This window comes from Odontesthes bonariensis, chromosome 14 (assembly GCF_027942865.1).
Source record: "Odontesthes bonariensis isolate fOdoBon6 chromosome 14, fOdoBon6.hap1, whole genome shotgun sequence".
In the NCBI taxonomy this organism is placed as follows: domain Eukaryota; kingdom Metazoa; phylum Chordata; class Actinopteri; order Atheriniformes; family Atherinopsidae; genus Odontesthes; species Odontesthes bonariensis.
This window is the reverse complement of record NC_134519.1, coordinates 16,924,373-17,068,551: the sequence shown is the minus strand read 5'-3', so window position 1 is coordinate 17,068,551 and position 144,179 is coordinate 16,924,373. Positions and strand designations below refer to the sequence as shown.

Below are 144,179 nucleotides of genomic sequence, written 5' to 3'. Positions count from 1 at the left end.
ACAAAAAGTGTAAAAGATTCTGGCGTTACCAATAGAAAGGTTAATCACACTATTACTTCATTTAGCTGTTTAAAGGCCAGAAGCGTCAGAGATATTCAATTTAATAGAGATTAACATTTTTCATTGTTCGCAACCATCAGCTTATGTTGAATTAAAAGCACTCGGTCCCCTGTTGTTTTCAATTATACCCCACAGTGATCCAAACTAAAAGTCTGTGCGGAACATGTTTGTACTTAAATGTGCTCATCTATTCTCTAGTTAAAGATATTTCTTTGTAAAGTTAGTTTTGAATCCTTCTTTAACGTTGTAAAAACAAACAAACAAACACTTTTAAAACTAATAATCCAGAAAAATTCAAAAGCATCTTTCTCTCTCTAAAATGCTGAGCTTAGGCTTTGGGAGTTTTAAAGCCTACACATAAGGAAAGTTTCACAGATGAGCTTCTGTCTTCTTGAAAATATGGCACACACTACAGATTATTCTTGAAGTTATTGTGCCTGGGGGAGCAAGCAGGGAGTATTGTAACACCTCACTTCAACTCACGGGAAAGCAGATGTAAACAGGAATTGCAAGGTCTCGCAACAGATTTTTCCTCCGAAAGTCGAGAGAGGTGAATTGGGGATAAATGGGTGCAAAATTCCTGTGCAGTTGTCTTCACGATTAGATCATTAAAAAGTTAAAAACCTAGATCATATTTGCAATATGCTGTAAGCAAACATTTCACTTTAATGTTTAAAAACCACTATATATATATATATATATATATATATATATATACGATCAATACACCACAACAATAATTTCCTGCAGGCATAGCAATATCTTGTGTGGAAACTCGTGTGTTCGTTTTCTTGTAAATAATACAGACATATGAATTACAGGAGTAAAATGTTTCTATTTTTTGCATTTTATTTACCAAACATTAATGCATGCAAATCCCTAGAATTGACTCTACAAAACTGAATGAGAACAATTCTAAGAATTCCATGATATCTTTAACAGAAAGAGGAAGCTGAGAGGCTCTCAAGATGCACTCCTCTACCAAAGCATAACCTTCTAGTCAAGAGAAAGGCCTGATTCTACTTTCCTCTCTTTTATTTTGCCTTCAATATGTATTGACGCTATTATGATGCTTATAGACCAGACATAACACAACTTCAGAAAAGGGCGTAGACCTAATAGTAAAAGATTTAATTTATGGACACAGTGGCTGTAAACTGAGCTCACCCATTGCTGTCAAAATTCAATTAAACTTGAGTGCAAAGAAAAAGGCTTGAAGAGTTCACTCAGCAATTGTGTGTCAAGAATTAACTTATGTTGGGTCATTCAGTTTGAGTACACAAAGACATGAACTTTTATTCCACTTTTGCTTAAGTCAGGCATGAGCAATTTTCCCAATTTTGAAATGGAAATATAGACATAAACAGCTCTTGATTGACTGCCTCTAATAACATCAAAGCAGCGGACAACTATGTAAAACAAAAAATTTGTCTCCATAAGTAAGAGGATCTGATTTTCACTTCATTTCCAAGTTGCTGTGATTGAATTTAGCTGTCAAACATAATCATTAAATAAATCGCAGCACTATCAAAGATATCAGCGACAGCATCGTGGACTTACACGACCGAACTGGTCAGATGAGGACAAGGTGTGATTACAGAAATGTGAACTGAGTACTGAGTAATGAAAACATCTGGACCAGTCAGGGTGTAGTTCTGTTATTTTCTTCACAACTTCACAGATAATGATACACTTGTCAGATACATGTGTATAATAATTATATTTTCTGATAAAATCTTATGTTAATAGAAATTCTGGTATTGTCCTCATTTGGAATTACTGATATATTGCTAACAAGAATCAGAGTGAGAAGTCATCCTGAAGCATCTGCATGTTTTCTCAGCTGTCCACTAGAGTTGTCTGCAGTCACTATCATGTCCTCATCTCGTGGTCTGTGCATCTTTAGACAGGAAGATAAATGCGCCTGCTGTGGGCAGCATCATTATTAATGAAAAGTGACATCATCGCGTGGTCTGCTTAACGGCAATCAGGCTTCTCTCTGCAGTGCTCAATGCAATCCAGATGTGCATTTGATTAAAGGCTTAAACGAGATTGGAGAGGGTGAGACGGGGAAGGCACAGCACAGGTCAACCACTGGATTCTGAAACAAAGGGTTTAACACAATTCTCCTAAAATAAAAACACATGGATGGATGTCAGCCCCTCCAATAGTCTCCTTCTGTCTTCTTCAGAGACGGTTGTTACTTGGTTTCAAGCAACTAGACTTAATCTGTGTGAAAATCCCTTCCTAATTGGATCCACTACTTACTGTGCTGTATTTGATATTCCTAACTTTAATAACTGTGAGAAACTGAGGTTTGGACACAGCTGGAAGCTAACTGGGCAGAGAACACCTGCTGACAAAGATATAACATAATAATTTATCGGAATCAAGGATTTTTCCCTCTCATTTGACTAGCAGCACAGTTCTAAGAATATGAATGGTAATGGTCGATGGGTCTTACAGTCCAACACTTTGGTTTGGACAGAGATATCTGTCAAAATGGATCGATAACCAAAATATTACAAAAATTCCACAGAGGTCAAAGCCAACAAACTTATTTATAACATTTTATAGAAGATTAAAAAAAATGTGATGGCATTTGATTTTGCAATGTTGTGTGAAATGTTTGGATTGCTGATTTGAAATGTTTCATTGCTGTATTTCCTGGTATTTCTTGTGTTTTTGGAATGGCATGTATTCTTTGTGTGTCAGGGATTTTGTATTAATTTATCTGTCCATCTTTTATATACAATCTATAAGTGTCATCATGGAAACATGTCAACACACTGATGTTAACCATCCATACATTTTCTATTCCTGCTTAATCCAATTTCAGGGTCGCAGGGGGGGGCTGAAGCCTATCCCAGCCGTCAGAGGGCGATAGGCAGGGTACAACCCAGACAGGTTGCCAGTCCATCACAGGGCCACACAGAGACCAACACCACTTAATCTAACATGCATGATTTTGGACCGTGGGAAAAAATACTTTTACGCAATATGTTGTAATAATGTCTAATTCAATGAAAAACATTATGTTTTACCAACCACCTGCCTTAACCATTTTATTTTAGATATGTAACCTAAAGCAAATACTTTTCAGCACTGTGGAGCAAGACGGTTCCTGGTTGGTATCCCAGCTGGGGCCTTTCTGTGTGGACAGACCAAACAGTGAGCAAAAGCGTACGAAAAACAGCAACTAAATTAAAAAATTACGTTTCAAAGAAAAAGTTACTGAAAAACTGGCACCTTCAAGTCACGATGGGACTAAGTTTTTGACTCTTCAACTTGACAGTTGTGTACACTAACCTCCACTTCTTTGCCTGTTAAATGACAAGCGACTGTTGATTTGGACTATTTAACCAAATTAGGTGAAACGGAATTATTTTGTGGAGTTTTTTTGTAAAGGTAGCAAAAGCCATGTTTGTGGACACTAATCAAAATACAGAGTTAAAGTTTTTATGGCTTTTTTTATTATAATGGGAGACTTGCTTGGATATAATCATATCCTGATATAAATCCGACTATTAGCACATTTACAAAACACATATATGAGCAAGCATTTGTTGCTCGAGATACTTGCTTGAAAACTGTAATATAGGGGAGCATCAAATGTTTACCGTGTCTGAATAGACTATTTCAAGAGTAGCAACACAACATGATTTCATCAGCCACATTTTCACTCAAAATAATGTTTCAGCTGCTTGTCTAAATCAAACGGTAGAAAACCCCTAAAAGCCTCAGAGTGACAGATGCAGTCATCTGGCAGTGCCAGCAGGGACTCACCTCCCATTTAGAGGGTTTTAGGTAAACTTAAAAAAATAAATAAATAAATAAATTAAAACAAATATGTAAAAAAACACCTGTCACAGACCGGGATTTTTCCCTTCTCTCTCCCACCAATGCTTGACCTGCACTGGTCACAAAAAGACAAGGTTTGGACCAACTGCAACCTGAACTGCCACATAAAATGACTCACCTGACGCAGACTAGGCGTGACCCGCCTCAGCTCACATTTTCCCCCACCAAATTTTTACAAGAGCAAAGCCAAAGTTGAAACTGAAGCACAAACCCACCCAGTGCTTTTCGGCCCACTTGTTTTCTTTAGTGTATATGTTGCTGATGCAGGATGGATAGAGGGGTGAAAAATGAGAATCACTGACTCATTTTATTTGCTTTATTCTGTCTCATGGCAGACATGATATTTATCATGTTACCATGGGAGCCCTGCGGGTATCCCATATTCTGTGACGTGCAGTTTTCCACCATATTTTCATATTTGTGGTTACTGAAAATCCTGAGCTTCACCTAGAAGATATATTTCTGGTTTATTTGGACTGTGCAGGTACCAGGCAAACATGCAGCCCCATGGAGAAAACACCGGGAAACTCTCAAATTCTCTGTGGGCCAAATGTTATATGGGGAAACAGCCACTTAACATCTGAGCCTCTCTCAGGACTGCAATGATGGTATCTGTTGGTGAAAGCTTGACTGGTGCCACACATGTAGGCTGCAGGCCCCATGAGGTTGGAGGGCCAAAGGAGACTTTGAGGCAGCTACACAGGTGGTGGCGCAGGAGGTAAAAGATGACTTAAATAAACACAAGAAGATGAATGAGAAGTTTGTGAGGTCTGAGTCCATCAACTTGTTTGTGGGTTTGTTTTACCAATTCATTTTGTTTATTTCTTTGCACACTGTCTGACCAAGGAGGTCAATTTTTCCACTCAGTTTCTACTCAGCACATTACACTATGGAATACTTGTAGTTTCTTCCTCTAAGCCAGTCCACAACATGCTACAGTTGAAAGTCTGTTAAGCAGAGTTTGTCACATTACAGGGACACGTGTTATTAACCACTCAGCCAAAACATGAAGGCTCACCAAGCATATGAAGTTTTGTTGTAAAATCAAAAGAAAATTGGCAGTTTTCACTGCTCTTAGACATTGGGAGAGCGTTCACTGGTGATGGGGACAAACGGTGAAGTTCCTTTGCTTACTGCTTAAAACTGAAATCACAAACGCACACTGCAGTATAAATATTTCTGTCAGCCTACAGCTGTGGACCAACAAGTTACCAACATTATTTAAATGTGTGGCTTAGATTCTCATTGCAGGTATGTCCTGCTAGGCATTCAGCTGAGATATACTGCGAGCTCACCAGTGGGGCAGGAAGGGACTCAACGTGGTTGACGCAGCAGTTTATGTGTTAAATCCTCGCTGTCTCCTGTAAACGTTTGTTTAACCACAATTCAATAAGTTGGAAACTGTAAATAAAGGAAAATGTAAATGAAGATAGAATGCAAACCAATATCTAATAGAACACAGAAAACAAATCAAATGTTTACACTGAGACGTTTTTCTGTGTCGTGAATTTATTGTATTTGATGGCAACACATCTCAAAAGGTTGAAAAAGTAAGTTCTGTAACGAAACACCAGGAGAAACATGTTGCAATTGAAGGTAACTTGACAACAGGTGAATGGCATAGTTGTATATAAAAGGAGCATTTAGAGTGGAAGAATCTCTCAGAAATAAGGATGGGCAGATGTTTAGCAATCTGGAAAAAAAACATGTTAAAAATCTCTCAAAGCAATTAGTGTGTAAACTTCTTCAGCATGAAAGAATGTGAATTTTCTCATCTGCATAGTACATAATATCATCAAAGAATCTGGAGACATCTGTGCATGCAAAGAATGCGACTGAAATTCAATATTGGATGCCTGTGATCTTCTGGCCCTCAGGCAGCTCGGCATTTAAAACAGGCACGATTCTGTCATGAAAACAACTGCATGGGCTCAGGAATACTTCAGAAATCTTTGTCTGTGAACACAGTTTGCCGTGCCATCCACATATTCAGGTTAAAGCTCTATCATGCACAGAAGAAGCCGTATGTAGACATGATCAAGGAACCCGTCTTCTCTGAACCAAAGCTCACTTGAAAAGAATGAATGCAGAGACTAAAACGGTTCTGTGGTCAGACTAATCAAAAGTGGAAACTCTTTTTTGGGAATTCTTTGAAGTAAAGAGGAGAGGAACCATTTGCCTTGTTATAGTCACGCAGTTCAAAGTCCAGCCTGTCTGATGGTATGGGGGTTAGTTTATGCCTATCAAACTAGTAACAATCACATCTGGAAAGGGACCATCAAAGCTAAAAGGTATATAGATGTTGAGCAACACCATCTCCCACCCATATCATGTCTTTTCCAGTGAAGACCTTGCATATTTCAGTAAGACAATGCTCAACTGCATATAGCAGCTTTACGACACTGTGGCTTTGTAGTAGAGGAGTCTGGGTGCTGGACTGACCTGCCTGCAGTCCAGAACTTTCAACAACACATCTGGTGAATCTTATATCAGACCAAAATAGGACAACATTTCACTCCCAAACGTTCAATAACTAGTCTCAGTTCACAGCCATTAACAGACTGTTGTTTAAAGAAAGGGGGAATAAAGAGGGGTGTTGGTAATGATCCGTAACTCTCTATCACTATGGCTCTGTACAATACTGAGCCACAGACCGTCCACTCCTGAAAGTTGATTCTCTGAGTTGGTTCACGACACCCTCAGCAGTGCAGCTTTTCCCAGAATTAATCCACCGTGTGTAACTCCAGCAAGTGCATGCACATACAGTCCGATACAAACTGTGGTAAGAAATTGCTGACTTCAATCCATTGAGCATCAATTATCTGACCTGGTATGTTGCCACATCTGCAATGGTGTCACATTTCAGCGCTGTGCTTCACAAAGTTAATCAAATTCTTCTTCATTTCAGTATTTTTATGCATTGTAAGAGGCAGCCCAAGTTCTGTAAATCCTGGCATGCAGTGTTAATGGATCATCTACTTGTTTCCATTACTTCATCTTATGTTGTGAAAGCAGAACAGCTATTTCATTTTACTAAGTATAGTTTTTTTTAAAGTTTATGTGAAAGGACTTCCCAAAAGGTTACGTGAAAGACATCGTCTGGCACATCAGGTTATTGGAAACCTGTATTGGCTCAGCTCGAACGATGAGAAGCAGCACTACATTTTTCATGCTGCACCCTTTATTTTGCATCTTTATTAAGGAAGATTCATCTAATATCAGGATAGTGAATTAAAACACACCTTAAAGCATTTCAGGTACTACTTGCTGTTCTGACTGTTCCTTTGCAGTCATCTGACCTCAACAAAGGTGAAAGGGAAACTTGAGCTTCAAGAAAGCCAAACATAACTGATATCATAAGAGGTTCATTTGAATATTTTTGGAGCTAACATCAGTTTTAAGGTTTTTCTTAAACTCATGGAGTCCATGCAGCTCAAGGGTTGTGGTATGAAAAGCAACGGAATCTTCTGATATTCATAAGCATTTTTCAGTGATTCAACTCAGTTTATTAAACAGTTTTCTGTTGGTCAGCTCATCTTACCTGAACTATTTATAATTTGAAATGGTTCATATTGTGTCCAAACACAGATTCTAGCTGAGTTAAGAAATTTCACAGACATGCATCAAGACTAAAGCAATGCTTGTTAAATGCTGTTGTTAAATGTAATTACTGTGCATACTTATCTAATTTAGTCTAATACTGCTAGAAAAAACACATTTGGAAACCATTCACTAAAAACTATACCAACAAAGAAATAACATTTCAATTCTGTTTATTTCAAAATAGGATTTATTACTATTTACACAATAATTCTAAAATGTATTTTTGTACATAACAAAATAATAAAATGATAAATTGTGGGTGCCCTGGTAGCTTAAAGGTTTACAGACAGACCCATGACCCTTATTTCACACCTGATCACACAGTGACCATTGTTTCATGTCATCCTCCACGTCTTTCTCTTTTAATTTCCTCCAACTTCTTACTTTTTCTCTCAAAAAAAATGATCAAATATAAGAGAATATTTATGACATTTAAATAAAATCAGACAACAGAAATATCATCAGCAACAAATTTGTCATCAATCTACATTACATTGCAGTAAATCTCACTCTAGAGTTGTATATGTTTTATATGAGAGATAATATAATTAAAGCCTCTAAACCTCAACATTTAAACTGAAAATGACAGTAAATCTAGCATGATAAATATTTGAACTGCTACAGTGGTTTTCAAAAGATGCAGGTCCAGCTGCAGCATTCAAAGCTGCAAAACACAACAAATATCTTTATCTCTGTTTAGACATCTTACATTTATCTTATCGGGAGGGACTTCTTCTTTCTAAACACAGCCAAATCTCTCTTTCCTCTGTAGTCCGGAGAGACATGCAAAACAGCTCTCTGCTCTCATGTCTGTTCCCTGTTTGAAGTTTATCTAACCACCATATGTATTTGTTTTCCCCAGCAGAGTAAACGATGATTCTCTCTGTACACTTATCATCCACCCCCTCCAACAGTGCACATGTTATTTATTATGAAATGACACCTCACTGTCCGGAGAGCCTACTGCGATGGGCATGATTCATGGCGACAGACTATGAGACACAGGAAGACCATTAAAAATCCTATCAACATCACGTCTCAGCTGGTGGACAAAGAGACGGAAACTTAGGAGTCAGCAAAGTTTTATGTTCAAGCCTGTTTTACTGATGGGAAATCAAGATTGAGACACTATAATCCTACCTTTATTCCTAATATGACATTTTGTGAAATGAGGTTTGCTTTCTTTAGAGTTAGATTACAAGATTGCTACCTGGCTTTGATTCCATTCAATTTAATACTTTTATAACCCCTAAATGGAAATCATATTGTTGCCGCATAGATGACAAATAGATAATCAAAAAGAACAAATTCTCATCATAAAGTCATTCAAACCATTGTTGTAGATAGGAGTAACCACCAGTAGCCTACTCATCCTAACTGCAGTGGCCCTGAAGAAGCCTCTGTTTGAAGAGACTGTTTAATTACTATGGAGTATGGAGGAGATGCAGTGTTGTCCATTATGTTTAGCAACTTAGGCAATATTTCAACATTAATTTGCAGCCCTAATATAAACACAGGAAACAGGGGGAACAAGCAAACGAGTAGTCAATAAATCTGTCTTCTATACGTCTAAAGTTCTCTCTGAATGTCAAGTGATGTGTAATACAATAGAGTCAGAGTTTACTTGTAATATATACTGGAATAACAATTTATATCCGCATGTCTAGTGTGTTGTGATTATGTAAGACTGTGTTGACGGACGGAATCATCAGAAAATGTCAGATAATGCGTGATAATGTATAATATATCATAATGTCAGGTTTCTGCATAATTAAAGTTTCAGCAAAGTGAATTCAGAGGTTTACATAGAAAGATGCTATACGCATTCAACAGTTATTTCTTAAAAAAATTTTATAGTTTACATAGTTTAGGAAGAGTTGAAAGTCACAGAAATATTACGTATCTACAGTGAGTGTTTATTGAACAGTCTGTGTTATAAAGAATAGCTGAAATCATGGCCTCTTACTTACTGTATGACAGTTTAGATCCATACAAGCTGTGGCTACAGCTCTTCCAAAATGCTGTAGTGCACATTCAGCAGAAATTCCCTCAGCCATTTGTGAAGGCACTGTGGAAAATCAGTGAAGGAATGAATGAATATGTGTTGCACCAAAAATTGCTAGTATCTATGGTTTATAGATTAGAACATGTGGAAAGGGCTCCTATTTGTTTGTTCTTTATTCTTTGTGATTTCCCTTTGGGATAACTTAAGTATTTTGTCATGGAATTTTCACTTTAATTTTCTCTCATCTCATAATTTAATCCTTAAGAACCTCTACAACTGTGCATGTGTATTTGCTAAAATGACTGCTGCGCTGAAAGTAGTAAGAGTCGATCATTCTAACGAAGTAAGACTGCTGTTTAAACTGCTGCAGAAAAGCACCAGGCTGCTAATTCTGACCGAATGCCAACCTTCAGATGCCATCAGGTTAAAAAGGAAAGCAGTGCATGTCTGCAATAAGCTGTGGACGACCACATGCAACAGCTACGTTTGGTGCCAAGGCCCTCTCCAATATTTTTGACGTGGCATCTTTGAAGTCACTGCCTTTACCATTTTTGTTGCTTTTGTCGTACAGCGCTAGATTTTGAATGACTAAGTGATGATACCATGTCAACAGCTTGTGGGATGCTTCAACAACCCACATCTTGATTAGTTAAATGTCTTCCTCTCACAGAGAAATTGGATGAAAAATCTTTCTTTTTTTTTATTATTTCCTTGCACATTGTCAGATTGTCTCTTTACTGTTGTAATAAAGCATTCCAAATCATTTTCCCCAGCTTACCCCCGATGATTTTTTTCTATTCCTGCTCATTGTCCTTCTCCATATCTGTTATGCTCTTGTTGTTTTTGATAATTTTGGTTTTAAGACTTTTACAAAAGATGTTCATCCATCTTGACCAAATTTCCCTCTGCTTTATTTTAAGCATTTAGGCTTTATTTTGTGTCTACAAAAATCTGAATGAAAGTATCTTCCAAAATATCAAACCATTTCTTTGATGATTACTTTTGTGGATGTACTTTTGTGAAGATACAACGGATGGGTAGTGTTTTAAAAGCTGCACATGTTAATGGGAATCCAGGCCGTTTTCTTCCCATTTTAAGAAAGAAATGATGAATGTTGCATCACAAAAAATTATTACCGACTCACATGAATGGCCTTGGCAAACCTGTTATCCTGACAGTTGCAGATGCCTGAGCTCAAATGGCATCAGCCTGAGTAGAAAAAAACTTCCAGCATGCAATGTTTATGAAACTAAATCCTTAAGAGCCCAGAAATTTCAACTCAGTGATAAATTTCCTTTTCAGATTGTTTCAGTCTTCAAATGCACTTAGATACACATTCAAGCTGCTTTGAAGACTGAAGGTGGACATATGGCTTTCCCTTTCCTCCCTTCAATTTGCTGATACGTTCCAGGTGTTATACTTTTCATGTTGCCTTCCAAAGATTAAAGTTTCATTCCTGGATGACAAAAAATAAATAATAAAACAAAACAAAAATTATGCTGGTGTGCTAAAGAGGCTTCTTCTCTTTCTTATTTGGTTCACAGACAGGGAACAGATGAATGGGAGAAAGGCTTTGTTCATTGACTGTTAGGTAGCGCTGATGTGTGTCGATAGAAAGTTAAGGGGAGGTCATTTTCACTCACTTCACAGAAAAATGCATGGAAAATGTGGGGTTAACCCGGTGGAGGCTGTTTTGAATTTATCACAGCGATGTTCAAAGCTGTCACAATGAGTTATTTTGATGTTGGGAAAAATGCTTTTTTTTTGTTGATTTAAGGACATTTGACAATGTGCTACTGTTGACCACGGTTTTGTCTACAATACAAGTGCGAAATGCGACACTAGTTAAAAACTTCTCTTAAATTGTGTAAACTATTGATAATAACCTAGTATGACAGGCTACTCTGAAATGCTTTTATACTTTCTATTCTTGTTGTGGTTATTTATTTTTGTTTCTATTTGGTAGATTTGTGTACCTTTGAGTTAGTTGTCTGTCTATTTATTTTGTACTGCTGTTGTTGTGTTATATCTACCTGTTAATTGTCTTGTTCCACAATGTACCCCTATATGTATATGTATGTATGTATGTATGTGTTTTTCAATGTGTCACATCAGTTGTTCGATATTAAAATGCAATCAGTCCTAAACATCAAACAGTAAGAGATAAGGTACAAAACTAACCTCTCCAAACCTGGTCGTGTCTCCTGAACTCACCTATTATGCCATCATTGGTATACTTGGACTATACAGCAAACTGTAGTTTGTATTATTGCTGCATTCTGGCATCAATCCTGGAAGATCTGACCAGTCTTTGGATAGCAATCATGGAGCCAGTGTTACAGGTCAACCTGTTTTTACATTAACTGACGACCTTAAGCTGAAAGCATCAGTGGTTGCTGGTAGCTACATCTGTTGGAAAACTGGAGGAGGCTATTCTCCTTAATGCAGCAATGTTTATGTTTCATTAAACTGTCAACACTTGCTATTTGATATTTATATGAAATCTTATTAAAGGAAACTTTCACATACTGTACAAGATAAATCCGACTGCATTTGCAGCACTGCAGGTCAGTTGAAGCTGCTAAAAGCAGGATAGGAAGAGGTTGTTCTCACTGTGAATTTAACGTTGTTTTTTTTTTGGGGGGGGGGGGGTTACCTATAAAACTTGTTTGAGTCCTGATTGAATAAAGACACAAGACTGAATCAGTTCTGACTAAATATATAGTATTAAAGATAAAAAAATAAATGTCATGACAGACTTGACACTGTGCCAGAATGGGGGTAAAAAACATCTAATCATACATGACATTCAGAATGCAGCAGACAGAATAACTGTGACCACAGAATCATGTTTATCACAGTGGGAAGAAGCTGGAGTACCCAGAGAGAACCCACACATATACAGGGAGAACATGCAAACTCCATACATAGAGGCCCCAGCTGGGAGTTGAACCTGGAACCCTCTTGCTGTGAGGTGACAGTGGTAACCGCCACACCACTATGCAGCCTGGCAGGAAGATGTCAAATGCAATTTCTCTGTCTCTACTTTGTACAAAAGTAAATTAGTAATCCAAATAAAAAGAAAACATGGGAATTGTATTTGCATATGATCAAAGATAATATCTTATTTAGTCTTATTTAATCATCTATAACAAGTATGAATCTTATACATATGATAATAAACTTTATATTTAATGTTTATTTGTAAGATTGCTATATTCAGACCTTCATTAATTAGTATTTTATATATTCATTTTCATGTCTGTGGTACAGGACGCTGCGGTTCTTTCCCTCCTCTTTTTAGGACTACATCGGATTTAAAGAAAGAACCTCACCATGTCTTTGCTCCTTTGTTGTGGTGTGTTCCTAAACATGAGCTGCCTCCATAGGATCAACAACTTCCATGTGGTCTCTTCAATTCTTGAGACAACTTACTGTGGAACCCGCACATCTGACTGTGAGCTGATTGTCACATTACAACCTTTCCTTATCATTTTCTCCCCACTGTTGACTTGACAATCTTCAAGCTTTTAACTATAAAAACTCAACAGTAAGAGACAGTTCCATTTTAAGCCGAAGTGTTTAGTTTTTTTTAATGCCTTCAGTTACTGCTGCTGTGCAATCAACTCTAGACCTCGACTTTCCGCTTGTTTAAACACTTCTGCTGATTTAAAAACAAGGACTGGTCTTGGTTTCATCCATCTATATGTTCCTTTCCATTAGCTTGTCATTACTTATGTTGAATACATGTGGTATTGATATTAATGCAAAACTGTCGTCAGTAAGCCTCATCCACCATTCTTAACATGTGACAAACAAAACACAATTTCAACAGTGTAGATTTTGCATCATGTCCTGACTTCTGTGCGCTCTGGCCAGCTGCTACCCAAAACCATCATACTTGTATTTTCAGTCCTGAGACCATATTTCCCTTTTGTTAATAGCAATGGAAGAAAAAAAGTCTCAATATTCTCCTGAAAGTGTCCTTGTTGATACGTTTATTAAAGATAATTTTACATCTTTTTGTGGTCCTGGTCATTTTTACGTCTCCTTTTGGTTCTTTTGTCTCGCTTATTTTTGCATCTGTTTTTGTCTTCATAGTTTTTTTATTGACTTTCCTACAATAAAAACCCATATTTTATATTAAACAAAAGCCATGGTCTGGGGCCCCCTGGCCATTTGGGGCCCAGCACTTCCTTTAAGATCTATTCAGTCATCTCTCTTAGAGTAGAGGTTAAAACAAACATACCTTAGGTCAAATCGTGCCCCTACTATATCACTGAGTGAAAGTTTTGACACTGATATATAGTAAATACCATTACTTTGTTTTAAAAATGCACAACTTCTACATATCACAACTTTCAATCAATGATCGGGTACCAGATGTGCAAATCTACACCAGCAGCTCGTTGAATTTCTGTCAGCCTACTCGACTGTAAATCCTCCAAAATATGTCTGAGTGACTGAGAGGAGAGTTTTACTAAGACGAAAAGTTCTGCCCCATCAGAAGGGAGAGTACGAACAAGCCCGGTTTATGTCAGCATTCCTGTGAAGTCTGTGTCACTCTTTTTCATAATCACATTTAAAGTTTTAATCTGATTAAGCATGTACAATACAAGCTTACACCATGTGTGGTCTCCTTCTCTAACCCCTCACCCAAATCCTATTATTACAAATTTTAATTACAGGATAATACCTGTGGGATATTGTATCATTATTGTTGGTAATATTATTAAGAAGTAACTGATTGACATAAGAATCCTAGATGTCCTTTTCATGATACCATTTCACTTTTGAACGGCCAAATGTGTGGACTGAGACTGCTACTGTTTCTTACACAGTTTCTATGCTTTTATAGGAAGCTGATGCCACCATTGAATTTTTCACACAGTCTTTGGCAAAAAAGCTGTTCTGTTATTTTTACATCTTGTGAAAAATAAACTCAGTACATCTGATGGTGTTGCTACATGTAGATTGCTTTAAACATGTAGCACTGATCTGTAAAATATGCTGCTGTAAATTGTTCCCTGTTATGTCTTAATTGGCTTGACTCCTGTTATTTTATCTGGTGTGTTCACAGTGCTGAATCAAACTGTTTCTAATTAAGGGAAGCGAGCACAGGGAGAGGCAGGGAGGTCTAAGGAAACCCAGCCACAGTAGGTGTGAAAGAAGAGGACAGATGTTCTGCTGTCTCTGATGGTGAGGTCACTTTGATGGCTTTGACCTCATACGCTCGAGTCAGCAGGTCTCTTGCAGCCAACAGGTCATAAATATATGCCTCGGATCTTGAGGCAGACATTACCAACATAGTACTGCATGACCTAATGATCTGGCAAGCTACATGTGGAGTAGTGTGCTGTCTTGGTGTGCCCATACTACCATTCATTCATAGTGCAAAATACATTCAGTGTTTTGGTGCAATAAAAGAAATGCGATACTAGTTAAAAAAGCTTAGCTATGTTTGCAATTAGATTGAAAATAGTTTCACATTAGCACTTGAAGAGTAAGATGTTTTTTTTGTGTGTGTGTGTGTAAGGGGGGGGGGTTGTCTTGTGAGCATATAAGTGTTCTGAGTATTTGTACTTGCTCTAGGTGTCATGCCAATAAGATGTCCTTGACCTTGTCCATACACGATAGCCATAGCATTACAAATTGGCTGATTGAGCACTTAAGACTCATTATAAAATTTGTGTGAATCTGACCATGACCTCTTGGTCAGTGCTTGATTACTTAAAAAGAGTTACAATCCAAGAAATTGTAAAACATTGCCCACTGTTGGCAGGAATGCATAGTAACAATATGGTCATCATTATACCACTCATCCATCACCTGGACCTGTAGGGTGTTCCTGAGATCTGTTTAGTGTGCAGCTTTATTTTCTTCAGATTACAAGTCTAATTGAGGACCACAAGTCTGATGACCACTCTCAATCTCCCTCTGTTGTTTTGCAAAATGACTGTATCAGTGATCACGTCCCCAATACAGGTCAAACAATTCCAGTTGTGAAGCCACATGGAGAATTTATTAGAACCAGATGGGCTGTGCTCCCTTACAAGCTCAGCCGAGTCGAAAAACACTGGACTGGCTTCTCCCAGGCCTGCTTTGGGGGAACGGAGAGCGGCTGGTCCACCCATTTCCTTTCCTTGCCCTTCCCAGGCATGTCAGAGAGGAGCCAAGCCAAAAACATCAAACCTGCAGTGGCTTTTGGACAGGCTAGGACTCGCACAGTGTGGTAATTACGGATGGCAAGAGGGAAGGTGTGCGGTAGAGAGAAGGGGGGTGCCAGGCGGAATTATCCTGTGCCAAAAGCTTTAAAAGAGCCACAAATGAACTAAAAGAAAATAAACAAACAGATTACCAAAAAGCCCTGGCCCTTTCTCTCTCTCTCTCTCTCTCTGTCATTCAGTTGACATTGACTGTCATAGCAGAAGTAACTGTGGTGGTTCTTGATACCCTTGTAATTAATAGTGACACAACATGACATCCATTGGGTTACTGGGCTGTCAATAGAGGGAGTGATGAAGAACAGTCAGCATCAAAGCCACATAATCCACTGTTTGATGCTCTGTACCTGTGGAGCTATCGTCCTGTCTTGAATACTATATCTCCACAGCCATCTCGTAAAAGGCCTTCAGTTATTGCCAACGACAATTTATACTTTCCTTACAACTAATTTACCTCTGTTCAGCCACCTGTTTTTCATTGGCCAGACATACCTCTGGCATCCGTCCACATCTCTCAGTGGAGGCAACCTCTGTGCTCCCATGGCCTGAAAGTGGTTGGCAGAAGTCCAGCCGACAGTGGTTTTTAAAACGCTTCTCTTTTACTGTGCAGGAATTTAGAAATGTTTCTGCATTTGGTGACGTCACAGAACTTGTACACAAATCTGTTACCAAACTAGTTAGGACTCAGTGCAGCACTGATGTTAACAGGATCTTATCAACACACTGGATTCAACTTGATAAGGGCTCCCAAGTCTTGAGTGTGAGATTCGCACAATTCAGTGTCCACGTGCTTTCACAACAGCTTTTTCAAAACAACAAGTGACAAATGTAGTGACAAACATCCCAAGAGTGAGGTCTCTCTCTGGCTGCTGGAACACCTGTCTCTTCCTCTCCTCTGCTCTGCCAGAGAAAGCAGGCCGGAGAGCTGCTTGCTCATACAGTATGCAATGTTGTCCTTGCGGTGCATTAGGTGTTTGACTGTGTGAGAAAATGTTCGAGGGATTCTGTCGCTTCTAAATTTCTCTCTGGGAGATCATTGTACACGTGTATATAGCCAAAATCACTGCACAAAGATTGTCTTTAAGTTACTTGAATGGTGATTTTGTCAAATTAAGCTGCAGTCATAAAATTGAGATTTCATAAGAGCAGAGCAACATTTTTAAAATATTTCAATTGTGTTCTAGTGGTTTGTTTTTCCGTCACAATTTCAGACTTGGTTTGCCACAACAATTTCATTGGGAATTCATCCATCCATCCATTTTCTATACCCGCTTAATCCAACTGAATGTCGCGGGGGGGCTGGAGCCTATCGCAGCTGTCTTTGGGTGAGAGGCAGGGTACGCCACAGGTCCATCACATAGAGACAAAAAAAACCATCCTCACTAAAACTCACTCCCAGGGACAATCGAGAGACGCCGATTAATCTAGCATGCATGTTGTTGGGAAGTGGGAGGAAGCCGGAGAGAACCCACGCATGCACAGGGAGAACGTGCAAATTCCACACAGAAAAGCCTCAACAGGGATTCCAGCTAGGAATCTGTAATTCTGTTATTCATGTTCACTGTAATTTTGATTGGATGTGAATTGAATATAAAATGAGAAAAAAAAAAAGAAAAAAAAAAAGCATCTGAATTGCACCAATTCGACGTAACAGTAAATTTGCATGTAAATGTGTACAAAACTGGAATTTGGTCATTAAAGTATTCAAATGTATCAGATTTGTAAAGTAAACAGTTACTCATCCAAAATAAAGAAAGAAAGGATCAAAATCCCTTGATTGTTAATTATTATTTTAGTCCAGTGGACTTCAGGCCATAAATGGTGACCTTAAATCTGAACAGCTCAGGATGAGAAGCAGCTCTCTGCTAATCGGAAGGCCGGGGCCCTAACTTATCCAGTCCTCAAGTATAAACTAAAAAAAAAAAGGTGTGTGTGAATGGGTAAATGTGGGAAGTAGTGTAAAAAAAATTTAGTTGTCAGAAGCACAAGTAAAACACTTTGTAATTTCAGTCAATTTATCATTTTCAAAACAAGTTAAAAAAAAACAAATCAGAATTGTCTGTGGAAAATGAGCTCACTCAGTGAATAACAAGCAAAAGCAGTTATGAAACATTACAATATGCATGAATCTCCTGCCAGTCTACTCCAAACTGCTTGTCAGTCAATTTGAGGCATTTAACTCAGACCCCATCTCTCTTTGACGTCTTTTATCTACTTATGTGTGAAACTATTTTCAAAGGAATCATTAGTACATTGATTATATGAAGTTAATTTAGCTGTAATAACTTGTGAAAAAAATCAAATTTATTGAAACAGTATTTCATGAGAGGATACTTGTTTAACTGGAGCCATCACCTCGGATACTTTAATCCAGCACCTGGTAATCCTTAAGCCCTCGGTATGCTACTCCGTCGCTATCCGTCAATCCGACTCCGCGGTCACGAAGTTCGAAGTTCTCCGTAGGGATTTCGGATATGCAAGACAATTCACCTCCCGATCAGTAGGCGTCGCTACGCTAGACGACCTAATCTCGCGACGTCTATCGTGAAAGTCGTTGGTTGATTGTTTACCTTCCGACTCCGTTCCACTCCTCACAGTGAACGATGGCGACCGAGAGAGAAAGACTGTTGTTGGAGCTTGTTGATATTGAAATGCAAATAATTTTGACCAAATGTTGACCGGCACACAGTAAACTCTTTCAAAAATGGCGGTGTTGTTGTTGTGAGAGGAAGGAGCTAAACCGGAAAAGTGATTCCGGAAATGATGTTGTTAGCCGACCAATCACAACCCTTGCGGTCTCCGTTGCCTCGTCGGATAGATAGGAGTTTTGGCCGACGAGCGTCTCCGGGAGGGTCTCCGTAGATAGAGAGGGCTCTCCGTGGCTCTCTGTAGCCTTTCCCGGGCGACCATAAATCAGGCTTTAGGGTTATTTCCCTTCGTAGAACCTTAGCATTGTCCTCACATTTCAGACCCAGAGGCTGCTTTCTACGCTTTTCTACGCTTGTAACCTGATTTATCCTTGCAGTCACTGGCTTGAGACCTGACTCCTGCCTTTCATACATAAAGGTTTAGACTCGATTCACTTGTCTCAAATTACTTTAGTTTAACTTTTGGTCCAAAGTTATGATGCTGTGTTTCAAATTATGTGTGAACTTAATTATGTGTCATGAAATTTTCTATCCCAGACTACCAGACTAGGCTTTTCCAATTAAAAAAAAAGAGAAAAAGCTTTTTTTTTCTTGCCATCAGCAGCGGATGTTCGAATATGAAACGTTCAGTCAGGTTTAATGAAGCTGGATTCAGCCACGGGACATCAGGCTAAGTTTTCCCATTCTCCCACTGGTTCCTTTTTGACATGTCTACATGAATCACAAACAATATTAGGTGTTGCAGAAGATGAATCTGAAGAATGATTCACTCTCTCCGATTTTAGGTGCAATGCTTTGCCAAACTTTATTTGCTCATTAAGGGCTTTGCTTATGATCCTTCACAGGGACCAGAAACCATTCAAAGATATTTCCAAACAGGTGGGAAAACTTATGAGCATGGGTGGATTTCCTGAGTAGAAGCATAAAACAGAGGAGAAAACTGGAAAAGCAGTGCAGCCCTGTTACAAGAATCTGCCGTTTTCTCTTGTTTGTAGTAAAGCAGTGGAATAATATAGCATTACACAATTTTGTTTTGGGTGGCCTTGCGTATCCCCATTTGAGAATATAAACAGCGGCTGTCGGGGGAATGCCTCAACATAATTCATTGCTTGAAGAGAGGATTTTCCTCACAGCCATCATTATTTTGCCATGACAAGTACATGTCTCAGAAGGATCATGTTAGAGAAACATTGGCCAGAGGTGAAGTTGATTTACTCCATGAGCTGTTCAACATGAGAGGGCCTTTTGTTGAGAAACATAGATTGAGGAAACAGGTAAGTATCAAGGCCAACCCTAAACCAACTTTTTTATGAGCTACTGTTGCTTAAAGCCAGGGACATAACCAGGTCTAAAGTGTGATGTTTTGTCACAAACAGTTTACTAAACCAAGGATGGGACAGATAATGAGATGACTACAGACCCTGAAAAATTGTTCTTTATTCATCTCCCAAAGGGTTTTGCTTAGCATCAGTTTGCCAAGATTCACATTTCCACCGAAATCTGTCAGGCCTGTAAGGCTCAGATGAGATCAGATGTAGAGGATTTACATGCTATTAAAGTACACTCTGGTGTGGTGCATTGCAGTGCCAGGCAACAGCCAGCAGCCTGTTAGGCAGTAAAACTAAGCTCTTAGGAGGGTATTTGTCAGTGATATACTGTTGAGTGGGATGACCAAAAGTCAACTACTGTAGGAGTCAGCTCATAAATCTTTTTAAAAGTGTCAGGGCATCCAGAGGTCACATGAATTCAAATTTATTGTTGTATGATTTAATCTAATTAACGATGAAAAGGTGGCAGCTTAAAGTGCAGCTCAACATTTAGTTAAACATGCTTATTCACATTTTTGTTAAGAATCACAGGAGAGAAGCGATACAACTCCTAACTTGTCATACTGACAGTTGGGCTGGAGTTTTTCCTTTTTTTATGCGCCGCATATCCCTTTAGCCCTAATCCTATACAGCATTATTTTTGGTATGTTACTGTTTAAGGGATTCTTTATACGTAAGGTTGGAAGGCTCGTGGAGGGACACTGGAGTTTGTGTATGACAAGGGATTTTTTTTGCCTTGGTTAGCATAAGGAAAACAAAAAGTTTTGGGTTAAGTGAGTTAGGTCTAGAGATTAATCACATGTTGACGCAGTCATCATTCTTCCAATCTCTTGGTTACTCTGATGATGAGTTCCAAGGCAATAACAGCACCAGCAGAGATGATTTACAATCTACAACCTTATTGCTATTTTTGACCAATAAACCTTGCTCTTGAATATTGATACTTGTATTGTGGAGACTGTGTGATTCATAGAACTGCTGGAAATGTCGGATAATAACTTTGTCTTTAAAAATGTTATTTCAAGTGTTACAACACATACCAGTGTGAGTTGTAAGGTATATTGTCTCAGTAATACCACAGAAAAGCCTGTATTAAAAACAACATATTCAGTAAAAAATAAAGAACTGTTGGCAACATGAGCAAAAACTAATTCAAGAATAGAGCAACAAGAAAAGAACAAAATAACAAAAATGGAGAAAAAGTGGAGAAAAATACTGAAATTTGACATTATGCAAGAAACTGAAAGAGAGGTGGGGGTATAGTTGATTAAACTGTGTTATTGATAGAAACAAATTGTATATCCCAAGCAGTGTTGTGTCTTTTGTTCATACAAAATTAGTTAGTAAGGATGTTTCCTTGTTTTTAAACACCTAACCAAAATGCTTTTTTTTACTTTACCATAACCATGTAGTTTAATTGCATAATGAAGTAGTCAAAATAATGCAAACTCCGATCAAATGAAGTTTAAAAAGTGAAAATAAAATGCAGCTCTTCAGTTCTGTAAAGAGGTACACAGTACGTGACACAAAGGACTCTTGACCAATTGGCAGTACGTGATGAGTTAGAGATGGGAATGTAATTTTCTGTCATCATCATGATGGTTTAGATGATTTATGATGATGGTTTAGACAAAGAGAATCAATTACCCTGCTTCAGCTGCAATTATGCTAATTTATTCTTTTAGTACTAAGTGTTTTGTGGTCCTTTTCTGGTAAAACCAGATGAATTCCCTCAGTTCTTTTTACAGGTCTCAGTGGTTTGACAAAATGTAATATTTACCTACAACCTTACTTTTCCTTCACTGAGGAGGGTTCAATTTGTGAACTTTTGTTCATAGAGTCGGTAAATGTTGCGTACAGCACAAACAGAATGACAAATGACATGCCATAACAGCAACGGATGACCAGATTGTAGCTCATGAAAAATAAAGAAGCACACAAAATGTTGACAGGTTTAATGGCATTCCTTTACAGCATCTGGTGAATATGAAGAATATAAGTCATAATCAGCTCAAAATTAGTGTTGTTTGGATGTACTGTTCTGCATCTGTCAACGTTTTCAAGACGCATGAATCTTTTGCAACCCACAGATGAATGGTAAAGCATATATCTCCCTATGTCCTGAAGACTGGTGTGAGCCCTGAAGTCAAAACAGCAGCGTGCTTCTTGATGTGGTCTGTCATTTCCTCTGAGCTGGCCTTGCTACAGCTAAAGGATTTGCAGGACTGTGGGAAAAACCAGTGTGAAAGGGACGAGAGGAAGTGTGTATTTATCTCTGTTGGTGGGGCATGATTTCCACTTTGATCTGTCTGCAGACCAGCTTCTGGACTGCCTTGCGGGCAGTTGAACCATAGGGTCACTGTGTCAGCCAAAAAGGGTCTGGTCTGATGTTTGGGCAGCACCTGTTTAGATAAAAGACCAAAGCACCTATCTTTTCACTGGAATAGCAGCAGGTGAAATCAAGACTGGCTGCAAGTGACTGACAGGTGATCGCCTAACATCATAGATGATAAGATATCATCATAAGATATTATGTTGTTCAGTTCCATGACAACTTCTCTCTTCACCCAAATCAACTATTATTTGTTATTGGTTACTCAACAGTATCGAAGGATTTAAACAGTCTTGATGAAAAGGCATACTGTGTTTAGCGCAAATGAATCGTGAATTAAGGTTCATGGAGTAGACTTACAGTAAGGGATATGATATCATGGGGTTTGGTCTCCTTCATAGTGTCCATCTTTGCTCCATCTCCAAATCTTACTCACTGAGCAAACAATCTTTTAATTTGCTCTTCTCATTGAGCTAGGAGTGGCTGATTAAATTATCTATTTTCCATTGTCTGGAAAATTGTATATTTAATTAGAGCTCAAGCTGCATGTCAACACATCTCCCAGTGTACAGAGTGAGATATTGCAGTGCTGTTCACTTGTCATATCTCAAATCCATGGAGGACTCACACATAAGTTGGCATTCAAAGTGTTTTATCCAAGTCGGGTCCCTCATCAGGATGCATTTTTCTCCAAATTGTATTGCCTTCCATGTTTTGTAATCATCTCCTCATGCATGTATATCTACACTCAGGATTTCCACCTGAGGGCACACCCAGACCCTGTCCACCTTATTCTGTGTGCACAGAGGAAGTTGGTCAGCAAGACTGCAAGTGGCACATGCTTGTGAGTGCTGGCCTGGGAGAAGATTAACTGCTTCTGTGTCTATCTGGTGTTGACAGTTCACACAGGCGCTTTTTTTCCACTACCCCTGGGCGTATCAACACACTGTTTCCCTTCTCAGGGGGCTCTATCTCCTGGCCTCAGGGCTAAAAATGTGAATACACTCTGTGCAGAAGACCTGAAACATAGACATGGCTTGAAATTCAGTGCTGTAAGGCTGAACAAGCAGTGGAATGACAGTTTTGTTATAATTTCTTTAATTTCTTAGACTGTAGAGAGACTTCTTTTTTAGACATCTTCATTGGAGCAATGTAAAATGATCTAGTATTTAAAGCAGAAGTTCTGGTGGTAGAGGGAGCTGCGGCAGCGACGTGAATTGGCTTGAACATATCAGTCGAGTAATAGTGTGAAGTGTTTGGTTATAATGGGCACGCTGGGCACCAACATGAACATTTACTGGTCAGCAATAGCTACATAGCTGTAAATGGGTTGGTGATTGTGACATATGAATGCAACAGCAGATGCAACCACCTGATCCAAGTGCGCCATGCTCATGGAGAAATAGTTCTCCATAGCTCTACCACGGGTCAAAATCTCAACATGATACCTCTAAAAGAAGCACTGGAGTTGATGGGTCCTTGAGCACAGATATCTAAAAGACCCTGATTCTACGTAATGCCCTCTACTTTCTGACAACGTGATGTCACTCAAAGCACCTTCGGTCAGTGATATTGCTTGAGGCTTGCCAACCGAACTTGCAAGACGCTTTGTGGCTTTGTAGAAGGATTAGCAATGGAATATCTATTATGAGAAATTATGAAAAAGATAGGAGATGGAACAGAGCATTAACAGAAGAGCCATTTCGGCTCCTCCTGAACCCACTCTATAGAGGAGCAAACATGTATTTGTAGTGACAGAGAAATAAAAACACAAAGAAAAGAACAGAAAAAACTTGCTGTTACTGTCTGTCTTAAGTCTTCTTTTGATACACACTTCTGATATAATTGTAAAATTGATGGTAAAGCAGCATCTAAGCGAACCTCTGCAGGTAAAACTTACCTATGATTGCCAGAATACAGTGGAGGCAACGAGTATATAGCTTGAAACAATACAGGATAACCTCTCCTGTAATCATGATCTCATGATAAACAGACCTGTACAGACGAATGAACCAAGCCAAATTCCGCTGTGAAAAATGCAGGTGTTGACAAGGAGAGAAATGTTAGGAATAACAAAGTCAATGCCTCTGGTTCTGCTGCTTCAATTTTGTCTGTCCAACAGTGTTACAGGAATGCAGTGTAAAGTAATGGAGTGCTCTTTATAATTTGTTTTCCTTGCTTGTCATATCAGAGTTGGAAAACTCTCTACGTGGCCTTGAGGGTGATGAAATGTCTATTCATTGGCTCATCTCTTGCAAAGTTGGCTGATGTGTTTATTCATGACACTCAAGGTCAAAAACACTCAAGCATCCGGTTTCTATGTCCGAGTGTCTCCCAACAAAGACACCCGATGCCTTTACCCCTGATTGACTTCTCAGTGTATATTCCAGCCGCCCATTAGAGCCCCCATCTGCCTCATTATGTTTATTAATGATGTTCTTCCTTCTCTGTCACATCAGAGGTTTTCACTTACGGTCCTGGAGATACTGCCGGTCGTTAGGACAGCTCAAAGTGTGAGATCCCATCTGGAGTGTCTCACACAAAACTCCGTCTGTCAGTCCAGGGAGGCTGCTGTGGCTCCAGCAAACTTTCAGCAGTTGTCTCAATTATGTCCCCATGTTGTGGAATATCGGGCTTAGAGAGAGAAAGTCTCGAGATGTTATTCTCCATATGGATGGCTCACTAAATGCACGGGGAAAGTGATCATATTATTGGGAAACGTCTTGAAGGAGAACATTAATGAATATTTAATGTGGGAGACAGAGGCAGGCATTGAGAGTTCATTGCAATGGAATGAGCTTTTCATCTCAAAAGCTAAATAATTCCCAAGGCATGACAAAAATGTATGTGTCCTTCCAGCTTTTCATCATTTGGACAAATGAAATTGCAAATCAAAAAAAAGAGAGGAAAAAATCCAGTTGTTACTAATAAGCATGAATAAATGAAAATTAAATGTTAGCATCAGGAGCCTTGACAGTGATGGAGGGCTGAAAAATTTCCATCTGTAGTCACGCAAAGCAATATTATCACCTACAGGGAATTTAGCCCCATGTTGATTAACAATCCCCACAAGTTTTACAGAGCAGGTTCAAGCACCTGACGTCACATGCTGGGGTGGCAGTAGGGTCTTTCATATACTGTGGAGCAGCAAGGGTGTGGTGCCCTGGGCTTGGAGACCATTAAACTGTCACCACTCTATTTCTGTAGTGGGACTGCAAAGGGTTTTCTCTCGTCCCCTGAAGCACTGTTAATGATGAGATTTGAAGCCAGTCAGCTGCCCCGCCATGTGTAGAATCCAAACTCAAGGTTGCATTTGCAGCTACTGTTGAGCTGTGGCAATGTAATGTATTAGAAAGTGTCATTTTGCTCATTTTGGTCATGTGCTTGTGCATGCACGGTTTGTTAATTTGATTGTTCAGCTGACTAATGACGACAAGCCACAACATTAAAACAACTAACAAATGAACTGATTAACACTAATAATCAGTAATGTTTAATAGTCAATAATGTTACAATAATTAATGCCACAATAAAGTACTTTGAAACTTTGGGACAAGCTCAGTTCAGTCAAGTACTCTTGAATGCACTTCGCAGAGTCTGATCAAGGCCCAGAGGATCCACTTTTTGGGAACCAGTGCCAAACACCACAGAACACCCTACCGGGTCAGAACTGTTTTGCTAGCTTGGCGGGGACCAACACAATATTAGGAATGTGGACTTAAAGTTGTGGCTGACTGCTTAGAAACACTGCAATAAAGTGAATTATAGTTCTTCAAAAAAAAAAAAAAAAACAGTTGCAACATATTAAACATAATTGTCAGGTATGTCTGCCTACATGGGCATCTCTGCTACACACTGTGCTGATCGGCTGCTATGGCAACCAATGTTTTTGTGTTAATCACTGTCAACTTAGAGTTTACAGTTTTCTCAAATAAAGGGTTTCACTGCAATGTGCAGTTTTGCCCTCCTTACCCTCTTATTTCAAGACTGGGATGTTGTTGAAAAGTCTGTCATTTTGTCACAGGGGAGGAAATGTTAATTTAATTATGAGAAAAGCCTCATATTCATGCCAAGACTTTACAAGAGTAAGTTTTGTAGAGGGTGAAAAATAAGCAATATCTTAAAGAATAAAATCATACAGCTATGTCCTATAACAGTATCTTCTTATTAACAGGACATCTTTATGGGACAATGTTAAATTGGTTCCTAAATGAAAAATAGCCGTGACCTTAAACACGTGGCCTTCACCTTATTAGTGCTCTGGCTGTTTTGAAAGTTTGCAGCTTGATAGCAACAGAGCAGGAAGATACAGTAGCACCACCTTGTGTTGCGGCACAGCCAAAGGTTAAAAGGTCTTTTTTTTTTGGCCTTATCAAAATAAATGTTCACACAAAAACAAAATGTTTATTTTCTACTTTGTAAAGAAGGACAGAGAGGATATAAAACATCATAACTCAAAGATTAAAGCTTTTTAGAAAATCCTGGTTATTTGCATAATGCAATGAAATGAATGGTATTTACATAACCTCATGACTACCTACTCCACTTTTTTTGGCAAAAGGTGACTTTTTCTATTGAGGATTTTACTCAGTTAGGGATGAAGCTGGGTGGAATGAGGGCATTCTCTTGGCCTTTATGTCCTGCATACAGAGAAGAGTAGAATGGCTGTTGTTGGCTAATCCTCTCTCCAAACGCAGCCAGACACTGAGTTGTTCTGGCATAATTAGAACCTGCTGCAGACGTCTGAAGTATTACCTCATTGCGAAGAACACGGCTTCCCCAGCTAACAGCCCCAGCTGGCTGGATCTGGATTCTGTTCCACTACTGATCAATGGGGAGCTCCCTTCTTAAAGCCACCACTCGTGCTGTATATTGACCGAAACGAATTGGACGAAGGGTGCTGAGGGTAAGAGTGTCTCTTTCATCATGGTCTTTGCTGAGTGGGAGCCAGTTTTCTTTGAATGGAAATGACTGTTGTATATTTCTAAAGGCCTTGTACATATGAACTTTATTCAATGGGAGGACTGGATTCTCCTCCTTTTTGATGGATTTATCTTCCCTATCCTTGCTCAAATGCTAAACAATGAAGCCAGCAAGGTTAGTACATGATCTGTAGATTGAGAAATGAAAATTCATTCTTCCTGACATTCTATCAAAAACACTGAACTCACAGAGGTATTATTGAAGCACTTGTGTGACAAACAGTCTGGTGTTGCTCCGGTGCTAGAATGTCTACGTGAACATCTCCAGTGGCAACATAACTTGTGTAGAATCATGTGAGGGGCAGCCTGGGGATCAAGGCTGTCTCCAAGGTCTCTTAACTGCTTGAATTTAAACTTAAGGTCATTCCTCTGCTGCTTGACCAATTATCCATGCAGCTCTGCAGAGTCTCAGCCAGGCTCTTTGGCTAAATTGTTCCAGGACATCCTCCTGCAGGCCTACCCTGGAAAATATGTGCTGCCATCAACTGCCATTTTTTCATCAACTAGCCAATCATACAGGGAGTTGAGGGATTGTTTTTTCACACGCCATTTGCAGTAATTGGCAGATAGATGTAAGTTTGCATTGTGGTGTGTGTAATTTTCTCTTTTTTTGCTTTAAGAATCACTTCAACACATCTCTGCCAGCGCATCTTAAAGCACATTTTAATCATTTCCATATCTCAGAGGAAATGTGTAATTACCGACTGCTATTTTTCTCAGGGATGTGTATGGTTTTAGTATCCAAGACATGGTGTCATTGACATCAGGCACAAATTTGCCGAAGCTGTTTGGTGGGGTGAGTCATGTCATGACTCGTCTGTACGTGTGTTTCGTAACCTCAGGTCCCTGCAGAGAATCTCATTACAAGGAAAATATTGGTGATAGTTTTTTTATGATGGGAGAATGAATCTTGATATGTCAAAGTTGATGCACACCAAGTCAGTAAGCGTGCACAGTGGAAGTAATATTTATGACCAGACATGACTAGGAAGCCTGCTGTGTCAGTGGTGACATCAGTTTAGCTCAGCTTCCAAGATGTGTTTCCGATTTTTCAAGTGCACTCTAAGATATTTTGTCGGTAAGGCAGATGTGAATTACACCATCATGTCAACAAGGGAAAAAGCTGAGGACTCGGCAAAGAACATAACAGGAGTAAAAGAGTCAAAATTAGGTTTAGACGAGGTGGAAAGGGCTTATTCTTGAAAAATATATTCCACATGTATGATGTGTGTATTGTAAAGGCAAAATCACTTGTGCTCAAAAATAGTCAATTTAATACTCTCATCACTGTACTTTTAAAAACGGTCTGTGTCTATTGAAAGCCCCCAGACAGACTTTGTCCGTTTTGATTTATGGAGAGGAAATAGTTGCTTTCTCCTTGCGGGTGGGCCTGTGAAACCCCCCCCCTATTCTAGCGTGGTGGCCTTGTGTAAGCAGCAGCGTATAAGTCCAAATCACAAGAGGTCACGATCTCCAGTCATCGGTTGCAAGTCTTAGATTACGGCTTTGTCACTGCAAAGAAATATTCCCAGATGTAGCTTCAAGTCAAAGGGTGAGAAGATACTTGATCATTCAAAACAGTTGAAGAAGGGCTGCTCTTTGCACTTGCTTAAGAGCTCACAAAAAATGAAGGAATTCCTCAATCACTAAGAAGGATAGAGAACCTGGGTTGGATCCAAGCATGAAAATGTACTAGAGGAGTAGAAGCTGAAGGATAGCAGTAACTTTAAATGGGCAACACAAAATATACCGAGTATTCACTTGTTCTAAGGGAGTAATGTGTGAACTGACATATGAAGGTAATAATAAAACCAGACATGGTGTAATAGTTGAACGCCCATTTACTGCTTCTCTGGTTCTCGGTACCTTTTCAGTGGACTGTAAAAATGCAGGATGTATCTCATGATTTCACATAATCGATGGTGGTTATTACCTCCCCAAAGACCTGAAGGAGAATGTATCGAGAACAGGTGTGCACATATAAAAAACATAACAAAATCACAGCACATGACTTTTTAGATTAAATATCTTTATATGACACCTGGAAAAAAAAATAATAATACTGCACAGTGGGCATATGAAACTAAAACAATCATCCAAGGAGGTTAATAGGGGTCCATAGCCATGAAGAGAAATATTATAGCGATCTAAATCAGTTTGAATATCGTGCAAGTCTACAACAAAGCAAGTCATTTTTCATTGGACGGTCAGCTCCAGTTCGTTCCCCACGCACAGCTGCAACATCTACACTCAGGTGATTTCAGTATCACCTCAGCATGATGTTCTCATGCCGTCATTTAGCAATACATTTCGGTGTTTTGTAGACTGGGCTGTAGACTGTAATGTCTCATAACTCTGCAACTGAGCTAATAACACAAAATTTACTTCTTGTCCTCTCCCACAAGTCCATTATATCTCTGCGGAAAACAAAGTGCGAGCACCAAACTAATAAACTATAACTTTCTAACATGATGAAATGTTACACCACTATAAATCAACTTATGGATCTTTACTACAATGGGTTTGGGCAAATAAGTGAAGGAAAGTATAGGGTATTAAACACAGCACTATATTTTCTGTGACACAGACTGAGCTAATATCAAAAGCCTTTTTTCCCTATATTGGCACGACAACACACTTTACTGAAGAACAATATTTATCAGGATAATGTTCACCAACTGAGGCTAAGTAGAACATGAGTGATACTGCAGGTTCATGACCCTAAACATCAAAGTAAATGTACTACAGACTGAGTTCAAATGAATTCCGAGTGGTGAAGTCTGAGCCCAGACCTTACCCCACATAAAGAAATTCACTGTGAATGATCTCGGCAAACTAAAATTCATAGATAGTTGAAGTAGGCAACAGCATTTTATGTTGCTCTTAGCGGCACAATGTACTTCTGAGATGTGAATCACTACAAACCACAGATAAATTAGTGTTTCATGTGCTTGAGCAACCTAGTTACCAGAGAAAACTGTGCACATTTCACATTTCTATGTGTAAATTTAATGTGTCTCAGTTAGAAGGCCCAGATATCTTTATTACCTTGTGACTCAAGGACACTTTTCAGAAGAATGAAGAGGCTTTTGAAAGGCTGCGTTTTACATCAAACCAAGGTTTTCTCTTAATCCTTCCTAATAATGATCTAAATGGAGAAGAAACAGAAAGAAACAAAGTAAGGCCCCGGCCCAGACTTTAACCAGAAACTTTCTTGCTGGTAAACTCTGACACTGGTTTGGAAAATCCTAGTTCAGCATTAGTCTGAGCCTCAGGCTTTAGCAAGAGTCATGCCAGGCTATAGTAGGTTGTGGTCAATTTATGTGACCCAAGCTGCATCCACATATAATGGATCCATACTACCAGTCAGAAAGCATAACTGTAACACCATCTAATTAAATAGGAAGTTGCTCCACAGAGGCACCCCCCAGATAATACAGCAAATATGTTGGAAGCACCATTTTATTTTTCATTCATTGTTTGTGTACAGTCATATAGGTACATAAGCACTGTGATACTTTTGGAACTGTATATGGGAAAAATAAAAACATCAAATTAAAAATACATATTTTGATACAAACTCCATGTTTATCACCATCTGCTGTATCTGATAAGCTAAATAATGATAACTAGTAAGTCAAATGATTAAATTCAGCCTGAGATTGTCTCTTGTTCTACAACTTGCTCATCCGTCTCTTTTCTTCTTCCTCTTCCAAGACCTTCTCTGGAGTCACATCTTCCACGGTGTCCACACTGAAAACCATTGCTCCTTTTTCCCTTTTTATGGCCGATTACATCCAGTGCGAAACTGATGTCCATCTGAACAAAAATGATCAAGCTTCTTCCTATGGAAGAAATATCTGATGTTCCCAAGTTACAAGAACATGTCACACAGTTCAGTGCTCAACTATGCAACAGAAGTCTTTCTCTGTATTACAGCTCAGTGCACTATCAAAGTGATCTTGAAGCTGTTTAGGATCAAAAAGGTCTGAAAAGTTGTTGCTTTCATTAGAGATTTGACAGGTGAATAAATGCAGGAGTTTCAAAGGAGTGCTTGTGTAGATTATAATTGTTTGTGTGTAATTATCTCAAGCACACTTTTTTTTAAACTTAATTGAAGACATTTTTCAGTTAAGAGTCAGGTAATTCCAGGGACTGTGTACATTTTCTTCTCACTGTACATGTCAGCCAGCTTTTTTATGAAAAGGGAAACTCTCATTACTCTCATGTCTTCCTGTTTTCAAATACAAGCAATATTTAATGACCTACCCTCTAATTTGGAGATCAAAGCTCACCACTAATGACAGAAGACCATGTTACATATAGATCTCCTGCAAGTCCTGAAAACCACAGAGGAGGGTGGAGAGTGACTAGTTTTGTTATATATATAGACATGGTGATTCTACCTCTCATTTACCAGAAGGAAAGGAATGTGATAGATCCAGCCCAGACAAGCATGTGATGCACAAAGAACGATAGCCCTAACAACATAAGATAGAAAGTCATGTGCAGTTCATTCAATGGCGCAGGGGGGCTGGTTTAATAGAGCAGTTAATGCTGCTCTTTCAGCCACTGGTCTTTGTGAAATGTGACATCGACAACATATTGTCCCCAACACTTTACAAAACTCTTTTCTTACTTGCTGGTTGGGTTTAGACCAAAGCATTACTTTGGTACAATTAGAAAACTATGATGGTTTAAGATCAAATATAACGCTACCATCACCTGCTTGGATGGTGTTTTACAGGTTGTTATGATGTTGCAATAAACTTGGTCCTTTCCTGTTTGGCTTTAGGCTGTAACATCACTTGGTTAAGGTTAGTAATCAGAAAAAATATGGTCCATATGTGCCTACATGCACGTATACCACATGGACACGTTTCATGGAGGAGGTCTGTCCCATTTAATAACTGTCAATGCAGCAGCATATGTGCATAACTGACATTTGTTGTCCAGGCTACAACTTTGTAACTCCTTGCAAACATAAACAGGATAGTATCGTGAAATACTGTATTACTAACACACCAAGTGTTGTTACGTGTCATTACTATGCATTAAAGTTTGTGTACTGTGGGGAAGACACCCTTTCCTGTACTGTTACCCTAATAATTGCCAGAAGCAAGAATCTTTAAATCAATGACTTTGCATAAAAAAAGAAAACTGATTCTGAAAGCACAAAAAAACATCTGACCTCTGTAGCCATTTGGCAGGTCATTTTAAAAGAGCTTAAAATACATACAAATGATATGGAAAATGTACCAGAAATTATATGCTATTTATATGCAATGGCATAAGTATATATTTACATTTTGCATCTTCAAATTTCTCTTTTATGTCATGATAGTTGGAACCAGCGGCCACTAAAACATTGCACACAAGAAGACCCGCTGGACAGCAGCAAAACAGACATTTGTAACACTATATAGCCAATCATCACATGGATGAAAACTGAGCCAGCAGCCTACAGCAAATCAGCTGAGTGATACAGCAGTCCTCGTGAGTTTAGCAGAGGGCTGGTAAGCCTTGTTATAGTTCACATATGTTTCAAGACAGAAATTAAACATCTGCTTCCAACTTGAAGTGCCCTAACAGCCCTAACCCTAATATACAGATTGGTACCGAAACACATCATGTCGATGATAATTGTCATCTAAGCAAGGTAAAAACCTATAGAGCTACATAGTTGAAATATTGGCTTTCGGGAGCACCAGAACTGCTTTTTTATAGGATATACTGGCAATAAGTTGCAATCATGAGAGTTGTGCATGCCATTACTCCAGGAGTGCAAATCAAACAGACTTTACTGCTTTCCAGAGAGCACAGAATTTCAACATTGTGTCTAGTAGTTGCCTTCAACCCCAGCAAAATTCTGATCACTTTTAGCCCAAGCAGTTTGGCCCTTATTACTTCATTTAAACCACACAAACAGCTATGAATATGTAAGATTCACAACTAAAAGCTGTAAATAATGCTAAAATTACAGAGAGCACAAACTGGGCTTTCAACATTGAGTTTGGTTTGAAATTTGATTGATTCGCAGTCTGGACGTCTAAGAACGTTTTCCATCCGCCTTTCATTCGTCAAAACATTTAGTGATAACTATAGTGTGTTGAAATAGAGATGATAACTCCTATTTTCCTGGTGGATAAAATGTGGCGTACATGAAGATATCAATTCGACACATTTAATTTTTTAGATGAAATGTTGTATTCCACATGCTGCAAAGAAGATTTTTCTGAAACACCCTAAATATGTCAGTTGAATACATCAATGTTAAAGTGTCATTTTGAAAGTTTTGGGAAATACAGCTACATATACTGTAGAGATGAAATGTCCCTCCCATCCCTCCAAACACATGCAGTAGTAAGAGTCCATCTTGTTGAGACTACTAGCAAAGTGGGTAAGAATTCATTTGAGAAAAAAACACTTTAGGTGTATTTTCATGTATGTAAATTACTATTTGAATCGTTAATTCTGGTGAAATCTAGGCTACATACGAACGTCTAATGAATGTCTTTGACTAGGCTTTAACATGTGTAAAACTTTATCTTTTAAACTAAATTTAGCCCAATGCAGTCAATGGACCATTCTGATATATCTTAAATGCCTTTTCAATCAAAAAATGTTTACATTATGTGGTATAATACATAAAAATCCTTTTGAAAGTGTCAGAATGTTGACATGGTGCAGTTACAATGCCATAATATCTGTAAGTACTCAGTCTTGAAGGGGAATGGTTTATTCTAAGTATGTGTCGTGAACTATTATTCCTGTGATATACCACAAATGTTATCCTTCACATCGAGAAAGATTTCAAAGTCCCTAGTTTAGGTGGGATTTCATTGCCAGAATGTCATGGTAAATGAATGGTTAAAAGGTTGGTTCAATGGTTATGATGAATGACAAATTATACTGCAGCAAGCCAAAGCTTGAAAACTCACAATCACTGTGTAACTATATTGTTCCAGACAATCTTACACGTCACATCCAGACTGGAATTGTTTTTTGGATAAAGTTGGACTCTTTCTCAGAAGAAAAGAACGCAAATATTCAATGTTTCTGACTTTCAAAACATCGGTCGACCACAGGTGCAAGTTTTCCATACCAATTAGCAAGTGTTCCACCCACAAATTTTCCATCAAAATAAACTGGGAACACATAAAAATCGCATTTAAAAATGGGAGTGATTGTCTTTGATATTCAATGCTTTAATTGAAACCAGGCAGCTGAATTACAGGGCTCTGTTTTGACGGTTCCATGGTTTCCATCAGTCGAAGGGGATTCCTAAGTGATATCCTGAGGAACACTAGATTTCCATTTAGAGGAAAACCAAACAGCGTAACACGTCATTGTTTTGCACTGACTTCATGGTCAGTCGGCATTACAGCTTTTCTGTACCTGTAATGGACACTCGGTCAAGGGTTCATACCACTTCTTTCTGCCACTCACACATTCTGTGGATAAGCTCTGTATCCACTTCACATATGGCAGGACTGAGTAAACATCTGGTAATCTTTGTTTCAGCTTCTCAATAGCTCACCAGGCTATGGTCTCGCTGTGTGTACTCAATCTTCTCCAATTACATAGTTGCCGGCTGCTCCCCTGAGGTTACTTGGACAAACCGTTTGGGATTGCGGAAGGAGTTTCCACAAAATAGGTGTTGTCCAAAAATTCCTTACAGTTATGGAAATAAACCCGCAAAAAGAGAAAGCGTTAAAGTGACTGAGAAAAGTAGACAGAAAGGGCATGCCATGTGATTTATTTTTTTTGTTGTTGTTTTTTGGTTAACTTGTCTTCTGTGAAATTCTGATGAGTTAAGAAAAATAATCTATTAATTGCTTCAACAAACAAAGAAGTTAAAACACTCATGCAAACAAATGTGTACACGTGTGTATATGTTGAACTGTAGAAGACAAGTTTCTGAACCAAGATCACAATAAAAGTCCAACCTTTTTCTACAATAAACCCTCTCCCTACCCAAAGATGATTACAATTATTCTTTCCGTTGTGGTTGCATTGCCTTAAAAAGTCACAGCCCATAGTATTAGGCTGGCGGCTTTGTTTTGGAACTTCTTAAAAGAAAATGATTTCAGTCTGAGCTTGAGGGTCCACACCCTCATTACAGACCCAGTCTATTGTCCTGGCATTGCTCTTTTCCACTTTGTCAAACATCCTGCATAGCATGTGTTGACGCTTTTTTGCATTCACAAACTGGTGCGTCTGGAACAATAACGTTTGCCGGTCCCTCTGACAAGGCTGTTCTTACCATGCTGGCAGAGAGCCAGGCCAGGCTGCCAGCCCAGGCTCCTTTTTTCCCCAAGTTCCACCCAGACGTTGCGTGCGCCGTCATCCTGCTGAAATGTAAACCCCAGATTCAGCTGTGTTTGTTATGGTTGCGGCGGCCCTCAGTGAACACACAACTCTGTCACAACGTACCTATAACAGTGGGGCAATATTTCAGCAACAATTTGTTTGGTCAGCTGCAATTACATCACTAGGTGGTCAAACACACAAGTTTGCTGGAATGATAATTAGGATTATTTCACAGGTACTCTTAGCAAGAGTCCTTGATGAGGCTCTTATTTCCTAACACACTATGACATTTCATACAGAGATTTAAGTCAAGTGCTTTTAAGTGTGTTTTGGCAGAGTATGACTTTGACCCCACTGGACTGTGTTCGCTGGCGTACCATTATTATTATTTTTGTTATGGATGCTGTATTAAACAGCAGGGCCTGCTATTCTTAGTTTTCTCTTTTAATCATCTAGTTATAGCATAAACAATAGTTTAGACTGAACGCTAGTGTTGCCCTTTAGATCACTGGCCTGCCACACTAATGGTTATTTACTTAACAGAGAAAATGAGTAACCAAGAAAGTCTATTTTCATCCTGAAATGACCCCAATGTCAGCCCCCAATGAGGTGACAGGGGGACATATCCTTAGCTTTAACCAAACTTGCAGGCTGCACGCTGGTACAACAACCTTGGCGTGATTTGTTTTTTCTTGTCCTCTTATCATTCCATGTGACCCAAAGTTACTACAGCATAGCAGATCTGAAGAGAGTCTAATGTAAAATATAAATTCGTAGTGCAAATAGCAGGGGGTCTGGGCAGTGTGGGATCAGTCAGGTTGGTAATTTATTGTGAGCGCTAAGTGTTTCCATTTGCAGTAAAAGCCACTAAAAACAGACATGCTGTAGGTTTCTGGGGGGCCGGCTCGTAAAAGTGCTATTGTGGTGTGAGCTGGCTCGTGGCCTGACAACCTGTTTGGGAAGGTGTATGGATGGGCTTTTGATGAATACACAAGCCAGTCATCACAAAAAGTAGCCCTTACTCTTGCAAAAACAGCAGATCTGGACTGTTTTTTTTCTCATTAGCCTTTAACCCGCAGAAAAGCAGGATGCATTTTCAGAAGAGATTTCTAAAAATGAATTAAACAAGTAAAAGCAAACAGGACCCTGTGTTCATCGGAGGCAGTTGAAAGTACAGTATCACAGCTGATGAAATGTTTGTCTCACACAAACAAAGACAGGCACCCAATATGAATATAATAATACTGTCAGAATGCAATATATTTTTTAACTTAAGAGGTGGAAATCTTACTAATAGCAACTTAGTGCTGCCCTCTACTGAAAAATTCTAATATTATAACAGATCTGACCTTACAATACAATTAGTTAGAAAACAATTTAAAGGAATAAATTGCAAAGAATCCACGTGAGATATAACTAACACAAGCAAAGCTAAGCAAAACGGTTCTACAAAACAACAGTAGAAAGAGACAACACTTTTCAAACATCATCAGCCGAATACCCTTTAAGTTTTTGTAAATTAGCCTCCTACAGTACTGTGGTGTCCTGTGTAGCTGAGAACACATCCCGACAGCTTCATTCATGTTATCTTTTATGAGTAACCATTTCTAATGCTTACACATTTCACTTCAACTATATGCAAAAAAGCAAGTAATGCAAAATTCACATACGAGAAAGGAAAGCTCTTCAGCAGAGTTCAGGTTGGCTGTAATGTGGGATTTCACCTGGAGTTGATTTGAGACTGATACTGCTTTATAAAACTACAGTCAAGTTTAGCTTGGCTGCCTAGATGTTCAGTCTTTCGCACAGAAATGGGAAAAGTTTGTGGAACAAAAGCCAGGAAACCAAAGACCAAGGAAAACATAACAATGTGCAACAGCACATGATACAGTATAAGCATGCAGCTCAGCATCTGGGAAAGTACCATAACAACCCTACAAAGCATATTTATGGTTTGACTAAACCAGAGATACTGTAGATGCAAATCCAAACAATGTATTTAAAAATTATATATATATATTCATTATTAGATATCTAATAGAAATCTAAGTTTAGCTCAATGCTATAATACTGATCTATACCAAAGAAGAAAAAAGATTACTACACCGATAACCAGAGGCAAGAGGATGATGTTGATGTTTGGAGTCATTTCACTTTCTGTTTGAGACTACGAACTTATTGGACACAGACACCTTCCTTCTTGGAAAGCTTCTCCCAGCTCTAACATTATCCACAATGCCTTGTTTCCTGAAACCAGAAACTCCCTCATCCAAGGGAAACCTAGCAACACCTGCAGTAGTAAGAGTCCATCCAGGATGTGAGTCAAGAATCATGCCGACTGTGACTAACCCAGACTATGTCAGATAATGCAGTAGAGGTGAGATTTCTCTAATAAGACATCAATGCATTCTGTATTCTAGCTCTGTCCTCATCAACAAATATTAAAAAAAAGAACACTCACTCGTTCACTTAAACGCGTAATGCTAGAATGCATTATTTAGATAAAAGCACAAGCAATTTGTCAAATGGAAAATGGAGCAAGAAGCTTTATTCTTTACCAAAGGACAGTGAAAAACTTATGAATTCAGTCTATTTCTGCTGCAGTCACATGACTCTACATTTTGGAGTGCACTGTAACCCCTGTCCCCTCTTAGCCCACAGACTTGGGCTGCGTCTTTTCCTGCAAGAGTTGATTGATTGGCCATCAGTGGAGACACGCTCCTTGAATGAGAGTGCTCACCACATAACTATCAAGTAAACAGACTTAGAAGTCAAGGCCAGCAAAATCCCTTGTGTCTCCATACCATCCGTTAGGAAGGCAAAGCCGGATCTCATGTATCTGTGGTCAGACGAGACCGCTACCACTTCCTCGTATTGCGAGGCTGCTTCAAAACCACGCCAGTGTGTGCTCTCTTTCCCCAACCTTTTTTAAGGGTTGGAATTCACATAACCATGTGGTGTGCTTCTGGAGTTTGGGACTTCCATAAAATTTGACTGTTTATCAGTGAAATCAACAAACTAAATGGCCCACTCTGAAAACATCTTCATATGTGCAAGAAAAAGGGTGCATACTGTCACGTGAGGGCAATCGCTTTGTGTTGTTCTCATTGCTTTCAGTACCACATCTTTCATGGTATGCCTTGTTTAGTAGAAGTGATAGGTTTACACTAACTGAGACCAGGCGGTTGATTGAGGCTGTCAGCCTTCCTTCGAATTCCCTCATGCAAGGCTTCTTCTTGATTTCTAATCAAGTATTCAGCTGCTGGCCAAATCAAATCAGGTCTACTTTTAGTAAGAAGTATTCTCCCTTCTGGTGACAGCAGTCTGACAGTGGTGGTCAGCTGATGCCAACAGTTGGGTGCCAACAGGATGTTATAATACTAGAGGGTATAAAGTGAGCCACTTCCCCACGACAGCTTGCACAGTGCCTGGAACACTAATTAACATCCGTTTCTAGTTTGCAAGTGTTTTGATTTTCTCCGTTGTAATTTGTCACATGGGAGCCAGCTGTGAAAGGAATTGCTTGCAGACTTTTTTATTGAGAAATAAAGTTCAAGAAGCTCATTTGAATTACTTAGTTTTCTCCTTCATAATATGGCTAAAAAGAACTCTTGTTTTTTTGCCTTTAAAGGTCTCTATGTCTGGCTATTTTGATGATTGAAGGTAAAACCATCGGCTTGATATTGAAAATATGTAAAGACCACTCATCTCAAACAGTGAATAAAATCAAAAACTGCAACGAACGCAAAAGCTGAAAATACTCTTTTTGAAAATATTGTTTGCGGAGAAATGTTGCTCTACAGGTTTTCCGGAAACTCCGCCGTAAATGAGTCCCTTTGCATCTTTCATCTTGCATCTTTAATTTTGACGGTTGTTATGCTATCATGTTGACAAAATCCATCCAGAGTCTTTCCTTTATTGTCCTGTGAGAGTAGATGTCACTGGGACAGCATTTAGTCAGACTCGCAAGCTGAAAACAATACCAGTTGTGCTGTTGCAGCTGGTAACACCATCATGAGTGAGACCATCTACGTTACTTCTTGGCCCACACACAGTGTGGAAAATATCACGTTGTTATAACAGATCCATATGCTTTAAAGGGAATAAAGAGAATTGCAAACACATTATGTATGAAAAATAAGGTGGGACACAGGTGTGAAGTGGGTATAGGCCATGAGCCACTTGGGCCTTTCTTTCTGTAACCATACTCATTTTGGAACTCTTTGAGAATTTGATGTCTTCTACACACATGTTCAGTTTTGTGACGGTTCAGCATGGGTTCAAATAGGACACCAATCATCTGCTGAGGAACTCAAAACTGCCCTAGTGGTAGTTCCTGGTGACGATGTCACTAGAAGGATTTTCAGCACACTACCACTGACAGAAATCTGAGCGAAAAAGCCTGTTGGTGCCCCTGTTTAAGCAACTTTTACTGACTGGCTCAAACCATTGCTGTTTTCAAACATGTCCTTCACTGTAGTCTTAACAATACTCCCATAATATTTTGTGACTATCTCATTCACAATGCTTCTGCAATTACTAAATCTATCCATAGAGATACATATAATCCCAGTGCAATGAAGTCAATAGCACTACGAATCTCATGAAATTAAACCACTACCAAACCTATTTACTGCCATAAGTAGTGTTTATTAGTTTGTCTCCCTGATTTTAATACTGGTTTGATCTGTGTTAACTCAAAAGTAAATCTCTGACTGTTTTGGATTGTTGCTTGGCAAGTGGCAGCATTGATTTTGGTTAGAAATGTGGATGAGATCACTGTGAGTGAAGGAAAACAGGTCACTTAAAGACACTAAAATGCTCTGCAGAGGGCAACTTCAGCGATAGCTGTCAGTGGGTGTATCATAACAGCTGACACATTTCACAAAAACAATGATCCACTGGTAACAGTGTCTTAAAAATACCAAACACAACTTATCAAACTTAGTCTGATTTAATTGTACATATTGTGCTATAACAGATTGCTGACAATGTTCTAGATGATGAATAGCAACACATTCTGAGTTTACTGTGCTAGAATAAATAGTCGGGTTTCCTTTTTTTCCCCCTAAAGCTGATCATTTACTTATATCCAATATACACTAGCAGACATTGGCAAAAATGAGCAGGGATCATTTAAGACGTTTGTACAGATATACCTCATGCAGTGGTTCAAAAGATATCTCAGGCATACTCTTATTTGGGAAAATTATATAAATAAACAATGTAATATATATATACCACCAAGGCCACAATTTTTAACAGTCATTGATGAAGACAGAGAAAGCAGTTAATACATAAAAACCAACACACTTCAAATTTAGAACCACTCATCTATTGGCTTGTCACAAGTTTACAATGATAACAAACTACAATTAAATCCCAGAATTAGAATAAGTGTCAGTTATTTACAATAAATACAGATTTAGAATAGTACAGTGTCCATATCTTCAATAAGTCATATACAGATTAAGTAATTCTATAGTGTTTAGATCACAGAGGAGTGCTTTATATTCTATATTCTATAGCCCCAGAACTAAGTTGCACATTTACAGTCTTTAGTTATATATTATGATTATGACAGGACAGTCCAACTTGATGCAGTACAGTTACATTGAGACATGCAGTAGTAAGCCAGAGGAAAACTGTACCAGAGAGGATAAATGACACCTTTGACCTGAGAAACACGAAAGGGAATAACAGCAGTACATCACAAGAGACACAGATATCAATGTGATCATTCACTCCTACATCTGCCATTTAGTAAAACCTATGGAAACAACATGCAGTTTGCGGAGAGTGAATAAATGCACTGGGTATTCATTTCTTCTGCCTACTGTTTTTTTTTCTTAACTGTAGTTGTAGAAGGTGTAAACTATCACGTGTCTCTCTGACACATAAAAATCTTCAGCCTACTTTTCTGACATGCACTGAGGATACATTCTACTCCACTACCATACAGCATGAATCACAAGGGCACTGACCCATGGGTGCATCCTCCCACTGGCTTCCCACAGCAACAGTGGGGTTAAACTGGCTGAACCCAGCCACGAGCACCACTGCCTGGTGCTCAGAGCAGAGAGGGGGACTATTTTTTAACCTCTGTGATAGTAAACATCATGGCTATACCGATTGGTCAGTTTTTAGAGAAACATGTTTTCCGCAACCTGAACCAAGAGATAATCACGTGTATTTCTGCCTTATTCAAACTCTGAAAATGTGTTTTCAAAGTGTGTTGCCACTGCCAAATAAGCCAAATGCTAAGTTGACAATGACAGTCAAAGGTTTAGATAAATCTTTAGATAATCTGGCACTTTAACCCACACAAATATATTACCGAATACAATGAAATCCTGTGAGCTGTATGCAAGTGCGCATTGATATATTTCTGTGTTTCTCAAACTGCACCAGTCCCATGTGGAACATGATAACGCATGGAATGCATTTCTCAGGAGGAACATGCATCTTCTCAACTGTCAGGACTACAGCAGTCTTTTCATGCGGCACGTGTGCTTCTCTATGTGCATGGTGGATCGGTCCGTTGAGTTTGTCAAGACGTCCAGAGCTTCATCCTGCCGTTCGAGCTCTGTCTCTGCCTCCAGTGCGAGGTTCTTCAGCTGCATCAGCATCTGCACGCAAACATATACAGCGTGACAAAGAGACAGGCAATCATTTGTTTGAATAATTAATTACAGTACATGTCAACCCACTGTGAACACGGGTAACTAAGGAACAAGACACAAATAAAAGACGATTGAATATTAAAACTGCATCAGCAGTCTCAGGGTGGAACATGTTGACCATATGTGGAGAGGTTTAAAGACAGGGGTCATTGAGTTAAAAAGTGAGTGTGTTAGAGGAATAGAAAAGGTCTAATTCAGAGCTCTCCTTCTTTATTTTACCCACAAGGACAACACCCCGCTACTTAATGTTTGTAGATCAGAAGAAAACATTTCAATTCAACACCAACTGCGATGCAATAAAAGTAATTCATGTAGCAGATGTGATAATATTTCATAGTAGGCAGGAAAGAAACATGAGAATACACTAAGAAAGAAGTCTTGACTTGACTCCTGGGACCATTAAGAAACAATATTGTTTGTTTTTTGCTTTCAGCGGGTTTAAGGAATAGTGGACTGCATGTCCATGGTGTAACAACTGTGTATGTTATGGTTAATGGGACAGCTTAAATATACTGCAATGTGCCAAGCAAAGCCTAATAAACACTCACTTCAAACCATACCACCCTGGTTTCTAAACCCGTTTTACGCTACACATGCTCATACAAACCAAGCTCACACACTAGCTTGACATTATGTCAGCTTTCACAGGCTGGTTTATGTGGACATTTCAACTTGACACTAAAACAGCCACAGGCAGCAGTTCGAAAAACAGAGAGTATGTCAATACACAACAAGGAACAACTGCATTCACTCACTCAGGTCTGTGACCTCACTATTTAAAATGGGATGACACGACTGAATCACGCCTATAAGTTAACATTAACAAGAGCTTTAGTGTGTCAGAAAAAAGCTTTAAAAAAAACACAGGAAATGAATATTTTTAGTTTTTGCTTATAGAGAACTTCAGTCATGTAGAAAATCCTAAAATCAAACATTTAGGCTGGAGCTAACAGAAAAATGTACGAGTTAAATTTCCAAATGTATGCATCGTGGGGTAATTTCAGAACTGGCACTTATTATACACACATTCACAGACAAATGAATAGATAAAATGCATAATCAATCAATCAATCTTATGAGCGAAGTCAGTTCTTTTTCTAAAGGTAAGACGTTCAAACTTCAAGCAAAAATCAATGTAAAAGTTATCCAGTCAGATACCAAAATTTCCAATGTCCAAATGTACTAGTTTTCCAGCAAATTTCCTCAAATTTTGATACATTTCTTCTTCTTCTTCTTTCTTTGGCCTACTGTTTTCTAATAACCTGCATTCACATATCTTGAATGTCATGTTACTTCCTATGTGCAGACATTAAGCCACAACCAGGAAGCTTGGGGTTTTGGAATAAGATACAGGACTTTCACTCAGCAGATGGTACCTGGTACATTTGTTTCTTGACTTAAGATGCAGTCAAATTGTCTTCATCGCTTAAGAAGGCCCTTAAATAAATGAAATGATCGAGACATATTTGAGAGGCAGCCAAGTTGAAATCTGCTGATATTCACCAAATGCTGGAGAAAGATGATTCAGTGCTTCCTTTCCTATGTAAGACTAAAGCATCTTTTATAAAGGGAAGAGGGTCCCACAATTCCTTGCAGCACCACCATTCAGTGACGTAGGCAATGAACGTAGGCTTACATTGCAGTTATGCCAGGGCAGACTCACATTCACTCTCTCACAGCTTAGTATTATTGCAGGGAGATTCTTCTCTTTTTCTTAGTCATTCACATTTCTTCAATTCTCCTTCACATCTTTCGCTTTGCTCATGAGGTTTTTCCATCGAGGTGAAGAAAAAGTGCTCGGGAAAACATCCAGCGCAAAACTGTTTCTAATTGCGTTCAGAAAGTTTTGTTTTGTAATTTCAGCTTCATTTCCTTTTTAGTCACTTGCGACCAATGTTTTCTGGTATTTTTGAGACTTGTAAACTCAACCACTGTTTGGTTTTGCATGGCAAAAACTGCTTTCTTATGGGGGCGTTTTAGGTATATGAGATTTGAGTTTACATATAAACGTTCGTGACATTAATGACATGCTGTAAAGGTCCAGTGTGCGTGAATCCTGTCACATTGCAGGGACGTTAAGTCCCACCCTAAAAGTAGCCCAAAAAATATTGCAATCTCATATTTTATGGTCTTTATTGTAACACAACAGTGTTGGACCAATATAGCCATTATGCAATGTGATGTGAAACTGGGCTGACATTAAAAAGGTGAGACAAAAAAAAATATTTACAACAGGCCTATGAAGCTGAATGGCCCTTTGTACAAGTTGTCTCACAGTAGATTCTAATCTTGAATGGTGTTAAGAGCAGGGTGTGTGAAGCAGCACTGCATTAAGACCTAGACAAGCCAAGCTTTGTGACTGTCCCAGTGCTGGTAAAGCTTTGAAAGATTTATTTAGAAAAATAATTACCCAAACACAAAAAGCAATAACACTGTGATTACTGTTATTATGTGGAATTATCAACAATGTTTATTACAGAGAGTGGTAACAATGATTGAACAGAGGTTATAGTCTGTGAAGTGCTTACAAAACATTGTAGAGTATAAGGAAGGACTTCCAAGAAACTACACTGTGAACATGCAGCGACAAATATGTGTCAGAGAACAACTGAGACAAAAATGCGCAGAATTAGTAAAAAATTTCGAGAGGGTTTCAACATTTAACTGTTACCCCTCTTTATCCTGGAAGTTTAATTTTTATTGAATTTTTCTATTTGGCAGATGTTGTCCTTGTGTTTTTGATTTTGCATGTCATGGGTGTACACACCAAATACTTGATATGCACTGGTTAGCTAATACATGATTTATGATGATCTGATGTGGGAATAAATTAAGTGTGCGCACACGCACTCGAGTTGTGAAATGTTCTAAAGATGGTCCGGAGTGGTAACAGGTTACAGCTAAAGTCTCTTCTGCAACATTTGCTCTGGACTTGCTGAGATTTTCCACTCAGTCCCCCCCCCCCAGTCAAATTTAATCCACACCTGTGCCACATTTATTTCCATTCTACGTTTTGTCTCCGTGTATCACATGAACTATCATCAGACCTTAGCTATTGTAGAAATAGTCATTCATTAATCTCAGTTCTGTATGTAAAGGAAAAGTAGCATGCTGCAAGTTTTACATGAAATATCTTTGTCTGAGCAACCAGGAACAGTGAGTCACAAACAGAAAAAAAATCATCAGACTTATGAGTCTGAATTTGCGTCACTGTGTAGGTCTTGCCACCACAGACCATGTCTGTAACAGCTCCCAGCGTTGCGAGCTTCTGAGTGGAAAGGCACTGCACAGCCTGACCAAATAACTGACCATGCTTCTTTCCTCTCTTAAAACTAGGATGGACTTTGGTTTGTGGTCTCACCAAATAACATTTTAAACATACAGGGTGAAAAATAAAAATCATTACGGCAAATTGTGGTTTGGAATGGAAATGTTTCTGAAACCATTAGCTTATTTACAATAACGACTAACATCATTTGAGGCAGTCTGTGGCCTGCACGTGTAGCCTTTTTACTTCTGTTACCTGTCTTGTAAATACAAATGTGAGGCATTTCAATGCCTCAATAGTTTAGTTGTACTCTCATACCAGCAATGGAAATCCAGCTTTCTTACCTGCTTGAGTTCCTTGGCCTCAGCCTGACTGACAGATGGCTGGAGAACTTGCACCTGCAACTGGGACAGCTCTCCTGCTGGGACCTCCAAGGGCAGCTCAGTCTCTTGGCACCTCTGCAGAAAACCTGACTCTATTTGGGTGGAGATGGTGAAAAAGTGCAGAGTTCATATGTTGTTTATGAGGAAACCAGACAGTAACACAAAGTACGGTACAGCCACTGAGGCAATAAGGGTGAAGTGACTCATCAAAATACATTTCAGTCAGAGAGAAACACCAATAGCCATGATGAATGTTTTTACATGTGGCTGCACTTACAAACATTTAGAGCTAAAAACATGGATCTATACTGCCTCTCAGTGGTCACATTTATACCAAGCATGTTCCTCACCTTCATTCCAGTCTGTCTGTTCTTTATCGCATGGAGATGAAAGTGGAGTTGCCTTGAAAGCTGAGTATTCACTTGTGAACTCCACCTTCTTTTTGTACTGCATCTCTAACACCGACATCACCTCCGGCATCTTGGCAGACAGGAACCTGTAACATATATCTGGTTTCCCAATGAATCGTTGTCTAACTGTTATCTCATAGGGACTGTGCACCCTGATTTCATCAATTTCATTCCGTTCAAATCGGTGAAGGAGTTGGCAGCTTGTGTCTCGCACCTCCAGTGAGGACACCAGCACTAGCAAGCATCCAGGCTTCAAGTCAGAGTCTCCACCTTTGGACACTACTGCTGGGATGCTTGTGATCACCTTATTTTTACTGGTACCCCTGGCTGCGGAGGCAGCAGCTGCAGCTCTGGCAGCATCCTCAGCCTTGGCCTCTTGCTGAGTCTTCCAGGGGAGCTTACCAAAAGGCCACCAGGAGGGAGATTCAAGTTCTGACAGAAGTCTGCAAGAAAGAATAGTCAGGGACAGAAGGAGATGGTGTAGCTGACATTTTACGTTAGTTAACAAAAGATGCATGCAATACCATCAGGACATGAGCAAATTCTCAATGTATAAATGGTTTTAAGATAATTACTTATCAGCCACGCCCAAGTCAGAGTCAATCTTCTCCAGTCCCTGCATCATGTCGTCAAACTGCTCACCCTGGTGGCTGAGGACTACGCCAGTGTCCTCCAGTCTTCTCTGGGCACCTGCCACCAGGTTAATCAGTTCTCTACCTTTAGAGGGCTGACACTCGGCACGCCCAGCCTCTGAGCTGGGAGAAAGAAGGCGCTCTCTCCAGAAATGCTCCAACACGTTATAAACCACAACCCGGTTGGGCTTGAGGGAGCCAAACCAGTGCTTCACATTGCCCTCTTCAAGCACTGTGAGCGTGCTGAAGATGAAACTAGACGACTCCATCTTAATCTCCATGACCCGGGACAGACGGAAGCTGACGAGGCTCTCCTTGTTTTGGTTGGAGATAAAGCGCACCGTGGTTCTGGTGAGGGTCAGGGTTCCATTCTCCCACCGCTTCTCACTGTTGATGTAGTAAGAGCCAGGCCAGCTGTGGATAGGAATGTCCCGGCTCATTTTGAGAGGAAATGCACAGACTCACCTGGGAGAAAGGCAAATAAGCTTCAGTGTACAGATGTAAACACTGCTGTGGCTCCAATAGACAGCTGACTCATGATTCTGTTGTACTAACTGATTTGTTTTCAGGCAGTAGACTTACTTACTTCAGTGTGATCCAAGCAGCAGATAAGCTCAAATGAGGCGTTCACACCAGCACCTTCAGTCCTTCATCCGCAGTTCAAGTGCATCATTACACTGTAGTAACCCTATTGTAATATCCTACTTTCTTTTGATAAAATCACATATATTCCACACACCATTAATCGTCAATCGTTGGACTGAGCATTACATTACCTCGCAGTCTTCTGAGAAACTGGTGTTTATTACGGAAGTGATGTAAAACCCCAGTACGGCTGTATTTACTGTCCGACTGGAAAATTCTGCAAGCACAAAGCACATAGTTTGGGGTTATACGATTACCGTTTGCGATGGGTTGCTTTTGAAATCATTCAGATTAAGCGGAATCTATTTTTATTCTTTTTTAAATGTAAGCATCAATGAATGTCGAAAGACATAGACAGAAATCGCGGAGGTATTATACGTGCAACGCTGAGGAGCCAGGAGTCATGTGGCTACCTGTCGTAATATGAAAAAAAAATCTTTTTGAATTGAAATTATGTTGATTTTCCACCCTGAATAGGCTTCGTTTTATTTTACAGAAAACGAGAGCGGATATATGTTCATGAAAAATCTATCTTGCGGCCAGTTTTCCTCTCCGGTCCCTGCTCCCCGACCCCTGACAGCTAAGGTTGCTAGGTTGCTAACTAGCTACTCGAGCTGTTGTTTACCGTCATGGACAGAGACGCGTACCGTAACTGCAGCAGCCTGGTCAAAATACCAAGGCAGTCGTACGAGCAGTTTTGGTCTTCGCATTTTGTGGACTATATCGACAAGGAACTGAGCTATTCTAAATTTTTCAAGAAATACCTGCTACCTAATCACCCGTGCATGTTTTCCAAAAGGTTCACAGAGGACTGGAAGTGTAGAAAACAGTGGGTGACTGAGGAGGGGAAACCTAATTTCCAAAAACTGCTACAAGAGTTTGGTAAATAAGACTTTTACTTATTACAGCTCCAATTACAAGTGTCATGCAAACTAACGTATATGCGTTTTTTTTTCTTTTGGTCTTTTTTCTTTTTTTCACATTACAGATGAGACTCCTGTCCCTGTTGCAAATTGCAATGCGAAGGAATACAATGCCAACCCTAAACAAGTCATGCCATTTAAAGAATTTATACATTACTGGAGGGAATACATCCAGAATGGACACTCGTCACCCAAAGGATGCCTCTATCTTAAAGACTGGCACATGTCGAGGTATTAAACATCTTTTGGCTTTGTGCAAAGTATAGAAATGGTGTTTCTCATGATGTTGTGCAGATTGCATGCAATACAGGTCCTTTAGATTATTGAGAAAAAAAGAACGTGATATGAGATTCTAGCCTCATCGTCAAGGAAATTTCTAGATGCACTAATATTTGTCATCAATTACGAACTTTGCAATGTCATTTCCGTTGAATAACACACATGTGAATTTTAAATTGCTCAACAGGGACTTTCCCGAGCATAATGTTTACACCACACCCATCTTCTTCTCTTCTGACTGGCTTAATGAATACTGGGATACCCTTGAGTTGGATGATTACCGCTTCGTCTACATGGGACCCAAAGGCTCGTGGTATGAAAAATGAAACATTACACTGGTAGAATTCACATCATATGACAGTGCTTTCTTTCTTTCTACATAACACTATGCTCTTCGTCACCAGGACACCATTCCACGCAGATGTGTTCCGCTCCTACAGTTGGTCTGCAAACATCTGTGGCAGGAAGAAATGGCTCCTGTATCCTCCGGGTCAGGAGGACTTTTTACGAGACACTCACGGTAACCTCCCTTATGATGTCACATCAGCGGAACTTCAAGACGGCGGCCTTTTCCCGCACTTCGAAGAAGCCTGCCAGCCTCTTGAGATCATTCAAGAGGCAGGTGAAATAATTTATGTGCCGAGTGGATGGCACCATCAAGTTTATAATCTGGTGAGAGCTGGCAAGAATATCTGTACAGTTGAGCTGCTGCACAATTGCCTACTAAATGATATAATAAACAATGATAGGTTATATTAAAATGACAAGGATTTTCATTACAGGTGTAGGAAAATGGTTTGATTTTATTGATCGGATCGTGATCACTTTATTGTTTCTTTCCAGGAGGACACCATTTCTATTAATCATAACTGGCTGAATGGCTGTAACATTGACATTATGTGGCAGTTCCTTCAGAATGAGCTGTCATCAGTTCAAAAAGAGATAGACGAGTGGAGAAACACAATGGATTCATGGCATCAGCACTGCCAGGTACTGCGCACAGAAGACTGTTCAGTTAGCATATTGTCCACTAATATGCAACTGCTATGGCTGTATTTGAATGAAGTGGTGATCTTTGGGTGTGTTTCCTTTCAGGTCATCATGAAGGCCTGCTCTGGTATTGATTACAGGGAATTTGCCTCGTTCTTGAAAATTGTTGCCGAAAACCGGATGACTTTCCTGAATGCGTGTTCCTCTGGCGATCCTTCAGATTACTCACAGAATCTCTCGGAGACCTTGACCACGCTTGGACCTTACCATGCTGCCTTTGACCTACAAAGAGTGGTTCACATTATTGAGTGCCTCTTGTGCAATGAAGACTTTAAGCGGCTTGATCATTCGACATTGACTTTCCAGCCAGAAACCATATTACAGCAAATCCGAGACACCATACAGTCCACGAGGGGGCAGCACCACCTTTATCAAGAATAGTCAAATGTTCACCGTCTTAACAATGTTATTACCTGGGAGTAGTTTGAATGGAATGTGCCAATTTGTGTAGTGTGGTTATGAAAAAGGTATTGCTTCACCTTTGGGTTGATTTTAAATGCCATAAGTCTCAAATGTTTGGTTTTGCACTGAAGGGATGAACAAATGCATAAATAAAAATAAGAAAATACTGTATATATTAAGTGATTTTCCATATTTATTGAATAACCACAAATGCCACATCATGGTTGATTTATATTTTATTATACAACTCTGAAATAGCTGAGCACTGTGATAAATAATACTTTTGTGTGGTTTTACCGCAGACAAAACTGCTGTAAAGCAATGACAATGTAACATTCCATTCTCCAGGGTCTTGTCAATGAGAAATCTGTCAGATGTGATACACGTCATTTTTCAGGGATCTGCAAAACATCCTACTCCTCAGTCTATTTTCACATCTTTAGGCCACCAGTCTGGCACAGAGGCCTCAAGTCTAACTACGGTGTCGTCAGAAGATTTGAGTGTTAGCGCCTCTTTGGCGTGGGCCATGCGGATTAGGCTCAGACCCAGCTCCGCGACCCCTGTTCGGTGCTTCCCAGCTGGCTTGCCCGACTGCGTCTGCAGCGTGGCTCCTTCGAGGTCTTGGACTGGAGATGACAATCTAACTGGCATGAGGCGTTTGCGAACCACCCCAGTGTGATGAGTCCTGGCTGTGAGCTCCTGGCCGATATAACAGCCCTTGCTGAAACTGATGCCCTGCATGTAGACGAGGTTTGACTCTAGCGGTAGTGCCACCCCAGGAGGAAGGTCCTTAACTCCTTCAGGAAGTCCTAGACAACAATGACGACAGTAAGAACAAACAAAACTTGTTTACTTACAAAATCTTAAGTGCACTGGCTCAGACAACGCCCACATTTCCCAACCCATTAAGCTCTTATCTGGTAAAAACTTATTAATTGGTCATACCTATTGCATAACGATGTCTGTGATACTCCTCTGTGTCTCCTTTTTGACAAGATGCAATAATATCCAAGGGGTCAACTTCACTGTGCAACACCAATCTCCACCCCATTTGTAGAGTTCGAGGGTCAGCCTCCCATACCAGAGCTTTTTCAGGGACAGAAAGCTGGGGTTTACTGGCCTCTTGATCCGAGTTGTTTTCCTGAGGAAGCACCGACCATACAGAGAGCTCTGGACAGGGGCTGATGCTGACCTTTCTGCGGATCTTGTATACCTTCAAGTGTCTTAAGATCGAGTCCTTAATCGTGGTGTCACACTCCAGGAAAAGATCCTGGCCCCCTTCTGCTCCTTTCAGACTGAAAGGAAATACAGCAAGTTGAGTTCCTTATAAAAAGTGAATCAACCAGAAAACGGGCACACTTGTGTTTTCACTTATTTTGTCTGAGTGTATGTGCATTAAAGATCTGCATAATATTTTTTTCCTTTTCAAAATTTCTGATATCCCCTAAATGAAATTCTAGAGCAAAGTAACTTTCTGCCATTGATGTGCATTGGACTTTCAGTGCCATTATCTGCAACATAAATCTGCATCCATTTCAGGTAAACACAGATTTCAGATCAAATACTGTCACTATATATTCACTTTATAAACAGTTTTAAATATCCATAACAGAAATTTGAACAGGACTTGAAAAAAAAAGATAAATATGAGAACGAGAACAACCATAATATGAGAGCAGGACACAGGTGGAAGGTGTAAACGGTGTCACTTGGTACAAAATTGTGGACAATCTATCTTCATGTTGATTTCTTTTTCTTAAACCATCAAATAATGATCTTGCTGACTGCTAGCTTTAGCAGACACAGGCCAGTGGGACTAAAGTATTAGGGGGCTCCCGGGTAACAACTGTAGTTGAGGTGATAATTAAAGCTTCTAGTTATAAGTGTTTATCTTACATAATCACAAAAAAACACACCATAGGGACTCAAGTCTTCTACAAGGAGAGAGAGAGAATAACACAAATGCCCATGGTCTGTTAAAAAAAAATGCAGCAATTTCCAGAGAGAGAAAGAAACCAAAGATCACCAGAAGGACAGCAAAGAATCAGAGGGACGATCAAACGGATGACAGGAAAGGTCTAACTCACTGAAAATGAGACACACAACAAACACAAATAGACAAAATGAATGGAGACACAAGTGAGGACCACAAACTAATAAAAGGGTGACTAGAGGCAGCAAAAGCAAGAACAGCATTTGAGAGACGCAAAGTGATCATGACAAGTTGTAGAGTGTGTGGCGTTTGCATTTTCTGTCTGTTAGTGCTCCAGTTTCCTTCCAAAGTCTATTGACTCTATATACTGGAAATGGGGGGAGCCTGCGCGGGTGTCTGTCCCTCTGTGTTGGAGTGACAACTTGTCTGAAGTGTACTCTGCCTCTTACAAAAACGTCAGTAAAGACTGACTCCAGCCCCCAAATGAAGAGTGAAAAAAGGACGACGAAGAAGCAGAGAATAAGCTGTGAACAAGCCCTTTTTCAGTGTCTGTATACGAAACATTCAGCTGCCATGTCAGCAATACGTTCGTGTTTTCTGAAAAGCGGATGAATAGTAAAATAAAGTGTATTTTTACCTGTACAACAAGATGTCATACAGAGTTCTTCCTTGAACATTAAGCATGTGTGCGTACATGGCTTGTCCGGGCTCCTCCAGCAGCCCCATGTCATTGGTGATAATGCCCTGAAGAAACGGGCTTGTGTCCTGTCCTTGAATCTTAAGCAGGGTCCTCTGTGGGAGATGGTAGCACACGAACTGTCTCGGGACAATTTTACTCGTGTCTTGGCTGTACCTCTTGACTCGGATCGCCGTTGGAGCTGAAGCACGGGAGAAAAACTGAATATTTAAACCGGTGTTTTTCCTGGTGAAACAACTAAGACCAGTGAGCGCTCCCCGGACGAAGCACAAAACCCCCATGCTGTACAATCACAAAGAAGTGTATCAAGTTGTGATGTTATGGACTACTCTGTTAACAACAGCTGCAGAAGGCTACATAACCGAGGACATAATAACTTCTCCGCACAGACAAGGGTCCATTTTGATGCCCCACAATGCATTGCTCGATAATAGAGGATCACGTGAGCACCGTTTTGCGAATACGAATGTAAACATTTCCGTATTACGGCAACGAGAAACTTCATTTTAGGATTAAAAAAACAAGTTAACGCTTTCTTAAAAGTTATATTATTCACATGATAACACCTTGTTGATACAATTGGAAGAGCAAATGCTGCATTTTACGTAAAAATTTATTTGTTGTAATGCAAGGTAGGTCATGGCCTACCCAGATGTGTTTTAAGTAGGCCTAAATGAGAACATCCAGAGCCTTATAAAAAGAATAAACATCACTCTGAGAAGATCTAAAAAGCTATGCTCCAATTAAATTTTTTTTTGTACGTGTACACATAAAAAGTACAGTACATTCATGCCCTTAGCATTTAGATAGTACAATTTTGAGAAATATTAACTTCAGTCAAATATTTCAGCTGCTAACATTCAACACATTTCTGAGAGAAATGCATTTTCTCCTCTGTCAAGGTTTATTTCAGTCCAAGAGTTTCTTTTCTAAAATTTTACATAATTCCACAATGCATGAAGTGGGAACAAGTCTAAACTTTGCTGTTTACTTATACATTTTGGCTCCCGGGCTTCCTCGGTCATCTTGAGGACCACAAGTTGTTAAAATTATTAAGTAGTTTTATAAAAAAGAATTTTATGGTTAATATTTGGTATGACCACCTTTATTCTTCAACACAGCCTTAACCTCCTCACACAATATTTCTTGTAATTTCATTAAGTAGTCTTCAGGAATAGTTCTCCAGGCTTCTTGAAAGACATTCCAAAGCTCTTCTTTGGATATTGACTACCTGTTGTTATTTTTCTCTGTCAAGATGATCCCACAGTGCTTCAGTGATGTTGAGGTCCAGGCTCTGAGGATTCATCACTCTATAAGACCTGCTGCCACTGATCTGCAGTGCAGTTCATGTGTAATTCAGCATACCTCCTTCACGGAGTCCAATTTAGGGTCTCGAGGGGGGAGACTATCCCAGCTGTCAATGGGCGAAAGGCAGGTCACACCCTGGACAGGTCGCCAGACCATCACAGGGCTACACACAGACAAACACACAGACAAACAAACAGACAAACAACAATGCACCCTCACACTCACTACTAGGGACAATTTAGAGTCACCAATCAACCAAACATGAATGTTTTTGGCCGGTGAGAGGAAGCCGGAGAAGGAGGAGAGAACCCATGCATACACGGGGAGAACATGTAAACTCTACACAGAAAGCCTCTGTGCTGCGAGTCGACAGTGCTAGCCATCAAACCCCCACGCAGCCCCCCAACTCGTCAGTATTCCTTATTTCCTAATAATGTCAGCTGTTATTTTTGAAATGCTGTTTTACCCGAATGGTATTGTCATATACTTGAGATGATACTAATATCCTTCCTCAAGCACTTTGCTTTATATCTAGCCTTTTTCTTTTTTAATGAAGGTTCCTCTCCACATGTTACTTTTAGAGCAAGCATCTTTTTAAAATAACTTGCTAATGGCTGAAGATTAACAGCTTTAAATGAACTGTAATCCGATTATAAACTTACAGTTTGCTAAAATGTCTGGATTATTAAATTTTTTGCCACAACAGAATTGTAACAATCCAGTTTTATTGTACTCTTCAAAGCTTTCAAAGACAAACATTTATAAGCACAATAAGTCAGAGAAACAGAGTTACTAAAAAGCAGTAAATCTGAGATTTCAAATGAATTTATTTTCTTTTGAATAAAATACCAGAACAGTCTTCGAAAGTTTTAGGCACTTTGACATTTGAAAACAGCGAAGGCAGGATTAGCTATTACTCAGAGACCAACTGCTTAAATGACAGAAAAAGGAAAATCTTCATTTATTCTAACAAGCCTAAACATGAGATAAGAGGTTACTGAATAGCTAAGGATATGATTTCTACTGTATGCTAAGTGTATACTGTATGTTCCCAGATGTAAAACATGCATAATCTGCTTCAGATTGCAGAAAATCAGTGTTTAGTCAAGAAAATAATCAAAGTTTCTATTTACTGCTTTCTGTCACTGAAAGCCTTTGAAAACAAAAGCACAGACAAAGGCTTTGCACGCAATCATCACACAGAGCAGATGGTTCCCAAAAAAAGCCGTCAGTGACACAGCCCTGTTTCATTATCTTTATCAAAATATTTCACATTTAACTTGCTTCAAAGGACACTCATCCATACTACATCCAAACATACCTTTCCAAATATTAAACATGCATCTTTCTATCAACAATCATCTCTCTTCAGAAGTAGGTCATTGTGCAATTGCACTGTTTTGCTCTGCAATTTCAAATTTGGATTGAGAATACAATCACACATTTTTAAAGCTCAACTTCTCCAGATGCATCCAGTTCACTTGTTGCTGATGGCAAATAAGATAACTAGTTTGAAGCAGTCAGTTTACAGTTTAGCTGGAATTACAGATGCTAAACTAAGTAAGTATACGTTGGTTGTATCAAACATCTATGGGATGTGCAACATGACTGACTACAGTAACAGAAACTGCTCATGATAATGGATTTGACAATTTCTTAATGTGTTTTACTATTTATTTCCAAAAACGAAGCCCTCATTGAAGCATTTTCTTCAGTTAGTGTGATTGAAATCTCAGTTGTCATTGTCCAAAGTTGAATCTCTCACTCACACAATCTCCAGCTGCGTCACCCTGTGGCTCCGGAGACTTTAGAGTTTTTATTGTTAACTTCCTATATTAGATTAATGTCTAGATCCAGACAGAGGTCTTCCCATTCTTCACAATGGTAGAAGCCTTATCTGTGGCTGACTTTGGCCGGGCTCCTTGTTTCTCCTGGACTGTATTGACCCGATTTTGCTCTGCCATAGTACCCCCAGACACAGGACTGCTGGTTCTGGAGGTTTGTTGGTTGTTTTTGGTTTGATAGGTTTGAAAGGCCATATCAAGCTGCTCCTGTGCAACCCGTAGGTGTCGGTGCAGACTTGCAAGATCAGACGGGATGTTCTCATCGGGGCTAGTGCACTGCTGCTCCTGGGCAACATTAGCCATGTTCTGCTCATGGGTGATGAGACTGTTGGGGATTCTGCTAGGCTTGTCTGTTTTCATCACAAGGTTATACCCTGGTGGGGAGGATGGGATGTTGCGAGAGAAGGGATAGCCATAGGACATCGAACGTCGGCCACGGTTCCTCTTCATGCGAAGAGTGTCCCGAAAAGTACCGATCCCTAAGTGAAGCATTTCACACACATTTAGCACGAGACAAAGACAGCTCACCACATACATAATTAAGAGAAAGATTGTTTTCTCTGTGGGCCTGGAGATGAAACAGTCCACTCTGTGTGGACATGGTACTCTGTTGCACACATATGAGGGATTAACTCGAAAACCGTAAAGGAGATACTGTCCAGCAAGGAAAGCAATTTCAAAAATGGCTCGTGACATGAGTTGTAGAACATAGATTCTCATTAGGCCTTCTTGCATTATTCTTTTGCGGCCATCGTGTTTTGCTGGGTCTTTGTTAGTACTGCTTCCTGGCTCTAGCTTGGTCTCCTGCACTTCCAGCGTATCCTCATAGATCATTGGCTCAGCATCATCATCTCCCTCCTCCTCCAAGACATCCTCGAGATGGTGGCTCTCCCTCCATCTAGAGTGAGGAGGTGGCTTCTTACGGAGTCTCAGCTGCTTTCTGCGATCCACTTCTGAGGTTCGAGCTATCTTGTGGATAGCATAACCCAAGTACATGATGGAGGGAGTGGAGATCATGATGATCTGGAAGACCCAGAAGCGAACATGCGAGAGGGGAGCAAAGGCATCATAGCACACGTTGTCACAGCCTGGCTGCTTGGTGTTGCAGATGAACTTGGACTGCTCGTCTGAATAAATGGACTCACCCCCGACTGCTGTGAGCACAATTCGAAAAATGATGAGTACAGTCAGCCATACTTTTCCCACAAATGTGGAGTGATTGTGGATCTCTTCTAGGAGGCGAGTGAGGAAGCTCCAGCTCATGTTGTTTCAACAAGCTTTTCAACTAGAATCTGTAAAAAACAAGAAAATAACTAATCAGAATCCATTTAAAGACCAACACAAATAAATACATTCTCTGAAACATAGCATATGGTGAATATTAATGGTCTTCTTCCAGCTTCTTGTAGAAGTACTCCGTACTTAGTCGTAGTGAAATTATTAAATATAAATAATCCACAATAGGGTTGCAACTAAATACAATTCCAATTGTCACTTTTGAAAATTGTATCATCAACAGCAAAAATTTGAAAATCAGAGAAAGATTTCCATCGCAACTTTTCCTTATCTGGGATATCGTCATATATCACCACACACCTAAACATTTTCAATTTACCACCGGAGAAGATCAAAGTAGCAAATCTTCACATTTGAGAAGCACATTTGATTATCTATGTAAGATACATGCTAGTTTATTTCTGGCCATCAACAAATAGATTATTCTACTTTTTTTTAGCTCTAATGCAATACAGACCTATCACTAAGAAGTGTGGAAAGCTTTTTCATAATGAGGTAAGTGATATCGACTACAGTCACTCTTATTCTGCAATTCTTTGGAAATGTTTGCAATCAGTGAAATCCTTAATACTCAGATAACTTTAAAAGAAGGTATTTCTACTATTTCTTGCTGCCTAATTTTGATCACTGTCCAAATACAGTATTTCAAATATACAATGTACTCTAGATTTAATCACAGTTGCACTGCTTGATGCACAAAAGAATTCTATTTTCATGTGATTGCACAAAGGAATGTGGATGTATCAAAAGCCCATCCTGATACGAGTGTCTGTTCGAGTCAGAGCACCTCTTTCGAGACATACTGTTCTATGCGCTTCAACACTGCATGCCAGCAGTGATACACAAGAGAAACTGATGACATAAGATATCACAGGGTCATATTCTCAATGTAGCCAGCATCACTACATACTCTGTGAGACAACTGAAGCTGCTATGACAAGACAGTGTAGCACTTCATTCATTGTACAAAGCTGTAGAGTTCTCGTTGATCTCATGACTGTGATGTTGTACTCCCTGACGTGTGATCTGCCACCTCGCCTGCCATTTGAGTGAACAGCAGAGGCTTGTTGCTTCGCCATGAGGTCTTCCCTCTAGATCCAGCCATGCTGATGCCGGAGAGGGGTACATACACTTGGAGGCAGATGTCACCAATGGGGGGCAGTTTATGTCTGCTCCAGGATGGCATGACACTAGGGCTGTTTCACTAAGGATTTATGTTTGAATAAATATGTTGTGAATCATAGCGCAACTCCTACTCTTCTGTTCTTACAACAGCAACGACCCCTACATAGTTGATGGCGTTTGACAACCTGTTATGTTACTTGTGTGTTGCCGTGTTTATAGTTGGGCTGTTTCAACCAGGTCATCCTTGAAGGAAAAAGAAAATAAAGAAAGATCAAATTTGTGAGGCGCAGGAACTAAAGGATTTTGCTGAAGGTCAAAATGACCATCTTCTCATAGAGACATGTTAATGTCATATTTGGATGAAATAAAAAAAAATTCCATCAGAGATTACGTTCATACATTTTGTGACAAGAGTTGTGCAGATACAATACAAGGCAACCAACGGGTGAAAATGTTTTATGAGCTGTCTTTTTTAATTAAGAAAAAAAACTTTCAGAGCAAAGCTTTTTCCATTATAATAATAATTATGATACAAAATACAAACAAATATTAATAATACACGCATACCATTCTTAAATTGTACAAAAAATAAATTACTTTAATAAGGACTTACTACAAATGGATATTCAGACTTTAAATTAGAGAAATTAAAGTGTAAATTTATTATTATACCTACTGTATTATTAGGACACATTTTTCTCTTTGATTTAGGGATTTCATAAAAATGCAGGTGGAACATATAACTTCCATGGTGTTACGGGATGCAAACTGAACAACACTTTACCCGCTCGCTCATTCAAATCCTCTGCAAGTTTAAAATAATTCAGATATTCAATTTTATTTCAACTGGGTTGAAATACAAAATGCCTCGTAAAAATATCCCCATTTGAACATAACAAAGCAAACATAGGCAGTGATGTGACCGAGCAGCTGCACAGTTTCAATCCAACTTTCTTTTTAGGGAAAATATCAAAGAACTCACCTGGAAAAGTTGAACATGCATTTCCCATTTTCAAATGTTCCTTTACTCTCTCTAGATATCTCCTACATCGCCTGATCCATAAATACCTTCTTCATCCTAATGTTCTGGCATTCTTCGTCCTATTAATCACTTCCATGCTGACAAGAAGAAGAGCAGTGACTGAACTTATTAGACTACAGTCACTTTGAAAATCCTGTTTTCACACTCTGTGAAGAAGTCAGGTCTCCGCTGTGAATGCCTCACATACTGGCTTGTGTCTGGTTTCTATTACACCAGCCTTTTGCCCAAGAAGGAAGTAAAAAAAACAGAGAGGCAGAAAAAAAATCCTCCTCTGGCAAGTGACCCTGATCTAAGGGTTCACACTTGAGGATATTGTACTGCGGATTGAAATGAACACCCAGCTGAGAGAGAGAGTGGAAATCGCAATACAGTCTACTCCCCCCAACATTCATTTGCAACATTTGTAACACAGATGATGAGCCTCCCTCTCTCTCTTTTTCTCTTACTTCATCTTCCTTTCTTTTCCCCTCTGCTTCCATCTATGTGTCTTAGCCTAATGTATTCATGCCCCCAAACTTTATTCACATTTGTAAAAGTGCTTTTCTTTTTCAGCTCTCTTCTTCTGTCACAAAACACACACAACCCCACATCAACTACAACAAATGCTTAATAACAACCCCTAAATTATCTGTCAATTACATAACAGTTTACAGTGGGTGACAGTTATGAAGAAACACATGAGGGAGACCAAGACGGGGACTTTAAGGACGACAGTGTCACTAAGACATAAGCCACCTTGCCCCAGTGCAGAGCAGCTAAAATGTAACCAGCAGATATGCTCAGTCATGTCAAATGTCAAAATATTTAGAACTTCTATCCAGGCAGATGGCCAGATAACGGAGAAGCAGACAGGTCGCACTCTGAACGTCCTTTCCGACTTCATGTTTACACTTAGTTCTTTCTCTTTGGATTGCTGGAGCGCAGTAGCGGACATTGTTACTTTAAGAATGTGATGGAATTTTGTCATGATGGCAAGAGCATGTGGATCCAGGTCTCTCCATCAAACACACACACACACATGCATTTCATTATGTCCCTTTTGGTCTGTAATAACAGCAAATTACAGAAAAGGAGATGATTCATGCAAGATTAAAAAGGGAAAGGTATTCCTCCATCTCTTTATTCCGGGTGCCAGAACCTGGCGTCAGTTTTTGGAAGGGATCTAAATTGAAATTATTTTGATAGAGGGCAGATAAATGGGTTCGTGCCTGGTTTGCGTTAATGAAATGTGCCTGGTCATTGTCACAGTGACCATATTTTAACGTTGTCCTCACAAGGCCCTCAATAATTCTTTAAAAATTATTTGTATAAGGTTATAAAGCAAAGAATAACTCAACAAAAGTCTACCACCAATTAGGTCACAGATTCTGCTCTTCAAATGAAAAGTTGTTTATTTCTGGCATCTTAATGTACCATTAAAGTACAAATTAAAAGACAGCAGCAAAAGACTGACACGTTACCAGCATGTAAGAAGTCTTTGTATTAGAATCTCATTTTGTTTGAGTGTTTTTGGATCAGAAAAGATCTCTGAGAGCTAACAATATGGGTCTGCAGAGCCCATCGTCCAGAGGCCTCGCCTTCAAGGCTGACCTCTCCATCCCGCTCAAAAGATGTAGCAAAGCGAGCCCCCCCAGTCCGGCAATGAGAAAAGACGACGGGGGAAGCTGCTGGAGTGACTGGAGCATTTGGAGTTAGGACATGTGATATCTTTAGGGGCCAACAAACACGTGTTTGTTTGTTGCGATGCTTTCTCCTCGCTCAAGAATCATCCAAGAGACACGGATGAACTTGCTATGTGTTGATTTGAACTTATTTTTTTTCACAAAATGTGTGTCATTTTAATGCAGTGTAATTTGATGATATCTTGACCTGACCCCAATCTTAAGCCCTAAACATCCCAATTAAAAATGACAAATCAAAAGCTTAAAGCACAAACTGAAAGTTGTGTTTTTAATATATTTGTAATATTTCCTGGAAATTTATTGGTGAAGTCAATTTAATTAGCTAAATGAGAAAATTGGAGTGCTTGAGTGCTCTTTGTAGCATAGGTGGAATTGGGTTCTTGTAAATAATAATTCACCCAGAGTGTCAGAGTTGACAGTTTTTCTGACCAAACACACCCAAATATCCTGTGTGAGTGAATTTTGTGCAGGTGAAAAGACGGGATTTCACTCCTGTATCTAGAACTGAAAATTGTAATCATGTATGGTGCTTATTTCCAGACTTGTATAGTAACGAAGTAAAAATACTTCACTACTGTACTTAAGTATATTTTGGAATACTTTGTACTTTCCTCGAGTTAAAATTTTTTTGACAACTTTCACTTTTACTTCACTATATTTCCGAACTTAATTGCATACTTTTACTCCAATACATTTTCATTGTTCGGTTTAGTTACTCGTTACAAAAAAAAGAGAGAGAGAGAGAGAAAAAACGCAACAGTGTTTTGACCCCATGCATGTTATGCTTGCCCAAAGACGTGGAAATTCTATCTTACAGAAACTCCCCTTTTTTGGGTTTTAAGGTAGTTTTACAAAAAAGGTCTTCCTCTTCAGATGCCAGATGAGCTGCAGTTCCCCTCCCAATTCTTTTTTTGACCGGTTGTGTGTGCACCTCCTATAGCTTGGGAAGTACAGTAATCGTAACAGCTTTTTTTCTTGGTGATGTTGGCCGCATTTTCTGTACTGAGTTATTTTATTTATTTTTTAGAAAGGTTTACAAAAGGGGTTTCAAACTGGACTCCCTCTTCAGATGCCAGATAAGCTTCAGTTTTCTCCTATTTTTTTCTTTAAATTTTGTTTATAATGATGGCAATAACAGTAACAGCCTCTTTTGTTTCATTTTTTTCTTAATGGTGTAATGTACGCCTCATTTTCAGCACTGACCTTACTTGAAGAAGAAAAACTTAAAGGTTTACAAAGTTTGTATTTTCTGTCTAAACCTGGTCTAAATTTTGCCTGCACTTGGTTGTGTGTAGATTTTAAGTGTATTTGACCTTCAAAGTTTACCAAAATATTAAAAATGTCATTCAAACTGCATTTGCCTTGTTTACTTTTTACTTATACTTTTCATTACCTTCCTTAAGTACATCTATTTTTACAGTAATTCTCATACTTAAGTACAAGACGTTTCGGATACTTTAAGACTTTAACTCAAGTAACATTTCAGTCAGTGACTTGGACTTTTACCAAAGTCATATTTTGGAGGGGTACCTATCTTTCTTTGCCCTCGCTTGGTCTCTTTGAAGCCTTGTAGGCTCATTAATACAAAACTGCATGTACATATACAGATCTTTTCAAAATCAAAACTCCCGTGTTGATCTATATGTCAAACTAGACTTACCCATATACTGTAATGTATGTAGTTGTGTGTTTTCTGAATAACAGCTCTATATGTGACAGCAGTTCATACGTCGACATATTTTTCAAATACCTGGTTTTAGTCTTTAAGTAACCAGATTTTCTAACGTGAAAGTTTCTCTAGAAATGTGAAGACATGGCAGGTTAACTGTGTCTTTAACAGGTTAACTCTCTGTGGCACATTAGTTTACAATGTCTTGATGTCTATTTTCAGAGGAACTTTTCAGAAGCTTTGAGCTCTCAAGATCTTCTCTTTGAGAACCTCCTAAAAACATAATACTCTGCGTTTCATTGTAATTATACATAAATGAAATATTAAATGATAAAACTATCTATTAGTGAAATTACAATTGAGTTATTCATTTTTTCTTTGATTCCAGAGAGGCGTGTATTAACATATTTTGATTTCAACAAAAATATTTCAAACAAAAGCTAATGTGCATAAACCGTAGATTCAACCCAGCAACTGTTAAACTATAAATTCACTGTCCCTTTGTCCTCGGACAAGTCAGGCTATTTTAGCTTTGGGAAACTGTTGTTCACGTTGATAAATATTGATTGGACAGCCCACAGCCAGGAAAATATTACAGTATTCCCCTGTAAGACATCATTTGACATTGCTGTTGTTACAAGGACTGGCATTGTGTGACAGTCAAAAGACTGAATGAATATTCATAAAGGTTATATTAATCATTGCATTGACTTTTTTTTCAATGGATATAAATAACATTTTAATTGCAAAACATGGCAATTATTAATGAACACACTGACTCATTTCATGAATTCACAAAAAAATCTATGAACAACACTAAATTTATTTGGTGCAAGTTAACATGAAACCATTTCATAAATGTATAGCCTGTGAGTTTATGTTGTATTATTGTGAATAGATGCATTTTTTTTGTGTCCAGACAGATATGCCCTGTAGAGGTTTCTGATGGCTTTGAGGTGAAGAGATGGAACACAGCGGAGTAAACATCTCAACAACTCTCCTTGGCCACCACCAATGTCATGACTAGAGTTTTGTCCACATGTCTTTACTGAGCAAAGTTGATGTGAGCAGACTGGGGGCTGTGGAGGTCTGTTTATGTAACATATCAAGGTCCACCATGTGACTTGGATGTGCCACCCTCCCCCTCGGAGAAGAGTGACACAAGACACCAGAGCAAAATCATGCAACTTAATGCTTGGACTCCTCCTCTCTTATCCTCTCCCTCCACTATCATTAAACTACCCTCAACAAGCCGTGAGGGGCTATCCCACAGGCAGCCTGAGAGTGGTGGCAGTCCTATCGCATTTGTTCATTTTTCTCCCAGTTTCTAAGCCTCTCCTCTCCTACCCCAGGGCTGAGTGCGTCCCATGCCAGTTTTACTAAGGCTGGACTCCACTGAAGCGACTGAGATGAAAAGCCTTGAGGTGGATCCCAACAACTTTTCTCAGCCAGGGCTCTGTGTATCCTTCATCTGAGGAAAGCAACTTGCAGAAATACAGTATTAGAAATACATTTTGATGGGGATAAATGTGATTAAAATTTGATGGTGTAAGTAATCTACTAAATTTGATCCCTCTCACTTAGGCCTAACCTCAGGCCTATCCATATCTTACAAAGAAATTTGACCAGTTTTCATTTGTGAGACAATTGGATTGTTTTATGTAAAAGTTTGGAGTGACCGTTTAGCCATGTGAGCTAATTCTTAGCTGTTTAATAACATATTTATTTAAAGAAATGCAAACTGCTTAGGTTTTACTTCAGGGCAGCTAAAGCCAGCCTCCACACACCCATCCATAAAAACAAAATAGCAACGCTTTGCTTGTGAAGCTACAGGGCTTTAATCTTTGACATGATCTTGTCTTAACAGTCCACATCATTGATCGAGTTGATGCAAGGCCAAAGGACCAGCTGACCTAGTGAGGTTCATTTGGACTATCGGAGATGTATTATTGCTGCTCCTCCTTCCTAATAGATGCCTTAGTGCTGTTGCCCTTCTCTAACTCAGTGAACTCAAGACACTGATAACGCTGATAGCAACTCTGCAGGACCGCCTCTGATAACAGCAATGCTCCCTATCTTTGACATACACAAAAAGCTTAGATCAAAACTGTGCATATGGCCGTACTGTGTAGTGGACTTGTTGACTCATGAGATTGAAAGCTTGGCTTTAAATGGCTGAGGCAATAAGAAAAGGCAATCTGCTGAGGAAAATATTAACCTTCAAGGTCATTGCATTTATTGTTAAGGTATAGTATGATGATGTATGTAGTTGGTATTGTGTGAATGAATGAATTAATTGTAAATGATTACATACCAATGAGATAATTGTTTACCATTTTCATTTTTCTTCTCATGTACTTTATTTTTCTCATTATAAGTTTCAGTCACTAGATGGCGATAACGTATTAATCTCACAAAAACTCCTTCAGAACTTTCACAAAATTTGGAAAATGTTCGACTCTCAGAGGCAGTCTCACAAACAGGATTGACCTGTCTAAACTTGGCATTGATGTTGACAGATTAAATAATAACGAACCTCTTATTGTGGGCTAAACAAAAGAACACTGAAGTTGAATTACTATAATGGACTCTAATAAAGTGATTTAAAGAAAATGTAATTTAATAAACAATATTTAAGTCTTAACTCCATTATCCCAGGGCTACATTTGGAATGAGTGAACTTTTCCTGCTATATCATCTAAATAATAATTAAATAGCACGATTAAGCATTTACATAGGCAAACTAAACATCCAACTAAACATCTTACATAAATAAAATTGCACAAAGTTGATGTAATCTTTTTTTTTTCTTTTTTTGGCATGCTATTATTAAGCTGCTGATGTTTTTTTTTTTTTTTTTTACTTCAGGGCAGCTAACACACAAAATGGTACCACTTTGGTTGTGGAGCTGCTGGGCTTTAATTTTTGAAAGGATCTTGTCTTGAGTGAGTTCAGGCGAGGCCAAAGGAGACATTGTCAAGGCCATTTCAACTATCAGAGATGCATCATTGCTGCTCCTCCTTCCCCATAGATGCCGTAGTGCTGTTGCCCTATTCCAGTTCATTGAACTCAAAACACTGATAATGCTGACAGCAACACTGCAGGACCCCCTCTAACAGCAATACATTCCCTGTCTTTGATGTACACTTATATACAAAAAGCTCATGTCAAAACTGTGTACATGCCTATAATGTATAGTGGACTGGCTGATACATGCATTATTTAAGGTTTGGCTCCTAAGTGAGGTGATAAGAAAAGGTAATTTGCTAAGCAAAATATTAACTTTCAAGGTCATTAGAATTATTGGTCAGTGAGAATCAGGTGGTGTAATCAGTTGATCTTTTGTGGATTAATTAAATCAAAGTGTTACACCCGCCTTAATCTCTACTGGCCATCCAGTGGAAGGGCAATAATCAGTTGTATGCGTTGTGTGTCTTTGAAACGAGCGACTTGCACTGTAGGTAAAGCCTGGTTTATAGTCGGTAACGCAATACGCAACGCAAGACGCAACGCAAGACGCAACACAAGACGCAACGCAAGACGCAACGCAAGCCCTTGCGCGGTTGCAAGCCCCCCCTTGCGTGCTTGCGTGTGTCACCTCAATTTTCTAAACTTCACGCAAGGCGCGAGCAGAGCTATAGAGTAGCCACTCTGGACGCGAGCACAAGCCACTATCTACATCACATCCGGCGGCGTGTTCATCTTCCGGTTTCATCCCCTAATAAAAGACCGCTGTTTTCAAACGCCAAGGTAGAAAGCGAAGAAGAAGAAGAAGAAGAAGAAGCATGAATATATATTATGTCTATGATGAATCCACTCGAAGAGAGACTTGCCGAAGAGGTCCTGGCGGTGAATTTCCTTTCATTGTAGTAGGCTTGTCATTGAAAAAACCCGCTACACCACCTACTGTCCTGGCGGTGAATCGCCACGCAGCACACGCAAGCGCCGGCAAAGCTAAATGAAGCATAAACGTCTCGAGCCATTAACACAAGCGCAAGACGCAAGCGCAAGGGCAGTTAAAAGAAGTATAACTCAGCCTTTACTCTTCATGAGCGACACAAAACCGCAAACGACATGCAAAGACATGCCAGCGACACAACTAAGCATGAAGAAAATGATCAATAGTTTTTCAGAACGAAACATTTCGTAACCCGTATTTCACGTGTCATCTGATCCCGGCTTTATGAGTTCCTGCCTATCAGCCTAGGTCACACAGTTAAGCTAGCCCAGTGCTGGAGGCTGCGTGAGACTCAGAGCCAAAGACAAGTGAAGTCTTAAAGGTAGGGTAGGAGATCCTGGATTTTGAGTCAAGCTAAGCTGCATTTTGAAAATACACAGGTCAAAAGTCCCAACCCTTTTCTTCAGACTTTCCCCCCGAAGCCACGCCTCTAGAGTACATGAACGCGCAATGCTTGTTCACGAGCACGAAGGTGCACGAGCGCTGTTCTGACAGCAAGCATCAATCGTTGCCGTATTTAGTATTTAGTATATGCTAACTATACGTTTAATAATGCTAGGTGCTAGCCAAGCTGGCTCTAGTTTAGCTTCCTGCCAAGCTTCTGGACACGCGTAATTCGTTCACGAAGAAGGGTATGCGCACAGGGGAAAGGAGGGGGAGGGAGGAGCAGATTGCAGTTTGATAGACGCATCAGAATCCAATCATCATTAACGGTCCGTTCAGTATGATTGGATAGTGTTTTTCCTGGATTGTACGTTCTAGAGGCCACTAAAACTTTTCATTTTTGTGTCAAAACTTTTAATTAATTGGTTGCAATGGGGGTGTGAAGAGTATGTCAAGCAATATGTAAAAAAATGCTCCAGAAAAAGAACCCCTACCCCACCTTTAATGGCTAAAATATTTGTATTTCGGAAAGACAAAGTTCCAATGAAAGGCACTTGCATCTGTTTCAATAAATGCACTTACTGTCATTTTGTTGCCAGACTCAACTTACAGAATTAAAACATTAAAAAACACAACATTAGAAAAATTTTTAAGATACATATATCTTCTTTCCAGCTGTCTGACCAGTGCCCTCTCTCTCTACATCAGTGTAGTGTCAGGCATCGGCAAACTGAAGCACTGAGGAGCCAAAGTTGATAATAAAGTTCAACATTGCTTAAAATAGTCAGGGAAGAAATTCCTTCCACTAAATTTATGTCAAATCATCCTCTTGAAAAATAACTGGCTAGATTCAAACAATTGCAGTGTCCTCCATAATGTTTGGAACAAAGTAATATATCCTTGATCAAACAATTCAGACGTGATTAAAGCGCACATTCCAGTGTTAGGACACCATAATGTTTGGGACAATTGGTGTCCCAGGTGTTCGTGATCACTGAGGCACATTCCGTTGCCTCATTAGTGCAGAGATAACTTACTTAGACTTGCTTCTACAATTTCTTGTCTGTAGTTGCTGTTGTTCAACATGAAAATAGAAGCTGTGCAAATGAAAGTCTAGGAAGCTGTTATGAGGCTGCAAAACAAGAATAAAACCATTGGAAACATAGGTCAAATCTTAGAATTACCAAAATCAACTTTCTGGAATATCATTAAGAAGAAAGAATGCACTGGTGAGCTTTGTAATCGCAAAGGGACTTGTAGCCCAATGAAGACCTCCACTACTGATGACAGAAGAATTTCCAAACTTTGAGTAGTCATTGGATGTAAAGCCTTGCAAGCTTCACCAGCTATGTTGTACATCCAGACTCCGCCATGTGTGGATACCTGGTAAGGCATGACTCCCACAGTAAGAGACATAATGATGCAACAAATCACTTGTGTAATTTTATTTTTAGGCCTGAAAGACTACATTAACTAAAAGCTTAGCACCTTTTTTTTCGAGTTTTTTTTTTTGCCACCGATTGGCAATCATGAACTCAATTAACACAACTCATCATAAGCTGTTGCAAACATTTTGGAAAAGTCTCACTCAAATGACCTGTCTTGACTATGTGTGATAACAGTCTTGATACTGAGCATTCAAGGTAACTTTTGCCCAAACAAATGCAAATAACTCTTTACCAGACTTCAAGACTGGACAAAACTTAATCTGGAAGTACTGTACATGATGTATTCAAGTGATTCTAAGTATAAGGTAGTGTAGTTAATGCTGTACAATTCATCGTGGTGATGTTGTAATTTATCAGTGCACTGTGTTAGGGTCCTGAATTTTAACAGAAATCACAGCAACATTGCAGTATTTATATGTCAGTGAGACCAAATATGTCAACCTCTTTTATAAAATACTTTTCTGTCTAACAACTCACTGTGAGCTACACCCTGTGAGGTTCTACTTTGACTCTTTCTTTAGGATGAACACAGGAAGAACTACTTTTTATATGTAACTAAACTCACATGGTCAAATTTTAGGCTGAAAATGTCTGGAATTAGAGATTCTAACATAATCTTCAGTTCAGCAGAAGGGGAAAATGGGACAATGAAAGCTGCACCTACCTGTCCATGTGGCTAAACCAGGGAACTATCTCTGTGCTTTATGGTAGAGCATCCCGGGCAGGCATCCAGAGGCATTGTTTCACTGCTCCAGCTCAGTTGCAGGATGAGAGAGACAATGGATCGTTTTTCCTCAAACCCCTCACCACCAAGTACAGGCAGCACACTCAGGAAACCACCACCCTGCCAAAGGCCCCATTGTTCCACAGCTTGTCCAGCTATGATCACCGACTGTTTATCTTTCTAATTCAGGGTGACTCCCATTACAAGCAGTTTCATTCACCCAGAAATTAGCAGTGTTGTAAAGCTCTAAACCTCCAGAGCCTTTCTTTTCACAATTTAGCTGCGTGTGAACAAGCGAAACTAAGAAGATGTGCATGCATGATTACTACAAAAGCTATTACGAGCTATCATTATTTCAATAGCTTTTTCCAGAGATTTGTTTTGTATTCAGTGCATTTCTGCTTGCTACACACTTTAGTGTGTACCGTTGATGCTTGTGTTGAAGAATATCTTATAACAAAGGTTGCTTTATTGATGCTCGGTTTCTCCCAACACAGTTACCTGCTTTGCTCCAGCTTGACAAACATTTGATGGTTATAAAATAGTATTGCCCTTTACAGTCCTTAATATAGTGTCTTTACTGTAGATTTGTCTGAACAATGATTATGTAAGACAATAACTCATGAGGTCTTGCAAAAGACACAAAACCAGCATCTCACTTTTTTGTTATCTGTGATAAAACAAAAAAAATTAGAATATTCATTTGTGATAGATTTACTTTATTTCAAGAAGCAAACAAATAGCCCACATTAAGTAAAGGATGTCATAATCACCAGTCAAACCAGCTACAATTCTATTCATTTCATTCATTAAATCTCATATTCAGTACTGTAAATCCTTGGACTTTCTTCTGCTTGCGTGAAGTTTTTTGCTTTTCAAAAAAATTGTGATTAGAGGCCTGTGCTTTGAAGTCAGCCCAGCAGAAATACACTACACAACTTCAAACTCAAAAATGCCTTATTTGAATGATGCATTCTTTTTCCGCATTCTGTATAAGTGCATACACATTACTGTACATGACAAAGCTATGAACAAACACTTCCTGACATCATGTGTGGTGGAAAAAATTAATATTATCTAAGCAATGATAAGGTGAAAAGCACTCAGGCAGGTTTATTGAATAGTTCTTGAACGAGAGAGAGCAAGACTTCAACACAGAGCATCTGTGTCAGAGTGTATCTCTGACATACAATTTCAGTGCATGTCTTATTATAACCAAACACAGGAGAAGGGAAAAAAAATATGTCTATGTATCACACTGTGCAAGCTAATTTTCCCTACCACATTCAAGCAACCTTGGGTTACACCACTGCTCAAGAAACCTTCCCTCCCTCCGACTCAAGTGGAGAACTATCTCTCCTCCCGTTTCTGTCTAAGACCATTGAAAGGGCACTCTTTAAGCAGGTAACAGAATACCTCTCACAAAAAACTTCTTTGACCCAAACCAATCTCGGTTTAAGTGGTAACTCCACTGAAATGGCCCTGTTGGCTGGGACAGAAGGCTTAAAAGAAGCCAGAGCGACAGCTTTGTCCTTAGTACTCATCCTGCCCGACTTGTCGGCTGTATTTAGCCGCTTTCGGACAGACCGTTCTAAGAACGCAGTTATCAGAACTGTCCTACTCGAATTTCGTTCTGATAACTGTCCTTCCCCAGCAGAACTGTTTCAGTCTGCATTCGCACATGAGTCGGGACCAGGTCGGGACTGATGCGCAGCACGCAGCCGTCTGCATCAGTGACGTGTTACGTTAGCCGTTTAGCGCCACATTCAACAACAAAACAAAACAAAACAAAAACCGGTAAAAGTAAGGAGAGAAGAAAAAACACCACCAAGAAGCTAATATGGAGAGCGGGGAGGCCACCGTGTTCATGGTCTGCATGATGGTGATATTAATCATGGACGATCACATCGGGCGTCTAACATGGAGGCTGGAAGAGCACACAGAGAGAGTCAGGAGATACTTTTTCATTTGATGAAGGAAGAAAGGAGAGCAGAGCGCTGCAGACAAAGGAGACCAGTGTAAGTTTAACTTATTAAACACTCGCCTGTTCTGTCTGTTTTGTATGAGGAAACATTTCAGCCGTGATAGCATGACATGGGGCGTAGCTACCAACCACCACACACCTCCGTCAGATGCGTTCTATAGAACCCTGAAAAGACCCGACCTCGGAGAAGGAGCTAAATGGTTATAGGAACTGAGGGAGAGATGGCCCTGAGTTCCTGTATGTCCGAACACGGGAGAAAACGGCCCCGCGGATTAAAAGGTTATTAGAACTGCCAAAGGTTCCTACAGTCCGAAAGCGGCTTTTGACACAGTCAACCACGGCATCCCTTTGTCTATACTCTCTTGCATGGGCATCACAGGAAGAGCCCACTCCTGGTTTGAATCATACCTCACTGGATGGTCACTCAAAGTATCCTGGTTTGGTTAGACTTCTGCAGCGCGCCACCTCGCCACAGGGGTCCCCCAAGGTTCAGTACTGGGACCTCTTCTCTTTGCCATATGCACCACCTCACTGGGCCAGATCATCCGATCACATGGTTTCTCATAACACTGCTATGCTGACGATACCCAGCTCTATCTGTCATTCCCACTTGACGACCACATGGTCTCAGCACGAATCTCAGACTGTCTCTCTGACATATCAATCTAATTCAATACACTGATGTTAACCTACAAAGTACTAAATGGAACAGCTCTCATCTATTTGAATGTTCTTGCAGAGCCTTATGTCACAATTCAGTCACTGGTGTAGGCGCTGCTAGTCGACAAAAGATTGTCATCTAGCAGCGCCTACACCACGCTTAAGACAATCTGACTCTTCTCATGTGTCGTTCCACAATGTTGGAATGACCAACCAAGTCGTACAAGAACGGGGACGTCCCTGTCTATCTTCAAGAAACTCTTAAAGACCCAGCTCTTCAGAGAGCATCTCCTACCCTAGTATTTACCCTGTACTTTCCTACCCCCTCTACTGCACTTTCTCTCTCAGTACTTCCCTCTGTACCTGCACTCTATCGCTACACTGTCACCCCTGTCACCTCTGACAGAGTCTGACTAGTGGTTTCCTTCTATGTAGCTCATTGTGAGCTTTGATGTTAGCTGTAATGTTATATCTTCATTTGTAAGTCGCTTTTGATAAAAGCGTATGCATCTAGCATAAACATAACATGTCAAGTCAAGCCAAGTTTATTTGTATAGCACATTTCATGTACAAAACAATTCAAAGTACTTCACATAACATAAAAGCATTACAGCGGGGAGTGGACAAGAGAAACAAATGAAATAATTAGGCTGCACAGTGGTGTGGTGGTTAGCACTGTTGCCTCACAGCAAGAAGGTTCCAGGTTCAACTCCCAGCTGGGGCCTTTCTGTGTGGAGTTTGCATGTTCTCCCCATGTATGCGTGGGTTTTCTCTGGGTACTCTGGCTTCCTCCCACTGTCCAAAAACATGCATGTTTAGTTAATTAGTGTCTCTAAAAAAAATTGTCCTTAGGAATGAGTGTGGCTGTTTGTCTCTGTGTGGCCCTGTGATGGACTGGTGGCCTGTCCAGCGTGTACCTCGCCTCTCGCCCGATGACTGCTGGGATAAGCTGCAGCCCGCGACCTGACCGACGGATTCAGCAGGTATAGAATATGGATGGAAATTAAAATGATTAAAAACAAGCAACATTCTAGATAAGTTCAAAGATTTCATGCATAAACACACAAGAAAAGAAATTTAACCTGGATTTTAAAGAAAAAAAATAATAATTTAGTGAAAATATAATCTCCACTGGCAGTTTCCACTTGTTTGCAGCATAACAGCTAAATGCTGCTTCTCCATGTTTAGTCTGGACTCTGGACTGGATCAGCTGACCTTAGTCCTTGGATCCAAGAGCTCTGCTAGGTTTATATTCTCTGAACATATCACAGATGTATTTTGGGCCTAAACCGTTCTGGGATTTGTAAACCATCAGCAGGCTTTTAAAATCTATTCTGTGACTGACTGGAAGCCAGCGTAAAGATTTTAAAACTGGTTTGATGTGTTCAGATCTCTTAGTCCAGGTTAAAACTCTAGCAGCAGCGTTCTGGATGAGCTGCAGATGTTTAATGCTCTTTTTGGGAAGTCCAGTTAAAAGACCATTACAGTAACCGAGTTTACTGGAGATGAATGCACGGATGAGTTTCTCCTGGTCTTTTTGGGTTAGAAAATTTTTAATTCTGTTGATGTTTCTGAGTTGATAAAAAGCTGCCTTGGTGACAATATAACTTCTTCTTATCTCTGGTTTCTGGAGTGTACAAAACAGAATTATAAAATGATAAATTATTTACTACAATATAATGTTCTCTGGAAATTTTTACGTGAGACTTGGTGTTCTTTTCTCATGGACAAAATGTTCCGAACATTTGATCTCTGGGTCAAATGTTCTGAAAAGTAAAAATTTCCATTACACATGTTGGGTTTATAGCAATGGGATATATTAGACATGATCATTTGTTGTCAGTGGGGGTTTCAATCCTAAGCCTTCATGTCACCATCTGGAGCAGTCACCTACACCATTCAAGCAGCTGCTCGTTCTCATGTTTTCACAAATGTGTGTAAATTTTGAGGCAATGACATAATTACTCTGCTAAAGTCGTTTAGGATATGACTGTTCCTGTTGGGATTTTATTTGGAAATTTGTTTGAAAACCTAAAATGACACACTGAAAATCCACATCTTGGACAAAAGAAGAAAAACAACAAAAAACATCTGAAAATTGTGACTATTGACATTTTGTTGCATCGAGAGTAACAACTTGAACAAAACATAAAGAACTTGCAGTACTGTGTAATTCAGCAGTTCAGTCTGTAAAGAAATAGAACAAAAGAAGACGTAGCCAAGCCATGAATGGATAAATAATTAGAGAGAGCAGTCTTTTACAGCTTAAGAACATTTAAAACTGTTATATGACAGGCAAGTATACATGTAAGTAAGTTGATAAAAAAAAACACACATTTAAAAAGGAAACTGCTTTCACATTGCATTTGTCTTTATTTCCTGAGACACAGATACACGGAAGTTATCTGTGTAAACTAGTGAATGGATAAACCCAGCAGAACCTAAATGTTTGCCACAGAAAGATTAAACATTTGCCATTTTTCTGTTGCGAGCAGTGCTAGTCCAAAGAGTCTCATTCAACTAATAATGTAATGCTTTAAGATCATTAGGATTAAACCAAAACACTTAATATAAGTGTAAAAACTATATTCGTAGATTATCATTCAGTAAAACGAGTGGAAACTTCAGAGACCCCTGTGACCTTAATGGATTATTATATCAGTGGCTAATCATGTATAAAAATCATGCCTCGCGTTCCTCGAAGCCTTCTCAAACAATTATGAATGCTAACAGTATCATCTAGGAATACACCTATGCCATCAGGGAGAAAAAAGATAATCTATTGATGGAAAAACCCAGTCCTTCAGTATATTCCAGCTGTCTTTATTTTTTGGATTTCTTATACAAGGCCTAACCAACTGATGAGTGTTTTTGACCAGACAAGGTTTATTACTTCTGTTAAGAACCATCATTACAAAATTCTAGCATTTATTAAAAAAATAAAGTCAATTTAATCATACCAAATTTTCTTTTGTGTGTAATTGTATATCATTGTTTTCATAAATTTTCCACAGCTTCTTTCTTCAGAGGTCACATCTGTTCCTATTTAGAAATGCATTTTAGGAGTGGAATTTGACCTGCCCATATTGCGTAAACAGCACTGTTTAGATCCTGTAGGGCCTTTGAACATTGGGTTGTTTTTAAACAGTTACAGATTATAGAAGTGAAGCATAAGTACAACATCTTGCATGCAGATGTGTGCATGTTTTTTTTTCTTTCCTGTGTATGTGTCTACCAAAAGCAGCAGATCACAGTTAATGTTTTAAGCCACATTAAATCAGCTAGTTTAGTCTGCATAGTTCAAGAGTCAACTTTCTCTAATGTTGACTTTTAAAGGAGTCTGGACTACACAATAAAAAGGGCTCCTCTCTAAATGACTTGAATTAGTATCAGTATCTGTGTCAGGGAATGACTTTTCTAACAACATTGTAGAAGTTGCTAAATTAGACACATTCAGCCTTCTATGACCGGAAAAACACTGTAAAAGGACAAGGAGACATTTTAAGTGGCAAAAAATTAGTGTTATGTAGCCTAAATGATTGAGGAATGGAACATGTAGTATGATATATGAAAATTGACATGCAGGCCCCTGTGAGCTTTAAGGCAGGGCAAAACCAAGGAGGCAATGAACCCAAAGGAGTTTCCTTGCTCACTGAAACCTGCAACATTATACAGCCATCGAAACAGAGACCAACAAGGATAACCAGTTGCAGCCAAATGATTGATTCTTCTTGCTGCAACAGAGCAGTTTGGAGATAAGGTTCACAATCAAAGCGACCTTTGCTCCTCATTTTAACACACACAACTTTTTTTTATTCAATCCAGCAACCTTCTTGCTATATATATGTATATATATGTTTATACACATGATCTAATTGAGCAGAGCTGAGTAAACTTTCACTTTCAACTTTTCGTTGAAAAAGGACGTGGCTGAGTAAAATCTCTAACCTTGACCTCCCAGTGAACTCAGTCTGTTAGAACTATCTAAGCGCATGCGTCTTCAATGATAGAACAAATGCTAAATACATGACAAACAAGGTTCCCAACTGAGTTATTGATATGCCACAGCTACAGTAGTGAGTAGATGTAGAAAAAGTAGTAGAACATTGTTTCTAATTCAATTGACAAATTAGTGCATAATAAAGTTTTTTTTTCAACTAAGTTAATGTTGTAAATGTACTTTAAAGATAGTACACGGAGAAGTTAAATACGAAATTCCAGAGATTGAACGTTTTATTACTTGACTGGTCTGACATTCAGACAGTGGTAAAAAGTAAAATACACACACACACACACACACAAAAGGAAAAAAAAAAATAATAATAATAATTATTGGGACTAAATCAAAACCACTTAAATGGCCTATGCCCCAGTATCTAAGTGAACCTCTGCTCCTACCAATGTCCAGAAAAGGTATAAGTAAACACAACAAAGCAAACTGAGTAGATGAATAGAGGGGTTGTGTTCACTTGTTTAATGAGACATGCATTCGAAAAACGTCATACAATTTTACCATAGCAAAGTATCAGAAAAGGTTTTTATGGAATAACAACTCCAGTCCCTCTTCTCTCCTTTTTCAACAAATTCAAAACCATTCCAAAACCAGCAAAAGTTTTTTTTAAAGAAAGAAAAAACAGCTCATCAATTGATCAAATTTGATTGCAAAAGATACATTTGAGTTTGAATTCTGTTGTTGGCTTTTCTATGAAGCGTTATGCCTAACTATTGTGCAAATCATTATCGATTAATGTCACAAAACTTGTTGACACATTTCACAATGTAGCATAGAACAAGTGAAAATGAACAACTGCGTGTTGGAAATAAAATGGAAACAAAAAGAAAAACAACTTTCCAAAAGCATTCACAATATTAACAGTCATCATTGTCAAACTGCATTTTTTCATGGAAATTATCGTTGACTGGATGACATCATCCTCTGTTCTGGAATTCCCAAGCAGAAGAGATTGTATATGATATATCAGAGGAAAAAAATTATCATTTTGATAATGTTTCGCAATCTAGAAAATACCACTGGTGTGTGCTCTTAATGTGCTTGGTCGCTATCATAACAATAAAAACATTTCATTGTGCCGTAGGTCAAATGAAAACCTCATAGATATTACAAAAATCAGGGGGTTGTGTTGTGGTTTGAGTGGTTTAATATCTGAGTCTGTATCGAAACTGAACATCTCTGATTGGCTGCATCGATCCAAAGCCCCATCGCTTGGAGTCAATTTCAGGTATCTTCTCGTCAGGATTCATCAGCTCAAAGTCAAAATAGACCAACATGAGGAAAACAAACTGTTTTAGCTCATTGGTGGCAAAGAATCGCCCAGGGCACATGGAGACTCCTGCACCCCAGGGCATGTTATAGTACTTCACCTTCTTCCCTGCTTTGTAAAAATCAGTTTTTTTGCTGCCGTCGGGGTTCAGAAAACGGTCATATTTAAACGAATGAGGATCAGGGTGGATCTCTGGGTCAAGATGTACAGCATTGTAAGGGAAAATTGCCATTCTGTCCCCTTTGCGAATGAAGTATTGGCGACCATCGGCCATCTTGAGGGTCATATCCTGAAGCACTGCCCTGGTGAGGAGGGGTGCAGCGGTAAGTCGGAGGGTCTCCTCTACGGTGCTGTCCAGGACCGGTGTTTTCATCAGCATTTCACGGGTCAGATCGATTAAGGGGCCCCCGCGTTGGACCTCCTGCCCAGACTCTCTCAGAACTTTATCTACCTCTTCCCTCACAGCTGACATGGCCTCGGGGTGTTTCATGAGGAATAGAAGCAGCCAAAATGATGAAGGCCCCGTGTTACCCTGAGAGGCCCAAAGAAGCACAAACATGTACTTGTTGATCATTGTCTCGTTCATACCCATCTCCTCCTTGGCCTGTTGCATGTCCCATACCCAGCGACTGATGTTGTCCTTGGCCTTCATGTTCTGCATTGACAGAGCATCCCAAAAGAAATCCTGTAACCTGTCAGCTTCTCTCTTTTCCTTTGGAAAGAGGACTCCATATGCCAGGTTTGGAAAGAGTTGGTCATATTTATGAAATTCATCAAATAAAGCAGCTGATTCAGATCGGTCTTTCTCTTTGGCTTTCTCCTCACTTCCCTCTGACTTGTGTGGCACATTACCAAATAAGGCTAAATAGCCAGCTCTGAAAACAATATTGTAGCTGTACATGAACAGTCCATCTTCCTTCCAGGTTCTTTGATCTGAGCCGATACTGTGCAACATCAGGTTCTGCAAATTACTCATCATGGCTTGTGTCATTACTTCCAGGCCTTCTCCCTTCAAGTGCTTGTTACTAGACATATGGAGGATTTGGTGATCACCTTCAACAGCTTTGTAACCAAACACTCTCTGGACCAACTGTGCAGCAAAGTTGTTGAAGTCCAGTTTTTCTCGACTCTCTTTAACAAATGCCCCAAAAGACAGAGGATCCTGAAGGAATGTGATGTAAAATCCTGCTATCTGTACCGTGAAAACATCACCATGTTTTTGCTTCATCCTCTCTAAGAACTTCAACGAGTTTCTTCGAAATTCTAGGACATGACCCAACCAAGGAATGAGGCCTTTATCCAAGGCGGGTTCTCCTGGTCGCCGCTGTCGAAAAACTCCAAGAATATACAGCCCTCCAAACAGAGCGACAAAAAAACCAAGAAGGATCGGCAGCAGCAGCCCCATAACTGATTCCTTTGGCAGCCTCAGAGTAAGTTGGAGTTTAAGTCCACATTCTGCAGGATAAAGAGACTTTAGCTCCACCCTCCACTGAGTAGACCTCAGCCTTCCAGGAACCACACGCTCACTGTTTCCACTGAAACAGGAAATGACAACTTTATTTATGCGCTTTTATTTGGCATTTTAAAACATGATAGTCATAAAATGAAAACACAAGGGCCTGTTAACCTTTTCATAGTTTTATGGAAGAAGGATAAATTGGCTCTTAAAGAAAGAAGAGAAATTACAGATGTGCATCTCCCTGTGTCTAGAGTTTGTAAATAGTTGAGAAACACCATTAATCATTAGGGATGTAAGTTTACAGACATATCATCAATTGGGAAATCAAATTCACTTATTAAATTTGGATTACTATGATAGAAAACTGTATGTAAAACTGCATGGTCAGTTCAGTTTAAATCGTGTCAGAAAAGTCCTCCTGACCCAATGGTAGACTGTGTTGTTTTAACGTGGAACTACGTTATTCTTATATCTGTCTTACTTCCTTTAGAGTATGACATCATAAAATTTCCTTTTTATTGACAAAATAGATTAAAACAGTGACATTATCCCGTGTTTATACTGATAAGCAATATATATGTGTGTTATGACTTCTAGAGAAGAGTAAAAAAAGGGAAGAAAGTCTTCTTTGGAAAATCTTGACTTTGAACTGCAGATTGAACAGTGTGACCCACAACCATCGCAGCCCTCTTACAAAGATTAAATATTTATGCACAATTGCGAAACTGTGCTCGAGTTGGCTGTCCTTACTGATAAGAGTTTCACAAAGAGATATGCATTTAATGTTATCTTGATAACCATGAACTCAAATGCATCAGTGAAACATCTGTATTTTCTCTCGTTTTACTGCTTTCCACCACATTGTGTGGATTATTATTTGGTTTGCATAAAAGTTGAAGAATCAAGGTAAAGTATATACTAGGGTTTCACAATGACTTATGTATATGTACTTTTAGACCAATATTAGCAGGACTATCTGTTCCTTCAGAGGAGGCGTGTTTTTCTGAGCTATTTATTGTCCGTTTACAAGGTCGTACAAGCCCCAACAGGCCAAATTGTTTAAAAAGTGGATGAGAGTTGGAAAATGCACAGACATAGATTGTCCTTGATATATATATATTCTAATGCTAAACAAGCAACTTAAAAAACTGTCTCACAAGTTTTTGTCAAGAGTCATTTTGTTAGCAAAATCAACACAATAGACCTTCAGTCTTTTCCTTAAGCGTTGCTTCATCAGTGGACAAGTAGTGCCACCTACTGGATAGTAATTGTCAGCTGTGGCAACTGAATCCACTGGGTTTAGCCAAGGTCAAGTTTGTATGCTGTGCTTTCAGTTGAATGAAACAAGCGTACCCAAGAAAATGTCATTTCGACAAGCAATGGAATTGGACTTTTGTTTAAAGTAAACATGACAGCGGTGCAAATTTGCAATGTTTTGCCACATTGCATATGCAAATAATTCTCACAAAAGAAAAGTACAGTAAAATATTCTGAGTTTGTCGAGTATTATAGGGACACCTTCAAGTAGCCAAATGTGATCTCAAATCATGGCCTGTAGATTCACTGACTTTGCATCAAGTCTCCACATGAAGAATCTTTTATTGTGTTATCACACGTTTATATATGAGGGTGGGTCATTTAGTTATCATTCAGTATTCATGATGCAAAGTGTGGCCCCAAAGCAAAATCTGACCAACAGTCCCCAAATGGATAATGGATGGACTTTTTGTGTTCAGTGGAGATGAATGAATGTTGCATGAAAATCTGCCAGACATGCATTTTGTTTGCCACTGAGATCTTTTTGTTTATCATAAGACGGTGGCTGAGGACAGATTTCCATCGAATACACAAACTGTTGATATTAGAATAAAATATTCTTTCCCAACGATGGCTTTAATTAACTGACTCTGTGTCGATCGTGCAACATTTTAATTTGGCTTTCTTCAGCTGCTCAGTTTCACCATACTGTTTATTCACAAGCTCGCCTCTAAGTGGAGCTGTGCACTTTGTTCTCATCACCCACCGTCACAGTAATGTTCAGAACTGACCACCCCAGTTCCCTTAGAATAAGGTTGTACTGAGCCTTTTTCCCGTGAAATCCCACAGAAGTTGGAATCCTGCAATAGTTTAGTTTTAAATCTTATTCCAACTGATAATTTTTAATATCTCCTCAACACTTGAGAGACAAATTAAACGGACTGTTTGAAAAGTGAAAAAAAGTGTCCCATATTCAAAATATGGGACACTACGGTGTTACACTACACAACAAAATTCTAATTCAAATTGAAAAAAAAAATAAAGTGGGTGGGGGGGTGATGATTGTGTTCTTTTTGTTGTCTGAGAAGTAAGCAGCGCTTGATTTCACGTCCTAATTTTTTTCGTTTTCTATCTGCTTTAATCTACAGTGCTCATCATCAGGGTCTGGTGCATGATCAGTGGATGCTGAGCCCATAATTGCATAAAGAAAATGCCACAGGCTTATTAAGGCTTCAAGGCTGTTTTTGATGTATGTTGTTAAGAAGGATGAAGCTGTCATAGAAAAAAAACATGAGAAGCCGCAGTCGCTGTATCAAGAAAACAAAAGATTTATTCTGCTGCTTAAGTTTAGGAGTGTAATTCCATAAATACAGTTGAAAAAAAAAATCTTTGAGTGAGACTAGAACTTGCTATGGTATTTCCATTTGGCTATGTCACATTAGGGCTGTAGGTTCAGTTATGTGCAAAAAGTGATACAAATAATCCCCTCCATGTCTTCTGGCTTTATAGTGTCAGTGGTTGGGGGCTTCAAACAAACTCTGGGTGAGAGCTGGCATCTCAAGTTGTTTTTGCTGACAATTTTAAGGTGGCATAGTTGGGAGAAATGCAAGATATTTAAGTTAATATTCACAAGTGAGCTGCTTAAAATGCTTTAAATTATCAATAATCGTAATAATATTATTCATATTGTCGCGTTGCAGAAGAAACGTGAGACAGGCCTACTGCCGTCGTTTCGCTGCCGCCACGCCACGCTCTGGTCTGAAATCGGCCTAATGTTGGTACAATCTTACGTAATCCCAGAGACTAACGAGTGAGGCAAGATATTTACTTCCCTGTTTTCCCCACCTTCGTTTTAACACTAGAAAGTCGAACTGTAGGCCTACCACTTTGTAACAGGAGGATATAGTCCACGAAAGAATCGCACGACAGCGAAGACTAACATATAGTTAGAGAAAGAGTGGACTAGGTCGCGAAAAGAACTGGACTTTTCACCTTTGACCAGTAAAGACGCTGGGAATATTCAGTTTCACCGTCACAGGCCATCTACGCATGTAACCAATGTTGCATTCACAACACCTAGGAATTATTATATTGTGATATTTTTGCATTTAAAATTAAATGAAGAATGAACAAAACTGTCTGCCGTAGCTAAATGATTTTTGCTAGTTTGTTCAACATTCGGTAAACACAAGGCTAGTCTTTTTTCCCCCTACTTCCCGCTCTTATTATTATTTTTGCCACCTGAGGACTACGAAGGGTAAGGGATCAATTATCGAGCAAGACCTTTCGCTGTCTTCATACACATGGATGTTTGTCTACTCACAATGGATTCTTAGTCTCACTGAAATAATATAGCCCAACAGCAGTGTGCAATGTCAAAGATTCAGCACGAACGAAACAATTCATTCAAAAATTCGTCGTTTTGCCGGTGTTTGTGAACATAGCGCACTCATGGCTGACATCAGACATGCGCAGTGAGTCGATATATTATATATTCGTGCTACCCGGCTTATTACTTCCTCCTTTCGTGCGAACTGTGGTTTGGGAGACTCTCAAAATATCAAACAACAGTTTGCTTCGCGAGGGATTCAAACAGACACACGGTTCTCATAACGGTAAGAACTTCTCCACCTCTCACATACTGAAACAGAGACTTTATCAGCCAACAGTTGCTAATCCACGCTCTCGACTGTTGTACAGTCTGTTCTGTTCTGAGTGAGTTTTGGCCTCGAACAGGAATTTGAACCCGTTTCGACAGACCGTATTATAAATGGAATGTTACGATTGAATATTGTTTCCTGCGTGTTATGATGGGCTGTATGTGTGGTTATTAAACGGTAGGCCTGAAAAGATGTGTCGTCTCTCTGCCCTTCATGTGTCACCTTAGCTTGAATAACGTGTTATAGACCAGCATTGGATGGATGACTCTAAAGACTGTTCTTGAGCAGTTTTATAGGGTAGAACTGAGAGATTTCCTGCAATTGACTTTGCCAATTACTTTTTTTTTTTTTTTTTTTTTTTAACATACGAATACATTTTTATCCAAATTAACGGGGGTATACTGAGTTTGGACAATAATAATAACACTGAATGTCTTACTGTTCCCTTTTAGTCGAGATGTCGTCTTACGGTGAAGAAAATGAGTCCAAGTTCATGCGAAAAGCAAAGGAGAATCCATTTGTCCCTCTGGGTGAGTACAAATCTTTCCTAATTGTTCACGGTAACATGAACAAGGTAAACTGTGAAAAACGTGGGCTAAAAGTTTTCATTACTGAATTTGTTTGTGGATTTTTTTTTTTTTTGCATTGTTCATTGCAATTTTTCTCACATTTTAGTCTTTTAAATTGATGGAGAACATATATTTTTGTCTTGCTCCTTATAGGCATGGCTGGATTCTTTGGCATTGTCGGGTACAGACTAATGAGAATGAAACATCGGGGCGATACAAAGATGTCAGTGCATCTGATCCATATGCGTGTAGCCGCCCAGGGCTTTGTGGTTGGAGCCATGACTATTGGTATGTAGTACACATGATCACGTTTCTGGTGCTAGTTTCATGGCCATAGATGTGTTACCACTGCTGGTGCATGGGGTGGGTGTGAGGTGGCATGAGTGGTCTGTGTTTCCAATGAGGTGTAGATTACACGGGGTCAGACAATGATGGAAACTTCTGCCACTGTGGGCTCTCTCCGGGTACTCCGGCTTCCTCGCACCGCCCGAAAACATGCATGTTAATTGGTGACTTTAAATTGTCCCTCGGAGTGAGACGGTGTGAGCGTGGACGATTGTTTGTCTCATTTGTCTCTGTGAAGCCCTGTGATGGACTGGGGACCTGTCCCAGGTGTACCCTGACTCTCGCCCAATGACAGCTGAGATAGGCTCCAGCTCCCCCGCAACCCTGAGTTGGATTAAGCGGGTATAGAAAATGGACAGGATGGATGGATGGATGGATGTTAGCCCACACTGTTATATTAGAGAAAACTAGTGCTCCAAGAATCCATGAAAAGTGGCTTGTTTGGAAAAAGTAGCTGTAGTTTAGAGTTTACTAATCAGGGCTGAGCCCATGAAGTCCTCTGGTGGTGGTTACTGTGCTCTGCCTGAAAATTGGCCTCAGTAGGATCCTCACCGTGCTGTAGTGAAAAATGACCAACTGCAATGCATCCGATTAGGAATTCTGTGGTTATCTAAAGTGTTGTTTTTCCCTTTTTTCTTTTCTTTTTTTTTTAAGCTGTATGGGTCTTTTTGTAACTCAGACTTTTTCTGTCTTCCCCCCCCTCCAGGTGTCCTGTATTCAATGTACAAAGACTACATTGTGAAGCCCAATGAAGAACAAAAAGCAGCGCAAAACAAGTGAACAAAGACTCTCGCACTAAAATTTTATGTCCCCTTGATATTGCCTCATATTAAGGTGTGTACAACGTTTGTTTTACACATGTCGTATTTTTGCACACCTGCCTTCAGATGCGCCCATACACTGTAGTCATAACTAAATAATGACACTTCCTTCTTCTATAAAAGACACAAGAGGTATGCTGTCACTTCTGTATTCGGAAGGTGTATTGAGCTCATCTGTTTAAATACTCGATACACTGTGTTTGGGAAGCCAGCTGGTGGATGTCTGTTGTCTGGAAAGGGGGCATTACGGACGATTTCTGAGTGAAATGTAAAAGAAAATTAGACGACGTGCAGCACATCATATATTTTGACATTTGGTATGGCGAGGCTCAGCATGGACTTTAGAATGACACCAATGGCTTCTATTTCATGTCATTTTTTTCTTATCACATACGAGATGTATTATTTTATTCACTGAACTAGTGAATGGAAACACTTTTGCTCCTGAGCCAATTTTTTTTTTGTAAGAAGGGTACCCCACTGTATTTGGGGAACCTCAAGGATGGTGTTTGAACTTATTATTTATAAAGAAAAGTTTGAGTTGTTTTTGACTCAATAGAGCAGATTATAGTATCCCACTGCATAGAGAAGTACCACATCGAAGTAGGAAAAAACCCTAAATCATTATCCCAGACCAAAAGTACAAGTTTTTTTGAGGAAATGAAGTGGGTCATTTTATGCAATATCCATTACATAATAAAATAAATGACATGAAATAAAGTGAAAAAAACATTTTATTTATCAATTGTAAATTATATTGTCACAATAAATGTTTTATAGACTAGTCTGATAAGATATTTCATTGTGTCATCGTTATTTTCTGCCCTACGTTGGTCTGATTTTCAAGAGATGACTTGTTGAATTGTTCATAAAGCTGAGTCTTGAGAGGAAGTGCACGGCATGCTACTTCTTAAAGTCTCTTGGGAAGTAATTCTGAAATGTTCTTGTGTATACAATTTTAATTCTCCTAAATGTGTGTGGACTTCAACTGCTCATTTCCTTTTGCAACATAATGTTTACCTTTTACATACACAGCTACCAGGCTGCTGTGTGTGCTTATGGCAACTAGAACAGCAATGAAAATTAAACAATGAGAAATGTGAACCATTTCAGATCACTTAAAGCTGCCTTTCCACTCCCATCCCATAAAACTGCCCAGCTGTTACTTATGTATAAAAATGCTGTGTTTTTTTTTTAAGGTAGCCACATGCTCCAGATATTGAGTCAGAGAGTGATTTGGGACGTTCTGTGAATGTGAGCAGTTATTTGGCAACGTAAAGTGTCTACCTGGTATCCAGTAAGACTTGTTTAAACCTTGTATGGCACGGATGTTCTGTAACATAGATACATTTATTCAATGTAGAATTTGATTCAATAGATAAATACATTTTATTTGAATAAATAGAGCTTTCCTCGCTCTTCATTCATTCTATACACAGTAGTAATAAATCGCAGCCTTTAAGAGGTTCCTAGAAAGCGGAGACGAGGGGGAATCTTGTGAAGCTCATATGGGACTCTCAACCAAATGAGAATATCCATCCATTTTCTACACCAACTCAATCTAACCCGTGGTCACGGTGGGGCTGGGGCTCCCACCACAGGGCCACACAGAGACAAACAACCATGACACCAATTAACCTAAGATGTGTGTTTTGGGGCGGTGGGAGGAAGCCGGAATACCCGGAGAGAACATGCGTCCCCTGCAGGGGATTTTTGCTAATTTTATCTTTCAGCGTCGACTGGCTCAAATAGCCTCTGGACTACTAAAATTATGCATGATAACCCGAACAAGACACATATATAAGAAACTACCCTTAAGTTGGCCCTCTTGCTTTCGACCAATATTACAGGATACAGCTAACATAAATAAACAAAAAACTGCTATCTGTTGTGAATACGCACGTCCTTTCATTACCAAGATGGATGTGCGCTGATCATAATGCTTAGAATATTCAGCATTTTCAAGATATTGATGGCAAAGACAGTAGTTTGCAGTTAAAGCAGAAGGTTTAACTTCTCAAATGGTTTGTATTTCAGGTATCTCAAGTTGAGAAATAGAAAACAGTTGCAGTTTTTTCTCTTTTTTTTTTTCATTTTTAAATAAAGCCTCATGTTTCAATGGGTTAGAAATAACCACCAATGTCAGACAGCCCAACAGTTAGTTTTTGCTCGTTGTTTTGCCATCACATATAAACTGATTTATATTATATAGTAATGGGGGAATTTTTTTTTTCCAAATAAAAAACATTTGGTGGAGTATAAAACTTGTTATTTTTACAAGTAATTATAACAAAACTGACAAGGTGTGATTAATGTATTATTGATAAAGTATCATGCAATTCAATTCAATTTGAACCATTTACCATGTCTACCAGCGATATTTGAGTCGAAGTTGAAATGTGTTATCCAGAGCAAAAAATTTACGAAGCCATTTCTTTATAATAAAATTGAGTATTCAGTAGCCTTTAAAGTTACCACTGTTTGTAGCAACTCAAACACTTTTAGATCAACACTTTAAAAGTTATAGACATAACCATAATGTTATCTGAATAACTAAAAACAATCATCCATTAGCCTTTTAGTTTGGCGTTACTGTACTTACAAGCTCCAAGTACAATTTATAGCAAATACTGTGGTCTTCTCATATGTTTCACTCTGTTGCATTTATTCACTGCTCATTTCTTTTTTGGACCATAAGGAGTCCAAACTATTGCACATTTCTAAACATGACCTTTTCACTACCATTGATTAGAACTTCTCTGATAATCTGAAATTAGAGTTATGAATTATGCTAAATAGTAAATGCATTGCAGTAAATTAGCACCATGCTCCACATCGTCACCGTGACATCGCAAGTTGGTAAGATCTTTTTTTTTTCTTTTTTTCCGGCTACTTAAAACATCAGCTTGAGATCAATAAACACTGCACAACTGACATGTATCTGATTACACCACCAACAGCACGGAGGTCACGTACATACTCCATGCGTCATAATATTGGCCAAGGGAGTTGGGAGGTATGTCTCCATGACTGTGCAGAACCTTTAACTCAGCAGGATGATTCATTGACCTATTAAAAAAATCCCTTTTACAAACACACCCTGCCTCGACAGCAGGAAGTTTCTTTACAATTATACACACAGACATACACAACGTTTGCATCAACCAGTGTGATATGGAGTTAAATTTGTCTCAATAATATTTGTATATACGCAGAAGGGGATCCACAAATATGTCTTGATTTGCATGTGTGTTTTGATATCTACAAATAAAAAAATCATATTTGTAACTCGTATATTGATTTTTACAAATATAGATTTGCATTTGTAAATAAAATGCCATTTGTAAAACCAAAAAAATCATTTGTGAAATGTGATTCTGCATTTGTGAATCACCAGCACACACATTTTTCGCTTTCCACAGTTACGTGTTTTTGAGACGTTCTTCGCATGAAAGTCGCACAAATCCACACGTAAATATTTCTTGACTTGCATTCGTGTTTTGATATCCACAAATAAAAAAAAACATATTTGTAACTTGTAAATTGGTTTTCACAATTGTAGATGTGTATTTGTAAATGAAATGGCATTTGTAAAACTGAAAATTGCCTTTGTGATATCTAATTTTGCATTTGTGCATTAACAGCACACGTAGGTTTCGTTTTCGCATTTGTGAATCAGCACAATCAGCGCACGTATTTTTGAGACAATCTTTGCGGCAGAGGGAGCCACCCAGATTCACAAATAGCCTACCTCTACTTCCTAATCCAGTAGGTGTTGTTCTATAAAGCTCATAACGGCTATGCTTCACTTGACTTTCATCGAATTTTTCAATTCATTCAAATTCAACCATGGCCGAACAACGTGGGCATGATGAGCAGCTACCGCCAACTTCAGTAGGCCCTAAGTACAATTCCCTCGCCCCAAATTATGATAGTTATGATAGTAAAATGTAAATGTAAATAGTTCAGAGACTCTCTATTTTTCATATGTTTTATTTTTTCTGACAGTATTCGGAGTGAGAGCAATATGGTAACACGCAATAGATTGAGCAACACTGCCATCTACTGGATTAGAAAGTAGAAGTACGCTATTTGTGAATCTGGATGGCTCCCTCTGCCGCAAAGATTGTCTCAAAAATACGTGCGCTGATTGTGCTGATTCACAATTGCGAAAACGAAACCTACGTGTGCTGTTAATGCACAAATGCAAAATTAGATATCACAAAGGCAATTTTCAGTTTTACAAATGCCATTTCATTTACAAATACACATCTACAATTGTGAAAACCAATTTACAAGTTACAAATATGTATTTTTTTTATTTGTGGATATCAAAACACGAATGCAAGTCAAGAAATATTTACGTGTGGATTTGTGCGACTTTCATGCGAAGAACGTCTCAAAAACACGTAACTGTGGAAAGCGAAAAATGTGTGTGCTGGTGATTCACAAATGCAGAATCACATTTCACAAATGATTTTTTTGGTTTTACAAATGGCATTTTATTTACAAATGCACATCTATATTTGTAAAAATCAATATACGAGTTACAAATATGATTTTTTTATTTGTAGATATCAAAACACACATGCAAATCAAGACATATTTGTGGATCCGCCTTCTGCGTATATACAAATATTATTGAGACAAATTTAACTCCATAGTATGAGAACCCATTTACCTGTAGCTGCTGGACAGAAGCTACAATGCTTTGTGTGGCAGCTTCATATTTGCTGTCATGTGGGTTCATCATAGACAGTTAATTATCCCCCCCCCCCCCCCCCCCACACACACACACACACATATCCCACACTTTAATACTGATTCTTACAATGCAGACATTTTGACTTCACAGAATGAAAAAAAAAAAGTCCCATGTCTTGATGTCCCGGTTAAAAAAAAAAATAAAATCCATAACCAATCCATCACAGGGCCACATAGAGACAAACCAACCATTCAATTTAGAACCATCAACTAAGGATTTTTGGGCGGTGGGAGGACCCGGGAGAACCAACGCATACACAAAGGGAAACATGAAAACTCCACACAGAGAAAGACCCTAGCCAGGATTCGAACCGGAAACCCTGTTGCAGCCGTCACACCACCATGCAACACGATCTTTAATCCGACTTGTTTATTTCCCAAACAAATACTCAGGGTCATGGCTGACTTCAACTGACCGCCTTGAAACTGATAAACTTGAAGATCACTAAGTAAAAAAAAACAGTAGGCACTAGAGTAGTGCTGATCTCGTAGGCGCAGATGTGGTGTGGTTCCGCATTCCTGCTCCCGCGAGATCGTGCTTATCGTGTGAAACGTCGTTACTATGGATACAGGACCGTCGCAGTTAGGAACCTGTTAGTTTCTTCACTTATCTTGCCAAACACTGTGCTGAAAGTCAACTAATTCATTTAAAAGAGCGGAACTGGGACCAGTATCAGGTGAAAAATGCTTCCTTTAATCAAACTGAACATTGAAAGGAGTAAACATCATTACCTCGATGACTGATCAGAGCGTTATATATATCAAACAAGTGTCAGTGTTATACTCGGTTGGCAATGTGGTCATAATTAACTCCCATGTGCCTAGAAGCGGACTCTAAATTAGATTCTGCTACACTTTTAAAGCATTTTAATGAGGGTACAGATTTTGAGTAATAATAAAAAGAGTCCTGATCATTTAATCCCTGAATAATGAAGATTGTACTGAGACTTCCTGTTTCTTAACATAAACAAATGATCATGATTACTTTATGTGATCAGTTCACAGGCATATATTAAATCATAGTTTATGTCATTATGCATTAGTTAGGCATTTCTTATTACAAAGTTCTAGCTTTAGACTGCTGGGGGTAATATTGTGGTGTAGCTAAAAGGGAAATGCATTTTCTTAATAATTTTAATTGATATCCAGTGTAATATTCCTCTTTAGAAGTTACATTACATTGATCATGGAGCATGAAGATCAACTGAGCGATCTGCGACTTCAGTTTCAAGCACTACAAAAACAGCAAGAGAAAAGAAAACTGGATAAAAAAAAGGGAAAAGAACCAGATAATCTTGATGTCAGTGGCACTCATGATGATTTGGATCTGTCCCAACAAGGTATTCAGGCACAAAATCCCAATGACAGGTAGGTGGGTCTTACCTTGCCTGAAATATAATTGTAACATTGTTTTTCCTAAATGGAAGATTAGCTCTTTTCCAGCTAAATCTAAAAAAAAAAAAGGGTAATGACATGAATATTTAAAGTTGGAAATGTTCTGCTTTCCTTTTACATGTCTTTCTAAAGGCTGCTGCAGAATGAGAATCAGACCCTGCAAGATCAGTTGAGAGAGCTGAAGGATGAAAACGGACGGCTCTTCAAACTCCTGAGTGAAAAGGATTTTGAGATTAAACACTTGAAGAAGAAAAGAGAAGAAGATAGGCTGGCCTTAGCAGGTGTGTTATATGTGACATATTTGGCGCATCAATGTCCCAGATACTTCAGAGCCATTTCCTGACTCATTTGTTCAGGCACACCAGGCTTAGCAGGAGCTGTAGCGGCCACCAAGATTGTTGAGCTGTCCAAGAAGAACAGAGAGCTTACTGCTGAAGTTGAGCAAGAGAAGATCAGATCAAATCAAAACAGCAACAGAATCAAAGAGCTTGAGAAAAAGGTAAAGAGTCATTTAATTTGATTTGTTGGTGTGATTTGTTACTGCACAGAGGTCTTAGAAATGAAAAACACATCTGTTCTATTGTTATGCTAATCTGCATAGCTTCAAGCTGATTTACTTCACTCTGAGTCTGGGCAGAAGATTGACTCAAAGTTACTGGATAAAGACTCGTCTGAAGCCTGTGAGGTAAACATTAATGAACTAAAATAGTATTTTTATGTTTTCCTAATTCAAATGGCAGCATCTCAACATGAATCGCACACTCATTACTTCCAACAGCAGGGGAGTGCAGCGGTCAAATCTCTGCAGGAGAAATTAGCAGCTGCCCAACTGAAAGTGATTGAATATCGCAACCAGGTCCAGTCTGCCAAACAGGAGTTGAAAGTAGCTCAGAAGGTAATGGTCCTTTTCTTATTTCCTACCTGAAAAAGTCCATATTATGCTAATTAGCAGGTTCATGATTTATGATATATTGCCATGAAAAAAAGTACATTGTTATTAATCATATCTTTCCCTCCACCTCACTCAAAAGAAATGTTGAAGTACATTCTTTGTTTTAAGAATACTAAATAAACTGTTATGCAGGTCTTATGCACCTGCGTTACACAGTGATGTTGATATGTAACAGAATACATGCCCGGACTACAAATTACACATTGCAGGTAATTTAGGATCAGTGTCGTCAGTCGCACAGAATAACTTTCTTTTGTGTGGACTTTGGGCAGACCCCAAAATGTGAAAAACCTTCACAACACAGTAAAGAAAAAAAAACAACAAAATAAATAAAACACACCTTTAGGGCATAGATGTGTGATTAATCACCAGTGACATCTTGATTCCATCATCTAAACTGTTACAGGTACTGATCAGTGAGATTGGAGAGGAAGTCAGCTTTCAGCAATTATTAAGCAACCCTGGGAGTTTTAGAGGTCGTTCCCAGCAGATACTGGCGCTTCAGACAAGGGTAAGCTAGAAATTGGATAAAAAACAGAATATACTTGTCAAATAAGAAAATGCTTCATAGTTAATAAAAAGGGTAAGTTTGCAGACAAGACAGTATGTCAGGTGACGAAACTACCTGAATGCCACATAAGCAAATCCAGCACTCGAACAACAGGTGCGGGACCTTGAGCAGCAGCTGAACCAGGTGATGCAGCAAAGACAGTCAAGTGTCCTGAGCGTAGACGAAGAGCATCAGGGTATGGGTGTCCTTCTGAAAACCCCTCCCCAAGACAGGAACCTCTGCTACATCCGCACTATTGAGAAAGAGAAGCGGGAGGCATTTGAGGTTTGTAAGCAGCAACTGCAATTGAATTAAAAAGGCAATTTGATCATGTACCAAGGGCCTGCTCTCCTCCCACAACTGCACAGAGGATCTCAGCGGATAATGAGGCCCTCTTGAAAGAGCACGAGGATCTGAAGAAAAAGTTGGAAGCCTTTAAAGCCAGGAGCAGATCTCAGTCTGATGAAATCAAAACTCTGAAGGTCCAGATCTCCACCCTGCTGGAGAAGGGGAAACATGATGATGAGCTTGTGGATGCTCTGTTGGTACGTCTTTAAAGAAGAGACAAGGCTTATGCATGTGTGGGATCTTGTATTATGTATTTTTCCACATAGACACATAGACACATACAAAATATATGACGATTACACAAAATATAGGACCATTGTATGTACATATACAAATGGAAAAAGTGTATATTATTACAGCTTAATTTACAGGGTATTTCACAGTATAAGTGGGAATATTGCACATGACAATTGAATGTGATGGAGTGTTTATCATGTGGAGTTGAATATTCTTGTTGCATTAAGGATAAACGACTTGCGGTAGCCCTCCAGCACACCACAACGTAGTGAACCACAGAGGCCCCCACGGTGTCATAGAAAAGGAGATAAAAGGTTTAGTGAGAGGATTATATTTAGTGATTGATAGTTGACAGTAATTCCACAATTAAGCTGTTGCACACATACCCGCTTTTATTTTATCTTCACTAGATGAGATAGGCCATATATTGCAGAAAGGTAGATTTCGGTCCAGTACTTTTCTCGGAAAACCATTCTTTTCTACCTTTGGCAGAAGCAACAGAGCCAGATGCAGACAGTGCTGAAACAGCTCACGCGGCATCCAGCTAAGCAGAGCAAAGAGCCCATGCAAAGCATGAGACAAGAGCTGAGCAATGAGCCTTCAGAGCACAATGCTCTCATCCAGAAACTGAAGCAGATGGTTGCTGAGAAAGAGGCAAAGATCATAGAACTACAAGAAATTCAGCAACTCTCTGACAAGGTAAAAAAAAAAGATGGATGAAATGAAACATTTTAATGTTAACCATAACCCTTTTTCTGTCTCACACACTTTGTATAAAGTACTTTCAAATTTGCAATCTGGCATTAAATGTGTGTGTCCCACAGTGGAGGAAGGAGAGTGTGTCAAGCCTCAGTATGATAAGGTGCAGTTCAAGGATGTCACCAGAAGATGGAGACATTGACAAAACAATGACATCTTAAGGGTATGTCTGCTGATGTTACTCTTGCTAAATAAGCTGTTACGTATTACAGTTTGTTTTATTAATGTCATGAGCAGAATTAGTCCCTGACAGCAATTTATATTGTCATTTCTGAATAATAGAATGCATGTTTATGAAGAAACTCTTTTAAAGCTTTTTATCTGACAAACAAAAGTGGCCAATCCTGGCCAATGCGGGACTTTCAGTTGTAAAGTTATTGACCTTGTGTAACGCCTCACAGATGTGTTGTTGTTGTCTGCTGGGATTTCTGTTACCGTGTGGCTGTCTATCATCATCTTTTCCAGTTAAAATTGGTCATAAACTGGTGCTTCCTGCTGTGGCAAGCGGTGCAGAATTTTCACGAGTTGTATTATACTTGTGGTTTTTCTTTATTTCAAGGGGCGTGAGTACACTGATGACCCACAGTAGTGAATATAAAAGCCCCGGCATAGAGAAGGACAGACCTCTCGAGCTGGTTGAAGCCCGACAGAAAAAGTGATGCACACTGATAAAACATTTTCTACTTGCAGCTGTTTCCCATTTCATCTCACGACTGTTAGTGAAATTGTTCAAATGTTTGTAATCGATGGACTCAAATTAAAAGAATATTACTTTAGTGCCCTTTCTTTTGATTCTAACTACATAACAAAACAAAAACTGGCGAGCAGTGCATGTCAGCGGCACTGGTAATAAATGGTTTTCAAAAGCAAGAGCTTTGTTTGTTTTCATACCTTTGTCTCCAGATGTTATATTAGTTGTTTGCCCTCCCTCACTCCCTAACCCATTAATCATTAATCAAAAACAAAATAAAACAAAAAAATACGTATATATATTTTTACATTTAAATGTCAGTATTGTCTACTACTAAATCAAAAGCGTGCTTTTTCATCTCCGAGAGGTGGTAGTTCTTGCACTGACAGTTTGTTAGTAGATATGTGGTGACCTTTGAAACATTATTATTTCTGTCCAAAGGACCTTTTCTACTATACCGCACCAATAGAATGTTCAATTATTTGGTATGTGTGCACTTAAAGACCATGGACACTTTACTTCTTCAAAATCATGACTAATTAAAAGAGATAAATGGGAACCCATAATGAGAGGCTTCATGGCTTGTTTGATGTTCTTCAGGCTGTAGTCTGAAGTCTGTTTTTAAGAGTATAGCAAATTGTTGTTTCAATAAATAAACACAAAATCTTCTGTGAATTTAAAGCCATTTTTATATTTTAATGTAACTATCAGAGGACTCATTTGTCAAAGGCGTTTAGAATCATTTCAGGACATAAAATTGAGTTCAAATATCAAAGTTCTCGTTTTTATAAATCCTACAGAGAGATAGAGATGAACCGGATATGTTTGGAGGCAGAGCAGAAGTAGCAGGAGGAGCGCCGCAGAACGGTTATCCTGGTGCAGCAGTTGGAAAAGACAAAAATAGATTCAAAGGACTGTGCATTCAGCACGGTTGGGACTGATATGCCGAATCTCAGTGACAGCATGATATGACAGTGTCAAGAATATTTCAATTTTTTGCCGTCTTTCTGATGCCCCGACTCATAAATTACACCCTTATGTGTCTTGCTTGGGGTTATGGGGACTTTGTCCATCAGGAGCTGGGTGGCAGGAGTCTTGAAGCAACAGACAGTCTCCATAGACAAGCTGAACAGATTGTCCAACAGTTGACATTTTTTATCCCCTTACTTTGACAAAATGGTTGATGTATTGAACCTGTCCTTGAAAAAAAAAAAAGTTTAAATAAATAAATAAACACAGGTAACAGGAATAATGATGTGCAGCAATGTACACACTGCCTATGGACAGTTCTGCCCATCATTGTTGGGCTGCAAAGCCTTGTTTATGCTGCTCTTGTATGTCGTCTCCTGGCTGTTCATTCAGCTGGAGGAAACAGAGGTGCTGAGGGCATCCCTGAAGAGCACTGTCCACCACAACCTGCAGCTTTACAGTGACATGATGAGACAAGTCAAGCATATTTTCCTGCCGGCTCTGCTACAGCACCGACAAGACACTAACCGAGGGAACTGGCTGCTCTCTGCTCAGCCTATCTTCCAGCTGAGCCCTACCTTCTCCTGTCACATGTAACAAACAGCAGCCCGCAGGAAACGATATCTCCTCTCTGGCCACAAAAACATCACCTGGATATCTTTATCTTGGTAATGGTTGCTTTGTGAGGCCTGGTGACCTCACTTTAAGGACATAGTAGCCAAGCTTTTCATCTTAACCCTGATGGAAAAGACAAGCATCCCTCCTGATTACAGAAATACTTGACGTTGTCTTGATGTGTCAAATTTAATAAAATAAACTGTTGTTTTATTTTTATTTTTACTGTTAAATAAAAGTTTTTGCCACTGATGGTAACCTTAAGTGCATTATTGAGACCAATAATGTTCGTTTTGCAGGTGATTTTTTTCTTCATAAACAAAAGAACTCTAAATTTTATGACTTTCCTTGATTTTCATTTTCCTCTTTTTTTTGGCTCCAGTTGGTTGTTCATAAATCTTTGACACGCCAGTCTAAATTACCCCAAAAGGTTCAATATTCCTGTTGAATATAAGCACTAATCATTTGTGACTTTAATCAGCTGTGTGGGAATAGTGGTTAAAAATGAATGTGAATTCAAGCTGCACAAACTCCCACTGTAGCCCCCTTACATTCCCCAGAGAATGCCACAGTATATGATCACAGACTCTTAATCCAGAGGTTGTCTGGAAATGGCTGATGGGAGTGGCACCTACATTCATACACTTTCATACTTACATCCGAGTTATTTTCTTCCGAAGTAGCCAAAAGGGTTTCAGCAGAAACCCTCCTTCTTCTCTGCCTTCTCCACATCACGCTTAATTTAAAACCATGGCTGACTTAGTGTGCTGATTCAAACGCCGCACTATGTCTTCCAGGACCCTGTGGGAGATTGGCAGGTCCCCTTTGGACCAAGAGAGAAAGTGCCACAAGACAAAAATATCAGAGCTTGGACATGATGAAGAAAGCCTTTATATTCACAGTAACAAAAGACAGCTTGTGTTGGATACCTCCTGGATAGAAGGTGAGGCACTCCTCAATGTGACAGAGCGAGATGTAGTGTCTTTGGAGAGAAGACATACCAGAAAGCTTTCGATTGACTGAAGGCCCTGCGGGGCTGCCAGATATGTATCAAATGTAGAATGTGCGTCGGGAAGGGTGTTGATGGAGCAAATACCTGTCACGGTCCCTTACTGCATCCAATTCCAGAATGAAAAAAAAAAGTTTTATATATTTTCTTTTTCTAAAGCTGCCTGAACAAGAATTCAGATCAAGCAGGTATTGTGAGCTTGTTTCATTTTAACATCATAGTAGTTGATAAGAGCAAGATCGGTATTACCAGCCTTTCATATGCCTTTGAATAATGCTTTCACTGTCTAGTTCTCATGTTACTGTGTTATTTCAGTTAAATTAATTTTACAGCTTAATGCGACTACTCTTGTTGACTTCAGTTATTTAAGAGTGTCATCACCTTCAAATAAATTACATTTCACCAAACAATTTTATTATTGTTTTATGTAGCTGTATTACGCAGAAGGGTGTAGATTTATTCCAAAATGCCCAATAACCCACCAAACCAAACACAAACTTATGTAAACACAGCATACGTAAACAGCCTCAGCTATTTGTCATTCCAGGTTTGAATGACTCCTTTCTCTATCGTTCTCCTCAGAGGTATTCCCTCGTTCTGGACCAATGCTTCCTGCAGACCATTGACTGCATCCAGAAACTAAAGTAAATAGTGGAGCTGTGAACGCAGAGGTTAAAGTTAGCCATCAGTATATGAGGGATCTGTGAACTTTACTCAGGCCAGAAAACGGTTTGTGCCTCTATGAGTCCATTCATCTACCAGTGCCTCTCATTTACATGTAATGGAAAGAAAATAAACAGCGGAGTCCTAATGTGCTCATTTACAGTAAGTAGAAATAAAGTAATAACTTGTTATCTTTTTTGAGACACCAGTCAAGGAGTGATGGTGACAGTCTTATGGTGATCACCGTCTACAGGATGAGTTACTTTTGTTGACAATAATACATAACAAAAAAATGACAGTTAAATGGACAAGTCTGTTTTAGTTTATGATGCAAGTTCTGATGCTATATAGAATGTAAATAAGAACATAATATAATAACATGAAAATCATGCAAATCCTATATGCTGTGGAAAACAGCAAAAATGACATTCTAAACATAATCATTGAGTGAAAATACAGTATATTTGAATTTGATGACAACAACATCTCAAAAAACATAGGACAAGAGCTACAGCAAGATTCAGAGTTGACCCTAACCCCAAAAACAGAGTGAACCTGCATGTGGAGGAATAGCTTTCTTGTAACTGTTTGGATCTAAACGTGAGCATTGTAGAGATGCTTAGTCTGTCAAAAGCAAAGGTGGAGAGGGGCACTATGTTGAAAGACGGTGAAGGAAACGGTTAGATAATAATAATAATAATTAATAATAATAATAATGATTAAGAATAATCATCAGAATGTTCTAAAATGGCAATTTTTAGAATCCAAAAATATCCCTATGCATATGAGAAAAGACATAACTAATATTGAACTGCATCCTGGACTAAAGCAGAAAGGGACCAAGGATCTTGTTATCAGCGTGCAGTTCAAAAGCAAGACTCCATGTGGAATGGGGGTGCTTTAGTTTCCATGACATGAGTAACTTGCTCATCTATGAAGGTACCATTAGTACTGAACAATATCATCCGATATATACGTGCTGCCACACAAATGATGTCTTTTTCAGGGGAGGTCTTGCTCAGTTTTTGTAAGATTGTGTCAAACCACATTCCTTAAGTATTATAATAGCATTTCTGGTTGCTATACTGCTTTTCCTGCACTCTAGAGCTGTTACCTACCAACCAAAAACTCACTTCCGCTATCAGAGAAGAAAGGCACGCTGTAAGCACATTTACACAATGTGCATAAGCAGATAAAGCAATAATCGGTTGTGTCACGTGTGGATCTACTTTCATTGGAGCTGCGAGAGGACACAAACAGAAGGGAGTCTGCTGACTGTCCCTTCGAGGTGGAAGGAGCACGAACATGGGGGCATGTTCCTTCACTAACGAAGTTGTTTAATAAGTCCCTTAGCACGTGCTGACACAATGGCATTGACATTTTGCTAACGAAAAAGATCCTGGCCGGTAAGATCAACAGCATATCTGGAGATGAGCACCACTGACAACAGGCTTTTGATTTTTCTAGTTTTACCTTTATGTGATAGCATGCAGTGGTAAGGGACAGAGATAATAAGGAGAAAAAAAGGGAGATGACAGTAGCTGAGGCACCACAACACCCCAGGAGACTGGTTATTGCTCAAGGAAATACTGTGTAGGCTATATGCATTTAATGAATGTAAATGAATGAATATTTTTTTTGACACAGCAGTCACATCCACTTATGAAAATTTAATGAGTCTTTCCAAGTTCACATATTGTAGCTTGATGCAGTGTACCATTGACTTCCCTCAAAGATTATTAGACCAGATTAGAGACAAAAAAGATGTTTTTTAAGTTTTTTTTTAATCAAGTAAAACATGGATGGATATTTTATATCTGCCAACTACTAAAAACTCAGCAAGTGATAATAAAGTATTTCTTAAGGAGCTGATTTTTGACACCAAAGATTGGCTATAATTTGGTAAAAAGCACGCTTAATAAAAGTACTCTTATTAGCAAGTATGGAGGGATGCAAAGAATATTTCTTGCGGTTTTCTCCACAAATGCATCATGGTGAAGAATAATCGGAATATAGAATGATGATTGCTGATATGCAAGTTTGAGATTGAAAATGGGCTGTGCTGTTGATGTACATATATCTAAATGAGAAGACACTGAATGACAAGTGCAAGCACTAATTAAACTGAATAACAGTGGGAGTAGAATCAAATGTAGGCTTTAAACGTAACATTCAGTTAGATTACATGGGTGAAAGTGGCATGTGCCAGGATAACATGAGGGGGGCAGCTAATGGTCAAGTGTAATGTCTAGTGTTGTCCAGCAGAACAACTAACTTGGATAGGAAGCCATTTCCTCGTCCACGCCCTAAGTGAAAGATTTACTGCTTTCCCTGTGTTCTCCCTGCTGATTCCTGGTATTAATGGCTCCAAGTGTGTTTCCTCTGTGCTACAGAGTCTTACTCAGCAGAAAGCCATGTAAGATGAAAATGTCAAACACTTATGGACCCTTTGAGTATTTTGACCTTCTGTGTTTGAGTTTCCGACACGAAACATGTTGCTTTTAATCTGTTTTCGACTAACAGGAATTCCAACACAAAATATGAGAAAAATGCCCTTGAATATGTGACGTTATGGTATCACTTATTTATGATGGATAGCATTCATATTTTTCTAACAAAACTTACTTTTTGTCAGTGTGTATTCAGTTATGAAAAATCACTCAGACTTACCACTCTCATTGTTTTTAGATTAAAACATACAAATTTGTGTTTCTCAACACCTAGACCTGAGCAAGTAGCATGAAAGGCTGCCTATTATAATGGTAACACCTCTAAAGGTTGGGCTCAGACTCAAATGTTTACAAGAATTGCTTGAGCTCACACAAGGAGCTCCAGATCTGCAGTAATCTAATACTAATAAGTATTTAATACTTCAGAAGTAGCGTAAGAAAACTGGGTAACACAATTTTACAGGCTTTTCTCAAACTACTTAGACAAAAGTTCAATGCCAATAACAAACAAACAAAATATATTAAAAAACACAGACACATACACCCCAAATTAAGAACAAAACTTTGTGCAAACATATCACAGCAAGCGATACAATACAGCCTTTTGTATGCCACAGGATGCATGTGATCTAATTGATAAAGCACTGGTATTGAGATTGCACATAACAACTCAAACAAAAGCCAACAGCTGGGAGCTATTTCTGCACAGATGCAGACAAGAGTCGCAATTAACAAGAAAAACCCTCAGGCTGGGGCTTCTAGCTGCTACACCACAATACAATTCTCCTTGATCAGAATAAGAAAAGTCAGATTTCAGTGTGCTGCATATGATTTTCATCCACAAATAAGAATATTATAGATTGCTCCAATTTTCATACATGTTTTCACCAGGATGTTTTGATTGTCTGCAGAGTATAAAGTTAAAGATAAAATCTACTTTTTAAGATTTTAAGAAAGATTAGTGTACTGCTTTGCTAAATTTTAGGGAGAAAAACACAATATGTGCAGAATACAGTAGTTTTCTGGCCACAAAATGGAATTTGAGGTTGGTGTGGCTTGGTGATTGAACAGTGGAGGTCAAGTTAAGGCCCCGAAGAACAAAAAACTTTCCAAGAGAACTGGATGTGGAATTCTTTTAAAAGCCTAATCTACTCAAGGAGACCCGCTCAAGGATTTAGCAGACTCTGGAGTGGTGGTACACTGTTCAACTGTATAGCCTCACGTGCACATGTAACTTTCACTGAAGAGTTATCATATCAACACTTTCCCTTAATCCTAACTAAAACAGAGAGTCAAAGGTTTGTTAAGGAGGATCTAAAGAAGTCTGGGGTACTTTAGAAACAAGTGCTTGGGCTAATGAGGTTAAAACTGTGTTTTGTCCAGAATTAACAGAACTAAGGTACGTTAGGAAAAAAAATCGATGAAAGATTTTGTGCATGAATGAATAAATAAATAAGATCAATGTCATGACATAATGTGAAATAGCTACATGCTCCATAGTGCATCTTAGTTTCCCAATTAAGGCTCAGAAATTGTGCTGTGATTCCATTTTTCTTACTCTGTTTGCTGCACAGTTGCAGTAAAGTCTTGATTCATCAGCCTGCGAAAGCCGTTCATCAGCACAGCGTGTCCAACATGTCCATAAGTATTCTTATATGTGCCGTCATCTTTTCCATGTATCACTGACTTGGCCACAAATGCTTGTTCAGGGATGCACAGGGGTGAATCAGTCATGTTTTGGGCTCACGTTGCAACCATTGGCATAGGGAGCATTTAATGGAGGCTGGAAGAGTGGGTTCAACTGAATGCCAGCAAATTCATGAAGCAAATATCACACCCTTTGTAAAAAGTCTGAGGTTGAGAAAAGGACATGTTCTTAACACACTCTTAGTTGGCTACCGAAAGCATAAGCTGCTGTCCTTGTTTAACAGGGTGTTAGAACTAACCACGCAGGCAATGTTTGTGGCAAAGTTTGTGATGAGTCAATGTAATTTTTCATTGATACAGCAGTACATACTAAACTGAAATTGTGGCTGGACATGAACAATGGCAGCAGATGACGTGTTAGTGGATAAGTGACCTTAAAAGACAATATGACAATATGTTCTGTTGCCTGTGAAAACTAGAGTTTAATGGAATACAGCTCCAAAACAAAAAACATTGATTCATGGAAAGTAACAAAGTATGCTTACTCAAGCACAGAATCAAAAGCTTGTGTAATCAATATGTTATATTAACAATTGATCAGTTAAATGTGTGTACTGCGAAAGGTATTAGTCACGGTGAATAACCTGCAGAGAATTATCTCCTGCTATTTGGCCCCCACCCGCTCCATGGCATTTTAACATTATTTTTATTTCTCTCCTCTTATCTGTGATTTTATGACACAGGAAGCAGCTGTTTTCAGAGAAAAAAGATAAATCAACCACTGGTATACAGTGCCTGCCTGCTCAGCAGTAAAGTACAGAAAAATACAGCAATAGACCAGCTGAATCTACAGTAGCTGAACACTCAGCAACAAAAGAGCCTGATTCCCCTCTCAGGGTTTTGCTGGCAGAATAAAACAGAGCTGCAAGAACGAGAACTACTGAACTTACATCCACAAAGTGGCCAGTGACAAACCTGACAGCTTTTAAAGCAAAACTGCCTAAAATGTTCACAAATGTGCAGGCAGATGAGTAAATAAAAGAGAAGTTAGAATTATTGATTTTCATAGTCACAGGATCTGGTGGCTATGTTTAGCTCTGTTAGGGCTTCTGTTTTGCCGATATGTTTGGTTCTACATTTCCCCTTAGCAGGAGGAGTCACTGCAAATCAATTCAGTGTTGCTCTGGGTCATCACCTTTGACTTGTCACAAAACATCTCTGTCCTGACGGAAGCGGACTCTTCCAGAGTGACAATGACCCCATCCGTGGGGCATATGGGCACACTGAATGTTTTGATAAAAATAAAAATGACGCAAATCATACGCTGTGCTTTTTGCAATCATCAGACCTCGATCCCTTTGACGTCTGCGACACAGTCCTCTCTACCACCATCACCTAAATACCAAGTGAGGGAATACCTTTCATAATAAGATCCCAATAGGGGACATGCTTTTACTTTACATATTTTTTTTCAATTGTTTCGAATGAGTAATTTTTCATGAACAGAATGGGTTTGATTTATTCAAAAAACATTAATTACTGGAAAACTACTAGAAGACGTTCTGAAACAAGAGCAGCCAGAGGAAACTGGAAATGATTTTACAGAGCTGAAAACAAGTGACTGCAGCCAACACAGTTTGACTTCAGTTTTTTTTTTTTTCTTGGGCAAGTGCCCATTGAAAACATTGGACTCAGCAGCAGCTTGGCTTATCATATTTTGCCACCCTGAAAGGATGAGGCTGTGAGGATTTTTACACTCCAGCTCTCTGAGGCAATAAACAGGATGACTCACAGCTATTTGCTGTACTGTCCCTGCACAGGCCAACCTCATCATGGTCAACTGCGCTTCCCATCCCCCTCTCTGAGTTAACTGCCAGTCCATAGTAGGACGAGCTGGCTGTAAACCACACCAGGTCTGTTAATTAATTAATGTAGCCTAACTGCAGGGTTGGCTCCTTCCCTTGTTGTGGAGCAGCTCTCAGCTGGCTGCAGTGGTAAATATGTTTTTTGGTTACTGCAGAGTTTTGGTAGAAAGGCAACAGATATACTCAAAGAAAAGCAGACATTTGTGGATGGGAGGAAGCCTTCAGCACCACACTCACTATTAATCACCTTTAGGGCCATTGTGGTCCTGTCCTGTAAACGGCGCCAGTGCAGGCAGGCAGGCAGACAGAGAAAGAAGAAGAGAGCAGAAGGAAGAGGGGAAGAGGGGGCAGGGTGGCTGCAGGGAGAAAGAGGGGGAAAGAATGGTTGGGGAACTGCCTGTATGCCCACCTCAGCTCCTACTGCGGGGCTGGGGAGCAGTGCTGCTGTCTCAGTGCTTGTCCTCCGTGTTCTCCCAGGTCCCGGATCCTGAGGTAAGAGTCTAACAGCTCGCCATGTCCTCCACAGGTTCCTCTCAGAATATCCCAAGGGTTTTCTTGTGTTAGTTGAAGGTGGCTCGCTGCGTTTCAAGCCTGTATGAATGTGATTTTTGGCATTTGATTGATTGCCAGAGTTGCTGCTTGCCTTAACAATAAGAACAGGGAGAAGATGTGTTACAAACCTGATGGATTATGTGTGCTGATGTGGAGAAGTCAAGCCGTACAAATGTGACTAGTCTTGGTACGACGAGCTGTTGTTTTGCTATTTAGGTGAATAGAACTGATTTATATTTAGTAAAACGCCACTTCTGTCTTGAAACAAAGCAAAATAGCAGCTGAAAGACATTTGCATAATGTTGCTTTTGAAACTAGCCAGTTTTCACAGATCTGTGTGTGAACTTGAGGGGAATATAGAATTTGACTGACAAAACACATTATTCTTATTAAACTGAATTGAGTCACTAGTTGCAGTAATAGTTTAAAGCCACATTAGAGTCAAACATTAGAAACAAACCAGCAATGCATACAAACAAATGGCATGCTCAATGAATAAATGGGAGAATAAATTGGCAGTAATGCCATGCATGTCTTTTTATTTATGCATACAAAACCCCACTTGGCAGGTATCCACATCCATAGAACTTTGATGCGCAACAAACAGGCTTTTAATAGAAGATAAGAGGAAGAAACATCTAGAGACGGTCCTACTGTGACTGCTCACATGGTGCCTTCATTGCTTCCAAAAATGGAAGAACTGAAGTTTGAGCTAGTGATAAAGGATGCTTAATGGATACACTGATTAAATGTAGGCCTGATTTATGTTATGCATACAGTTCATTTTTGATGGTAAACAAAACAATAGAGGTCATAAAACTTGGATTTTAATTTCAGTCAAATTATTTACTTGCAGAATATAACCTGTGCACAGGTTATTAGTCTAGTTATGAATTAATAATTGATCCTTTACTTTCCCAGTTAAATTAAAAAACCATGTGTACATTTCTCTCTTTTTAGTTAAGTCAATTCCAGGTCCTTAATTAGAATCCAGAGGATATCTGTAGAGAAACAAAAGAAACAAACAAACCAAACTTCCATAATTAACAATTATTTAAATCAAATAAAATTAAATAAACTGGAAACAATAAGATAAGATGAAATACAATGAAAATAAAATCCTTCTGCTCTTGTACAGATTGCCTGATCTCTCATTACATTGTTTATTTATTTGCTCTCCTTCACAAGACCTGAGAGAACTTCGGCTTAGGGTCGAAAATGTCGATATTTGTACTCACCTCAGTCCTCAGTGTTTACGTTACTGTCATCTCCCTGTTAGCGTTATCAGTAAAGACAGCAAATGCAATAAGTTTCTATTTTTGAATCCACTGACTGTTGTTTTATGAAATAAAGTATAGAGTTTCATCCGCAACCTTGTACCATCCAAACAAGCAATCAATATGCAGTTGACAGGGAAAAATCCCCTTGACAATTTTATCTGAAAAGTGATGCTCTGCTGGCTTTGGTAGCACTGATCAAAGCCACTGATCTAATATGAAGTCACACACATACTGTACATAAATTTTTTATTCTTATTGTTCCCCATCCCTGGGGATGCCTATTTTGAAATGTTTGTTGCGTGAGTCTTATTGACAGAGATTTGCACAGCAGAGAACTAAAATAATTTTATAGGACATACCAGAACGGTCTGGAAAGCAGCTTTCTTTGGATCATACAGTCTAGTAGCAAGCTCATGGTCTGTGGCACTCTGCTGCAGAGGAGTAAAGAGATTTGCATGTACAAATTAAGGTACAAAAGGAAAATAAAAGACCAGTCAGTTCACTTCTCTTTTGAACGTCAGCGGGGTGACATTTTCTTGGCTTAGCTTGAAAGATTAAGTTTACAAGCACGACAGATAACACCGTTATTATAAATAAAAGAAAGCATCATTTTAATCACTTCCTCTTGTCGTCTGAAAGATATAGAAGTAACTGAAAGTCCTTACACAATGACTTCACTGACACACTGCACCGAGTGTAAAGTGTCTCAAATAACTTAGCTTAACCCTCACGTGAAATGAAGCATGACTTCCTCTAAGATTTGTCTCTCTTCCCCCCCACAGCTTCTACCCACAGATCCCCCAAAGAAGCCAGACCCTGTCACTTCAGAGACCGTTGTGTTCTGGGGGCTTCGGTTATGGCAGGTCATTGGCATCTTTGCAATGTTTGCTTTGGCAGTTGGTCAGTATGTCTTATGGAAGCATTTTGCCATTACCTTTACAAACTTTTTCATAACACTGACAGCGATCGTGAGAATTAACTGCAGGCTAAAACATGTGCTTAATTATATGCCATTAAGCAACATGTGATATCACTAGAACTAACAAAACTAGTATTACTGTATGTTAGGAACGACCGGGTTCATATCCCTGTCCTGAGTAATTCATCTGCATAGAAGCAGATGGCACAAGGACACAGAGACACTCATTTGCCTTTCATCATACTGGCATTTAGACTAAATGAAAAAATACTGGCCAATTTCACTAAAACTGGACCAACAGTTGTGCAGTGCACTAAAGCACATCCGGTTTACCAGAGGTGATTCCTCATCTGTTACAGAATTAACAAGTAAATCTTGGTTGTTGTTTAAAATGAGAGAAACTATTTTCTTAGTGGCGTTTTTAGCTGAATGTTTTTTGTTATTTTTGACTATATTTGCCCATTTAGTCTTGCAAGTTGAAAATTTTGAATTATTTATATAACTTGGATATATTTCAGTAAACAACTGAAATATATCCGAATATATATATGAAATATATACTGAAATATCAGAAATTGTATCAGTGTCCAAAAAATGTCCAACACCAAGTGTAAATACCTGCCCCAGATAGTTTGTTGTTGAGATATTTTACTTCCAAAAATGAGCCATGATTTTCAGTGTGTAACATTCAACTGGATAAGTGATCATTTGTCGCTCTCTGGTGACCCTGGATCAAGGACGAGAGAGCTAATTGATAAAGCTGCAAAATTCAATGGTAGCCTATAAAAAAAAAACCTACACTGATCAACTGACTCTCCAAGTAGGTTATAGACTGTGACATTTTGGGCTACGAAAATATAGAAAAAGAAAGAGAGTGAGCAAGAAAAGAAGAGTGTTTTTTTTCATGTTTGTACTGCATAAATTGATATGGAAAATATTACGCGATTAAACTTTAATGCTCTTTCTGGGAATGCAATGAAACTGAAGCAAATTTGTGGCACTGAGCATGTTAACTCTTTTGCACAAATGGTAGGCAGCGTTCAGATGACAGTGGATTCAATCGACTCTTCAGAGCATTGTTCAAGTAAATCAGCTTGCTGTTATTCTTTTTCTGTTGTATGTAAACATGGCTGTGCCTCAAGTTTCCACCACAAAGTTGGTTTCTGCAATCATTGTGATAGTAGAAACTATGCGAGGGAGAGTGTCAGAAGACAGATTGTTAGTCTGAACAAAGAGGAGCTTTTTCAGTATCAAATTATGGCTAGACTGAAGGCCTCTTAGGGGACTCTGAAGCGCTTTGTAGAAAATTAATCACTTGTATCTATCAGGCAGAACAAAAGTGTCCACACCATCAGAAGATTGGCAGTTCAAGCTTTTTCCATTGAGAGATGGAAGAGCAACTTTATCAAAGATACAACATTTTCCTATGAAGGACAAAAGAATCAGTAAGACCACTGTTGTAGTCTTTCCTTTGGCTAAAATACATCAGCATCACTGGCCTTAAAAAAATCTGTGTTCATTGATATAACTTAAACAATGACATAATAAAAAGAATATGAAATAAGGCAAGGCTCTTTTGTGGGGTTTTAATAAAACAATAAAGCATGGTGAAATACTTGCACTGACTCAACTGACCAAGGGGGAGTATCACTCTCTTGTTGGTCTTGAATCCTTTAATATGAATCTTAATTAATAATCATTCATACTCCAGCAGGATAATAAACCCAAACAGTTTTTTTTTTTTTTTATTATTATTATCTAAGCTGTTTGAAGACCAAATAAGACCAAGGACTCCTCACTTTCACTGACTTTACTTTTTTTGTTGAATAAAATAAAAGATTAAAACTTTAGATTTATTCTGAACTCATTATCTGAACTAGGTGTCTCACACATTTAAACACCACATTTTTGTACATATTTTCTTCACTAAGATGCTGCAATTTGATAACGTCCCTTACTTAGATGATCTCATCATATCTCTGTTTTTTTTTCCCCCGTCTCTTTCAGTTATCACACTTTGTTGTATATTCAAATGCCGAATCCCAAGAACCAAAAAGGAAATCGAGGCCCGGCATGCACAAAGACTGGCTGCCAAGAAATATGCCAACACATTGGAGACAGTGCCACCTCTGAATGAGCTCACTGAAGTCCCAGGATGTAAGTATCCCTTGCTAAAATCTTTCAAATATTCATACAACTAAACTGGACGGGTAAGCAAGCAGGGGGCTTTAACTTTTATGTTGACAGTGGCGTTGTTCAGGAATTGTTTGGCTGGTTTCTTCTCACACCCCTGCATCTTAAGCTTTAAATGTTGGAGTTTCCAGTTGGGAAATCATGAGATGAATGTTTGATAATTTCCCCGCACAATCATCCAACAAAATCAATGATGAGGAAACAGTTCATTGTGCTTCTCAGAGTTATATAAAGAAATCATATTCGTGAGAAAGGTTAAGAGTTCGGGTGTCTTCTACTTATTTTCTAGCTTTCTTCAATTTTCAGTATATCTTCTTTTTATCTTACAAAACTTGCCACACTTGGTTAAATTCTTCTGCTGCCTTTTATGCTCTGTTTTTCCAATTCCCCTCTCTCTTTCTCTTTTCTTTTTTTCTCTTCCCTTCTCTTCTCTTCTTCCAGCTAACCCTGACACCTCTGCAGTACAGACAGTATCCGAGCAAGTCTCAACTCAAAGCGCAAACAGCAGCAATCTCTCAGTAGCTAGGGTCAACGAGGAGCAACCCGACTCTCACACTTTGCCAGAGACGGAATGACGCTTTTCCCCTTTTTATCTGCTCTCATCTCCCTTCAGACATTTCTCTTGGGCTATTTCACTTTACAAAACATAGCTTACAAAAGGGGCAGCCGCTCTTAAAGTCCCTTTCATATAGATGTGTTACACGTTTAATTCTTTTGTCCGCTATGTTACAGAGTATAGGATAATTACAACCAAATTGAAAAACAAATCACGTTCAGCTGCTCACCAGATCACTTTGAAATGTTACCCATGAAGAAAGCACAATCTGAAACATTCAGACTTCCCTTGATCATAAAGAACTGTGACTGAGTATATTAGAAAATTAAGCTTTTACATGTGGCTGCAGAATACACATTGTGCTGCTTTTGCAAAGGTGTGCTCTTTAGGGCAGCTGGACTATTGTAGTTTGCACTTTTGTATTTTGTGAGCCTCTCTTCTTCCTTATATGATAAATGATTTATATCTTACCAAATTCATATATGCATGATAATTTTGAGAGCAAGTAAAGTTTCTAGGAAATTATAGGAAGAGATAAATTTGCTATTACAATCAGGAGTGCAAAATATTATGCATGCAGCACTCCTCATTTTTAACGTTTCCCTACCTGTCTGTTTGCTCTCCTAAGACAAGCTTTGAAAGAAGCAAATTGCTCACACTGCTGTTAGTGTAAATGAATGATCGCCGCTGTCAGCACAGCACTTAAATGTTCTTATTCTTCTTTGCTGCGTTACCTTTTGTGTATCTGAAGCATCTTCACTGCTTGACTGTGGCTTTGTGGAACGACGTTAATCTTGGCTCTTTATCTCCATGTTGTATTGTCATGTCCAAACATTCAATCTTTGATTATTGTGAAAAGAATTAAGGAAGATTATACGCTGAACTAGTGACGAGTTCTTGCACAATAAATGATTCAGACAAGATTTGCTTTTGCAGGGGAATAAAAACAATATGATGAAGCAACTGTTGCGAGAGCATGCTTGTCTCCTCATTCTCTAGTGTCATCACAGAAAGATGATCTAATATGCATGAGGGTGAATACTCATCTGTTGAACTACATAAGCAATTAACCATGTGGCTAGGAGAGGGACTGAAGGGGAGGCACACTGACTGCAGCCATAATGAAAAAGTGAGCAGTTGATTTCAGCCCAAAGCTCAATACAATCTACACTCTACTGTTTGTCTCGTGATTACCTAAGAAGGAGGGCGACATAAATGTATTTTTTTTTCTTTCTTAAAGTGAGTGAGGACTTGATTATGCAGAAATGTTCTTCCAAAGTAATCAGTAATTCTGCTGGAAAAAGATGACCTGAATTCCAAAAGTTACAGATGACATGCTTCCTTAATATTTCAAGCAATATCACTTTTTTTATTCACATCCTTAATAGTGCTGTATGTTAGAGAAAGAAAAGGGACCAAAGCAGCACTTTGGGGCATGTTTTCGATATTTGTAAAGCTTGTGTCGCAGCCTGTAAATGCTTTTTGTTGCTAGAAAATAGTCTTTTAGGTTTTGTTGTTGTCTTTTTTCACGCCAATTTCTTGCAGGAGAACTGTATTTTGAGCTCTTTTGACCGTCTTGCGTACACTTGCACGCCACTGTCTTTTTTTTTCTTCTTTTCAGTCAAACAAGACTTTTTATTTTCATCTTTTTATTTTCAAAATTTTCTTGGTTTCTCAGACCTAGATTTGTGGACTGACACAGTTCCTGTTGCCCGCCATTTCGTAATCTTATTACAGCCTGGCAGGCATAAAACATTGCAATCTTCTCATGCTTAATTATTTGAAATTTCCGAGTGTTGGCTTTTGCTTGAATGAACTGGTGGCTGGTGACTGCTGAGGAGGAAGTTAGAGGAGCATAAAGCTTTGAAATGTATATCCCTTGGCCTCGTCTAATGATGATTGTGAACAAGCCTTAGCTATAACAAGCTCCCTGAGTCAAGAACTTGAGAAAAAGATTTTGAGAACCTTAAACTTTTCTGTTTGGCCCCTTTCTCCTTTTCATTTGAAAAACTGTATAAAATTAAAACAATACCCCTGTCTAGATTTAAATATTAAGCTTTAAAGTCAGTCCGTTTGAAGATGAGTGAATCATCTTCCGATTTAGCTGTAAAGTAAAAAAAAAATCTGATGAGAGGTGCCCACATATTTGCATGCCACTGTAAATGTTACAAACGAGGATCAAGAAATGCCAACGAAGCTATCACATTAAATCTGTTTTGGACGTTCAAAATTTGAGGTGCTTTCAGTTATGCAATGAATCAGAACTAAGTCAGAAGTGTAAAAGGAAAAACTCATATTTTTGTTATCGTTTGTTTATTTTTAACATTCAACATTAAAAATGTCTTCCTGCATTTGAATATATCCAGCTGTTAAAAGTATCTTGAACAAAACAGTGGAAAGATAACGAGCCTAGTTAGCAATTTCTGTTGTTGGGGGGAAAAAAAAGTCACAAAGGTTTAGTCCCTATCTGCTTTCACTCTCTCTCCATCCTCCTCACAAGGACTCACACCCTCAAGGAAATACAGGGACTGGAAATAAAGAGCTGTGAAACCTTTCCACCAATTTGGTACTTTCACTTATCCTCCATCAGCTCTGTCAAGACCTGCTGCTTCCAGAGTACAATTTGCATAGTTTCGAGAAGCTGAATGTTACCAAGAGTTACATCAAATATATATCACACACATCTATCCCCTACACATTGGAATTGGTGGCAGTAAAGGTGGTGTGAGGTTCATATAAAACTGATGACTAGAGAACATATTTTAATGAGGTGCCCAGCCCTGTCCCACGATAGCGAATGCAAGGAATGCAAAGAGTTTTTGATTGCAAAATAAAACATCACCAATCCAAAAGTTATCTCAGACATAACTAAAATGTATCAAACTGACACGCATTTGGGTTCAAAATCCTGCCTTCATTCAGCCCCCAGCAGAAACAAGCTTTAACCTGATGTAGTGATGCAGCAGCTCCACGTGTTTTCTGAAAATGAGACTGATATTTAATTAAAGAGAGAAGGGGAAAACAAAAGAGGAGCAACGGGCGAAAGAAAAAAGGGCATGAGGAAAAGAGTGGAAGGCAGTTTCAGAGTTCTGTCAAAACACAAACATAATGATTATATTAAGTCAGTCATATTCACCAAAAAAAAAAAAGAAGAATTAAAGTTTACTTTAACCCCCTCAGGCAACTTTTGACATTTGGTCTTCCTTTCTTGGCTTGGTGTATCTGAGCTTTAGGGTAATGTTTGTTACTTGAAAAATAAAGGCTAATTCACAAGAGTTTGCAACTGTGTAATTTGTCAGCATTGCAGGGAGTGTAAACCAAATATGTTTAAAAAAATCATTGATACGTATAATCATATTGCCTCCCTTTCAAGAAAGCTCAATGTCTTTATCGCTTCATTGCATCATGATGCTAAATTTAAAACAATAAGGGCTTAATCATCTTTAAAAAGCAAAAAATAAAAGATGGAAGTTGTTGGAGGAGATGGTCCGTATGGCTATTGAGCTGGCTGAGTTTGTATACAGCTCGGCAGACCGAGTGTTGGACTTTTAATCAGAATATTCAAGCAGAATACTAGTTATTGTGTTAGCATTTTTAGTAAAGTTAATTTAAGCCTATTATTCAATTTAGTTTCAAAGAGGCATTTTGATGAAGAAATGCAGTCCACCACATAAAAAGGGTATAGTTAAAAGAATTGGAATACCCAGGGAATCTAAAGCATAAGCTATATGGATAAGACGTAGACTTTGTATCTGTCTGATGTTCAAACACTTCATTTTTCAATTTAGCTTAAGGCAAATGTAACAAGGGCTTTAATATAGCAATGTGAAAAACATTAATCTTATATCTATGTCCATGGATGGCAATATTAAACATATTCAACCGGGTGAAATGTATAAACTCTCATCTGAGGTTGGTAAATGATATGTCATCAGCATATACCACCATCATATATTGATCACCATTAATTTAGCATCATTTTGACAAGGGAGACATCTTAACCCATAAAAACCCAGTCGTATTTTTCCTTAAAAAGAAAAAAACATTACTTTTCTGAAAAAATTCTCAAGTACCACCACCAAGTCTCAAAGATCTGTAATGTTAAATGTGTTACAATGCCCGATTTTGGCAAATTTGTTTTAGTTTCAATCATGGGTCCTTATAAGTTTTTATTTGGAGGATTCATTTGTCAAATGGTAAAGACACAGCTGAGAGCTTGGATGTTCTTTAGTTTGGGAGAAGATTCAAAGGGTATCCGTTTTTTTTGCATATGCTGTCATTAGAGGGTGTATGGGAGGTTCTCTGAGGTCATTCAAGAGATTCAATGAACTCATTTGACTATTACTACCTGTCAGTCGTAGTTGGCCCCATATGTGCCTACAATTGCTCTGCGATTTTCTTCGATCCTTCTCAAGGGCTTTAATGAGGTGATCATTTTACTTGAGAAGAGCTAAACGGGAGATTCTAATTTTGTACATGAATATTAACGGCTCATTAAGTGATTTACTGCACTTATAGATAAATAAATAATGGGCCACCCAGGAACAAATTCCTGAGTCATCTTTTTGACTCTGGTTCTGATGCCAGTTAACTGACTGTGCTATCTAACTGTGTTAATGGCTGTAGATATTGCATTAAAAAAATCGATCCAGCTTGAACATGATCAAACACTTCTTTTGCTGGGTTTAGGAAAAAAAGGAACCAAAGTTACATTTCGGTGTTCTTTTACCAGATTTACAATCACATGTTTAAAATTTGAAATGTAGTAAAAACTGAATTTTTCCGACTATTTTTTATATTCTACTCAAGTACAAATACTTTTATTAGCCTTAGTAAAAACGAACTAGAATATTTCCAAAGAAAAAACTGTATACAAGCCTAAGTAATGTGTTTTTAATATTTATCCTTAAATAAACTCTCATTTTCATGAGTTTTTAATCTTCACTACCTCTAGCCTCTGTCTCCTAAATGGACAACCATCTCTGTATTAAAAAGAGAAACATTGTCTCTCATTTCTCACCAATGGAGTGCACTTTAAACAATCCCATTAAAATAAGAACTGGATCATGCTTATTAGGGCAGTTAAAACAAGCTATACCTTCCTGACATGCAATGTACTTAACATGCATGCAATATACGCAACATTCTGTTGAATTCAATTTTCCCTTCCAATTACCATCACTGGCAGGACTCTGATGATACACTGATGCTGCTGGAAAGTCTATAACCTTCTTTCTTGTTTTTGTGCAGCTGCAAAACCAGAAGTAAAGGAGGAAGTGACAACTGTGTCTGGGAAGGTGGATGCTGAAAAAGGAGAGAAGAAAACCAAGGAGGGCAAGAAAGAGGTCAAGAGTGCCAAAGAAGGGAAGGGAGATGAAAAGGATGGATCAACAAAGAAGAAGGCTGAAAAAGGTGAAAAGGGAGCACCCAAGAAAGAAGCTGGTGACGGAAAAGGGAAGAAAAGTGATAAAGGGGAGAAGAGTGAAAAAGGAGGAAAAGGTGGCGCTAAAGGTGGGGGCAAAAAAGCTCAGAAGTGAACTCGTACCCACTTGTGAGCCCTGAAATTGATTATTTCATATTATTTACAGCGAACATTACAGGTGCTTTTTTGTACAATATTCTATTTAAAATAAAATGAACATTTCAAAGAAAATCTGTCACTTGTATTTTTGTTTTAGAGGCAAAGTCATACAAAAAGATCAATTTTGAGTGGAATTATGTATTTATTGTCTTATTCACAATTCACTGATGAACAAAAGAAATCAAGAACATTTTATGCAAAGTTTACACTGATTTCTACAACATGCCTCCACCACAATGGAGTGAAGAGAAATAGAGAAGTGTCTTAACAAACACAGCCCACATACTGCACACTAGAATAAAGCATTAAGACTAATGTTGGCTCCACTGAGTACATTTCTGCACAAGATAAATAAATGACATAAAACACACTTTATACTCCCATAAGAGGTATCTGAAACAATGAAATACAACATTAGCTCTATGGTTATTGGCCTTATTGTACACTTGATTCCAAAACACAATCATCTTACAAGATACAATCAGAGCAGAACACTGTAATATAGAGTATTAAAGTGCTCAAATAAAAATGTCCAAGTGTTTCTTAATATAAATATTTTCATGCTCTGATACTGTCTGATTTTATTATACAACAAAAACACAGTTCCTTATGAGTTTCCAAATTCAACCAAATTGAGTTTTCACAGAATTCTGTGGAATGCAATAAAATCTGGCAAAAAGAATCCAGTTAAATAAACAATAAATATTTTATGCGGCAAGGGGATACTTGAGACATCACTCAACCTCAGATCATTTCCTTTTTCCATGGCCTGTAGTCACCTATGATTACAGAAGTCAATTTACCCAACCTCCACTTTTAATTATTTTGGATCCCCCTGGAAATGCCAGCCCAAGTTGTCGGGTTCACATGAGTGAGGTGGGCATCTTTGGAATCACCTCTGTGTCTGTTTAATAAGACTAAAGTATATGTTATTCTGTCTGTCAATACTTTAAGATGTTCTTAACCCTGTCTTTGTCTTTCAATCTAAAGAATTTTTTTTTTACACTGAACATGTGTATCTCTAAACAATGAATAAAGAAATATTATTTTTTTTTAGAATAAAAGCTGAAAGAATGTACAAAAACAGCAGAGCATGGTGATTTAAAAAAAATAAAATAATAATTCGGTGTGCATGAGTTTATAAGTTTCATACATTTGGTGTTTAAAAAATTATAGTAATGACAAATAATGTGACCGAATGTGTGAATGGGTCGTATACACATTGTAAGCTAAAGCATTGTTAGTTTTGGCCTCTGACCTGCATTAAGCAAAATGTAGAATATTACCAGACATTTTTTTAAATAGTTGATACATATGTAAAATGTATTTCAGTACAATCTATTGTAAGACCAGTAGGACTCTTAGCAGTACAAACTGGAACAGAGAGGAAGCCATATTATGATCACTTACACGTTTGTAACTCTTTTTGGTTTACTTTTAGTTCAATAAGTTAAATAAACACCTTAATGAAATTAGCAACAGGTGATGAAAAACCTTTTTCGGAATTTGTCATTCATTAAGTGGGTAGAGCATGGCAGCAAGAAGGACAAGAGAGCTTGACATCAAACAAAAGTGTAAAAATGAGATCAAACATTACAGTAGCTTTTCCCACTGATTAGTTGAAATTCTTGAGAGGCAACAGTCACACATTAATTTGAAATCTTATGGTAAATTGAAACTCCAAAGTAAGGATTTGAATACAACAACATTGTCTTTAAAAGAAATGGCACTAGTTCATGATTAGTAGGCTACAGATCGTTAGGAGTGTCTTTTCCACTCCAACTTTAAGAAGATTTTGGCTGGCAGACAAGGTGTTGGATGATAATACAAATACATTTTGCAGTAAAACCTTTTCTCTGAGGGCACAGCATGCCTTTTCTCTTTGGTTTAATGGATGATGTGACCTACATTGCCAGCCATGCAGGTTAAGTGCATTAAATCACAAGAATGAGAGTTAAAAATATTGTCTAGAATGCTTGAGGAAACAATAGTATGAATGCCCTCTGTGAACTGAAAATATATTCACCAATTCTGTTTATACTTATATACATGATCAAATATCGCCAACATTTGATAAACGAACACATGAGCAAAAATACATTACAACAGCTTTATAATATATCCATACACATGAACACTTAAGCTCACAATTAGGATGTATTTTTGACCTTTGTAAACATTGTGACCTGAATATATACATCAAAAAGCAGCACATCACTGGATCTTCTGCAAAATTACGTTTTTTCCTTCGTATCAACCACTGATGTCACTCTTTAAATTCTAAGGAATTGAGATTTTCTTTGATATCTCATTTAATAGCATTCCATTGAAATTTAAGACTTCCTGTGCTTTTGAATGGGGTCTTCTTTGCTTTTTTCTTTTTTTAAACTTTCATCTTTACTACAAATAAGACTGAACAGCTTTCAAAGAAATATACTTAAGTCGGCATTCTTACTTTGGCTGTGTGAGAATCAATTGCAAGAAAATTTGAAAGCAATACATTCATTTCAACCATTCAAAATCTGTTAGAATTAGAGGGAGAAATAAAGGTTTGTTAGACAACAGCAGAAACTGTACAATATTTCAAAAACAAAAATCAACACAGCCTTATATAACACACCAACGTCCTCTGGAGAGAAATGTAGACTATGCTGAAACACCACTTAAAAAGTATAAAAATAGGTGTGCAACAATAGAGGACTTCAATTACCTGAGTAGCTTCCCTTTTACACTGAAGTGGATCTAAGACAATGCAGAACAAATGAGATACAATGCCACAAAACATGAACAGATGTCTTGGTATAGTAGCATTTATGACTGTTTCAGCCAGGCCTACACTTAATTCAAATCTTGCCCATGTTAAGTGCACTCAAGACCCTCCTGGCTTAAGAGCGGGTGATTAAGGCTATTCTTGGCAACTGTTGTACTTACCTAACTCCTGTTTAAATTCTGAACTAAGAATGACCACAAGACATTTTCTACACAAGCAAACAGAAAACTAGATATAAACAGTCATGGCAGTGGAAGAGAAATAAGAAACGGCAGTCTGTTTATGCCTTTTACACATTCTCTGTTGCAGGTGGTTGATGAAAAAGCTGGGAGTTATTTGCCACAAGAATTTGGGGTCAGCATCACTCAGAGAAGCTCTCAAAAGTGATGCCCCCTTTATGCCTTGAGCCTCAAGAGTTGTCAATGTTCTGGCTCGATTCACAGGAGAAAAAACTGGCAGTGTTGATGTATGCAGTCATCCCCTTCAGACCATCCTGAGTGTTTCCTGACGCGTCTTTTCACTTTTCATCTCAATAAACAGTTCCCAAGAGGTCACATGACTGTTTCCCTCTCCTCTTCAACCACAGGAGAGGGTTTCTCGTTCTCACTGGGCCGTGCGTGAGCAGACTGCTCTTCTTCGGGAACGTGGAGCTCCTGTCCTGACGAAGGTATAGAGTTCTCTGAGACTGAGCCATTCTTTACATACCCAGGGAGGTTCCTGTGCCCATTCACAGGCACCGGTCCCAGCCTTGTGGTGAGGTGGAGGGCCAGCGGTCCTCTGGCGGTGACATTGGTCACACTCGTGTGTGATACCATAGGTCCATAGCTGTAAGTGTTACTGCCACTTCGAGCTTTCCTTTTGAAGTCCAGCGCCAGAGTTCTCCTACTCCAGGACTTTTTGATCTCAGCTTGCACCTAAGAGAAGACAAAATTATACAGACGAAATTATTTTAAGAGCTAGGGAGCCAAAGTAGAGTGTAGAGCAGACATTTTTGAGTTCTTACCTCTCCGTTGCAAAAGCAGTATATAATTGCAACTAAGAATCCCTGGAAAAGAATAGATTAGGGTTTTACTTATATTATCCACAACTCAGTTATATTTTGCATGCACTTGATGTGACATTTTAGCTGTATAATTTGGCATTAGCTCTGATATTTTCAGCCATCAGTTGCCCTTGCTATTTTCTTCATCTTAATTAGGATCTTACCACAAATCAGAAACTAAACAATGTTGACACGGTAGCTGTTTTTTGGTGATAATGTTAACCCTCAGGATATGTCAAATTCCTATCAGGTCAATCTGATTTGCGCAGCATGAAAGAATATAAAAGGCCTTTCGAGATAGCATTGCATTTTCCAGAATTTCAACCTCAACACCTTTACCTGGAAGGAGTTGAAAAGCATCTCATAATGCATTTGGATCAACCATGGAATTCCAGACACCTCTGTGTACGGCATGGCATGGAATATGATGTAGTGGACACCAAACAGTGGCATCAGCACAAGTGTGGACTTCAGCAGTTTTCTGAAACAAAACATTTCAAAATCTTAACCAGAAGAACAAAAAGGATAACACAGCTTGCCTTAAGTTTTAGCCACCAGGTCAAAATTTCTGTTATCATGAAACATTAATTGAGTAGAAGACGAACTGATCTCCAAAAGATGAAAGGTTATTTTTTCATTTAAACAACATTATTTTCCTATATTTTTTAAATGAAACAAAAAAGCACCATGCAAACGTTAAGTAATTCCGAAAGCGTTTAATACTCAATTAACTTTCACCAAGCTCTTAGATTTTGATTATCTTTTTGGAGGTATGGTTTGGTGATCGATAACCACAAAAACAGGAGAACACTATACGAAGATAAAACCAGTGTTTCTAGGTAGGAGTTTCCTCAATTTGTACCATCACTGGGAAATAACAGTAAGAGCTAGCGGGGTACATTACATAGAGGCCTGGAGGATCGAGGATACTTTCAGAAAAGAATTGTTAGGTAGGCAAATCAAAACCAGAGCTTTACTAAAAAAAAGATATTTGAAGACTCTAGAGTAGTGATACACTGTTTCACACCTGAACAAATATGATTTTCATGGAAGAATTATTAGAAGGAAGCCTTTACTTATTATTCACTGCAAAATGAAAAGATTTCAACTCTTAAACATTTAAGCCCACGTTCTGGAAACGAATCCTATGGAACAAAGAAGTCAAAATAGCAAGTGATGCACCACGGTAACTGTGAAGCATGGGGCTGTATTGATTCTATTTGGTATTGTGTTGTACCCAAACGCACATTGAACACTTCACAGGTAGATGGAAACAAATACCGCCACACTTTGGAAGTAGGCATAACTTGTCTGTAGATTGCTTCAACAACAAGCAGTGATCCTAAAAAATACCTCCACATTTTTAATACATTTATGTGCTTTTAGTTTGCTTAAACAATGCAATATGCATACCACCTTGGAAACCGTGACAAGGATGTTTTGACTGCTGGCTGAAATAAACAATTTACTTCTGAGAAAACTGTAGACTGAATAATTACTCATTTTATTCATAGTTAGATATCCCTGTCTTTTTAGTCCCATCTCATTAGACAAATGTAATCATAATCCTGGTTTAATTGAGTCATATGATAAATGAATTCAAGAGGAATATCTGTACTAGAAAGATTTACAAATATAATTTTTACCCTAGACTAGTACTCTGTACCTGTACTGTTGTCTGGTGTCGCACCTTCCAGCATTTGTTTCTCGCAGCTTAGTTGCCAAGACTCTGATGATGTTCAGAAATAATATGAAATTAACCTGAAGAGAAAATAGGAACATAATTATATGATTAAATGTGACTGCAAAAATAATAAGGTCTCATCGAACAGCTGTAAAGCCACAGGTGAAGTGCAACACTGTGATTTCCTTCACAGCAGGGGAAGTGTAAGCTGGGAGTATGTACTCACCACCACAGCCACCAGGATAGGCACTTGATATATCCATTTCAAATTGCCTGCACTTAAGTCCCAACACCTGCAGGAAATGGGGAACAACAGAAGTGGTTAGGCAAGAGGTAAGAAAGGGTTAAGATAGTAGATAATCCAGAACCCCCCTGTTCCCCTGTGGTCTCTTTAACAATCTCATCATTGACATCATTTCACAACATTCATTTCACATATCAACGATAGAGATTAGACAGGGCATTGTCTCCGTCTTCATTTCTATAGCAGATTCATCTAACACCTCTAGACACAAACATCAAATGACACAGAACAGAAACTAATTCAATTTATCAAAGCACTCATGTTAGATTAATATTCTTAATTCCTTTTTAATTGATTCATTACCTATGAGTTTCACATAAATCAGCTTGATGATCTATGCTTTCAGAGGTCTAAAGACCTTATTAGTTTGTGCATGTATGACAAAGAAATAACAAAATCTGCCCCATCCCCCCTTTTTTTAAAATGTGAAATTAAATTGGTTCTTTGAACCTTAGCTCTTACATGTCATTTAATTTTCTAACGAGAGCAATTCAGAGAAATGTAGACCAAAAGCATTGATAGTGCTTTATTTAGATTGATTCAGAGCCTCAATTCTACCATGAAGGCACATGCTTGAGTTGTAGTAATTGTCATGCTTGGGTGGTTTTTCTGCCCGAGAAGATCTGGAGGGCAGGCAGAAATGTTCTTCTGCTCGCCTGTGGACTGAGAAGTAAAATGTGTTGTTTATTTCTACTCTACAGGTGTTGGATACAACACCGGCTTAGCTGTAAGCTCTCAGAGTCTGTTCGAGCAAACTACAGGGCCATGTGGACACTGCAGAGAGTGATGATCAGAAGGCTTATGTGGTACAATTTTCTGCCCTACGAGTTTGACCATTCAGGTGTAGAGGATTAATTCTCTTCCAGCATTTCCTGTCGGCTTTTAAACCTGTTCTAAAATGTTACAAATATACCCAGCCCATAGCTATGCATGTAAGGAGGTGGAGAGACTCAAGAAGACACAAGAAAGGGTGTAACAAATTAAGATATTTAAATTAAAGTTGTTTTTTTGTTTTTTTGATTCATGATGTTTTCTGAAACTTTTCTTCCTAAAAAATCTTCTTTATGTGAAAATCGAGAAAAACTCAATCTTGGCCCCATTTGATGACACTGCAATCAAGTGTCAATCAAGTGCTTTGGCTAGCAGCATCTGGCTCATACTTACCCTCTGTTGCTTACTTACTTAATTCCAATGGAAGTAGAAAGGCACAGTTAGTTTTTCTACCCACTGCCACTGCATTTTGGCTTAGTTTTTGCTAAATAAGTAATCTAACAGTGTAATATGTCATGTGTTATTGTTCATCTAAGTTGTATTTACCAAATCCTGAGGCCTTTTGAGGACCGTGTGATTATTCCAGAACTAATGTGTAAAACTTTATGATTGAAAGAGGTTGCTTCTTTTTCACATGACTTTACAATCAGTAAAAACTGCATCAATTGCAAGTATTTCTGCACTGCAGTTTGACAAGGATAATGTGAACATTAATCATGCATTTCTCTTACTCCGTGTCAGCAAATATGGCTCTCACAGTTGCCCAGATGGTCACAAACACTGCTGGTACTCCTACAAAATTAAGAATAAAATATCAATAGTGCTATCATAAAACATATATCATGATAAGAAAGTAACACAGGGCTTTAAATTGCTTGTATCATATGAGTAGATCCTGGGTTGCACAGCATCCACATTGTATGCGCTGTGCTTATGTCATTTATACGCACAGTGTGTACAATGCAGGAACTGTAAAACCCACATTCAAGCTGTGTCTCCACTGCTCTTTTTTTGTTGCATATTACTTCAACCATCAAAAATTAGGTACCTTAGGTAAGAATTTATTTGCATGGAATCAAGTCAACTGATTATACCGTAATCAAGTGCATGTAAGTACTTATGTAAGTAACAAAAATGAAGAACTCACCCCATCCAATCAGAGTAAATCCCCAGAGATACTTTCTGTCTGAGAAAAAGGTCATAAAGATGAGGCTGTGGAGGTAAAGACCCTCCACAAGGATCCAGTAGTAATTGGTTGCCAGGAAGTACATGAACAAGGTCACGACCACCTTACAGCTAATCTATACACAAACAGCAGACAAGGAAGGCCAATTAATCAATAGTCACACTAAAAAAAACTTGTGCTTTTTTAAACACATCATACATTTCTCCTCACATCATTCTAACATATATCTATATCTATCGTAGTACAACAGCTATTTACAGATGTCAGCAAAATATGTTTTATTAAAGTGTAGAAGTATTGAGCTTTAAACTCTCAACTTGTCCAAGTTAGTGTAATCCAAATCATTTGGTGCAGCAATCACTAATCAGAGTGACGTGCTTGTGATTATCGCTGTGTGGTTATTGCTCACTGATCCCGACCTGTGTGGCAAAGCTTATTTTTTTCCAGAGTGTTTTTTTTTTTTTTTTCAGCACCTCTTTTCCTTTCTCAAGCTATGGTTAAATAATTTATGTGGCAATGTTATGCAGAAGAGTGCATGGTTGTGAGATCTTCTGGCTGCTTGAGGTAGAAGTCTGGAGGTCTGGACTATGTCATTGGGAAATAACACTATGGGAAGTTACAGTAGTTGAGATTACCAGATTACCATCATATTTAGTTTTTAGATTTACAGCACTAAGCAGTTTGATTCTTCCTCACAACCTCCAGCACTTTTCATGTACTGAGATAGAATTAACCCACAAACCAAGTGGACTGTGCTCCTGTGATTTAGCCATTTTAAGCTTGACATTTTGAGTTTCCAGTTAACTATTTCAACAACAAATAAATTATTGAATGGACTCATATGAAATTTCCCACACTTGGGAGAAGGACCCATTTGAACTTCACTCACATTATTTATCAGCTAAGTTTATATCTAGTGCCCTTTTGAGGTCAGAATTTCAACCGTCTAAGTACTGAGCATCTGTAAAACTAAGGAAATTACCACCAACCTCTATAGTGGTAGGTCTGTGGAGAGAAATGTTGGCTTCATAGAAGGCTAAACTCAAAAGCTAAACCTGGTCAAAATCAAATGCTACGCATCAGGATATTAATAGCATCATCACTAGCATGTGGATTTCTTTACCATTCAGCTCAAAGAAGTTCTGTGACCTCATCATATGTCACATTGTGTCTTTAGAGCTGAATGACTGACTGAATGTAGGACAAATTGTCCACCTGAATAATCATCCAATTTCAGTTAAATCAAAGGAGTACGCGAGTTTAGGGCAGATGTACATGATGTTGGGAAATATAAAGAATCACTATGATAAAATGGCTTTGACAGTGTACAATGTGATTTTACTGTCCCTTCTCTAACCCTAAAACATGCATTAAAATCATCCGACATGTCATCCTTAAGTTCATAAATCTTAAAAGGCATCTTTGATTTTTTTTTTACCTACAGTCTGCCGTTGATATTGAAGATAAAGATTTATCTAACTAACCATAACATTTAACGGTAAAGTTTTAATACTTTCCTTTTTACATTAATCAAATACTAAACTAACTGACTCTATTTATGTATGTCATGTTTTCTTAAGAGTTTTCAAATGGTGGTTCGTGTGATTGACTCGAACATGAAATAGAAAAGCTGGAAAAAAAATAAGCAAATGATGTGACAGTATCTATCATTTCAGTTCTTTTTTTTTTTTTTAAATATGGCAGTAAATGTATGATAAAATGCATCATTAGACTACAAAAAGTGGTGACGACGAACAGCAAACACATCAAGGCAGAGAATATTGGAAAACAGGAGGTGTTACTGCAGTGCGCTGTAGGAGTTACTTGATTTTATTGCTTTTTGGACCTGATGAATTTCCCATGGGTGTCTTTGCCTCGTGTTAGAAGGCAGTAAAAATCAGGAAAAGTGCAATATCGTTACTGACTGAATGAAAGCGTAAAATGAAAACATCAACAAATAAATATGTTTTTCTATCATCTTTTTTTTCATTGCAGAATATTTGTGTTTAAACAGAGGTTGATAGTAATCCAGTTAGTATTATGTGCTGATGTACTGACAGAATCTGAAGCAGTCTCAGGAGTCAACACAGATTTAGTCATCCATCGAAGGTCAAAGTTCCACACAGCTGCAGCTGTTACCGCTGTGTTGTCATGCTAGGATTAATAGCAGCCTATACATTGCTCCTTTCTTCCATTGTTGTGTTATTATTGTTAACTTTTCCTCCTCTTATCAGTTGGGGATTTAACAAGTGCCTATGGGTCATGGCAACGGTTTTGCGAGGAGGCGTTTTTTTTTCATGTCTTTTCTGGAGAAACAGGTTTGCGGTTCAAATGTTAATGTTCCAAAACATGATTTTCTTTTGTAATTCAGGAATTATGGTAAATGGAAAAAGTTGCAAGTTTTGATCTGGATAATGGTCTCAAAGTAACTAGAGTATTTCAAATAAAGCTTTGCATGAAGTACATGTAAGTTCTGTCACTGTGTTGCAAATATTGCAAATATATCTTAGGTATATTACGCAAATTGTTTGTGTATTAAAGCATCCATGAAAAGTACACAGTCTTGACACATTTATTCTTTTTTTTTTTTTTTCACTTTGAGTCTGAAAGGGAAAGCCAAGTGCTGGCCCAGTATAACTTTGGCATGGTGACAAACTGTTTATTTGCTCCAGCACTGGAAAAGCAGGTGAGACTTTGCAAAATACATGTACCACTTCCACCTTGGAAGCAAATGTGGAACACCAAACTGCACTGCAAATCAAATTATCTACCCAGGGAAAGCAATCAAAAGTTGATACTTTGAGAAATAATCCTCAGCTATTTTATGTGTTATTTGGCATACCGTAAATAGTGTATGTACCCTGAAAAAAACTACGACATGTGATTTCCACTTTTTACAGTATATACATCGATAGTTTCCTTCTCTTTTTATTCATTGAAGGAAAAAGCTTTGCATGCTGGCTCCATCGACAGACGTGTTCACTTACAAACTGTGTTTTGCTGGCTGGTGGAGCTTCAGTTATGGACTTGAGGTCTTCCACTGTGACTCTTTCCATGTTCTCTAATGCAGACTCAGAGTAGAGAACAACGTCTTTCACAAAGATACTTATCGCTCTTAGCATGTAGGATACAAATAGGTGCATGTGGATGTAGTTCCTGGTGCAGTGCAACCGTCTGAGGAGAAAACAAACGACAGCAGCAAGGTCAAACGGTTGATCAGTTGAAAATTGTGTCTCTGTGTTCTGTGTTAGTTTGCACACCTTCCTGTAAGCATGCAGAAGTGTTTTAACACATACAGTACACAAAAACTATACTCATCCTAATTAGAGCCAGCTGAATTCTACGCTGACTATCACACATTCTTGAGATTTAGGGAAAACACATTATTATTGGATTGCTACGCTCAAAGTGAGCTGTAAAAACAAATTGCAAGCATGTGTGGAGAAGTTGCAATAGCATGCAAATGTACAAATGCCACAAATTCTCTCAGAACATCCTAAACATTTACTGTGGACTGGCCTTGATCCATTAGATTTAATTTGGTGGATCAATAGCCATAATGGTTCAGTTATCACAGTGGGGGGAAAAAGACAATATTTAGTAATTATTCAGTAGAACCAAAATGTATAAAAGTTGCATTCTTAAACTGTTATTGCGCACTAAAATTAAACCTATCCACAGTCATCTCCATCCTACGTAAGAGTATTAGGGCCAGGCATAAGAAAAAATATTTATATTTTGCATGTCGAGAATAAAGTCGAATTTTCGAGAAAAAAGTCAACTCCTCTGGTCCATCATCTAATTACTTTATTTTTGACATTTCGACTTTAATCTCGACATGTCGACTTTATTCTCAACATGTCGACTTTATTCTCGACATTTCGACTTATTAATATTTTTTCTTATGCCGGGCCCTAATACTCTTCCTTACCATCCACAATTTCCTTCACTATAGTCTCATTAATGAGCTGACAAGGTACCTTAGAGAACTATTGATTTAGAAAAACTAATCTAGCATACTTTTCCCAGGTGAAAAAACTGAAACATAAGTGCTAATGTAAAATATCCCTTTGCTCTTCCTGGAAAACATTTATGAGTCCTTGCTACTAAAAGCTGATGTGTTGAAGGGGAGACATGGTTAGAGGGTTTGGGAGCTCAGTGCCAGAATGTCAGATGGACCCCTGGGATAACTTATTAAACTCATTTGGCCCGTAGATTTCCTGGTGCCAGTTGGGTGCATTCCTAAAAACTTCTGACTGACTGCTTGTACAGTAAGTCATGCCAGTGAGAACATTGGTAAACAGTGCCTTCACATCGATTTCTGATACTCCCCATGCCATACAAAATAAGCAAAGCCACTCTGCTCTGTATAAATCAAACTGGTCAAACTTTGATCTTGTTATAATTTTTTTCTTGATGTAAGTGGTCACCTCTAAGGTAAAACAGACAAGATAAGGTTTATAAGCACAGCATCGGTAGAAAATGATGTTATCTCTTCAAGAAACAAGTTCTTTAATTACAGTATTTTACTCTAAATTCTCTTAAGTTATCTTATCTGCTGTATATTTGTGCCGTGGGAACAGTGAAAAGAGCCTCTTTAACTTGTAGAGGCTTAGGAACTAAATCTATGTAAGAGTCCTTGAACTACAATATCGGAACATAAGTTTTATCAGCTTGGAAGCGAAATATGAAATCAGCATGAAAATAACAAAGAAATGTCAGACAACGAGGCATGCATTACTGAAGGCCTACAGGCAGACTGCAGCTCAAAGGTAGGCATATCACAGTCTGTTTAAAGTCAAAGTAAAAGTCAGAGGTAATGTTTGTTACATTTTAAATGATTCATGTTGTTCCTGTGACACAAAACATCTTGCACTGCATGACTAACGAGTAAGGGAACAGAGCATGATTTTATGATAAAGCCTCTTTTATCCATTAAATCATCATAAAATTTACACTCAGCTTCACACTATGTTTGTAACTGATAAAAATAAATGGTAAAAAAAAGCCATCATGTCATCATTAAACATTTAGACTCTTTGTTGATTCCTTTTGCCATTTCCCCAACCTAATTTCTCACCCAGTATCAAAATCTCTCTTGGGCACCTCTGAGATTGAAAAGGTTGATTGAAAAATTCCACCAACGGCTCAGACTCACCGGAAATATCCCAAGATGACAACAGCCACCATGAGGGATCCCAGAGAGATAGAGTACCCGACTGTGTAGATGAGATACAAACGGTGAAAGACCTCCTGTTGGAGAGGGATAATTTGTTAGAATGTCATCTGGATACTGAAATGGATCAAAAGCAGATATTGAGAGGTCTACAGAATATTCCCTCTTTGCTTAAGTGTTAAACACACTACAGCTTTAAGCAAGAATACTCAATTGTCCTATGGAGAAAAATGTTTTACCTTCATATTATTTGAAATAATGATGGCAATATACCAACATAAGCATGTTTACCATCAAGTTACTTGAGCTTCTATGTACAGTATACAGTGCGTACTCTAAGCATATTTCAGTCTGGTTTTTATATTCTAAAAATGAAGGAATTTACAATGACATAGTTAATTAGGCAAATTAAAACAAAATAATTATCTTTTTGACTGACCAAAAACAGCACTCGTTAAATCTCTTAATATGTATCTTCTTCAATAAACACTATTTAGCAAGACTAAAGACTTTTTTTCGCTGATTCTACAACTTGAACTCAATATTTGAACTAATTTTAAGCTCATAAGTGTGGCCACACTGTATGCCTAAATGTAGTGGACAACCAGGTCCCAAGACAACATGTTCCTGGTAAGTGGCAACATCCTTGACTAAAAAATTTGGGCTGACACAACAGTTACAAAAAAGTGAGTTTGTTAAATGGGTTGCAATTGATGAGAGGTGAGAATAGTGTCCTGGATATAAGTCAGATCTAGACTTGGATGTCTGCCCCTAAACTCCAAGATGATAATGGCCAAAAGCCAGGCAGCTTGTCCCACAAACACATGAGGGAAAAAAGCAAATAATCATAAAAAAGTACAAACAAAACAGACATAAATTACATTCTGTACAGTGACAATGAAGTAATTCTCTCTTTACAGACAGAAAAAACAAGTGTGTTCACATTAGGTGGGCCGAGAGGTGGCGGTAGTATCAACAAGTCCTCCAGACAAAAGGACCATAAATGTAATTTCTTCATACCCTTAATTATGACCCATAATGGCATCCTGTGAGCCATCACCCCAACGATAGGAAAATATGTCTTTGAGCAGATGTCATTCTAAAACGTTTCCCTTTAACAAACCACAGTATCCTTATAAGGAGGCGGGAGGGAAGACGTGATGGTTTGGACGTGCAGAGCACTTTTAATCATTCATTATTCAGTCAGCAACTCAACAACACTTCAGTAAAACACTTTTTTTCACTTCTTGGTTGACATTAGGCAATAACAATAGGAGGGTTAAAAATCTAAATTGCTTCGTTAAGATTAGAAAATGGTCTTTGTTCAGGTTGAAATACATTAATTTTACATCACAACCATTACCTTCAGAAATACTTTTCTTAAAATTCAGATGCAGGTGCTCTCACTACCACTAGAGGTCACATATTCTTTGAATGTATTTATAAGTGGGTTTATTGGGGTTCTTTTTGGCCTCCCTAAGCAAACAACTCATGGGGTTGTACTTGTTACTTTGTTCACTCTCTTATCAGGTTCAGGTCAATTCCAGAATATTCCCCACATCTTATAGAAGTTAAAAAGAGACTGGGCAGCAATATGCTACGGTTTGTTAACATTGCAGCGGTCGAAATCATTCATTATTAATTACAATAGTTGATTTAAAAACACAGAGGCTTCGAGAATGGAAGTACTTCGAATATCCATCATACTCTTCTTTTAAAAACAAAGATACTCTCAAATATTAAGGGCTAAATTATCTCGCATCGTTTACCTCAAGACCTTATGTTGCTATCCATAATGTGTGAAAATAAAGGAACATCTGACATTTGTGACTGAGCTGAGAAAGCTGGGTGGGGCGGTTTGATCCTCCAGCAGCAAGCTGGTTGTGGGGGGACACTGCAAGCTGAGCCACAAACCAAACATGCTAAGGGGCCCAAAAGCTCCTTGTGATGTAACCTGATATTGTACTGCTGTTATCATTTAGCATAAAGATCTTGCCTGGAAAACGTGTCTCAGTTGTGGTGGTGGTCTGCGGCGTGCCAGTTTTGCTGCATGTGCTTTAGTCTATGCATATGTATTTGTCATTAGCTACAGGAACTGCTCCTTTGGGAAAACATCAACTTGAACGTCTGAAGTCATGAATAGGACAGTTGTGCTGCATTGATTAATGGCAAAAAATGTGTGAGAATCAAAGTATGGAAGCACTGCCTTATGACAAACTTTTTTTTCATGTCCTAAATGTTACATGTTGTAACACAACTTACTGTATCCAGGAATAGCCCTGGGAAAAGGGCTAAACCGGGACATCCATGTGACGATTATTGTACAGCTTCTGGAGCTAGAGTGCCTTGAAAATATTCTCACCATCTGGCATTGTTCCTGTTTTGTTGCCTAACAACCCAGGGTTAAAATAAATTTTGCTGGGGTAGTATCATTTTATTAAGATAACATTAAATTCAAAGTTGCAATATTTCCATATATAAATAAGCATTCACCCCCAAAAAGTAAAGAGAACAATTTGCAACAATTACAACTCCAGTCTCTTGGGCTATGCCTGTACAAGTTTGACACATCTAGCCACAGGGATTTTATGCCCATCCTCAAGACCAAAACGTGGTTTATGGAAATCTATAAGTCACATTACACAGTCTCAATCAGCTTGAGGTCTGCACTTTGACAAGGAATTCCTAAAAACATTTACATGTTTCACTTAGAACCATTCAATTTTGCCTTCATGTGATGCTTTAGGTCACTGTCACTTTGACTTTGTCATCCTATACCTCAAGCAACGGGAATTGTGATGGTGACCAGCAACCATTAACCCTTTTGCCCATGGCATGGCATTGAAATGTTTCTCCTTAAAACACTCCTGTGTTGCTTTATCTGCATGGTAAGGGTCATTAGGATACTTATGGTGGTCTTACATACAAGTTCCAATTCTCTGTAAGACCGAAAAACAAATGTTCCTCTATAAGTTACTTGAATCCATCAATCAATCCTCCACATCTGACCAATTCCCCAGGCCCAACTAGAGAAAAACATGCCCACAGCACGACGACACCACCATGCTTTGCTATGAAACTGGTGTTGTTAGACATAAAAACTATTTGTGTCACATGTGATGTATTCCTGGGCCAAAAAAGTTCAGTCTAAGTATCTGACGCAAGCACTTTTTTCTATATGTTTGCAGATTTTGCTTCACAATTGGCATAAATACTGAGATCATGCAACACTTTGTCAACATGAGGACTTAAATGAGGTAATTATGTGACTTCTGAATGTTACTGAAAGGACAAAATCTTAATTAAGAGAATTATCCATATGCTCACAAACATTGTCATTTCAAATATTTTTTTAAGATTATCTATTTTATTTCACATTTAGATTATCATTGAAACTGCAGGCTATAATGCAACATAGTAGGGAAAAACGACAATGTGGGTGAATACTTTGGCAAGGTACTGCACCCTGTAGTTGTATTTAAGTTATGCTGGTATTGTGTCATGTCATAAATGTAAATATGATAAAAAAATTCTTATACACAACAACGATTCAAAAGGTATTACACTTGAAGTAATGGAATCTCAAAACAATCACATTGTTGAGAAAAGGAAAATAACACACAATAGAAGAAGTAGTTCAGAAGAATAGAAAAAGAAACCCGGATAGTTCAACTGTTCAATAGGCCTGAATAAGAATTCTGTAAAGAGTTTCTGGAAGATTTTTAATAAGAGCAAAAATTAGACTAATAATAGGGATAGTAACAGCTAAAGAACAGCTAAAATAGCAGTAATGTTCATAAATGGTAATTATGAAGCAAAAGGATGAAGTAAAGAAAATCATTACAAAAAATAGCAGTAACTGTAACCATATGTAGCTGATAACTGCTAGATTAGTGCAGCTGTTTAGGACATGTTGTGAATGATACACAAAGAATCCAAACTGACTAAAGGAGCGTGTCTGAAACAATTATCTCCACATAAGCTCTGATTCTATAATCAATGTTTTCTTCCAACTATAACAGTAGAAAGTAACAAAACTGAGCTAAAGTTGAAATGCATCACTAGCCTCAGATTTTCAAGAATTCAGCAGGAAACAGAAAGCACATCTGGCATGGCCAAACATATATCTGTGAACTTATTCCGCTGCCATTCTTCATGATCTGGTTCAAGAGCAAGAAAATTAGAATTCAGCACCATATGACATAACAGTGACTTCCGATTTGCAAGCCTTAGTCTTTTAAAAGCATATTGACAAAACCCAATGGTCAAAGTGAGGTGGATAATGGCTGTCAACGTTTAACAGGCCTGTGCAGAGCCCTGACCTGAACCCCATCAAACACCTTGAGAACACCTGTAATAAACTAGAGCCAGGTATTGTCACCAATCATCTGTGCCTGACCTTGGCGATGCTTTTGTGGCCAAACTGGAGCAAATCACAGTAGCAAGTTTCCAAAAATGCTTGAGAGAACCTTGGCTAAAGAAGAACAGGCTGCTGGAACAGTGGACTTATATTTTTGAATAAGGTGTGCAATTTCATGTTTTGGAGTAATGCTTCTGTATTTATATTCTTTTGGATTGTTGTCATTATATGTTTACATGACTTCAGTTTAGTGAAAAAAAAAGAATATAAGTAAGTAACAGATTTAGCCCTTATTGCTGAGATTTTGTTTTTCACTTATAGGAATGTCCTTTGGCAAGATTTGCAATTCTCTATTAAGACTAACATGACTCTGTTTTCTGTTTGTGTTTGAATGGAAATTTAGCTAATTATAGATATATTATCACAAAGTAACCACATTGCTTTGCAATCCTGTCATTATCCCCCCCATTATAGGCCCAACATATCATTAAAAATGATAAAGGTTTATTCACATTGCACATTACTGTGAAATCAAATTGCAAATGTGTTACTCATTTTGAAGGAATTGAAATTACAGGGTAAAATGTGGCAATACTAAATGGCTGTAATATCTTGCGTGTGACAGTTCAGTCTGGTGATATTTGTTCAGTCTGTTTCTCCTAATTAATTTGGAGGGAAGCTAGTGTTACTCTGTCAATGAGAATGTAAAGGGAAATGAGATGGATCTCACCTTTTCATGGCTATGGTTGTAATGGTAGAGGAATTTTGCACATTCGTTATAATTGGCCCATGTCTTGTTGGCTGAGGCCTGCTCCCACGTTCCATTGTTGTCACACCGACGGTATGCTAGTCCTTGACACCAGGAAGAAAAAAAAGTCAGTTTTCAATTACATATTTGAAGCTGCATAATTGTATAAATTACTAAAGACATCTCAGAGGGAGATCTGATTATGAATGTATACTATGCAATAGCACAGTAGTGTCATAAAGTGCTAAGTACATCCAGAGCCCTTCTTGCCTTTATGGTTAAAGTCATAGATATAGTCTGGACAGGAGGTGGACACAAGCTTTCCAGCAGGTCCTTGAGGCCAACAGACAATGCCATCCCACTCTGGTGCGCAGAAACCATCTGCAAAGACAAAAACAATGCTGACTTTTAAAAAAGGCCCACAAAGCGCTGTTCACATATGGCTTCAGCATCATAGAAAATCTCTATCGGTTTTCAAATGATTCTCTTGTCCTTTAAGTATGAACCTTCCAGATCCCTCAGGATCATCTGGATTCGTTTTTTTTTTTTATCAGTTCCCAGAGTCAGAACCAGACATGGAGAAGCTGCATTCAGCTTCTATGCTCCACACGTCTGGAACAAACTCCCAGAAAGCCTCAGATTAGTTGAAACACTTAGTGTATTTAAATCCAGGTTGAAGACACACCTATTTTCAGCTGCATTTGAATAAAGCTCCAAATCTGCAGCTTGAGTTTCAAAACATAATCATATTTTTACTACTGATTTTATCTGATTCTATATATTGTTCTTATTTCTTTCTTTTTTGTTTAAATTTTAAATAATGCTTTTTATTTCTGCTGTTTTAATGTCTCTGTAAAGCACTTTGAATCACCTTGTTGTTGAATTGTGCTATACAAATAAACTTGCCTTGCCAGATGCATGGCATGTATATTTATGCAAATTGGCACTTTAAAGCAGCCTTGTAATTTGTGGTATGTCTGAGTGTAAATGAGACCTTTTTGCTGTTTTGCTGAAGGAAAACATGGGTCATCCGAAAAAAAAACACATACATACACCACTTCCCATCTATTGCAGCATAATCAAGACTTGCAATCACTGAATTCCCAGTATCCTGACAACAAGCTCAGCATTGAGTCAAATATCTTCGCTGAGGCTTGATTGTTAGTAGCTCCAAATTTCCATAACTGTTCTATTGTTGTTAGCATCATGCTGGTTGTAAGTTATACGGAAATGGTTTTCACATGGATCTCATTTATAAGCTTGCCTTCAACACTGAAAGCATTGTAGTACTCTAAGTGGGCTATTATGGATAAATTAAATTGCTATGTCATAATAGTTTACTTTTGAGTCTGTATCACTGTATGTTTTTGTACATTTCTTTACATGCATCAGTTCAACGTGACTATCAACATTCAATGTAACTGATACATGTTTAATTTTAACTGTTATTTGTTTGGTCTTAAAATGGAAGAAATAGTTTGAATTCCCATCACATGTATTTCAAACATCTCATTTAGTTTGGCAGAGAGTCCAAACCTCTGGATATCACTTATTATTTTTGCAGTTTTTTAAGGGTGCAAACAGACTACCTACTATTTTGTCTTAATCAGACACAATAGACACACAGGGTCTATCTATCTATCTATCTATCTATCTATCTATCTATGATGGTTGGATCAAAGAGCTTTACAAGAGCTACAGTTTCAAAGGAAAACAAAATATATTTTCAGCACACAGGACCCCTAACTGTCAGCTAAACAGTGGACCTCAGCCCTCTGATAGTGGGAGCAAAGTTCCCTTCTCCACAAAATCTTGGCAAAAACCTCCTTATGGCTTGGCATTTATATTGTATTATTGAAAACATCTGCCCCACTTTGACCACTAATAAGTAGCTAAGGATAAAACTAAAACGACCAACTCTTTGCAGCAGATCCATTATTTTCCCATTCCTGTAATCAAACTTGCAAAGAAACATCTGACGCTATGGCGACTTTCTTTTTATTTGCCTGTCACTACGACCATGAAATTAAAGAGCAGACTGAGTGGAGCTGACTGATTCCTACAGATCTCTGGTGGGACAAAAACAGAGTTTAGTTTTGAAAATCACACTGACCACACATCCTGGGAGTAAAAGTAGAATTGCTGCTCACTTTTGCCATAGGTTTTATTGCCATAGGACCACCTACTAACAGGCTTAAATTAAACAGTAAACACACACAAGTATGCCATTTTCCGTAAATTCCTTGACCACGATTTAAATATAAACGTGACGATGAGGGCACTTTGGTATTAGTGATGTCACTGGGGTTTTAGAAGGTTTTCTTACTTTCCCCAATTCACTTCATTTATACCTGCAGATGTCTAAACACATATGAAGTTTCTCATGATACATGCAACCTTTTATAATGATTGCTGATGTTATTCTACTCTTAAACCACAAGCTTGAGGGCTGAGCTATTTTCACACTGCAAGGTCTGGGGATTTGAACCCACATCCCTCCACTGTGCTCTCCAGGCAAACCTCAGTGCTTCCCCTCAAAGAAAACCTTGTCTCAGCATCGTAATGATTACTTTTGTGTATTTACAAAGAACAAATATGAAGTAAAACTGCAAAAAATTTTTAAATACGACAGTTTTAGATTCATACAACAACTAATCCTTTCCCCGACACACTTGCCTAATAAGTGATTGCTCTCAACAATTCCTGTATTTTACATTGCACTCAATTTGTTGTAGTCATCAGTCCTCATCTCCTATAATAGCTCACAAAACCCCAAGTTTATGGTAAAAGTGCCAAAAAGAAAAAAAAATCAGGGGGTGGTCAGGCAGGCAATAAAAATACAGATGTAAAGCAAAAGTTCTGACAAATGCATGCAAGAGGCTATCATCTGTTAAAACTCAACCCAGTTCTTCAAGGTCAAACCCAAAACAGTGTAAAAATAATATTATATGTTACAAGAGTTGACTTACATCGAAATCTAAAAGACAATTTCAATTAAAATACTGATATGGTTCATCAGAAAGAAAAAGCCTTTTTTTTCTCAAACTTTGTCTCAAAATCTTGACAGACTGAATGTATTTTTTACTCTACATCACAGCAAATATGATGTAGAGCCCATGTTTTGGTTGATTTTCACAAAACATGATTACAAAACAAACAGATGTGGCTTTTAAGCACAAATGAAGTGAAGTGAAGTAAAAGCAATTAATATGGCATTAAGTTAAAAAAAATTGAATCGTGCACATGAAATGAGCACAAAGGGTACGTGTTCATCCAGGCATAGGGTACGACCACATAGGATAGACTTTTTTTTCTTTATTAAAGCAATATTATTTCTCTGATTTCCTCAGCTTGTGCAACCTTCCAAAAGAGGTCAGACAATAACCACCTCATGCAGGATGAGTCACAAGCAGAGTAGGACAGCATCATCAGAAATGCAGGTCAGCTCGCTTGTGTTGATCTACTGATCTATCCCCAACACAGCCCCCCAAGCCTTTGTCAGACGTTCCCAATGGGCTTGTTGGAGTGCACGTCCAGACTTAAAATCTCCTCTGACGCAGGCACAGAAACAAATGTAAAGAAAAGAGGTGAAGAGGATAGAATGCTAACAAGGCTGCTGCTATTTATTGTACATTCATACAATTAGACCCCATTTAATTTTTTCTATTCTTATTGGAAAAATCAGTTAAATTAATGCCTAATTATAATTTTATTTGTCAACGAAACTATAAACCAGAATTGCTAACTAATTCTCTCACTACTACTACTACCCTACATTGCAGCAATAAGAATGACTCACGTGTATTACTAGATGTACAGTTAGAAATTTAGTTGAGGGCTTAAACCACTCGTGTGTGTTAAACATGACGTATAGAGAGAGACAAACCACATTTTGTTGTCTAGAAAACCCAAAAAAGCTAGAAGTCAGAGGAAATGGCAAACATCTCCAGCCAATCATGTTTTGTAGTGATGCAGGTGCACAACTTTAAATCCATGGTGTTGTGTCCAAAAGCAAATGCTCATAGGACTTTGACTTATCTTAGCACAATTGCAATGGGGACACCAGCTGTTACAACCAGTGAGAGCTACTTGACTGCTCTAGTAACATTTTGTATAAGCAGGCTGCTGGGACGCAACACAGCTCTTTTTATTTCTTCTTAATTTCGTTATGCCACCGTTTTTCCTCTCTCCACCTGCCTGTGACCCAAAATCCCAGAAAGGTGGAGGAGAGAAAAGCAATGAAATAGGGTACTTGCTATAGGAGCTATGAGTGAGAATGCACAGGTGGGTCCTTTGCAAAAGTCTTTTGGCAACCATGACTCATTATGCCACATTTCAAATTTAAATAAAAATAAATTAATGAGATGTCATGGGCACTGTTATGCTGATCTGACAAGGACTGTGCAGCGTCAGACTGCATTAAAACAAAGGGCAGATAATACTGCTGTGCCACATATCATATTTAATTGACATTGCTTATCAGCTCCAAAGAAAGCATGTCTTATTTTGTTAACTGTCTACAGCCTTGAGTCCTCTCTTTTCAAGTCTCTTCCTTGCTTCTTCTAACATCTCAAATTGGAGTGACAGATGTGAGGATTGAATGCAAAGAAAGGAACTGAGGTTGTAAAAACTTTGCATAAACTAACATTATTTTACAATAAATATACAGATGCTATTATTGTCATTTCATCCAGAGCTCCACCGGTTTTCCGCTTATATGGTCAGTGCTAGCCTCGGTCCACTTGCAGTGAATGTCCCCAGACAGTGGTAAGAAGATGCTCAGTGATTTTTTTATGGTCCACTAGGCAAGCTACAGATAGAAGACATTACATACCGTAAACCATTTATGGTTGCACGACTTACATCCGGTCGTAAAAGGTCTGCCCTTATATAACATCATTTTGACCTTAGCTATGTTCTAAGTGCTTTACAATGTGTTTCTCACTCACCTCACACACACATACAAACGCACGCACACACACATATATTTACACAAAAATGGAGGCAGAAGTGATTAAATTAATTAATTCCCTTTTCCAGCTTTGTAAGCATTTTGTAACTTTATCAAGAGAAATGTTGCACAAATAATGCTTATATTCACCACCAAATAAATAAAGAAAAGAAAAGAAAAAAGTCTTGAATATCTAATTTAACCAGCAAATTAACTGGTAACAGGTCAGGGTGTCAGGATTGGCTATGAAAGACGCATTCAACAAAAGGCTTAATATTGGGTCTTTGTTGACCAGATTGAGCCAAACCCTGTCAAACTAGTAGCATTTGGTTTGAGATAATATTTGTCAACGCAGAATTGCAAAAAAAACAAATTCTTTTGACATCTGCTGTGCACAAGATTGGAAAGAAAATTCAAGGAGTCTGGGGTAATTTCAGTGTGTAAAGGCTAAGGAAGGAAACCACTGCGGGATGTACATGACCATGAAAACACTTCAGGCTGCACTGTATGAGAAACAGGTCAGGTCACCGTGATCAATATAGCCATATTGGCTAGGAAATACAGTACCTTGGAAAACCCATTTCACTCTATACTTTCCGCCTCTGCATCCAAAAATGTAACCTGAAACAATGGAGGAAGTCATATATCATCTCTGCAGGAAACACAGCAGAGTTCTCTAGGCAGAAGCTCATCTCAGATGGACAGAAAAACACTGGACACATGTTTTGTGGTCAGATGAGTCCACATTTCAACTTGCTATTGACAATAACTTATGTCGGGTTCCATGTGCCAAATATGAAAAACGCCTATCCAGACTATTATTCGTGAAAGGTGCTAAAACCAGTATCAGTGAAGCCAAAAGTGTGGTTTCATTGTGATTGTCTGCGCTTGAGTGACGTGCCTGTAGTTTATACCTCTTAGAGGTCTTGTATTCAGCAAGAATGGACACAGATTCAGTTAAAAAACTGCAACAATCAATTTAAAAGGGCAATGTAACACTTCCAAGGCACTGTGTGTTTGCCACTCATACATCTCACTGTACATGAAAGCTCCAAGCATGTCTGAAAAAGTACTTCTTTAGGTAATTAAGAAAACTGCCTTTTTTTTTTAATCACATGTTTATTCAAGGTTGCACAAAAGCTGTCCAGTTTGGTTTCATGTCACGAAAGCTTAAATTGGTGACATTGAAGTCCATGCTTCAACAAGTATTTGCTTTGAGGTGCATGTTGCAGAATTACACCAGGCTTGTCAGTAACTTTGTCATACCAAAATGGATTAAGCATGATGGTGGTCAGATGAGCAGCAGACTTACATCTGAGAGAGCCCTCAAGTTTGATTGCCCAGCTTTTCATTAGCACATTTGGGCATCAAGTACATTTTGAGAAAAAGACCAGTGCTGTTGATATACTCTGGGCAAACACAGGATGCTTGTCTCAATAGTAGCAATTCTGTCATTATTTAAAAAAAAAATCTAACATAAGATTGATGGGCATTTACCGAAAGCATAAAGTTGGAAAATACCACAAAAGGAATGTGACTACAGGGAATAGTAAACAATAGCTTTTGTGTTCTGAGCCTGGTACGTTTTTAATTATGTGTTTCATTTATAACGGGTATCGTTTGGAGGGTCAAAGAATTCAAGACAAACCACAATACACTGGAGTTGAAGAGAAAATATTACAATTGGTTTGGCAGTGGAATCCAAAACCCTTTCTGAACAATCAACTGGGAAAATGACAGAAACCGTAGATCCACTAGATGCGAGGGTCTGCTGGAAAATGGCGCTCTCTGGACACTCTAAATACACATATACACCCGAGGATCAGCTTCGCCTTCAATCCCATAGTCAAACATTTTTAAATGTAACTATCAGTACACAATGAACTGCCAAGCAACTTCTCCAAAAAGCTGCTGGATCTGAACACATCAGCAAAATGTAAAACTGTGCAAAAAATGTTTGCCTGTAAATCATTTCCTTTTAATGAAGCAAAGCGGTTATTGAGAGAAGCTGAAGCCTGCACAACATCAGCTGATTATAATAAGAGAGTGTAAGCTCTTATAATCAGCAGTCCCATTCAAACAAGTCACCAATGATATTCAATCACGATAACAAAGCACATTCTATGGTCTAACGCACTCTCACTTTCACTTTTGTGGTCATCATGCTGGCGCTGCTGATAGTTATGGAGTTTTCATTGGCTAGTCTTGCTAAACTTTATTGTGTGTGATGTTTGGTCTCCTCTTCCATCTCCATCCTCCCCCACCAGGTTCTCCGCCCTCAATCTGATGACATCCTCTGCCTTGCACACTGAATTTCAAATCTACAACAATCTAGGCTTTTTTCTGCATACATCTCAGGGGGATTCATTGCACCCCCAACCCCCTGAGCCACGGAGGAGCTTCCTCAGTGGCTTAGCCTTTTCTTAAACACAAGGTGGGAAAAAAGCATTCTGATACAAAGCTCATTCTTCTGAGAAAATGAAGTGAGACCTTGCTACCATATGATCCATTTGCAATTTCACACATCCTGCATATTTAGCATCCTCCAGTTCTCAACTATCAACAATCAGCCTGTTGTCTTACAAAACATTTTGTTCAATTCACAGTACTCAAACCGCAAGAGATGGGCTTACAATAAATTGTATCTGTTATTTTTCCAACAAATCCATTAATCTGGGTGACTGTATGGCATTCACATTGAAATCCCTTTGACAGGCAATATAAAAGTCATAATCTTATATATTGTACCAAATAATAAACACATTAATTATATGAAATGTTCTGTGAGTATTAATTTATTTGACACTGGTAAAATCAGTGGATTTTAGGGTATTTTTACAGTCAATATCTGCAGTCCAGAACCTCATAATTGATTGTCACATGGTTAACATGCAAAAATATGCGATTGTTGACATCATAGCACCAAAAAGCCATATGACAGGCGATGTCACATACTCACCAGGGATCTTGGTCTTTGACTTGATGTTATCCTCACACATTTGTTTGGCTTTAAACAAAAGGCCTATCTGTTCCTCTTTTGTCAGCACATCATCTGCATAAACCTGCAAAATGGGACAATGATGGAAAGTAAATGACAGATTCTTTATAGGAAATAATTCCAATAGCTAAAAAAAAAAAAAAGACAAAAATAAACTGTGTTTAGTTTAAAAGATGTGTATGTTAAATATTTTGCTGCACATGTGTGATTAGTATATGAAGGAAAGGTTCTGCCATTTTTATGTGTGGCAAAAGTTAGAATGAAATCGATCACTTGGCTGATGTAAAGAAATGATTTACTTTTCATGCTGCTTGAAAAGCTGCTGCTTTGTGCACCTGCTCAGAGTGCTACGAACAGCAAAAAAAATCCAGATTCCCTCAGGAAAATATGCCCCAAAATGCTCACTACTGACATCTTATCATGAGAGCAACATGCTTGTCTGGAATGTTAAACAATGTGCTCTGTATCTGGGAAGTCAGATTGTAGAGTACGTTGAGCATATCAGTGGAAATGACGAAGCATTCATGAGCTAAACAATGTATTTCTTTTGCTGCCTCCACTGCGTTAAGTAGGACTGTTTTTTTTGTTTTTGTTTTAATCCTCTTGACTACTAAATAGTATCAGTTTAACATGTTGTCTATAGGAGCAGCTTGTGTTCTGGTAGTTATGTTTACCATGTGACTGCTTGGACATTACAAAAGTCAAAACATTAATTCCAATCTTTTTTTCTTTTTTTTTTTGCAGATATTATGTATTTTCTCAGTCTTTCAGCTTTGCATTAGCAAGTGACGTGGTGCCGCGGGTGTGGTTCTCCAGTCACGGAAACATTTTCCTTTCTCATGGTTTAGACCGACAAGCTCGCGGTTTTCCTCATGGATCACCTTTAGGCAAAGACAAATGTGACTCTATTGAAAACAGCCACATTCATTTGTATCAGAGCGTGACAAGAAAGGTGTGAATGAAAACCTGAAATTCACACGCAGTGCAAAAACTAAAGCACAGATCAGCACACAAACAACTATAAGCTTCTATGCAAACAGCTATACGCTTCTATGCTGTCATACTGGGGATTTTATGGTGTTTGGACCTGCGCTGTAATTTGTTTTCACACAATGAATTAAAAACTAACACCTATGCAATACAGAGTGCCTGGAGGTCTGACAAAAAAAACTCCAAGTCCTTTTCTTTCTTTTTTTTTCTTTTCTGGTCCAGTGATCCAATGCAAACAGTGCAAATTAAAAACAGACATTTACTTAGAGCAGCTGGCTGAGGTTGTATCAGTCAGTTTCAGACTCAACATACATGTCTGAATGTAAAGAAGTTCAATCTCGCTCTAACTCCTCTCAGAGAAATAGGTCGTTTCACATATTGGCATGAAAATCATTTGCCGGGAAGCAGTGGAGTCACAACACTCAGCGAGGGTGAGGATACTGATGGAAACACAGATTAAACACAGAGTAATTCAACTTCTAAACATGTATTACAGCCATTTCCTGGGCAAGTTGTATGTCTTAAAGATTATATTCATCATCTAACTTAATGTACACAGATGTGGTGGAAAATAGCTGCATGTGCAGCCTCTAACCATGAAAAACGCCACCTAAAAATCCAGCTAAAATTCATATTCATACAAAATTCATACAAAAAATACCATCCTATAGTATTATGAAGTTGGAAAAAAAAAGTCCGGTGAGCTCTACGACATGCAGTGAATGCAGTTTTATTATTTATGAATAGATAAATCTTTAGAGCACTGCTACAACTAACAATGAGAATTATATGTAATTAGCTTCTGATATTTTCTGCACTTAAAATCTCTGTGGGGTCTGTTCATATTCAACTCTTTGCAGAGACACTTAAGGATTGGGAACAAAGAAAGTCTACATTGTCTCTGACGCAAGTGTGCAATTTTGAGAACTTGAAATCAAACAGCAAATAAGCCGTTGTTGGTTTACTGCATACAAACCCACAATACCTCAATCCATCAATATTTTCATTACTTTCAGAGCTGAAATAAGGATGTCCAGTCTCTGAGCTGAATAAGGTTACAGAATTAAGACATTTATGGTTTTGCACAGTAAACAACCACAGATGGAACAACATTTGACCGCAGGCGAACAAGGATAGATACTACCTGTTTACTGTACTAACTATGCCAATATAGAATATTCCACCGACAGCTCCTGAGACGTTCACTCTATTTTCATCTGAATAACTGCTTGGTGTTACTTTGGGTTAAAGCTCATCCAATAAACATTTAGAAAAGGTCAATAATTCAGAACCTAACCATGCAGCACAAGAATCACAATCATCACCCTTGATATACGTCTAGAAAAGTATTTTTAGAGTTAAGATGATTGTATGCTTCGAGTGGATGTCAAATGGAGCTGAAATGTTAAATCGTTTTTTTGACAGTGCATCGGTTACAGTTTTTTTCCCCTTTCCTTTCAGGACACATTGAAATCAAAACAGTAGCCTTTAAAGCTGAGTTCAAGCCCTTGTGAAAGATTAAACTAAAACGAGGCACCGAGTTTCAGAGATTTTTTCTTTTTTTTTCAAAAACTAAAGAATCGTTTTCTGCTACTGCAGACTAGCAGAAACTTGGAAGAGTATCATTTACCATTTCACGAGGAGAATCCCAGGTAATGAGTGCGCCCCCTGATTATTTCTGAAAACTATTCCTCCTCCACTGGCTGGAGTCCAAACCTCTAATGTAAACACACCTCTCAGGGGAAGAAACATGGACATTCTTATTTACTGTATATCCTTCAAAACACAGTATTCCTTTTGTCGAATGCTTCTGAATTTTTGCCAAAATGAAAATTAGAAAGATACACACGATATATTTGTGTTTTCATCACCGGTCGCTAGAATACAAACTTCACTTGAATGAACCACAAGTTTGTATTTGTCTTTGCAAACTGTGGCCTGATGACTTTAACTGCAGCTCTCTGCAAGAATACAAGACCAATATTGAAAGAAACTGTAGTTAGGCTGCTCTTTCAAGAGAATGCTGAAGCACATAGATTTAATACTAATATCATACAGTATGAGAGCAAAGCTACATTCACAATCAAGTTTTGGTTTTCCACCTACAGCATTTCGTTATTATTTGTACGTGTTTTTGTAATTGAATGATCAAGCTCATTTTCTTCAGAGCTCATTATTTGACTTTCAAATTGTTTGTAGCAAAGAATAGAAAAAAGATTGTGATTAAAGGTGGACTCGTGTATATAGACGGCATGCTAAGTGGACGCTTTGGGTTTAGGATGCATTACTAACAGTCCTATTTTTTTTTCTTCCTCTTCTTCTTATTCCTCCTCATCTTCGTCTCTAAGTCCCATCAAATAGTAAAAAAAAAAAATAAAACTCCTATCTTTTAAATGTTCAGTAAAAAGTCTACAAAAAGAGCTTTAGATGCTCATCTTTTGCAGTTCTATCACATTGTTACATATAGAGATAAACAGAGTGTTGTTACAGGCTACTCATACTCTTCCTCCTGTCCTCATATTTATCCACATGGATCACAGTTAGAATGACAGAATAAAAACAATCGAGTATCGCTACAAATTCAAGGAATTGCATGATGAAATGATTTAATTTCTCTCATAAGGGATGGTTCAGTGTATTTAGAGAATTCAGACAGCTCTTATTGTGGCTGCTACGCAGATACTTCCGGGTCATTTCACTCAGATATAGGTTCCTAAGCAAAATAAACAATTTGACCCAACCCTTCTTCTTCTTCTTCTTCTTCTCCTCCTCTTTCTTCTTCTCTTTCTTCTTTCAAGAAAGTTGTGGTAAACCAAAGTAATTTCCTGAAATGCCATGCCTTGAATCATAGAGTCAAATGCTGAAGCTGAGTGTGGTAGACTTTCATTTGAAAGGACCAAACAAAAACTTGAGAATACAAAAAGTTAAAATGCGCCACAAAAACCACATTGTTCTGTATACAATGAGTCAACACTGAGTGGAGATTCACAGAGAAGCCGGATGACCTCATTTGTACTATTTTCAGA

The 144,179-nt window shown here is 38.6% G+C and overlaps 9 protein-coding genes across 11 annotated transcripts; 4 read left to right on the top strand and 5 right to left on the bottom strand.

Annotated features, from left to right (window-relative positions):
- Nucleotides 1-40,291: 40,291 nt before the first annotated feature.
- On the bottom strand, nt 40,292-48,190 carry snap47 (synaptosome associated protein 47). Of its 3 annotated transcripts, none has more exons than XM_075483191.1 (6): nt 48,025-48,190; nt 47,315-47,594; nt 46,676-47,197; nt 46,041-46,543; nt 45,652-45,782; nt 40,292-41,985 (listed from the first exon to the last, which is right to left on the bottom strand). In XM_075483191.1, exons 3-6 carry the CDS (start codon nt 47,170-47,172, stop codon nt 41,839-41,841), a joined length of 1,278 nt encoding a protein of 425 aa, XP_075339306.1. In that variant the 5' UTR covers nt 47,173-47,197; nt 47,315-47,594; nt 48,025-48,190; the 3' UTR covers nt 40,292-41,838. The 3 variants fall into 3 exon arrangements, with proteins under 3 accessions (XP_075339306.1, XP_075339304.1, XP_075339305.1); XM_075483189.1 differs by having other exon boundaries at nt 47,319-47,594; XM_075483190.1 differs by having other exon boundaries at nt 47,319-48,190.
- jmjd4 (jumonji domain containing 4) lies at nt 47,579-50,194 on the top strand. Its single transcript, XM_075483188.1, has 6 exons — nt 47,579-48,259; nt 48,366-48,531; nt 48,767-48,892; nt 48,984-49,251; nt 49,423-49,569; nt 49,675-50,194. Exons 1-6 carry the CDS (start codon nt 48,007-48,009, stop codon nt 50,008-50,010), a joined length of 1,296 nt encoding a protein of 431 aa, XP_075339303.1. The 5' UTR covers nt 47,579-48,006; the 3' UTR covers nt 50,011-50,194.
- A 66-nt stretch (nt 50,195-50,260) lies between these two features.
- On the bottom strand, nt 50,261-53,065 carry iba57 (iron-sulfur cluster assembly factor IBA57). Its single transcript, XM_075482259.1, has 3 exons — nt 52,602-53,065; nt 50,977-51,326; nt 50,261-50,840 (listed from the first exon to the last, which is right to left on the bottom strand). Exons 1-3 carry the CDS (start codon nt 52,940-52,942, stop codon nt 50,452-50,454), a joined length of 1,080 nt encoding a protein of 359 aa, XP_075338374.1. The 5' UTR covers nt 52,943-53,065; the 3' UTR covers nt 50,261-50,451.
- A 1,759-nt stretch (nt 53,066-54,824) lies between these two features.
- gjc2 (gap junction protein gamma 2) lies at nt 54,825-69,212 on the bottom strand. Its single transcript, XM_075482258.1, has 2 exons — nt 69,082-69,212; nt 54,825-57,105 (listed from the first exon to the last, which is right to left on the bottom strand). Exon 2 carries the CDS (start codon nt 57,074-57,076, stop codon nt 55,817-55,819), a length of 1,260 nt encoding a protein of 419 aa, XP_075338373.1. The 5' UTR covers nt 57,077-57,105; nt 69,082-69,212; the 3' UTR covers nt 54,825-55,816.
- Nucleotides 69,213-76,072: 6,860 nt separating this feature from the next.
- LOC142398298 (7-alpha-hydroxycholest-4-en-3-one 12-alpha-hydroxylase-like) lies at nt 76,073-78,476 on the bottom strand. Its single transcript, XM_075482257.1, has one exon. The coding sequence runs from the start codon at nt 78,470-78,472 to the stop codon at nt 76,943-76,945; it is 1,530 nt and encodes a 509-aa protein (XP_075338372.1). The 5' UTR covers nt 78,473-78,476; the 3' UTR covers nt 76,073-76,942.
- A 3,790-nt stretch (nt 78,477-82,266) lies between these two features.
- On the top strand, nt 82,267-84,975 carry higd1a (HIG1 hypoxia inducible domain family, member 1A). The gene is made up of 4 exons (XM_075483187.1): nt 82,267-82,398; nt 82,896-82,973; nt 83,166-83,300; nt 84,064-84,975. Exons 2-4 carry the CDS (start codon nt 82,901-82,903, stop codon nt 84,135-84,137), a joined length of 282 nt encoding a protein of 93 aa, XP_075339302.1. The 5' UTR covers nt 82,267-82,398; nt 82,896-82,900; the 3' UTR covers nt 84,138-84,975.
- Nucleotides 84,976-89,400: 4,425 nt separating this feature from the next.
- ccdc13 (coiled-coil domain containing 13) lies at nt 89,401-95,575 on the top strand. The gene is given in 12 exon segments (XM_075482256.1): nt 89,401-90,310; nt 90,470-90,618; nt 90,694-90,836; nt 90,939-91,022; nt 91,116-91,232; nt 91,696-91,800; nt 91,954-92,124; nt 92,208-92,384; nt 92,917-93,123; nt 93,249-93,354; nt 93,649-93,838; nt 94,675-95,575. Coding segments are annotated over 12 exon segments (1,803 nt in total). The 5' UTR covers nt 89,401-90,128; the 3' UTR covers nt 94,847-95,575.
- Nucleotides 95,576-103,471: 7,896 nt separating this feature from the next.
- On the top strand, nt 103,472-114,186 carry tmie (transmembrane inner ear). The gene is made up of 4 exons (XM_075483186.1): nt 103,472-103,584; nt 105,707-105,824; nt 107,851-108,000; nt 113,843-114,186. Exons 1-4 carry the CDS (start codon nt 103,474-103,476, stop codon nt 114,127-114,129), a joined length of 666 nt encoding a protein of 221 aa, XP_075339301.1. The 5' UTR covers nt 103,472-103,473; the 3' UTR covers nt 114,130-114,186.
- A 3,153-nt stretch (nt 114,187-117,339) lies between these two features.
- On the bottom strand, nt 117,340-140,179 carry pth1r (parathyroid hormone 1 receptor). The gene is made up of 12 exons (XM_075482255.1): nt 140,125-140,179; nt 132,485-132,595; nt 132,197-132,318; nt 127,089-127,183; nt 124,918-125,104; nt 121,892-122,045; nt 121,476-121,536; nt 119,896-119,962; nt 119,652-119,746; nt 118,325-118,466; nt 117,947-117,988; nt 117,340-117,857 (listed from the first exon to the last, which is right to left on the bottom strand). Exons 1-12 carry the CDS (start codon nt 140,162-140,164, stop codon nt 117,495-117,497), a joined length of 1,479 nt encoding a protein of 492 aa, XP_075338370.1. The 5' UTR covers nt 140,165-140,179; the 3' UTR covers nt 117,340-117,494.
- Nucleotides 140,180-144,179: the final 4,000 nt, after the last annotated feature.

What these genes read in the sequence shown, in the direction of transcription:
- snap47 (XM_075483190.1), bottom strand. Translation starts at nt 47,172, where the DNA reads ATGAGCCGGGACATTCCTATCCACAGCTGGCCTGGCTCTTACTACATC. An exon ending in GACTTGGGCGTGGCTGATAA is followed by an intron (nt 46,544 to 46,675) that starts GTAATTATCTTA and finishes TCTTTCTTGCAG; the next exon opens with ACTTCTGTCAGAACTTGAAT. An exon ending in AGGCCAAGGAACTCAAGCAG is followed by an intron (nt 41,986 to 45,651) that starts GTAAGAAAGCTG and finishes GTTTGCGTGCAG; the next exon opens with ATGCTGATGCAGCTGAAGAA.
- jmjd4 (XM_075483188.1), top strand. Translation starts at nt 48,007, where the DNA reads ATGGACAGAGACGCGTACCGTAACTGCAGCAGCCTGGTCAAAATACCA. An exon ending in AAAACTGCTACAAGAGTTTG is followed by an intron (nt 48,260 to 48,365) that starts GTAAATAAGACT and finishes TTCACATTACAG; the next exon opens with ATGAGACTCCTGTCCCTGTT. An exon ending in AAAGACTGGCACATGTCGAG is followed by an intron (nt 48,532 to 48,766) that starts GTATTAAACATC and finishes ATTGCTCAACAG; the next exon opens with GGACTTTCCCGAGCATAATG.
- iba57 (XM_075482259.1), bottom strand. Translation starts at nt 52,942, where the DNA reads ATGGGGGTTTTGTGCTTCGTCCGGGGAGCGCTCACTGGTCTTAGTTGT. An exon ending in TATGACATCTTGTTGTACAG is followed by an intron (nt 51,327 to 52,601) that starts GTAAAAATACAC and finishes ATTTCCTTTCAG; the next exon opens with TCTGAAAGGAGCAGAAGGGG. An exon ending in CAGACATCGTTATGCAATAG is followed by an intron (nt 50,841 to 50,976) that starts GTATGACCAATT and finishes ATTGTTGTCTAG; the next exon opens with GACTTCCTGAAGGAGTTAAG.
- gjc2 (XM_075482258.1), bottom strand. Translation starts at nt 57,076, where the DNA reads ATGAGCTGGAGCTTCCTCACTCGCCTCCTAGAAGAGATCCACAATCAC.
- LOC142398298 (XM_075482257.1), bottom strand. Translation starts at nt 78,472, where the DNA reads ATGGGGCTGCTGCTGCCGATCCTTCTTGGTTTTTTTGTCGCTCTGTTT.
- higd1a (XM_075483187.1), top strand. Translation starts at nt 82,901, where the DNA reads ATGTCGTCTTACGGTGAAGAAAATGAGTCCAAGTTCATGCGAAAAGCA. An exon ending in GAATCCATTTGTCCCTCTGG is followed by an intron (nt 82,974 to 83,165) that starts GTGAGTACAAAT and finishes TGCTCCTTATAG; the next exon opens with GCATGGCTGGATTCTTTGGC. An exon ending in GGTTGGAGCCATGACTATTG is followed by an intron (nt 83,301 to 84,063) that starts GTATGTAGTACA and finishes CCCCCCCTCCAG; the next exon opens with GTGTCCTGTATTCAATGTAC.
- tmie (XM_075483186.1), top strand. Translation starts at nt 103,474, where the DNA reads ATGGTTGGGGAACTGCCTGTATGCCCACCTCAGCTCCTACTGCGGGGC. An exon ending in CCCAGGTCCCGGATCCTGAG is followed by an intron (nt 103,585 to 105,706) that starts GTAAGAGTCTAA and finishes TCCCCCCCACAG; the next exon opens with CTTCTACCCACAGATCCCCC. An exon ending in AATGTTTGCTTTGGCAGTTG is followed by an intron (nt 105,825 to 107,850) that starts GTCAGTATGTCT and finishes CGTCTCTTTCAG; the next exon opens with TTATCACACTTTGTTGTATA.
- pth1r (XM_075482255.1), bottom strand. Translation starts at nt 140,164, where the DNA reads ATGTGTGAGGATAACATCAAGTCAAAGACCAAGATCCCTG. An exon ending in ATTTACTCTGATTGGATGGG is followed by an intron (nt 121,537 to 121,891) that starts GTGAGTTCTTCA and finishes TTAATTTTGTAG; the next exon opens with GAGTACCAGCAGTGTTTGTG. An exon ending in TGCTTTTCAACTCCTTCCAG is followed by an intron (nt 117,989 to 118,324) that starts GTAAAGGTGTTG and finishes ATTCTTTTCCAG; the next exon opens with GGATTCTTAGTTGCAATTAT.